Source organism: Choloepus didactylus, chromosome 24 (genome assembly GCF_015220235.1).
Source record: "Choloepus didactylus isolate mChoDid1 chromosome 24, mChoDid1.pri, whole genome shotgun sequence".
Lineage (NCBI taxonomy): Eukaryota > Metazoa > Chordata > Mammalia > Pilosa > Megalonychidae > Choloepus > Choloepus didactylus.
Genome location: NC_051330.1, coordinates 5,427,737 through 5,571,915, shown reverse-complemented (window position 1 = coordinate 5,571,915; position 144,179 = coordinate 5,427,737). Strand labels below are relative to the sequence as shown.

At 40.5% G+C, this 144,179-nt stretch overlaps 2 protein-coding genes and 1 long non-coding RNA gene across 6 annotated transcripts in view; 1 reads left to right on the top strand and 2 right to left on the bottom strand.

Annotated features, from left to right (window-relative positions):
- DLL1 (delta like canonical Notch ligand 1) overlaps positions 1–1,724 on the bottom strand; it is an 11,336-nt gene extending 9,612 nt beyond the window's left edge. Inside the window, exons 1-3 of one of the 2 annotated variants that reach the window (XM_037817834.1) lie at positions 1,352–1,724; positions 805–979; positions 1–317 (exon numbers count right to left, since the gene is read on the bottom strand). The exon at positions 1–317 is cut by the window's left edge and continues 33 nt beyond it. In XM_037817834.1, coding sequence (XP_037673762.1) covers positions 1–21 — 21 coding nt within the window. In that variant the 5' untranslated portion in view covers positions 22–317; positions 805–979; positions 1,352–1,724. Of the gene's footprint in view, positions 980–1,351 lie in introns of both variants that reach the window. The other variant, XM_037817833.1, reaches the window with a different exon arrangement.
- A 21,511-nt stretch (positions 1,725–23,235) lies between these two features.
- Positions 23,236–132,980, top strand: FAM120B (family with sequence similarity 120B). Of its 2 annotated transcripts, XM_037817569.1 has the most exons (12): positions 23,237–23,517; positions 30,988–31,134; positions 34,600–37,032; positions 38,375–38,555; positions 51,815–51,916; positions 60,440–60,612; positions 67,413–67,505; positions 99,314–99,520; positions 101,183–101,291; positions 105,034–105,126; positions 112,191–112,242; positions 127,153–132,980. In XM_037817569.1, exons 3-12 carry the CDS (start codon positions 34,621–34,623, stop codon positions 127,163–127,165), a joined length of 3,435 nt encoding a protein of 1,144 aa, XP_037673497.1. In that variant the 5' UTR covers positions 23,237–23,517; positions 30,988–31,134; positions 34,600–34,620; the 3' UTR covers positions 127,166–132,980. The 2 variants fall into 2 exon arrangements, with proteins under 2 accessions (XP_037673496.1, XP_037673497.1); XM_037817568.1 differs by lacking the exons at positions 112,191–112,242; positions 127,153–132,980 and adding an exon at positions 106,079–106,848 and having other exon boundaries at positions 23,236–23,517.
- LOC119519844 lies at positions 78,303–85,776 on the bottom strand. Of its 2 annotated transcripts, none has more exons than XR_005214092.1 (3): positions 85,600–85,776; positions 79,683–79,997; positions 78,303–78,514 (listed from the first exon to the last, which is right to left on the bottom strand). It is a non-coding gene; the product is annotated as an uncharacterized LOC119519844 (long non-coding RNA). The 2 variants fall into 2 exon arrangements; XR_005214093.1 differs by lacking the exon at positions 78,303–78,514 and adding an exon at positions 78,657–79,050.
- Positions 132,981–144,179: the final 11,199 nt, after the last annotated feature.

Below are 144,179 nucleotides of genomic sequence, written 5' to 3'. Positions count from 1 at the left end.
CAGCAGACGCAGGCGGCCCATGGTGGACGCGCCGGACGCGCTGGCTTTTCTGCTTCCTTCTGCCTCCCCCCGCTCCCTTTCTTTCTTTCTTTTTTTTTTTTTCCTCTTCTTAAAACGGTAGGGAATGAAAGGAGGATAAATGAAATTCAAGCCTGGACAGAGAAAAAGAGAATATTCTGCCCCGGGCTGGGAATAATTCGGATTTGTTTTGCTTTTTTCTTGTGCTTTCAAGAGTCCGTTTCTGCCTCTTTCTCTCCCTCTCCTGCCGGAGTGCTGCGGTCGCTGTAGATACGCCCTTTCGGGAACTGACAGCAGCGCTGGTGGAAGGAAAAGGAAAAAGGCTTGTTTTAAGAGATGAATATTCGCAGCAGCAACTTTCGATTTTCCTCCTTTTTCTTCCAATCCACGGGTAGGTGAGGGTCGTCTCTTCCGGGTTTTGTCTTAAGCTTCTCCAGAGGGAGGGGGATAAAAAGCGAGGGAGAGAGAAAGCGTCCGGAGAGCGAGCTTAATTCCCAAGAGAACTGCAGAGCCTTCCTCCCAAGGCAGATTACAAAGCAGCGATCTGGAAATCCCTATGGGCGAGGTGATAATCCCCGGTGGCTGCGGGAGAGCGGGCGCGGGGGGACCGTCGGTGGCGGACTGCCGTGTGGGGTGTGCGGGCAAGGGGGACGCGGCGCGGTCGCCCTTGCGGATCGCGAGCCGGAGGTGTCACTCGGCAGCGGTGAGTCTCTCCCGTGCCCCCGGCAAGCTACGCGCGTTTTTAAGGAATCCAGCCAACCACATCGAAATAAAAAAGACACACACAAAATCGGAGAGTGGTTCGGTGTCGTGGAGAGGAAATCTCGGCGCCTGCTGGCTGCCGCCGTCCTTTCTTGTGCGTGATCTTTGCTCTCTGCTTGTCTGGGTCTCTCTCCGAGAGGAAAGCGCTGAGGATCTGACTCTTGCCCGGCGCCTGCCGCGCTTATATTCCGCCGGCCGCCTGCATAGTTAATGAGATGCAAATGAGCAGCCCCCCAATCTGGCGAGAGCTGTCACAAAGGAGCCACTTTTCCAAACCCTCCTCTCAATGGATCGCCAAATGGTCAGTGAGCTGTAAAATGTGCAATCCTCCTCCCTGCTCCCCCACCCCCTGGCCCTCCACCTTCCCCACCTCCACCAACCCCCCTCCCCGCCTTCCTCTGCTCGCAGCACAAAATGCGGATCATTTACATTCCTGCAAAATTTTCACCGCAAGAACCCCCCATTCTGCTCCAGGGAGCTGGTAACACAGCCCCCAGCACCCAACCCGTACCCCTTCCCCTCGTCCCCTCTCCGCGCTCCCTCCCCGGGCAGCAAAGCCACGGAAACCTACAAGGAAGCGCGGGGGGAGCTGCGCGCTACTCCTCCTCCCCAGCCGAGAAACCGCGAGCAACTTCTGCGCCGCGGGCATGGCTCCGGAGGTCCTCCGTGGCCGCGGCGCTGGCCCGCCCCGGGGGGGACTCGGGCAGCTCGCGCCCCGCACAGGATGCCTGGAGCTCAGGGCAGGCGGAACGGTGGGGTGCGGGGAGCAACCTCCAGGGGCTCCCCCCGAAGTCTCCGTGGAGCCGCGCCCCTTCTCCCGGGGTAGCCTCTTCCTCGGGAGGTGTCGCCAGTTGGCGCGGGAGGGGGCGAGCGAGGGTTCGAGAGGTACAGAAGTGGGAGAGGTGGGCCGAAGTGCGGCAAGGAGCGAAGCGTAGTTTCTGGAAGTTTGGGAAGGGCTGACACGGACACACCTCCCAGCCGGGAAGGGCGCCGCCGCGTCGCCGAGCGCAGAGCCGGCGCGTGGGGAAGGGGCGGGCGCGAGCGCGGCGCCCCTGGCGTCCCCCGGCGCGCCAGCGCCTGTCCCCGGCCGCCTCGGGAGGGAGCACCGGGCCGCGCGTCTCCCCGAGAGCCGGGCGAGCCTGACGCTTTAAAGGACAGCCCCCCACCCTCCCCGGCACACCCTCCCTGGCGTGATCCTCAGCCACAACCATCTTCCCTTGTGTCTCGGGCTCCCTCTCTCCTGGGTGTTTTCCCCCCTTCGCCTCCCTCGGCTTGGTAAAAAGTGAGTTTGGTGTGTGTCATTCGCGTGGCTGTCATTAAGGCAGTTTGTTATTGTGCGAGGGCTGAATCAGTTGGCTCTTTGTGCGCTCAGCTGTATGGTAATGCAGACAACACCTGCTCCCTGCACAATGGGCGGGGAGAAAGCTCCCCTCCGCGCACGCCGCGGCCTCTGCAGCAACGTCCGGCGCTTGTTTTAAAGAGATCCCTTCCAGCCCCCAGCCTCACCCTCCAAATAATAATAATAATAATAATAACAAACCCACAACCTTTACATAACCGTCACCTTATTATTTTTTTTACAGGTCCTTCCGACACTAGAACTTTTGTTTTGATGTTTTTAAAAGGGAAATGAGTTTATTGGGAGGGCCGAGAACACACAGATCACACAATGGATTACCTAAATTGCTGTCCTCCTTAGAAGATGGAGATGGGAGAAGGAAAGTGAGGGCGTAGACTCCTGACTCTAGCCTCTAGCTTTGTGCTGGGTGTGGACTTCCAGGGCTCGTTCCGGTTCCTAGCCGCCTCCTGCTTCAATCCCCACCCCTACCCCGCCCCACCCCCTGTTCTATCCGGCTCCCAACACCTAAGGGCAGCGTCATTAGGATGCAAGGTGTGAGTGTCGGAGTAAATGTCACTTTAATTGTAACAGATCATTTCAGCCCAGATCAAGCCGCGAGCGGGGTTGGCCACGATAGCGTCACTGTAGTGCGTGCCATACTACGCGCCCTATTACAACCGTTTATTCCTAGGGTTGTGCATCTTTATGCAAACTGTGACTTTCACTGAAGCAGATGTCTTGATTACAGATTATCATCCAATACACAGAAAGAGGAGAAATCCTCTAACACTTGAAGCAAAAAAAAAAAAAAAAAACAACCAAAATCATTGATGAGGTAATCCATGGCAGCCCCTGGTGGCCACTGGGCAGCTGGATCCCAATACTGTGGCTCTTCTTCGGGCCACCCAGATGGTTGCCTGCTGCCGTGGTCCCCAAATACCTGCAAAGTTTCAACAGGATCAAAAGAGGTGCAAACTTCGGGGTCTCCACCTCTACCTCCTGGGGAAGTCAAGAGTTAACCCAAAGTAAGGTGAATAGAATGGGAAAGGTAAGCTTGACATCCCCCAAGGAACTCCATACAGTTTGGTTCGGAACAAATGGAGGTTTCAAGAGATGCTGCCCCCTTGGTGCCTCCGATAATGACAGCCTGGCTGCCCTTTGCTCTGTAAGGACTTGCAACACCACCACCGGGCTGGGGCCAGCACGAATCGTAATTTACTCTTGCCACCTAGTGTCAGCATCCTTTTTCACTAGGTCGCTGTTTCCTCTGAAAGCTAATTTCTGAGAACTCTGTTCCCTATTGCATGGAAGTCATTCCATGTGTCTTTGTATGGGGGTGGGCGGTGTATGTTTTTTCGGGGGGGGGGGGGTAGATAGGTGAGAGGGTCCAGGAACAGAGGAGCTGGAAAAGAAAAAAGGAAAGGAATGGAAGGTCAAAATCCTCTCTGCCAGCGAGACTGCATAGATTTCAGTAATAAATGAAATATCAGGAATCTTTTAACTGGAAAATGGAAGTGAGAAACAGGTTCATTGAAATGCCTGTTTAGAAAACTGGAAATAAAAAGTTCCACGTGCAAGGGCTTAAACCTTTGGAGAGAGAGAGAGGAAAAAAAAAAAAAAACAAAACAAAACTTGCCCCAAATCTTTAACAAACCCCCCTCAGTATCAAGTATTTGTTAAATTGACATGGCACAGATTTCTCGATTACAGCGGCAAAGCGGAACTGAAAGGCATCGTAAAATCCATCAGAATCCATCCCAAAGCGTTCATTATTTTCCAACTTAATTTATGCCATGGGATTCTGTATTGAGGAAATCAAGCAGAAAGACCTTTTCTTCCCCTCTCCCCCTTCTCTTTCTCCTCCTCCTCCTTCTCCACCTCCTCTCTTCTCTCCCTCTCTCTCTCTCTCTCTCTTCCCCCCCTCCCTCCCCAAGTCTGTTCCTCTCCCCCTCTTTCTTTCAAAAGCTGAGCTAACGGGGAGACTGTTTAACTTCAATGTTTCTATAGGAGCCTGTTGTAGTTTAACTCCTGAGCACCAGTAGCTGGGATGAACAAAGGAGAGACTCGAGGCCCAACTATTCATCCTTTCTTTGCACTTTAATTTTCATTGATTGGGAAGACAAGGGGAGCCCTTAGGGATTCGAGCTGAAGGGGGATGACACGCCTTTAGACGCCATCAGCCCCCTAGCCAGCCATCTGCTCCGAACCAAATGGCGTTTTTTCACTCCCTAACTGCATGTCTCTATACTACCGCAACCGAGCCCTCCAAACCCCCGCAATGCAGGAAGAAGCTTAAGTTAGAGTCTGTTAAACAGACTTGCCTTGGTGTTGGCCCTAGCAGCCAGATTCCCTCCTCCCCACACACCATAAATCCTCACCTTGCTCATTAGGAAAAAACAGGAAACTTTCTTTTAAATACTTTTTGATGTCTCAGCAAATTTACTGTACAAAGTCAGGCTCATTAGGGTTTAGAAGGCCCCCAATACATTAGACACAAGAATAGAGGAGAAATTTGCTGCTTGGTGGTGGTGTTTTCTTTTTTGCCAGGCATACACAGTCAACAGCCTGAATAAGCCCGGTGGTTAGGGTATCCATGGGTTGTGTGATAATCAGAGCCCTCACCACAACAGCTAATGCCTCTGTCTGACCACTCGAGTTGTTTGCTGGTGACCTGATCATTTTCTCCACCATTTTATTAGGCCTCCTGGGAATGAAGGCTGGGCCCAGAGCCATCATCATTTTATCAGATTAAATTTCCCCACCCTCAACAGTATGTTTGACCTGACACTGTGGTCATCCAATCCTACTTCATCCAAAGAACGGTTCTGTTCTCAAGGTGTGTGTGTGTGTGTGTGTGTGTGTGTGTGTGTGGTTGTGTGGTTGTGTGTGTGGTGTGGGGGAGGCGGGATCTAGGCAGATTGCAATAAACAATGCCCTGGAATAGGCTTTAGACTCCAAGCCAGCCACAGGTTCAGTTTTCTATGTAAACAAGTCTGGAGTCTTGAGTGGGGTTTTGTGTTTTCTCAGGCCAACTGAATACTGTATACCCTACAGAGAGGTTCTCTTATTCCTCAGAAGAATTAGGGTCCTTGTTCAGAACAACAAAATAAAAAACTTCCAGGCAGCAAATCTGGTGTTGATCAAACATGCCAGCTAACTTGAAAAAAAAGGGGGGTGGGGGACCTTAAAGCATGTTTATTAATTAGTATTAGTATCACATCTCCCACCAACTTACCCTTCTGTCCAGTCTTCATTAGTCACAGTTTGGAATTCTTAAAGCAGAGAAATAGAGCTGCTTGATGTGACTATTGGAAGCTCTTATGGCTATCGATGGATAAAACCTATATATGTGTGGTGTAGCTATTAGGATACTTCTACAGGTATTTCTTAAGGCTATCTTTGGAGCACTGAACTCCGAGACATATGAACATAGAACTTATTTACCTTCCTGCCCTCTTCCCCCTCCACCCAACACACTTTTTGACCGTCTCCATTAACAAGCCACATTGACCCCAATGGATATCGCAAATATGTTTACACTCTATCGCAATGCGATCTAGATCCTCTCTAGTGGAAGGTCTCACATAAGACGTCTATTCATCAGCTACCCGGAAAAGGAGGGGAGGGGGGTGGAATTATATTTAGACACTCGAGGCTTCCGCTTTGTAGGGGTCAGTAGGAAAAGAGTATAAACACAGTAACAACCACCCAGCGAGGCTCCACGGAGCCTATTCTTCTGCCGGTCCCTTGGCGGCGAGGCTTTCAAAGGCGCCATGTGCGCACGTGTTGGATGGCAACCAGCGATGGCCCACAGACGCCCACCAGACCCCATCCCATGGTGCCTGACAGGTTTGCTGCGGGGCTAGGGGGAGCAGGGGTGGGGGTGGGGGTGGTGTAGAGGGGGGGGCAGGAAGTCGGAGGCCCAGGGAAAGACGGAATCACGCCTTACAGATTCTCCCAAACCTTTCCCTTCTCACCGCAGACCGGGCCGCCGGGAGATTCAGTGAGTGGCAAGGTCATCGCTAACTTCGCCCGTGGGGCAGGATCACCGGCGTGTAGCATAATCCTTTTTTTTTTTTTTTTTTATTTTTAATGGGGCAGGCGGCCCTGGCGAGAAAAGCAAAGAATGCTCCAATCCCACGTAGCTGATTTTGTATCATTTTGTTTTGTTGCGGCGGTGGGGGTGGAGAGGGGGACGACGGGGATCTGAGTAACAGCACCGTGCATTTTTTTTGTGCGTGGAGCCCTTGCGGCGTGGAGGCTGCAGGTTTGCCGAAAGTTGCAAAGGCATGTGCTGATTTGAATGAGAAAGGGCGAGTCGCGTGGCTCAGCTGGCCAACCCCAGACCGCAGATGATGGATGGGCGGGCGCCGGAGCCTCCCCCACCCCCACCGCCCCGGCTCCCCCCTCCCGTCCCCGCCCTCCTCTCCTGCTTCGGCTGCTGTTCTGTCCCCACCCCCCTGAAATCGCGAATCATCTGCTCGGTCGCTGTCCTAGCGCCTCATTTTCATGACAAAGCGCGCGTATTTACCTGTGATCCTGGAGGACCGACGGGGCATTCCTTTGTCTCCAGATCAGATTACCGCGGCCAGCTGCTCCCCAGCCCTCTCCCGTGCAAATCTAAAAGTGGCCCCTCTCTCTATTTTTAACTGATTGAATATACCGAGACCTGGGGCCGTGGGGAGAGGGGAGGTTAGGTGCAGGCGATTGTGGCTGCAGAAAGAATTTGTTTTTCGGTGTGTTGGGGGCAGGGGCCCCGAGACCCCAGCCGGGAAGTTGGACGCTCCGGAGGGCTTCGTGGCGGTGGCGGCGAGCAGGCAGTTGTTCCGAAAGCGGGGGGCCGGGGACTGAGAGGGGCGTTTGTGCTGGGGCTGAGGTCGGGCGCGTGCCGCGGCTGCCGGGCGAACAGCTGCGGGATCCGGGGGGCGAAACGGGAGGGGGGGGCTGAGCCGCCGACCACCCCCGCCTCCGGGCCCCTTGGGGAGGGGGCGCAGGGCGAGGGGAGCGCGGGAGAGGGCGAGCGCGCAGGAGCCCCCGGCCGGAGCCAGCTAGGGGGCCCCCTGCCCGCCGGCTGCCCCCTGCGCGCGCGCCCCAAGCGCACGTTTCTCGCTTCCAGTAAACATCGCGACCATTCCATGCCTTCCCGGGAAAAGAAAGCCTCTGCCTTCCAGCCGCGGGATCGCAAAGGGGTCGTTAATTTACCTCCAGCACCCACCCCCCATCCCCTGCTCCTCCCCTACATCCGGGCCGGGCCTTGGTGACGTCGGGGTTCCTAGGTACTGACCCGGGCCCACGTGGGCTGTGGGGCTGGGGGACCGTTCTCCAGGCTCTGGAGGGAAGAGGACGGGGCCTGGCATTGGCCTGAAGGGTAGGACGACTGTACGAGCCACCCCGAGCCCCTCGAGTCAGTCCGGGACAGCCCCGAGGTGAGCCCGAGACCTCCCGCGGAGAGGGAGCGCGCGCCGTTTCCCGGGTACTTTCTTCGCGGAAACTTGACTTGCTTTCTGATCAGTTGAACCATGAAGCGATTCACCGGTTCTTATTTGTCTCTTCCCTCCTGGAGGCGGCTACCGCAAGGAGCGGGAGGAGAAGGAAGCAACAACGACCAAAAAAACAAAAAACAAAAAACAAAAAAAAACACAACTCGGAAGGGACGGCGTTTGGCCTTTGCAGTGCAGACCTCGCCTGCGGCACCGCGGGGGTCCAACTCAGGGCCCCCAGCTCCTAGTTTCCAAGAGGGAGTTCGGGAACGAGTTAGGAACTAAGACAGGAACGAAATTTCGAGATCTTTCCGAGTAAGATGAACCGAGAGCATAAGTCAGTACATGCTGGTTGACTGTGACTGGTTTGTTTCTCCGGCAAGTCGTCCACTAACACCGGGCCCTCTTCTCTCGCCAGCTCCGGATGCCCTCCTGACTGCGCCCGTCCCCGCCACCCCCTCTATTCGCACTCCCTCAATAACGGACTCAATTTCTGCTGGAGACCCGGGTCTTTCTTTGGGTCACCATTATTTTACTACCCCATTAGGGAGATCGAGTTGTTGCAGGGGAAAATTACAAGCCTGTGACCTTGAAAAAAAAAAGGGGGGGGGGAGGAAAAATTATTGAGAGGAGCAGTGATTGGCTAGGGCACCATTTACTAAAGGAATTGCTCATAAACTGGTTTCGCTCGCCTACGGTGTAGATGTGCTCTCTAAAGGGTCCCAGACTTGGCACGGATGTGATCTCAGACCCTGGTTTCCCCAAAGCCCCCGCTTGGCTGCTGCTCCCAGCGGTGCGCCTGCCCCACCGCCCCCACCCCGAGGGGAAAGTCGCCAACACCTGTCGCTCCCCTCGCCCCCAGGGACACCAGTTAATCAGGTCATGCTCCCTCACGCTTTAAGCCCAGCTTGCCAGGAGCTGGTGCCTGAGGGGGGCTGCAAGCCCCGCGGGTTAATCAATCGAGGATTTAAACGGAATAGGCTCCAAAACTTCCCGCGCACCTCCAGGCCCTACGGGGTGGCCTTCTGGGGTGACTCGGTTCCATGATATTAGCTGCTGGCACGTGCAGTTTACGGTTTCCTTCCGGGTTCTCCCCACAGAGTCTCTGGCTGGATGCGTGCATCACCCGGGGCCGCCCCCAAGGAGCTCTGTAGGTGATTACGGACAGGGCCTGAGTGTGGCTCCAGAAGCTTTCGAAAACCCTGTCCTTCCCTTGCCTCCCCCCAGCCACCCCCTCCGCTTTTCTGTGAGCATCTGCCGGGAGAAGAACAGATGTGGGCACTGCGGTGACAGGCTGCATATGTTCCTTCCTATTCACAGGCATTCAGACGTGGTTACAATGAGCAGCCTTTGTGTGCAGAGTCACTAAATATATTAATCTGTACTCCCCAGAGCACCGGGCTGTTTAATTTTTCACTAGCAATAACATCTGATCTAATCCTTAAATCGGCTCCCAAAAGCCTTCTCTCCCGCCCTCCTTTTTTTCTCCCTCTCTTCCTCCCCACCCCCTCTCGCGAAAAAACGTGTGAAGTTATTCAACCTTCCACCTGTTGCCTGCTGCACTGGGCGTGGGTTATTGCAACATCCAATGTTGGTTCGGGGCAGGGGGTGGATTGGTGGGTGGGGGCATATGGGCTGGGAATGCTGTCGGGCCACACGGGCATAGCTAGGGCATGTTTATCAGAAGGAAAATAAACACAAGCAAAGTGCAGAGTGTGGCTCCCCAAATGTTGTGCAAACAAAGCACAATAATTATTAAACAGCTTCCAAAGCAACCCAGGATACCCACCCTTACTGTGTAAGCGCCTTTAAAAAATGTACATAAAGTTCCCATTTATCTTTTTGTTTATTAAACTCTAGTGGTTATTATAAACACTGGTCAAGAGGCCACACAGCCAAAAGGTAACATAAATCTCAGATGTAAGACTTAAATTTTTTTTAGCAATTTTGTTGCGTGACTCTTTTATCTTAGCATCTCTTATTCTATTTTGATTTGTTTTCCACCACAATGAGTCCTTTAGTGCCGCTGTGGATGTCACAATGCACATGGACATCAGGCTGTGAATGAAGACAGAAGCAGTTTAAACAAACCAGGCTCTTTCTTTCCTTCCGAGCTATTGTCATATGAATGGGCCTTCTGCATTCTGCTGCTAGGAAACCAGCTTTGCAAAGCCCTGCTCCAATAAATGGGCTGGAGAGAAAAGGACCCCAATAAACAGCCGAAGTACTAGAGGAAAAAACAAAAGAGGGGACAAATTTAGTTAAGTGGGTTTTTTTTTTCGCCTTCAAATCAAAACATGTCTAAATCCCAAAATGTAAAATACACTTTCTAGCATTGCGTTCCTTGCTTTTCATCATCCTGACATTTTAATTCTTACTCCCTCCCCTCCATCAGCTCCCACCAGGAAACACAGAACAGAGACAGTCCATTCTCAAGATTTGTTTTCAAAATGCAATATTTTCTTTCCCCCTTTTTAGGGAAAATGGGAACTGTGGAGGGGAGACCATGTTTATCAATCATCACTAATAAGGAATGATAGTAAAGTACTTTCAAAAGTTATGCATTAGACTGTTGCTAGGGCAGTTGGAACATGGGTGGTGAGTTTGACTTTTTTGGAAAAATCACAAACCATGATTTGTTTTGTTTTGTTTTGTTTTGTTTTAGTGGCAATTGGAACTGTTCCTATTAAATGTCAGGAGGCTGATTAAGGCAAGAAATGTAGCTGTTTTCAGGTTGTTAGGATGTCCACCCCCCAACCCCCATCTCCTCACCTGCTTACCTACCAGCAGCTTTCCCGCATTTCTCCAATGGCTAGAGCTGAGTCACATGGCCACGGCTGAACCAATCACTGTCAAGGTAAATGGGAACGCCATGGTTGGCCTAGAACCATCACAGTACACAGGTGGGCTAGGGTCAGACCCACCTGCCAGAAGCAATTGTCGGTAAGAAGAACCGTGCTTCATTTACTTATCTGTCCATCCATACACTGACCTCGGAGCTGGGAATCTGAAGCTGAGGTAAGGTTTGGCCTCTGCCATCAGGTAAGTTATCAAATGAGTTAGGAAATATCTCCTCTTCTATTTTATGAAAGAATTTATGTAGGATTAATATTATTTCTTCTTAAACGTTTGATAGAATTCACAAGTGAGGCCTTGTGGGCCCAGAGGTTTTTTGTGTCTGTGTGTGTGTGTGTGAACAGGTTTACTTACAAATTCAATTTCGTTTTAAATTTTCTATTTCTTCTTCAGTCAGGTTTGGCAATTTGTATTGTTCAAGGAATTTCTTCATTTTAACCAAAGTTGTTCATAATATTATCCTTTTAACACTTTAGTGTAAGTGAAATCTATAGTGATTTTATAGTGATGCTCTTTCATTCCTATACGGGTAATTTGTCTCTTCTCTCTTTTTATCACTACAGCTACAGGTTTATCAGTTTTGTTGACCTTATCAAAGAACCAGATTTCTGTTTCATTGATTTTCCTCTGTTGATTATCTGTTTTCTGGGTCAATTTATATTCTTTTCTTTGTCATTTCCTTCTTCCTACTTAGGTTTAATTAGCTCTTATTTTTCTAACTTCCAAATGTGAAGATTTGGAACATTAATTTTGGACTTTTCTTCTTTTCTAATATAAGCCTTTTAAGGCTCCAAATTTCTCTCTAAGCACTGCTTTAGCTGCATCCCACACATTTTGATGTGTTGTGTTTTCATTTGAACTTCATTCAAAATATATTTTTTAATTCCCTTGAGATTTCTTCTTTAACCGTGGATTATTTAGATGTGTATTGCTTAATATCCATTTATTTGGGGATTTTCCAGATATTATTCTGTTATTGATTATGAATTTAAGTGGATCCAGATATAATTTCATTGTGGTCAAAGGACGTACTGTGTGGTTTTGATTTTTTGAAATTTATCAAGGCTCAGTTGATGACCCAACATATGGTTCACCTAGTTGAATGTTTCATGTATTCCTAACAAGAATGTATATTCGGATGCTGTTAAGTAAAATGTTCTATAAATGTGTATTAGGTCAAATTGTTTGATAGTGTTGCTCAAGTCCTCTATATCATTATTGATTTTCCATTTAATTGATTTTCCATTTAATTGTTCTATCAATTACTGACAGAGGAGTTTCAAAATCTCCAATGATAATTATGAATTTCTCTCTTTTTCCTTTTGGTTCTATTTTAATTAAATTGTTCTGTTTTAGTTAAATTTTAATTAAACACTTTATTTGAGATAACTGTACATTCACATGCAGTTATAAAAAAAACAATACACAGAAATCCTGTGTACTTTTTACCCACTTTTCCCCAGTTCCCCCCAATGGTAACATCTCACAAAGCTATGGTACAACATCACAACCAGGATATGCTATTGATAAAGTCAAGATACAGAACATTTCCATCAACAAGGATCCCTCCTGTTGCCCTTTTATAGCCACACCCTCTTCCCTCCTGCCCTCTCTCCTTCCTTAAAACCTGGCAACCACTAAATAACTCTAATTTTATCATTTCAAGAATGTCGTAGAAGTGGAATCAAGCAGCATGTAACCTTTTGGGATTGGCTTTTTTCATTCAGCACAATTCTCTGGAAATCAAACCATTTCAGTATTTCGATAGTTTGTTCTTTTTTTATTGCTGAGTAGTATTCCGTGGCATGGATGTGGCACAGTTTGTTCAACCATTCACTCACTGAAGGACATCTGGGTTATTTCCAGTTTGGGACTTTTATGAATAAAGCTGCTATAAACATTAGTGTATAGGATTTGTGTGAACATGGTCTTTATTTCTTGGGATAAATGCCCAAGAGTGTAATTACTGTGTGATATGATAGTTGCATATCAGTTTTTTTTTTTTTTTTTTTTTTAAGAATCTGCCCAACAGTTTTCCAGAGTGGCTTTACCACTTTGCATTCCCACCAGCAATGTATGTGTGATGGAGTTTCTCCACATCCTTGTCTACACTTGGTATTGTCAGTACTCTTATTTTAGTTACTTTAATAAATGTATAGTGATATCTCATTGTGGTTTTAATTTGCATTTCCCTACTGGCTGAAGATGTTTAACATATTTCCATGTGTTTATTTTCCATCTCCATATCTTCTTTGTGAAATGTCTCTTCACGTCTGTTATCCATTTTTTTTAATTAATGAGTTTTGTAAGTTCGTTATATATTCTAGATACTAGTTTTTTGTCAGATACATAGTTTGCAGATGTTTTCTCCCACTCTATAGCTTGCAATTTTATCCTTTTAACAGAGTCTTTCACAGAGCAAAATTTTTAAATTTTGATGAAGTCCAATTAATCAATGTTTCCTTTTATGGTTCTTGAGATCAGTGTCAAGTCTAAGAATTCTTGCCCTAGAGTCCAAAGATTTTTTCCCATTTAATAACTTAAAGTTTTATCCTTTTATGTTTTACATTTAAATCTGTGATCCCTTTTTGAGTTAATTTTTGTATAAGGTAGGAGACTTAGATTAAGAAACATTTTCTTGCCTATGTATATCCAGTTGCTCCAGAACCATTTGTTGAAAAGGCTGTTTTTCTTCCAATGAATTGCTTTTGAGCTTTTGTCAAAAATCAATCTGGCATATTTTTGTGGGTTTATCTCTCGATATTGGCAAATGTTTCTATCCCTCTGCCAACACAACATAGTCTTGATGGTAAGTCTTGATATTGGGTAGACTGATTGCTCTCACTGGTTTTATCTTTGTTGCTTCATGTATTTTGAAGCTCTTTTATTAAGCCCTTTTTAAATTAAACTCTTTACCTTTAGGATTACTATGTGTTCCTGATTAGTTGAACCCTTTATCAATATGAAATGTACCACCTTATCCCTACTAAAATTCCTTGTTTTGACATCTACTTTGCCTCACACTAATATAGCTACTCCAGCTTTATGATTAGGTATATATATTTTTCCTTGCTTTTACGTTTGTCCTATCTGTGTCTTTATATTTAGAGTAGGTTTTTTTGTAGACAACACCTAGTTTGGTATTACTGTTTTATAATCTAGTTTGATAATCCTTGACTTTTCATGGGCATGCTTAAACCATTTATGTTTTATGGAATTATTGATTTGGTTGGATTTAGGACTTCCATTTGCTCTTTGGTGTCTATTTGTTCCATCTGTTCTGTACTGCACCCCCACCCCCCACCTTGGGATGAGCAGAATAATGCCTACCTACCCCATGAGACCTGCTAATCCCCCAAACCTGTGAATATGCTACTTTACATGGCAAAAGGGACTTTGCAGTTGTGATTAATTTAAAGATCTGGAGATCAGCAGATGATCCTGGATTATCCAGGTGGGTCCAATGTAATCACAAGGCTCCTTGTAAGAGGAAGGCAGGAGGGTCCGAGTCAGAGAGAAGACATGGCAGAAGCCGAGGGGGGAGTGATGGGCTTTGCAGATAGAGGAAGCGGCTGTGTGCCATGGACTCCAAGGGCCTCTGGAAGTTGGAAAAGCATAAAAAAGGCTTCTCTAGAGCCTCGAGAAGGAACCAGCTCTGCTGACATCTTGACTTTAGAACAGGGACACTGATTTTGGAGTTTTGACCTCCAGAACTGTAAGATATTAAATATGCATTGTTTTTAGCCACTATGTTTACAGTAATTTACTACCAACAATGAGAAACTAATACATTACTTTTCTTGCCTATTTTGGGTGAAATTTTTTTATGATGCCATATTTATCTCTACTATTAGCTTAGTAGTTTAACCTCTTTCATTTTGCTTTTTACTAGGTGCCTCAGGACTTGCAAAATGTATCAACTCATCAAAGTTTGTCTTCAAAGAATATTAAGCAATTAATATGAGAATCTTATAGCAACATACTTTAATTTTTCCCTCCCTTACTTTGTGCTATTGTTATCATTTTGCTTCTACATATTTTATAAACCCTGCAATACATTAATATTTTTTGCTTTACCCAGTCAATTATTTCTTCAAGACACTTAAATGAATGTAAAATGTCTTCTACTTTTACCCACATATTTTCCATTTTTGGTGCTCTTTATTTCTTTGTGTAGATCCAGGTTTCTAGCTAGTATTTTCCTTCAGCCTGGAGAACTTTAACATTTCTTGTAATACACATCTGCTGCTGATAAAGTCTTTCAGCTTTTGCTCATCTGCACTTATCTTCAGTTTGCTTTCATTTTTTTTAAGGATATTTTTGCTTGGTACATAATTCTAGGCTGACTTATTTTTTTGATTCTAGTACTTTAAGGATGTTTGTTCCTGTCTTCTAGCTTGCTACGATTCTGAGCAAATGTCTATGGTCTGTTCTATCTTTGAGCCTATGTATGTAATATTTCTTTTTTTACTCTGATTCCTTTAAGATTTTCTCCTTATCTCTGGTTTTGAACAATTTGATGTGGGGTGCTTTTCTGTTTTTTTTGTCCTTCTTGGGGTTCTCTCACCTTCTTGGATCTGTAGATTTATAGTTTTTATCAAATTTGGAAACTTTGGCCATTAATATTTCTTCATATATTTTTTCTCCTGTCTCCACCCCCATCTTCTGGGACTCAATTTACATGTTAAAAATGCTTTATGCTGTTCCTCAAGTCATTGAGATTCACAGGCATTTAAGTTACTTGTAGATCAGCTTGATTCTTTGGAGATCTTGGTTTCGAGCTTTCGAAAGTGGAATTTAGAACAGTGGTTCTAAATTGGGGACACTTTTGCCATCCAAGGGACATCTGGCAATATCTGAAGATGTTTTTTGGTTGTTATGACTGGGAAGAGGGGTTGTGCTACTGGTATCTGGTCAGTAGAGGTTAGAGATGCTGCTAAATAATCTACACTGCACAGGGCCACCCCCTTCACACACAACCGAGAATGCTGAGTCCAAAATGTCACTAGTGCCAGGGTTGAGAAACTGGTCTAGTGTAGGGTATCCTTTTTGAAGGGCTAATTTAGTCCCACGACCAAGACATGGCCCATCCATCTGAGCTCTACTGAATGTCCTGTGGACTCAGTGAGGTCCCTTCCCTCTGACTGGCAGGCACTTGAGCAATCCCCAACTCTGTATGGGTTCTGGAAGTTGTTCGGCTCTCACCTCCCCAGTAATTGCTCTTTCCCTGGCCCTTGTGCTTTGCTGATATCATAGAGCTCCACTCTATGACTGTAGAGATGAATATTCAGCCAGAGACTCAAGGTGATCCCTACAGGGGTGTCCAGAGCTCCTTTGCTGGATATCTGTGACTCCCAAGTTCTGGTTACTTCAGCCTCGGAGCTCCAACCTCAATTCAGTGAGACCACTGGGCTTGAATTAGGTTTCCCTTCCCTGTGCTTTGCCCCTGAAATTTACTCTAGGCAAAAAAAAAAAAAAAAAAAAAAAAATATATATATATATATATATATATATATATAACAATAATAATAACTTCACTTGTTTCCCTCCTCTCAGCAATCCCAGTTCTTCATTTCCTGTTGCCTACTGTCTGAAATACTCATGTCATATGTTTTTGTCTAGTTTTCTAGTTTTAAAGTGAGAAAACAAGTTCTATTGGAATTATTCCTTCCTGGATGGAAGCTGAAATCTCACGTAAATTATATTCTAGAAACACTGTAACAAGATGCTTTTGGCTGCAAGTAACAGAAAACCCTGATTCAGTGCTCTTTACTGAAAGGAAAAGATATCTCAAATAAGGGGGTATGGTGGTTTTAGGGTTAGTTAACTTAGTGACTCAACCACATCGAGGCCCAAGGTTCTCTCCATCTTTCTGCTCTATAACCTCCATCCCTGCCACCCTGGCATTTTGTTCATAATACCATTGGGCAACTACAGGAGTGGATGCAAAAAAGACACTGACTGATATTCACAGAATGGGTCTTCCTATCCACTTATTAAAATCCTCTTCTGCTGAGGTCACTCTTTAGTGAGCATTCTCGTGCGACAAAAAAATCTTCACAGTTTTTGCCCATTTAGAAAGGTCCATCTATATACCTCTTCCTTATACCTCCTTGTCACCAGTTTTCCAGCCATGTTCCTTCTAAGTCCTTGACCATCCCAGCCAAAGTGTTGACCACAGCCTATGAATTGGTATACGGTTGCATCTTTGGCCATTTCTTTTTCCAAGCAAAATGAACAACCAAGTGCAGTGCTTGAAGTTTTGCCCACTGGATTTCCCTTCACCACTATCCTTCAGAGACGTCCAGAAAGGAGTTTAGAGCTGCAGTCATTTGGTGCCTGCATATTGCACAGAACTGTCTATAATCCAGGTCTGAGTTTTTTAATGATACAAAACTCCTCAAGAGGCCACAGCTGTAGACTAGGAGAGAGAAGGTAATGTGGCAGGGATGGGAGCCATGGGCATTTGGGCCACTTCTTCATGTAACTTGTGCCTTCAGGACCCACTCAAAGCATAATCTGATAATGCCACTTTCATTTGAAGATGGGGTGCTGCTGTACATGCCCATCTTTATGGCTTGGCAGGTCACAACACCCAGTTCATGATGGGCAACTCAGGTCCCAAGGTAACTTGCTGACCCAGTAGCAGGCCAAGGGGAGTAGTTATCTGTGGAGGATGGCAGGGCTTTGCTCCAAAAATCCTAAGGGATTGCACTCTGATATTCCTAAAGGGGCCTGCCAAAGGCTCCAAAGAGTATCACTATCTGCCTCTGACACTTCAAGTATCATTGGATCTGCTGGATCAGTGGCCCAAGTGCAGAGCGGCTTGCACAGCAGCCTGCACCTGTTGCAGAGCCCTCTCTGCTTCTGGTCCCAACTCAAAGCTAGCTACCTTTGGGGTCACTTGGTAAATGGGGCAGAGTAGCACACTAAAATGAGGAATATGTTGCTTCCCCAAATCCAAAGAGGTCCAATAGGCATTGTACCTCTTCTTTGGATGGGGTCAGATATAACAGTGTACCCATCAACTTAGAAGGTTTGTCTTGACATATCCCCATACCACTGGATGCCTAGAAATTTTACTGAGGTGGAAGGCCCCTGAATTTGTGTTGGGCTTATTTTCAACCTCTAACATGCAAATGTTTTCCTGGTAATTCTAGAGTAGTTGCTATGGCTGGCTCCCTAGGTCTAATTAGCATAATATCATCAGTGTAATGGCCCAATCTGATATCTTCTGGAAGGAAAAGGCAGTCAAGTTCTCTGGGGAATAAATTATGACAAAGAGCTGGAGAGCTGGTTTACCCTTGAGGTAGGAAAGAGAAGGTGCCGTGATGACTTTGGCAGCTGACAGCAAACTTTCTGGTGTTTTACTAACAGGTATTGAGGGAGCAAATTATTTGCCAAATCACTAGTTGCATATTAGGTACCAGGGGAGGATTAATTTGCTTAAGCAATGATACCGCATCTGGAATAGCAGCTACAATTGGAGGCACCACCTGGTTAGGCTTACAATAATCCACTGTCATTCTCCAAGATCCATCTGTTTCTGCACAAGCCAAATAGGAGAGTTGAATGGAGATGTGGTGGAAATAACTACCTTGGCATCTTTCAAGTCCATGATGGTAGCACTAATCTCTGCAATTCCTCCAGGAATGCAGTGTTGCTTTGGGTTTACTATTTGCCTGGGAGGATGCCATTCCAGTAGCTTCTACTTGGACTTTCCTATCATAATATCCCTCCCTCCATAGGTCCCATATGTCCCCATTTCTAATTTTCAGGATCCCATTCTTTCCCAATCAATTCCCCCACTTTAACAGTGGACACCCTCAAGGTTGGAAATTCAATTTGCATTGTAATTCAGCTACTTAAACAATGAGGCTGTGCATTGGGTTTTCTGAAACGTCAACTGCAGCTGCAGAGAATAAGGGTTTCTTTCCAGGCAGAAGAAACTTGTGCATCATTTATGCGGTGCTTGAGCTGGGAATTTGAAGCCCTGAGCTCATCCTTCCCTTTCACCACTTTATCCAGCATATTTAGGAACAATCAGCCAATTTCACTGTACTCAGCTTGACAAAAATGTTTTAAAATATCAAGTACATGGTCACTCAGAACCTTGCCACTTGTAGGTATTTGATTAGGAGTCTCCAGTAGTGATATTTTGTGTCTCTCCATTTCCACATCACACCATGGACTATCAGTGTCTTCTTTATCATTGGAAATAGAATTATTAGTGCCTTTAAATCTAATCAAATTAAAGAACCAATTCCAAAACTTCAGAAAACCCACCCTTAAGATTCTGTTCCTCCAGAACCACTCTTGGTACAATAATCTGTAAACCTCTATTTGTCAAGTCCTCCAGAGAAACAGAACCGACAGGATATATATATTCATATACACGTTTTCATGTGCTTTTTGATCATTTGTATAGCTTCTTTGGAGAAATATCAATTCTAGTTCTTTGCCCACATTTTAATTGGGTTATTTTTGTTGAGTTGTGGCAGTTCTTTATATATTCTAGATATTAAACCCTTTTCAGATATATGGTCAGCAATTATTTTCTCCCATTCTGTAGGTTGTCTTCTCACTTCGTTGATAGTGTCCTTTGATGTACAAAAATTAATTTTGATAAAGTCCATTTTATCTATTTTTTTCCTTTTTTGCTTATGTTTTTGGTGTCATACTAGGAAAATTACTGCAAAATCCAAATATTATGAGTGTTCCCTCCTATGTTTTATACTAGGAATTTCATGGTTTTATCTCTTATGTTTAGGTCCTTGGTCCCTTTAGATTTGATTTTTGCATATGATGTGAGGAAGGGGTCCAACTGCATTCTTTTATAAGGGGATATCCAATTTTCCCAGCAGCATTTGTTGAAAAGACTGCTCTTTCCCCCGTTACTGTACTTGGCATTCTTGTCGAAAATTAGTTGGCATGTATGGGCTTCTCTCTGAACTCTCAATTCTGTTCCATTGGTTTATATTTCTGTCTTTATTCCAGCACCACACTGTTTTGATTACTGTGGCTTTTACCAAGTTTTGAAATTGGGAAGTGTGAGATCTCCATCTTTGTTCTTCCTTTGCAATGCTGATTTGGCTATACTGGGCCTCTTGCAATTCCATATGAATTCAAGGATTGACTTTTCCATTTCTGCAAAGAATCCTGGGATTTCAAAGGGTATTGCACTGAATCTGTAGATCACTTTGGGTAATATTGACACTTTAGTAATATTATCTTCCTATTCCTGAACGTGAGATGTCTCACCATTTATTTAGGTCATCTTTAGTTTCTTTCAGCAATGTTTTGTAATTATCAGTATACAAGTTCATCACTCCTTGATTAAATTTATTCTTAAATATTGTATTGTGAATGGAATGTTTTGCTAATTTCCATTTCAGAATGCTCTTTGCTGTTGTACAGAAACACAACTGATTTTTACATGGTAATTTTATGGCTTATAATTTTGCTGAATATATTAGTTCTAGTTTTCTTGTGGATACTTTGGGGTTTTCTATATAAAACTGTGATGGTTAACCTCATGTGTCAACTTGGCTAGGTTATGGTGTCCAGTTTTCTGATCAAGTAAGCACTGACTTGGTTGTTACCGTGAGGGTATTTATTTGTAGATGGATCTAAATCATTATTCAGTTGATTGCATGCATGGCTAATTACATCTGCAATCAACAAAGGAGATGGCCTTTAGCAATGAGAGGAGTCTCTTCAGCCAGTCAGTTGGAGCCCTTAAAGGGAGAACTAAGGGTTTTAGCAGTCAGAAGAAAGAATTTCTATCTCTACTTCAACCAGCCAGCTTCTCCTGGGGAATTCATCACCTTCTTCTGAGTTCCCAACTTGAGGCTTCTACTGGGGAATTCAATGTCACCTTGGAGCTCCCAACTTGCAGCCTGCCCCATGGAATTCAGACCTCCAATCCCCACAGTTATGTGAGCCAATTCCTATAATAAATCTCTTAATATTTACATATACATTTTACACACACATACATCATTATTTCTGTTTCCCTGGAGAACCCCAACTAATGCAAAAGGATCATGCCATCTGTGAATACAGTTTTACTTTTACCTTTCCAATTTGGATGGCTTAAATTTTTTTTTTCTTGCCTGATTGCTCTGGCAAGGACTTCCAGTAAAATGTTGAGTAGCAGTGATGAAAGCAGGCATCCTTTTCTTGTTCCTGACCTTAGGAGAAAGGTCTTTAGTCTTTCACTATTGAATGTTAACTATAGGTTTTTGATATTACCTTGATCATGTTGAAGAAATTAGCTTCTTATTCCTATTTCTCTGAGTGTTCTTATCAAGAAAGGGTGTTGGATTTTGCTGGATGCTTTTTCTGCATCATGAGCCATGCTTTCTACCCATTCTTCCAATCCCTACCTTTTTATTGGTGAGTTTAATCCATTTAAATTTAAAGCAATTACTGATAATGCGGTTTTATTTTGCCATTCTGTTATTTGGTTTTTGTGAGTCTTATACCATTTTGTCCCTCATTTCTTCCATTACTGACTACTTTTGTATTCAGTTGATCTTTTGTAGTGAAGCATTTATACTCCCCTCTCATTTTCTTTTGCATGTGTATTTCTTAGATATTTTCCTTGTGGTTAGTGTAGGGCTTAAATTTAACATTTTAAATCTATAAAAATATCATTTGATGCTAACTTCCATAGCATATACAAACTCTTATTTTTATGTCTGTCTGTCCCACATTATCTCATTCTTGTCACAAATTACAACTTTATACATTGTATGCCCAACATACTGTATTCATAACTACTTATATTCATTTTGTAGTTTAGATCATGTAATTAGTAAAAAGTGGCATTGCAGTTCAAAAATATGACAATACCAGCATTTATATTTATCCATGTAGTTACTTTTACTAGAGATCTTTATTTATTCATATGGCTTTGAGCTACTATCTCGTGTCTGTTCCTCACAAACTGAAGAACTCCCTCTAGCTTCTCTCATCGGGCAGATCTAGTGGTGACAACTTCCTCAGCCTTTATTTATCTGGGAAGTCTTAACCTCTCCCCTCATGTCTGAAGGACAGTTTTGCCAGATACAGAATTCTTGGCTGACAGGTGTTTTTTTTTTTTTTTTTTTCTCCTTTTAGCAAGTTAATTATCATTCTGCCGCCTTCTCACCTCCAAGGTTTCTGCTGAGCTCTAATAGGCTGAGGTGAAAACATGGTGTCCTCTCATGTCTTTTCTAAGCTTGTGTCCTTCCAATCAATGCCCAATACTCCAATCTCCCAGGAAATTTGCAGCCTTTCCTCCTTGTCCTGGATGCTACTGCATGTCTCAACTGGGAATCCTTCCGTCAGGCAGCTGTGGCTTGATTGGTTTCTCAGGGTGCTTTCCCTTTCCTATCAGCTGCTTTGAAGTGCAGAACATGATCTGAAACAGACACTACTAGGAGCATCTTGGATCAGTCCCTCAGGCTGACACCCATCAGATTGGAGCCCAGTATACGCTCAGGGGTTACTCTGCTCCCTCCAGAACTCAGGATCAGGGATCTGCACTGGCAACATGGCCTGGCTCTTCTCTGAGCTGAGCTGGGTGGAGGCAAGGAGAAGGGCCAGTAAAGGCACCATGGGGTTTTCCTATTTTTAAGTTGACTTTTTCTTAATTCAGGCACTCACCCAGTTACTAAAACCCTTTAACTCTTTTTCCAGGGCTTTGAGAAAGTTGATTCTGCCATTTTAAATGCTTGTTTTTCAATGTTTCTGTGAGGCAATGGAATTTTAGAACTTCTTACTCTCCCATCTTACTGACGTCACCAATAATTCAGTTAAAAAATAAATTAGATTGGTTTCAAGCTTACTCTTTCACTTTGCTACCAAAATGTTCTCTTGGTTGTGGAGAAAAGGGTGGAGTTGTAGGTAAAGGAATGAAAATTGTGTATAATCTAAAGCCTATCTTATCTTTGAGCCCAAGGAAGCATGTCTTGAAAATGAACTTTACCTGTCTTAAAGGTGTTTCAGAAATAAGGTTGAAACTGTGGTCTAGAGTCCAAACTCCACATGACAACCAAGGCCCCTCATCAGGTTTATACTTGTTTATCCATCCAGTCTTATCTCCGCCATGCTCCCATGTATACATTGCATTCTAGCCATGGCAAATTAAAACTTCTCTAAAGCATCATGCTGCCTCACCTTTTGTTGCCTTTGCATTGTTCTTTTTCCTCTCTTACTGCCTGTGCCAGACGGGCAAATCTGCCCAATAGCAAGTCTCAGCTCAAGAGTAATTAGTAAGAGAACTGATAATAGTACCACTAATAGTAACAGTAGTAGTAATCATAATAACAAATGGCTAGGCTACCATTTTCGAGCTTACCATGGGCCATGCACTGTCTAATTTATTTTCATAAAAACTCAGTGAGGAAAGTACCATTATTATCCCAATTTTGCAGACGAGGAAGTTGAAGATACAGAGATTAAGTAACTTGCCCAAGGTCACAGCCGGGAAAGGCAGGGATTTTTCACCACTATGAAGCCCACTCTACCATTGTATGGTTCCACCAACCGTCCCAGGCTTCATATGACGTATGCAGCAGCTTGTTGGGATGGTAGTAAAAGCCTTTTTAGCCATTTTGCCTGGACTGTCATTAGGATGAGTTTTGCATTCCCATAACCCAGCGCGCAGTGGATGACTAGGAATTCTTTTTCAAAACCAAGGTATCAAGGACATAGGATAACCATCGGCTCACATAAGACGGCGGCACAAACAAGAACAGGTTCTCGGCTCTTGGCGGGATAAACGAGAGGGGGAAAATGGACCGCGCCCAACGGCTCCAGAAACCTACTCAGCGGCGGGACGGAAGCCCTCAGCTGAACCACGTGGTCTCCGGGGCAGCGGGATGGCAGCGCCTGCGCACTGCGCGAGATGGGTGCCCCTGCGCAAGGAGACCAGCGCGCCTGCGCACAGCGGCACCTCCAGGGCTCTGCGGCAGCCGGGCGGGGCCATGACCGGAAGCGGAAGTGAATGTCAAGGGCAGAGCGGAGCGGTTGCGGTGGAGGCTGCGGCGGCGGGCGTCGCGGGCGCTTCTCTAGGTAGGGCCAGGCCCGAGTGGACCAGCACCCTCGCCAGGCTTCGCTCCCTGCTTCTCCCTGCGGCCCGGCGTCCTTGCCTACTCCATCTCGGCTGCCAGCCCCCACCCCAGCTGTGGCTTCCTCGTGTCGTTGCCACCGGGGCTGCCAGTGCCTCCGTCTCATGTCATCTTCATGTTTGTCCTTGGTCAGTCCCAGGTTCCCCTTGACATGCTGGGTCCATTCCATTCACCCTTCCCCCGCCGGGGCTGCGGTCCTCCATCTCCACGTCATTTCTCCCCTCTTGACTGTGTCGCCGCAGCTGCATCCCACCCCCCACACGGTCCTGGCTTCTGACCTCCACGTCCCTGTGTGACTGTGGCTTTCGAGTGGTCTCGGTATCTCACTCCCCCATTACCTGTGATTTGTCCTCTCATCTCTTCAGACCTCCTTCCTTCTCCCTGTAGACTCGTGTCTCCTTGGAGCCTAGCCGAGGTTTACTGCAACTACATCATCCCTTGCTCTCCGCTGATCTCCCTTCTCTGTGGCTGTTTCCTTGACTTCTCCATCCTAGAGCCGTCTCTGAACCTGACCCCTTCCTTTGAGAGATGGGTTCTGGTTTACATGTGTCCTTTACATGTTAGACCTGTTATCGTTTGTTTGCCCATCTTCTTGATTTTTCTGATCATCCCATAAAGACGTTTACTGTGACTTCTTCACTTGCATCTCGGTACTTCTGTACCCATTTTTCCTCTCTAATATGCTCTGGGCTGCCCCTGAACCAGGACCCCAGCACCTCCTAAGTCCTAGGTCCTCAGGAATAGAAAGATGAAAAGGCAGAGTTCCCTGCCAGCAAGGAACTCACAGACTAATGGGATAACCCTTAGAGTCGAACGAGTACAACACTGCAGAAAGCATAGTAGTAGCTCAGAGGATGATTTGCCTTATTCTGCCAAGAAGATGCCAGGAAGACTCCACAAAGGGGGTGGAATTTGAGCAGAGCTTTGCATAAGTAGGGTTTGGCTGGTGAAAGACAGTCAGGAGGCTGTTCATGACTGAGGGAACAGGATGTTTAAGGCATGAAGGTTTGGGAATTACAAGGAGTTTAGCATTGCTGGGCAAGATATATTGGGTATGGATGAGAAATGGCAGGAAGCTAAAGAGAATTTGGAGCAAGGAAGTGATGGGATCAGATTTTGGCGTTAAAAAAATCAGCCTGGTGGTCTAGTGATGACGGTGTGGAGCTACTCTAATGATTGACAATCAGAGGGCAAGAGAGACATTTCACAGCCTGGAAATGGTAGCGGAGAGGACTTAGAGGTGAATTTGATGGGAGGTAAAGAAGTGAGAGGGTAGAATTTCTAATGGCTCCCAGAGTTTTGACTTAAATACTTGAGATGATTCAGAGTGAGAGCTCCAAATAGGGAGCAACTTTGGAGGATCACGTTCCTTACCACTCACCTCTCGAAATGTACTGAACTGTCTGATTATCATTTGTAGCTGCCACGTGTGATTCTTCTGCATTCTGTTGTGTTTTGACCTCAGGGCCATTTCTGAATCATTGGCACTCCTTTGCATGGGTTCTTTGACTTATTCACCTTTGGACTTCGCTGTTAGGAACCTCCCTCTCTGCCACCACTCCAGCTGTCACACACTGTATTTTAATTTTTTCATCACCTTATCTCTGCTGTCTCTAAAGTCACTCCATTGTGTGTGTGTGTGTGTGTGTGTGTGTGTGTGTGTGTGTGTTCTTTCTGATCTTGCCATTCCTTTTGTCATTGAATTCTAATTTCATTTTCCTGACTAGTTGTGTTCTTAAAAAGCATTGACAGTAGCATAGCTTCATCAGGTCCCTCACCATTCCTCTCTCTCTCTCTCTCTGTATATATACAGAGAGAGAGAGAGAGAGATACATATATTGACATATGTATGTATAATTTCTTGACCACCCTACCTCCCAGTTTTGTTGTTTGCTTTTTAAACACCTATCTTTCAGACATACTGAAATTTCTGATCACCTCTAGCCCACTGTTTTCTCGTTTGTAAGATGGCTACAGTAGATGACATCTGAGTTCACGTTCAGTATTTAACACTGAGATTCTACCCCATCACTGACGTACATTTCCTTTATGGGGGAAGATTTACCATAAAGCTGATGAAGTTCAATCTTCAGGGCCCCTCATTTGCATGGACCCCTTCCAAGGCACTGGGAAGGATCTTAGCTATTTTGTATTCGTGATTTTGTATTCTGTTTTAAAAAGAGGGACCCAAATTATATAAGTTTCAGGCCCTACAAAACTTGAATCCCTACAAACTGACCATTTGTCAGTTGTCATTTATGATTTGTCATTTATCCTGCTGTCTTGGGGTTTGTGTTCTTACCCTTCAAACTTTCCCCTCCCTACCTCCTGCTCCTTCACCATCTTGTGGGTGTGTGTTTGTTACTGAGCCATAGAAAGTATCAATGGAAATGATGACGTCCGTGCTTTAACTTGAATTTGTTTTGCTTGATTGTCACAGAAGGCAATGTTAGAGTTTAGTAACTCACATGTTGGGCAGAATCTTTGTAACTCCTTTGTTGAAAGTTTAAATGCATGTGTTAGATTTATTTGATCACTGGGTTGTCATCTCCTTCAAGAAAAGGTTGATGGTAAGAATGAAAATCTGCTTAATTGAGAGCATAAAAACAACTCTTATCTCCATGGAAACTGGAGTTATCACTGCTGAAATTCATTCTGAAGAATTTATTGGAACCTTTCTTTTATTATTTTGAACATGAGGCAACTCAGTGCTGTCAGTTATTTTTATATAGAGCTTTATAAGAAGCATAAAGGAATTTTTAATTTGCTTTTAGACATTTGTTTCTTTGGAAGATGTTCTGTTGGAACAAATCTTCAGAGGTTTACAACATGTTATTTAAGATTTAAATTATTTATAGAAATGTAATAAGGTATTCCTAAAGGATTTTAAGTAGGAGTTTAAAAGCTACCAAACTTGAAAGGTAAATCATTATCTTATTTTTAAAAAATAGAAATCAGTGATGTACAGAGAAGTTAACTGATTTATCTTCAGTCATACAGTAAATTTTGGGGCCCTTGCTAGCCAAAAAAAATCAGCTCCTGAGCACCCTTTCCTTTGCAAACAAATATTACTCAATAGAGAGGAGGAGTCCATTGACATCAGCTCTTGTTACAGATCAGATTGTATCTGTCCGCACTGTATCTATCTTCTTGTCTACATCCATGTGTGTATATTGCTCAGGTTCTATGAAAGTGGGCAGTGCTAAATCTGTTCCACTAGGACTTCAGCCTAAAGAAGTAACTCAGTATGAATTCAAGTAAATTATTATGAAGTCATTAACAATAAAACCAAGGCCAATCAGAAAGTAACATTTTCTAAATAGAATATTCTGGATAACTTAAATTTTTGCCCCATTAATCACCAAAATATCCCGCTTAGGATGGGAGTCTTTCTAAAATACATTATTTCTCTGCTTGCTTAAACACATTGTGTTGAATGTGATACAAACTTTACCTAATGATCCCAAGTAAATATTTTAAACATAATTTATGTCATGATGCAGTGATATTCTTAGGACTTGTTGATGGATATATAGCTCTTTCCTCTATTCTTTGTTTGGAGTTTTTATATGTTTCCAGGTTTTTTTGTTTGTTTGTTTGTTTTAGTTTTTCTGTCCCTTTCATTTTCTCTATGTCAACTGTTGACACTGTTGTCAGTATGTCTGCCTAAAGTTGCCCTTTCTATAATTTTCTCTACTCTGACATTAGGAGGTAATTGTTAGAATGGAATAAAAAAAGAGCATATAAATCATGAATAAAAGTCTGAGGAAGTCTTCCTGAATAAATTTTGTAAGCTTTCATACATGAACTGTGGCTTATATTGGAGTCTTTCTCAAATCTGGATAATAAGATGTTATGAAAATGTTATAAATAAATGCATTTTTCTCCTTTCTCTGTTTGGTGACATGGTTTTCACATTGTGCTTCATCAGTCTCTAGGGGATTTTGTAGAGCTATAATGCGATGGGGCAAGGCCAAGGATACAGAGTAGGTGGCTCACAAGACCAGAGAACCAGCTTTGGTCCTGATCATTTTCTTGAGGCCGTTGGGAATGGACTAGTGATCAGGAAAACCTTCAGGCAGGGGAACTCTCTGGGCTAAAGGTAGATCCTGTGGGATAGTTCTGGAATGAGTTATTTGGTTCTCCTGGCTTGTGCATCGGAAGCAACCAGATCACTATAAAATTCAGTGGTAGATGGGCATGCGGCGAGGGAGTGGGGCAGAGTGGGAGGAACACAAGCTTTGGAGGAGCAAGGTTGGAATCTCAGCTTCACTGTTTCAGTGTCTGTGACCTTAGGCAGGTTACTTAATGAGCACATGGCCCGCTGGCTCCGCAGCCTTCCTTGCTGAAGAGAACAAAACAGACAATCTCTTTCCTACCCTTCTTTGCAGCTTGGGTGTGTGCATGTGGTCTAATTCAGGTCAGTGGGACTAGAGGGAAAGTCTGCTCTGGGGCTTTTAGAATAAACTGCACATATTCAAACTACAATTTGATAAATTTCGACATGTGTATACCCGTACAGTCATTCTCCCCTCCATTCCCAGGCAACCATTGAGCTGCTCTCTTTTCCAGCTGACTCTGAGCTTTGCCGCCTTCTTTCAAGATTCAGCATCTCCTTTAGGGACTTTGTCTTCTTCATGGTTGTATCCGCAGCTCCTAGCATGGGACCTGGAGCCTAGCAAATACTAGGTGAATGTTTACAGAATGAAGGTATGAATTTGACTGAGTCTAGATCAGCTGACCTTGATATGTCCTCTGAAGACATCATACCCAACTGGTAAAAAAACAAACAGCTTTAAAAATCTTTCATCTCTCTTTGACTCTTGCTTCATGTCTTCCATCTGCCTGTTATTTCCCGTCTTCACCTGGCCAGTGCCTCCCTTTCATTGGGGTCTCAGGTTAAATGCCATTTCCTCAGGGAAGCCATTTTTGATTCCTAAACTAAGTTGGGTCTCATCTCACTCTGTACTTTTTCTGTACTAACACACAGTCATGTCCAAGTGATTGTGGCTTGTTAAATGTTTTCCCTGCTAGATTGTAAGCTAGAGGTCTGGGGTGCTGTCTTTTTCGTAACTCAGTGTGTCTAATAGAGTGTCTGACATAGGATACCTGATGAATTAGTAAACCAAATTTATTTTCAAAAATTAGTTGGTTTTTTGAGGGGAAACGAGTATTCGTGGCTTACAAATGGATCAACCCTGTTGGAGAATAACTACCGATATATGTTTATATTTTCAATCAGCGATTTCACATCTCGAATTTTCCCAAGGAAATGGTCAGAGATGTGCTCAAAGATTTGTATGCAAGGATGCCACTCACATTCTTATTTATTAGTATGCAATGTAGGAAATAACCTAGATATTCGACAGTAGGGTTAAATAACTCATTTTCCACATTGTTTATTCTTTAAAAATCACATTGTAGGGGAATGTTAAAATAATTATCTGAGAATATGTTCATAATAAATATGTAAGAGCAGATTCTTGGAAATTATGATCCTAATTTTTTAAAACAATGAGTAATACAAAAAGACTGGAAACACATACTCTAAAATGTTTATAGTTGTTATCTTTGGAAGATGCTGTTATGGTGGTTTTGTTTTGTTTTGTTTTGTGCTTTCTCTGAAATTTCTGTAAATATCATGGTTAATTTTTTAATTAGATTTTGTTTTACAAATGAATACATTCCTGATATTTAAAAAAATCTAGCTCATAAAAATCCTAAATCACTAAAATTTCTATGGCTTTGTTTTAAATTTTGAGATATTTTAAGAATTTTTGCTGGTGCTTGACTGATTTTTCTAAACTTTAGGAAATTCATAAGCTGTTGAACAAATTTATAATGTAAATAAAATTGCAGAGTATGTTAAACTACTTAATAGAACAGATATTTTAAGCACCTTAGAAACAGCAGTTTTTAAAAAAAGATACTTGGTAACTTTTAAAATATTTTATTCCTTAGGTCTCTTGTTAATTCATGTTGACATTTGAGAAGTAATTCTGAGTTACTGTACTCATAGGGTACTGTTTTTATTTCACTCCTTAGAAAAAGTGAAGAATGTCTTGAATTCAATGATGTTATATGACACAGTGGTTGACAATTTTGGCTTAAGGAACTCACTGGAAATAAGACAAAGCCATGAATTGTTGCACACGTGCACATTTTGCCCATAGTTTCAGAATGTTTATGAAGCCCAGTTTTTAACACATTATTGAATGTGTACTGTATGTAGGCACCGTACCAAGCCCCAAACACAGCTACCACTGTGACGTAGGTCTTACAAACCTCATTTCACAGATAAGGGCAATAAAGCTTAGAGAATTCAGTAACTCAGGTTTCATTGCTTTTAAGTGGGCTGTTAGGATTTGAACTCAGTTCAGTTGTATTCTGGAGTCTTCCCTTTTGTCAGTGATACTCCATTACCCATCATTGTGTTATTCTTCCATGACATAGCTGAGAGGGGTAGATGGACAGACTGCTGTCTTCAAGTCTGCCATCCACCAGTTTTCTGAATATCGGCTCCAGAATGTTCCAGAGAGACCTCCAGCATCTGTGAAGGCTCCAGACCATCCTGGTTCCTGATAGCTATACCTAGTTCTGTTAAAGAACATTGTAATAGCGATAGGCTTTACATTGCTTGTGTGAATAAGCTTCTTTTAGACAGCAGTTTGGAATTATTGGAAAACTCAGCAGTTTGAATGAGCCTTCAAGCCCGACTTGACACTTGCCCTTAGGTCTGTTCACCTGGTTGTACTGTCTGTGAGTTCATAAATGCTCAGTAAACCTTGAGCAGTTACCATGTCCTGTGTGCTGGCACGGCTTAAATATTAATGTCCTGGACTTTTCCATTGTTACCCAACTGATGGTCAGAAGGCCCCTATAAATTCCGCTTTTTAGGTGGCGTTACGGGGAGGAGAAAAGAAAGAGACCACACCTCAGATATTCCATGTCAAGCTATAGCAGAACTTCACTGAGGGCCCTAGTCCAGCCATCATGTTAACCATTGTTGAGAAAAATTATCTCGTAGGTGGAAATAAAGCCAAAAGGACTGCATGTTTTATCAGTGCCATACTGGGTCATTGTTTTAATAGGTTCACCCACAATTATTTATTTAGTTTTCTAAGAGAATGTACCTCTGTTTGACATTGTTGTTTATTAATGATTGAAGTCCAAACACTGTGACATTACATGTAAATTTGTAGATTTTTGTTTGGTAGAGATATAAGTTATTATTCTTGTCTGGTAAATATAACCCCAAAGGGTATGGTTTTATTACTCTGTAGGATTTTAACGAGATTTGCCTACAGCTTAAAAACAAAACAAAAGAAAAAACTTATTTTAATGTGCCTTTCCGGATGGCTGTATAAACTCTAGTTCCTCAAATGCTCTTTGAACCAGCTTTTCCATCTTACAGGCGACCACAGCTGCCAGGTACTGGCTGGCCTCGTACAGAAACTGCTCTACATGAGAAAACATCTCCATGGGCTGTTCATACGTCCGTCTGTTCTTGTGTCCCCAGTGATGGCAGACAGGTAGTCTTCCACCTATCTATCTGTGGCAGGTAAGAGTGATATGTTATTCTTGCTAAGGCATGCCACTTTATTCATTTCGATGAATGCTTGTAAAGATCAAAAGATTACGAGTAAAGGATCTTCTGTATTTCTTTTCCTCTTCTCTCCCCTGTCCCATTTAAGTGTAACCCAACACACTGGGATCGGTCCAGCCATAAGAGGAGAAAGAAATTATTCTGAGGATTAAGGGTACTTCTAGAATGACTTGCTTCTAGCTGTACTTGTAGACCCACTAGAACACCTCTTTATTGGAATTCTCTGCATTTATGGGGTTTTTTCCCCAGAACTATTTTGTAACTATTTAAGGACAGTAATTCTGTTATACTCTTTTTGCTCACAAATGGATCCTATAAATTTGTTGATTCCTGATTTCCCATTACCCACTGCCCTTTGATTCATTCATTTATTCATTCATTCACAAATATTTATCGGGCACCTCTGATGCCAGGTACCATGCTGGATGTTGGGGAGTATGACAGTGAATGGCCTCATCTGCCCCTCAAAAGGCCCACATTAGTGGTAGGGGCTCTCAGAAAGTGAAAGACTAGAATTTGGGCAATAAACTTCTACATAACGAAATGTATCTTCAGCTTTCTTTCTGAACAATTATTTAGATAAAAATTTCCTGTATGATTTTCAGAGAGTATAAATGAGTGGGTGATAACTTGTAGTTATCCATATATGTTTGTATGTATGTATATATTTTGCAGTCACCCTAAAATAACTATGCTTAGAGAATGAAAGCCTCTTAGCAATAAAAACAGAAAAGAAAAACTCAAAAAAGTAATAGCCACAAAGTCTTTCTATATCTTTTTAGACATCTCATTTCACACCACACTAAAATGGGTGTTTGGATATTCAGAAACTGCACTGAATAAATGGGTAGCATGAATATTTAATGCTTTGAAGAAGCTGAAACACTGAAAGGCATCCTTTAATGTCACAAGTTCCCAAATCTTGTCCTATCCAAATTTTTCTTTGTAAATGCTTTAGAAGAACACATTGTCATATGACACTCCTGAGCTCATTTGAATTTTGTGATTCAAAATGTGAGAGATCAGCAGTGTGACGGACAGGAAAAACTAGTACCTGCTTAGTTAAAAGAGTGAATTTTTTCACATTTGGAGTGAGGAAAAAAGGAGAAACATTTGAATTAAATCACAGCAGAAGACTGAGCCTGACTTCTGACAAAATAAAGAGGAGACTGTTTGAGAAATTCAGTGTTGTCACTTGGGGTTTTAGTAGAAAAAGTCTTGAAACAAAAATCCCTTTTTATTTGTGAAGAAAGGCAGCCAAATGTTGCAGAAGCCGCGGCACCGAAAGCTGGGAGTGAAGGGAGAGTTTTAATTTTGCTCCCTCTCCCAGATGCATCTCCAGGGTTTGTGTCAGCTTGGTTTGCATTTTAAGCAGCCCAGCTGGGTACCTGGGAGCCCAGCGAGCCTCCTGGGCCGCCGGTGACTGGCTTTGTGGAGGAGTGTTCAGAGGCCGATGATGTGATTTGCTGTGGCATCCTCAGCCCAGAGCCTGGTGCAGAGGGAGGGAAACAGCCGGACCCTGTTTGTAAGATTCCAAGTACAATTTTACCTCTGGTCCTTTTACCATCAACAAACCTGGGAAGGCCTGCTTAAATCAAAGCAGCAAGGCACAGAACAGTGCTCTAGAATTTGTGAAATAGGAGTTGTTTTTATTATTATTATTATCCATTCTGACTAATCTTCCTTTCCTAAGCCTGTCCCTTGCCTGTGATGTTGGAATAATGTGAGAAAAAAATCACCCTGCTTCAGAAATACAGGGAACCTTACTCTAGGCATAGGATCCTGCCTAGGATCCAAACTGTAGAACTACGTAGAACATGGTTGAAATAACCATGTTATGAGGTCCAGTTTCCACTTCAAAAACTGAAACACCTTGGCTGTGTTTCCAAGAGAGATACTGGGCTGGTAATGGCTGTGGTGATTTGGGTTATGTGTATTCATGTACTCCATTATACTCAGTAACTTATGATCAGGACGTCTCCAAATTTCAGCATAAAACGTGTGCTATTTATTTCCACATAACCTTTGTGTATTTTCCTTGTTAAAAGCTGTTAAACAGATTACGTCTCTTATTAGGGGCCAGTGTCCATTGACAAATCAGTAAATTCTTAAAGATAATCCTGTGAGGCTGCCATTCCTCAATCTAGTAATTTACTTAGTTTCTTCATTTGCAAAATAGAGTTGGTGATGCTTACCTGTCAGGGTTATTTTTAAGGTTAAAAATGATGTCTTTAAGTGCCTAGCTCTGTCTGGTAGGTAGTAAGTACACTATCATATAATAGCTGTTTTTAATTTTCTAGCTTAGCCAACTGATGACTACTGTTCTCAGTTATTATCCTAGCAGAGGTATCATTTGCTCTTGCATTGCTCTTGGAAATGAAGGATTTTTGTTTTTGTTTTCTTACAAGGCACCTTTTAAAGCCCTGATGACTCTTACTGTGAAATGAACTGACTGTTAAGAGAAAAGGTGCCATCACCATAAGGGAATGGGGCTTTTCTGAGCCTTGATGAACGTTATTATCTCCTTGAAGAATTGTCCATGTAATAAGTACTTGGCTTAGGTTTTTCCCAAACTTTGAAATCTAGCTCTTTGAACTACTTTTATCTTTCTAAGTTTTAGAATGGGCAGTTTTCTGCTGAAAGTCAGTCACTGTCTCAAATGTTATAAACATTTGGCATAGTGAAATTAAGTAGGTTTTTTTTTTTTTTTTTTTTAACAACTTTGAGGTATACTTGACATAAAATAAACTGTACACGTTTGAAGTGTGCACTTTGGTAAATGTAACATATAGTATACACCTGGGAAACTAGCACTGCAGTCAAGGTAGTGAACATATCTGTCACCCTCAGAAGTTTCCCCTTTGTAAATCCCTCCTTCCTGCTCACCCCCTATCCCCAGCCAACTTCTCATCTGCTGCAGATTAGCTTAATTTTAGGTTAACTTGAGTTTTACATAAATGGAATTATACAGTGTAGACTATTTTTTATTTTTGGTCTGGCTTCTTTCACTCAACAAAATTATTTTGAGAATCATCTATGTTGCGTGTATCTATTTACATTTTAGGTTTTTAAATCTAACTTCTTGAGTCCCTAGATAGGAAATAGTACCTCTTTGAAAACTCTTACCTGGTGTTTTCATTTGGTTGAGGAATCTTTTGAATCTCAGTCTTAATAAATCTTAAGATTGCCACACTACATTGTCTTTTTGCAAGTCTATTTCAACTTATATTTAGTAATGCTCTTTAGATATTAAAACTGAAAACTCTTTAGGCACCTAACAAGCATTTCATGTTACCTTATTGACAAGTTTCTTGGGAAATAGAGAGTGAATTTAAATACTGTCGTGTGTTTACTTTGAAAAGTGCCATATGTCTTTGATGATGCCATCATTACTAATTCCAAATTTATTTTTCTTTCCAGATCCTTTCCAGGAGTTCCATTATGGGTGTGAGAGGCTTGCAGGGATTTGTGGGAAGTTCCTGTCCACATATATGTACAGTAGTAAATTTCAAAGAACTGGCAGAAGAGTACCGAAGCAAGCATCCTGGATGTACTCCAGCCATTGTGGTCGATGCCATGTGCTGTCTCCGATACTGGTATACTCCAGAATCTTGGATCTGTGGAGGCCAGTGGCGAGAATACTATTCTTCTTTGAGAGATTTTGTTAAAACTTTTACAGCTGTTGGCATCCAGTTGATATTCTTTTTTGATGGCATGGTGGAGCAGGATAAGAGAAATGAATGGGTGAAACGAAGACTCAAGAACAGCAGAGAGATAGCCAGGATTTTTCATTATATCAAGTCACACAGGGAGCAGCCAGGCAGAAATATGTTTTTCATCCCCTCAGGGCTGGCCATATTTACACGATTTGCTTTAAAGACACTGGGTCAGAAAACATTGTGTTCATTACAGGAAGCAGACTATGAGGTGGCTTCTTATGGTCTCCAAAATAACTGTCTTGGAATTCTCGGAGAAGATACTGATTACTTAATTTATAATACTTGTCCCTACTTTTCAATTAGTGAGCTCTGCTTGGAAAGTCTAGATACTGTCATGCTCCATAGAGAGAAACTTTGTGAGACTCTAAATCTCAATATAACAGATCTTCCTCTTTTGGCCTGTCTACTTGGCAATGACATAATCCCAGAAGGCATGTTTGAAAGTTTCCGGTACAAGTGCTTGTATTCCTATACTGCTATAAGAGAGAACCTTGACAAAAAAGGTAACATTATCTTAGCTGTAGCAGATCATATATCTAAAGTTCTTCACTTGTATCAAGGTGAGAAAAAATTAGAAGAGATGTTACCTTTGGGACCAAATAAAGCTCTTTTTTATAAGGGAGTGGCATCATATCTGTTGCCAGGACAGAAATCTCCATGGTTTTTCCAGAAACTCAGAGATGGAGTAACTTTGGACAAGCAAGTAGTGTCCATGAGTTCAGATCCTGAATCCAAGCAAGTTCCCACATGCACAGACCCTAAATCCAAGCAAGAAGTTCCCATGCGTACCGATCCTAAATCCAAGCAAGAAGTTCCCATGCGTACTTTCCCTAAATCCAAGCTAGAAGTTCCCATGCGTCCTAATGTTAAATCCAAGATAGTTCTTGTGTGCACTGAGCCTAAATCCAGGCTAGGAGTTCCGATGCGTCCTAACATTAAATCCAAGATAGTTCCTGTATATATAGACCCTACATGCAAGCTAGGAGTTCCCATGCATACAGAATCTGAGTCCAAGCATGAAGTTCCCATGCATAGAGACCCTTCACCCAAGCATGGAGTTCCCATGCATACAGACCCTGGATCCAAGCAAGAAGTTCCCATGCATACAGACCCTGGTTCCAAGCAAGAAGTTGCCATGCTTAGAGACCCTTCATCTGAGCAAGAAGTTCCCATGCATACAGGCCCTGGATCCAAGTATGAAGTTCCCATGCATGCAGACCCTGGATCCAAGCAACAAGTTCTTACATGTACAGACCCTGAATCCAAGCAAGAAGTTCTCATACATACAGACCCTGCATCCAAGCACCAACTTCCCATGCATACAAACTGTGAATCTAAGCAAGAAGTTCCCGTGCATACAGACCCTGAATCCAAGCAGAAAGTTCCAACGCATACAGACCCTGAACCCAAGCAAGAAGTTTTCAGGCATACAGACCCTGAGTCCAAGCAAGACGTTCCCATGAGTACGGACCCTGTGTCCAAGCAAGATGTTCCCACGTGTACAGACCCTGAGTCCAAGCAAGACGTTCCCACGTGTACAGACCCTGAGTCCAAGCAAGATGTTCCCACGTGTACAGACCCTGAGTCCAAGCAAGACATTCCCATGAGTACAGACCCTGAGTCCAAGCAAGGCTTTCCCACGTGTACAGGCCCTGAATCCAAGCAAGACGTCCCCACGTGTACAGACCCTGAATTTAAGCAAGACGTCCCCATGTGTATAGACACTGAATCCAAGCAAGAAGTATCCATGTATACAGACCATGAATCTAAGCAAGAAGTATCTATGTGTACAGACCCTGAATCCAAGCAAGAAGTATCCATGTGTTCAGAACCTGAATCCAAGCAAGAAATTCCTATGTGTACAGACCCTTCTTCCAAGCAAGAAGTAACCATGAGTTCAGGCCCTGAAACCAAGCAAATACTGCCCATAGTTACAGACCCTGAATCTAAGCTAGAAACACCCATGCATACAAACCCTGAAATTAAACAAGTGGAACCCATGAATATGGAGCCTGAAATTAACCAAAAAGTAACCAAGAATTCAGACCCTGAAATCAAGCAACAAGTAGCAATTTACTTAGCCCCTGAAATCAAGCAAGAAGTAACCATCATTTCAGATCCTGAAATCTTAAAGGTATTTAGATGTGCTCACCCAAATCTAATAGGCCATGATTGAAAATGTATCAATTGTTGAATTTGTCAGTGAATATTTATTGACCGTTTGCAATGGGGAACACAAGAATGGGAATCTGTGAGTCTAGGGAATATGGCATAATGCATGTGAAAACCCACAATATAATCTGTATTTGCTATTGTTACATGAATATTGCAGAAACGAGCTCTTGGAATTAGGAGGAGAGAGATCATTGTGGGTTAAGGCAACCAGGGAAAAGTTGTCAGAAGAGGTAGAACTAGAGCCACATCTCAGTGGGGACCAAAATTTGCTTTGAATAGACTCAGGGCCTGGGAGAATATTAAACATGTAAGTTTTGGAATCTTTGTGTTTCCTTCGAGAACATGAGTCGAATAGTCAGACTTGGGCAAGGGGTTCAAAAGGAGATGCAGGGAGAAAAATTTGGAAAGAAGCTGCAACCAGATTGTGGAGTTTATTACATGCCACACTGGGAATCTGACCTTATCTGAAAGGAATACAGAGCCTTATGCCCAGCTTCGGAAGAAACATTTGATATAGAACCTGGAAACTAGGTAGCAGTTTACCAAAAGGACCAGGTGAGGAAAAGATACCAGATGTAACAACTGGAGTGAAAATATGGAGGTATGAAAGTATGACTAAAGCACAGAGGTGAGGGTAGTGTCTGCCTTGACTTGACGCCTGTGAGCAAGCCCAGTGCATTCTTATTTAATCCCCCACAAGTGTTCATGGCACTCATGCTGGACCCTTTGTATCCGACTGGATTATAGCAGATTTATGGGGTAAAATGATGTATAAGGCTAGAAAAGTGAATGGAAGCCTTGTAGTGAGGACTTTGAATGTTAGAGTATAGAATTTACAGGAGCCATTCAAATGTCTCAAGGAGGAGAGTGATTGGACCTGTCTTTCCAAGAAAAGAATATGGCTGTGGTGTGAAGGATGGGTTGGATTGGGGGAGAAAAGGAGGCAGAGGGTCAAAGGGTTCAGCTAAGAGCCTTTAAGTATTACATAGGTGAAAAACAATGAGCACTTGAAATAGACAAATTGATAAGATACCACAGAGATAAATAGGATGAGACTGGTAGATGATGGGACATATGAGGAGGGGGGCGAGTGATACAGATGAAGTTTTGAATCTGGAAGCCTAGAGCAAAGGAAACAGAAAAACCAGCTTGATGTCATGAGTTTGAATGACAGTTATTCCATTTCTGAGTGCCTTAGGAAAAAACTGGCATATGATCCAGGGTATGACCTTTTTCTATTTGATGGTTACTATTTTGTTTTCAAGGGAAACTCAGTTGTGTTGTATGTAAATTTTGAACAGGTTGCTAAAGCACATCATGTCCAAGGTGAAAGCTACCTGGTGTACAATATTATGTGCAGTGGCGAGATTGAATGTGGCAACACCTTGGAAGACGAGCTTGATCAGGCTCTGCCGAGCCAGGCCTTCGTTTACCGTCCTGTCCGACAGCGTGTTTACTGGCTCATACTGGGAGACTGTAGAGGTGAGAACTGATGGGTCTGTCTCAGTACCGGTTCTGTATGGAGTTGAAGCCTGAGAAACTAGCCAGATGAAGCAGAATGTGTTCTTCCAGGATATGGAGACAATTAAAGGGAGTTTTGGTTCTCCATAAAGTCTATAATTGAGAATACCATTCACATCTGCAAGAATTTAGGGATAAATGCCATGGGACATTTATATATAATTAGCAAGCAGTTGATCAGTATTCATTAAATGGAGAGTGCATTGTTTCTATAAAATGTCATAGTTTTATGCCTTAAAAGGAGTTGTGTTTTTTAAAAAATGTGAAAAATTCTTTCCTGCTATAGGAGTATAAGGTATGTTTATTATTAGAAGACAATGTCTCTACTTAGTCACCCCTCAAAATGTGATTTTCATAAACTAATTTTGCAGAATCTAGTACATAAGATTTAAAAATATAAACAAAAAATGTTTTTTGGAAAGAAGATTTTCCTTTACAGTTGTTATAATTAATTTTAGTTTTTGCCCATCTATATTTCCATTGCGCACTAGCAACACGAGTAGAGGAAGGACCGTCCGTGGCCGGAGCAGTAAAATAGGAGAGGGTCTTTAACACAGAGTATAAAGTTAATCAGAGCCCTATAATCCTATGTCAGGAATAGTTTGGGGGGATGAAGAGTATAGAAGAGCACTTCATAACTAGAAACCCAATAATACTTGGTGCATTTAGTTACCTCTTAGGCAAGGCCTTGCTCATATCACACAGAGATTGACCAGTACTTTATGGTCTGATCTGAGAGTGCTTTGATAAGAATTGTAGCCTAGCAAACTATCATCAGGACCAAAGATAGAAGCATTTGGATCCCAGTGAAAGGGTATCTGTGGCCCATTTGTGTAAACACCATTATTTCCAAACGTTATCAATGTTAGTTAATATTATTCTATTTTCCTGGAAAGTAAGTATTAAATAATCTATAGGTGGTGATAGGATCATCAGATTAAAATGTTGTAATTATTCTTTTTTGTCGGGGGCGAGGGGTCATTGAATTCCAATTTTCGTTAGATTCCTAACACCGACCAGCGTGTAGTACTTTCTCCCATATGTGCTGTGAGAGTTCAAACACTTACGTGACCTACGGAAGACATAAGAAAGATGTTTAAGCTTATTTAGAAAAAAACAAACAAACAAAAAAACAGAAATGAAAGAACCTATATAATAAACTTTGGGGCCAAATATTGTTTAAATACATTTTTTGTTTTGTTTTTCTTACTTGGCTCTCTGCCAGTGTTCCTCCTTTGTTACGTGAATGAAGGAATGATGGCAAATTGACAGTAATTATTTAAAAAAATCGTCCTCACCATGAAAATTTTTTCACTTTGTAGTATATTTACCTGGAATTGTTTTCAGAGTATTTCACTAAATGAGATTATAATATATAAATTTTTGTTTCGCTAATTTTTAAATTTTATACTTTGTTCATGCAATTTATTTATAGCCATATCTTTGCTGCATTACTATGTAAACATGAAACATTATTCAAATTGAGCTCACCTTCACAGTTGATCTTTATTTTCCTTTATTCTTAACATTTTGGCTTTCTACATGAAGTTTTACATTATTAGGTATGAAAATAAAATGCTGCTATTGCTGGTTTATTTATGATGTTAATGAAACATTCTGTTATTTGCTTGGTCTAGCCTATTATTCCATGTGCACTTGAAAATGATGTATATTCTACCATTGTTAAGTGTAAAGTTCTATAAATATCAAGAGTTAATAGGGTTATTCAAGTCTCTATGTCCTTACTGATTTTCTATCTACTTTTCTTAGTTCTGAGAGAGAAGTGTTGAAATCTCCAGATATTATTGTGGATTTGTCTATTTCTTCCTTCAGTTCTATCAGTTTTTGCTTCAGTATTTTGAAGCTCTTGTTATTAGGTGCATACACATTGAGGATTATTATGTTTCTGAATGAATTGGCCCTTTTTAACATAATGAAATTTCCCTCTTCTTATCTGGTAATACTGTGTTCCAAAGCTGGCTGTATGCACTCTTAATTTTCTCATGATTAATGTTTGCATGGTGTGTCTTTTTTCTATTCTTTTACTTTGAAGTATTTCTTTATATTTGAAGTGCATCTCTTTTAAACAGCATATCTCATCTGGCAGGCCTTCTTTTAATTGGAATGTTTATACCATTTACATTTAATGTAGTTATTGACATGACTGGGTTTAAGTCTTCCTTTTTTCTCTTTGCTCTGTTTTTTTTTCCCCTGATTTTCCCCTTTTCTGACCTTTTTTTTTTTTGATTAATTGAATAATTTTTTTACTATTTTGTTTTATTTCCCCTGTTGGCTGATTTGTATTTAGCTATATTTTTTCATGGTTGCAGGGTTTACAATATATATTTTTAACTTATCAAAATTTGTCCTCAAATAATTTAATATTACCATATTTTACATGTAATGAAAAACCTTACAGCAGTGTACTTTCATTCTCCTATCATTTTCGCTATTGTTGTCTTATATCTTCTGCATTTTTAAAAACTTTTATGGAAACAATTGTAGACTCACAGGGAGTTGCAAAAATAGCACAGAGTCCTATAAACCCTTCACCCAGCCTCCCCCAAAGGCAACATCGTATATAACTATGGTATAATATCAAAGCCAAAAAATTGACATTTGTACAGTACTGTTAACTAGACTACAGACCTTATTCATTTTTCACCATTTTTATATGCATTCATTTGTATGTGTGTGACTTCTGTGCAATTTTATTGTGTGTATAGATTCATGTAACCATCACCAGAGTCACGATACAGGACTCTTCTATTACCAGAAAGGAACTTTCTCATGCTACCCCTTTTATACTAGCCTCTGGTTTCCTGCCATCCTTGTTGCCTGGCAAACACTAATCTGTTCTCCATGTCTATAATTTTGCTATTTTGAAATTGTTAGATAAATGGAAGCATATAGTATTTAACCTTTTGAGATTATGGACGTTTTAAGCCCCATTCTACATTGTTTTTACTGTTACTTTAAAGAAGAAGTTGGCAAACTTTCTGCTAAGGGCCAGATGATAGAAAATATTTTAGGCTTTGTGGGTCCCTTACAGTATCTGTTGCAACTACTCAGCTGTGCTCTTTGTAGTACAAAAGTGGCCATAGGCAGTATGGAGATGAATCGGTATGGCTGTGTTCCCACAAAACTTTATATAATTTCCCCATGTCACAAATATTATGATTTTGATTTTTTTTCAACCATTTGAAGATGTGAAAACCAATTTTAGCTTGCAAGCTATACAAGAGGCAGGCTAGATTTGGCCTATGGGCTGTAGTTTCCTGACCCCTGCTTTAAACAATTACATTTCAAAGAAATTAGCAAATAAGAGAAAGTCCTTTATATTTACTGTTTGCAATGTGCTGCTTTCCTTTATGTATATCCAGATTTCTGTATAATGTCATTTTCCTTTATCCTGAAGACTTTTGATATTTCTTGTGGTGTTGGTATTAATTTTCTGAGTTTTTTCTTTCTGAAAATCTCTTTATTTCACCTGTATTTTTGAAGTTTCTTTGGCTATATGGACATGATAGTTTTATTTTTCTTTCCAGTGCCTTAAAGATGTCATTATATTGTCTCCTACTTATATTGTTAATTATAAGATGACAGTAGTCATTCTTATTGTTCCCTGTATGTAATGTCTTTTTTCCACTCTGTTTTTAAGATTTTTTTATTTATCACTGTTTTTAGCAATTTGATTAAGATGTGCTTTGGAAAGGTATATGTTATATTTATCTTGCTTGGGGTTCTTAAGCATCTTGGATCTGTGGGTTTATATTTCCTGTCAAATTTGAAAAGAAAAATGTGAGCATTATTACATCAAATTTTTTTTCTGCTTCAACCTCTTTCACTTTTCCCTCTAGGCCTCAAATTATGTATATATGGTATGTGTTAGTTTGAATTATGTACCCCAATTTAGACATGTCCTTAATCTTAATCTGTGTCCCCGTGGGTGTGAACTCATTGTAAATAGGACCTTTTGAAGATGTTATTTTTAGGTAAGGTGGGTCCAACTGAACCAGGGTGGGTCTTAATCTGGATTACTGGAGGTCTTACAAGAGAAGGCCCCAGGGAGAAGTCAGAAGTCAGCAGGAATCCAGAAGAGGAAAGAGAGGAGATCTCCATGTGACAGGAAAGCCAAGGAACCCCAGAATTGCTGGCCAGCCAGAACACTGCCAGCCCCGGGAGGAAGCAAGCGTTCTAGCCTCTGAAACCGTGAAACAGTAAATTCCCGTTGTTTATGCCAACCCACTGTGTGGTATTTGTTACAGCAGCCTGGCAGTCAAAGACATGGTGTGTGACTTCTTAATGTCCTTCAGGTCAGTCACAGATGCTTTTTTTGTTAAGCCTCTTTTCTCTCTGTGTTTCAATATGGATAGTTTCTATTGTCCTGTTTTCAGGTTTACCGATCTTTTCTTCCACAATGTCTAATCTGCTATTAACCCCCTCCAGTGAAATTGATATTGCATTTTTCAACTATTTTAAAAATATTTTTTGTCTTTTTTCTTGCCTTCATATTTTCCTTTAAATCCGTAAATATAGTCTTTATAACTTTTTAAAGTCTATATTTGCTAATTCCATCATCCCTGTCATTTCTTGGTGTGTGTCTATTTATTGACTTCTCTCCTCTAATGGATCCACACATTTTTGCTTATTCTCATTGTCTACTGTTTTTTCTTTTATTATATGCTGAAACATTTTGGATGATAAAGAACGTGGACGTTTGTTGTGTCAGGCAGTTAATTTACTTTATCATTTCAAGGATTGTTCTAAAGCTTTATTACCACAAGTCTGTAGTAACTTTTACTTCAGAGCTAGAGTGGCCTTACTCCTAAAACACGGGCTATCAACTGAGTGCCCAGGGTGTTTAACACAGTCTCTTTACTTTGGCTGGTGGGAAATACAATGTCTGCAAGCCCTGTGCAAGCGCCAGTAGTTGTTCACCTCATGGATCCCAGAAGTTATTCTTTGCCTGGCCTCACTGAGTATGTATATCTACTCACTGAGTATGTACATGTACACTCCCTGTGCATGTACAGCTTAGCATTCAACCAAAATCTCAAGAGCACTCCTGTGAAGATTTCTGGAGCACCTTCTCTGCCCAGCTCTCTGCTCTCTAGTAATCTAACCGGCAAGTCCCAGCTATTTCAGTAGTCTTGATCTCCATCTTGGTCCCCTCATCTCAGAGAGGTTGTCTTGGCCTGCTAGGGATCTCCCTCTCTAAGAAGGAAAATGCCTCTGGTGAGAAAGTTGGAGTGATTATGGCTTTTGCTTTGTTTTCCTTCTCTCTGGGATTGTAATCCTGCACTGCCTATTGTGCAGCATTTGAATGCAGTCCCTTCAAAAGTTTGTCCCACTTTATAGTAGCAGTGGTAAGCTAATCTGGTAGCACTACTTCATCTTGGCCAGAAGCAGAAGTCTGTACACAGGATTTCTAGTCGACGTTCTGTGCTGCTAGCATCAAGTGCAGCTGATGAAGTCTAGCACTAGATTGATTAATGTTTTTTTTTGGAAAATTTTGAGATATTCTTTTTATCCTCTGTGTTTCAAAATCTTCCTCCTCTTTCTATCCTCTGTTGTCTGTTATTAGAGCTACTATTAGATGGATGTTGAACTTCCTTGATTAATAGTCTGTTTTTCTTCATTTTTAATCTCTGTTTTTACCTTTTTGTTCTGCATTATGGGAAAATTTGTCAGCCTCATTTTTCAATTGAGGATAATTCTCCTCTTTCCATCTAGACCTGCTTTTCCCAGTGCCCCCAACTAAATGTACTGCTTTTCTCTTTTCTTTATTACAGCACGTCTGCTCATCTTTACTAGCCTTTACCTGATGCTTGAATTCATGCTGACATTTTTTGGCTTCTGTGTAACACCCTATTCTCTTGATGTCTTCCTTTCATCCGAGGCTCCTTCGTCTTTCTCCAGCTCCTGCATTCTCTCTACTGAACTCGACATGTAGTTCCTAAGAGCTGGGTCTTGGACCCTCTTTCAGCCACGCTTTCTCATTCACTTGCATTGCTTAAACTGTGTCCATGTTGACAAATGCCAAAGTTATATTTCTGGCTCAGGCCACTCTTCTGAACTGTAGGCATGTACCTGATTAATTCTCTCCATCCCTCAAGCCTTACGTTAAAGCTAACTTCCCCACATTCTTCCCTTATTCCCTAGTCAAAATTAAGTTCCTCTCTCAAAACACCTTATGCTTTTCATTCTCAGACTTACGACAGTGTGTAATTATCTGTTTGTTTGTGTGGTTATTTGTCTAATATGTCTCTTCCCCACTGGGCTGTAAGCTACCCACCATGGAATGTTCATAGTGATATTTGCTGTACCTAGCAGATTTCTTGGTATGAATTACGTGATCAATGTACATTTGTAGAGTGAAGGTTTAAAATACTGCCTTTTCAGGAGTATTTGCATTTAGTAACCCATTCCTTAGAAAAGGATAACTCAAATGACTGAATTTCAGACACAGGTGGCAGAGAGATCTTTGTCTCTCAAATCCCATTGGGGTAATCAGCTGTCTTCAAGTACAGCTAACAGATGGGAGCTCACTAATTTGAAGTAAAATTCAAAATAAAAGGCCTCGTTAAACTATATTTAAATCAAAGATCCCTTTAAACTACCTGGTATAGGCTCTAAACACTAGAGCCAGTCTTTTAAATTTGCACAATGATCTCTGAGCCAAAAGGTTTTAAGTCACAGGCACTGAATTGATATGTTGATATATCAAAATCCCTAACTATGGATGCAGTTTGGATAACTCATCTATTGGACACACCAGTTCATCTGATTATATCAGAGGGTACCTCTTTCAGGAGTGGTTGTTTCTGTCACTCCTACATGTGTTTTATGTAGTTTAGTATGATATTTAGCTGTACTAGATGGCTCAGCGGTCAAAAGGGGGAAAAGAAACCTTGAAATTGCATACGTCCTCAGCCCCGTTCCTGGCTTCCAACTCTGTTTCTTAGTCTCCCTAAATGATATTCTTAGCTTGGAGTCATTTTATGAAACTTTATGAATTTGAGGAAACAGAAGAGATTCAGGAAGGTACAAAAAGTGAAATCTGTTCTGTTCTCTTTTAGGTCTTACTAGTATTAGCGAAAAACCACCTAGGTATGAGCAGCCTTTAACAATGGCTCCAGTTCCTTTAAGGTTAATGGCCCTTTTTCTTATCTTTCTCTCATCTAGCAGGAGTTCTAGAAGATCCCACTGATGGTTTGGAGAAAGCAGGTGGTATTGGGATGGGGACTGCCCTCAGCCTTCTGAGTAAACAGTTGGTTTAACTCTTTACAAAGCTGCCTCAAGGCTACCGAGTCATTAAAATCCAAAACATTTACTTAAAGGGTGATTTCTTTATTTTTCCAAATTTGTATACAAAAAAGAATGTTTGGGGAGCTTTTCTGTTTTTTTTAAGATAGCAATTCTAGAATAAACCAGCAGTATGAAAATATTATAGAACCATACAGACAAGATAGACTTTTTTAAATGTGGAGGAGAGGATGGTTATCAAATTTTAAAATCCCAGTAATTGAAAGGTTAAAATCAATGTTCCTTCTCATCATTCTGTCTTCCCCTGCCCAGTGTCAGCCCCCAGACAGTTCCACAATTTTGCTCCCGGGGGGAAAGTCTTAGTTATATATAGAAGCTTTTACAAAGTACAGTGCACCCTTTGAGGATAGCAAAAGAGTAAGTTTGATTATGTAATTTTTCTGTTTTCCTTGTAAAATGTCATAGGCAACAAGTACAGAGTAAAACTAGCAAAGGATTTTTACTCTATTTAAGGATTTAGTTTTATTCAAATAAATAACTTTCTATTTTAATATTGAAATAAGTAATTAAAAAATATAAACTGATATACTTTTCAAACTGCAACTTAATTTCAGTTTGTTGAATAGTGATGTCAAATATGACTGTTCTTTACTTTTTTCAGAGCCCTCAGAATAAAGTTCATCTGAGCAATATTTTATTTTATTTCTTGCTTGCTACTTCTGTAAAATTTTGCTTTGCTCTTTTGAATTCAGAGCCCACCAAGGTGAAAGCTCCAGTGAGAAAAGGTGGCCCAGAAAAGAATTCCCAGACTTCATTTCCTCTTCTTTTTTCTTGATATATCAGGCAGTTTATTAAAAGAAGAATCGTTTTGATTCAGACCAACAAAATTATAGCAAATGTTGTTGCTGTGGTTTTAAAAATGCATGTTAGATTAAAATCTCTGAAGTAATATGGCATGCAAGAGTATTTGCTAAACTTTAAGATTTTCCTGTAAAACATGTTTATTTTTTATTTTAAGAAGATGTAGTCTCAGATACTGCTTTGCATCCGCTTCAGGTTTTTGAAAGTAACACTGGGTGTTGTGACTATAAGAGTGATAATATAAATTCAAAACTCAAAAACACTCTCACCTGAATATTTAGACTTGGATAAAGACATTATCTAGACTTCTAAAATTATTGTTTATTGATGTTGATAACATTTTCTAGCCACTGTGTGCCAGCATTTTATCCTTTTTTTGATGTTAAGAAGGCTGTCAAATCATATTGTGGGTCTCTTAATTTACATATCTGTTGGTTGCAGAACTAGTCACAAAGTTAAGGTTAGAATGTAGAACCTGAAGACTCCCTTACCTCAGAGGAAATACTAGATTTTAATATCCCTTTCTTTTTGTTACCCAATTATTTTCCTCTGTTCTTCCCCAGAATTTACCACAATTTCAGATGAAATTTCATTGAGACAATTAAATTTATGCTCTGGAAAATTAATTTTATATGTGAAAATCAAGAGTTTTTAATATTTAAGGCTCTGTCTAATAAATGGCTATAAGTACTGAATTTTAAGAAGCGTAGTTCTCTCTTGTTCTGTGACATCTGTGCAGTCAGTGAAACTTATCAGATATAAGTAAATCACTTCAAAAAGTAAAAGCTTTAATTAATTCATGAAGAATACAGTATATTCTTGTTTTTAACTATATCTATAGTCTTTATAAAGTTGCTGCAAATTACAAATACTGAGCCATAGGAGATATATGGGGTTAGTTCCTGTGAGCTTCTGGTCACAACATTTTCATTAATCGATAGATAAATTATCCTGTTTTATGCATGTTTCTGTGTAAAACACCTTTTAACAAATATGGCTGATTCATTGACATTGAACTCACAGCCAGTAGCACTGTAACTCATGCCTGAATACACGTGTATTTTGTCTAAGGCATTCGGGACCACTAGACAGCCCTTCGGCACTGCACTTGGGAGTCATTTTAAACAGTGAAATCACAAAAAGAAAAGGAACAAAAATGTGAAAAACATGGCCCTAAACATCCCACTTAAAAGGACACTTGTTTGCAGTATGAAAACTGAAACAAGAAGGCAGAACATCACCTTGTTCAACCACAGCAGCTGGGAGTGTGTGTTTCAAGTGATGTGGATTTTTCGCCATTTTGCACACATCTGTAAATGACTGCGAAAGTGCCACAAAGATTGATTTGGAGGTTACAAATAAATTTTAGCGAGAAGGCAAATTTGCAAATATGGAATCCTGAATAATGGGGATTGAGTATACTTTGTACTTAATATGGATATTAACCCTATTTGGTCCCTAATTCTTGTGGAAAAAAGGGAATTTGGGCTTTGTGATTATCATCAGTCTTGTTTTGCTTGCTGAGTCTTGTGCAGAATCGTGGTTTTATAGATTCTTTGAACCGTTCTAGATGGCCGGCTACTTCATTCTGGATTGTAGTTGAATAACTTGACTAAATTCTCTTGGAATTTCCGTTCAAAAACTGATTTCCCTCGGTTTTAACATGAAAGGAAATGATAGAAAATCTGCTTGTTTTTAATAAAGGACACCAGTGCCCGTCATGAAACTATCTTTATTTTCTCTGGATAAGTTCTTTAGCAGTAAAACTATTTTGGCCATCAACTCTGAACTTCTGTGTTACAAACAGTTTGGAATGAAATATTACTTCTGCATTGATGATATAAAATACAGTTTTGTAACTATTTTTGTAATTTTCCAAGGAAACCGTTGGCAAACTAAATGATGACAGTTGTCGAATATTTGTATTCATTGAGTTACTAAAGCCTGGCAATATTCATCTTTTGGTAACTTCTTTCGGAAACAGCAATTTAGGATATTGTTCACTGAGTTGACTTATTTTTTTACTAGAGAAGTTGTAGTTACAGAAAATTGCACAGAAAGTACACAGTGCAACTCTTACATGCAGTTTTCCCTATTAACGTTTTGCATTAGTGTGGTACTTTTGTTACAGTCGATGAAACAATATTATTGTAATCATGCTATTAACTTTAGCCCACTCTTCACTTTAGGGTTCACTCTGTGTTGTACAGTTCTATGGTCTGTTTGTGTGTGTATGTGGTAACTTATATACAACCAAGTATTTTCCTGAGTTGACTGTTTTTTAATGTAATGAAAGCCTAGACCAGGAGGATTTCATAGGAAGTGTTTTGTTTTGTTTTTTTTCAACTATAAGAATACTTCTCCTCGGACTTTTTTGTATGTGTGAATTTAGGCTGAGTTGAATTTGTTCATTCAACTTATTTAACAAGCATCTGCTCTGTGCTCTATGCTGGAAACAGGGGATATGATATGAAGAAGACATAGTTCTTGCTATCGAGGCGCTCCCAGTTAGGGGGGTTGGTTTACAGATAAATAAGTAGGCATTTGCAGTACTCTAGTGAATGTACCGTGAGAGGTGCAGGATGCTTCAGGGATACTCAGGAAGGACATGGGCCCCATCTTTGAGGAACTGACATCCAAGCTGAAAGGTAGAAGAGGAGAATTGACTAAATGAAGATGAAGGGAGGGGAGCACAGAATAGGAGGGGTGTGTGATGGGGACCTGGGTGGACAGGAGAGAGTTCCACAGCGAGGGACACCACATCCAGACATGAAGGTGTGAAAAGGCAAGAGGTGCTGGGCCCTGAATGTGAAAGACTTGGTTCTCGAAGTGTGGTCCCCAGACCAGTAGCATCAGTGTTACCTGAGAACTTGCTAGAACTTCAGATTCCTGAGTCCCACCCCAGTTCTTCTAGGGGAGTGGGTCAGTCATCAGTGCCTTCACGTGACCTCCAGGAGATTCTGATGCATGCTCAGGAATGAGGACTACTGAGGGGGAGGAGAGCGAGGGACAGTGCTGGAGATGAAGCAGCAGCAAATTCGTGAAGGACTAATACCATCCTGTGTTTGCACTTCTGTCCTGGGGGCTGTGGGAGGGCTACCAGAGGGAGCAACCTGATGAAATCTTCATTCTAAACAAAACCTTCCATTTGCAGTGCAGAGAATGTATTGGATGGGGGTGAGACTGAAGTCTGAAAGAATGGTTAGGAGAAAGATAATCGTGTCCAGAACTAGGGTGGTGGCAGTGGGGTGAGAGAGAACGTGGGTGCGTTGCAGAGGTAGTTCATTTATAGGACTTGATTTATTGGATATGAAGGATGAGTCAAAAATGTTTTAATGTGGGTACCCAGGAAGTTCAACACATCATTCACTAAGATAGGGAAAATGATAGGAAAAATAAGTTTGGGGTGGAAGGTTGTAACTTTAGCCTTAGGCGTGTTGAATTTGAGGTACCTGTGGGAGAGACTACATAAAGCGTAATGGTTGTCAACAGGGGTCCTGGCCTTGGTCCCTCTCTGAGCCTTTGTTTCCTTTTCTGTAGCATGGGGGTGATGATGCTGTTTACCTGTGAAGTTGTTGTTAGGATTAAATGAGTAAATGCATGGTAAGTGTCTGGCGTATGTTAAACAATAAGTTTTAGCTGTTGTCATTCTCCTAATGCAGATGCCTGGGGCTCAGGAGAGTTCTGGGTCAGACGTACATGAAAATGCAGTGTAAGTGTGGGAGTGGGAGCCTTGGGAGTGGACGAGGAACATACACAGATAGTAGCTGGAGAAGAGCAGAAGGCCTCAGGCAGAGCCCTGAGCATTTAAGGGAAGGGCAGAAAAACTAGCCTTACAAAGGAACTGAGGAGACCAAGGGGTAATGAGGAAACCAGGAGACCCAGATGCCACAGAATCCTGGGGAAGTGACAATTTCAATAAGGAGGATGTGTGGCCAACAGTGTTAGATGTTACTGACATTTAAATATGATAGGGACTAAAAACGTCCATTGGATTTAACAACCAAGAGGTTATTGCTAGTTTTCCTTGGCAAAGCCATTTCAATGAGTAGTGTGGACTGAAGCCAGACTAGAGAGAGTTAATCCGCGAGTGAGGCAGTGAAACCAGTCTTTTAGCAAGGTGGGCAGCCACGGAGGAGAGGGCAGGCTATGGAGTCAAAGGAAAGTCTTTTTAATTTTTATTGTTTTTTTTTTAAAAAGGAAGGGCGTGAGCATGTTTAGATTGGAATCCACCGAAGAGGCTTACAAGAGGAAGGAAGGGGCCAGTGAGTAGAGAGAGGTCACCGAGGGTGGGATCCGGAAATCAAATGGAGCTATGGGAGGACGATGGGGTAGCGAGGGTGGGCACTTCTGCGTAAGCTGGAGAGGACGGAAAGACGGCGTGGAAGCAGGTAAATATTAGGTGCTGTGATAGAAAACCAAGGCCACACTTACTTGATGGCCTGTATTTTCTCTGGAACTTCAAGATGGGCTAAGTGAGACTCTTGAGTACGAAAGTGTTTATTTCACTTTAACTTTACTGAGTAGGTTAAAAGAATTAAAATTGAACTGAATTTTTAATGGCAATTAGGAATCCAAAAACAGAGAAATACATTTGTTCTAGATTATTTCCACCTGCTTTTGGAATAGTTTCACATAATAGTTTTGACAGTTGCTTAAAATAACTGTTTAAGACTGGAAAGGACTTGTCATGTTTCAGCAATTTTCTCTCGATGTTTTATGAAACAAGTGTGAGGGCTCGGGAGGGAAGGGAAGAAGGACATTTTAGTAATTACTGAATTGATAAACTCTCTGCTTTCATTCAGTTGTTTTCTTACCCAGCTTATACCTCCTTTGCTTTCTAGACTTTTTCCGAGAGTCCTGTTGTTCCCCAGGCCCCTAGATTTTAGTCAGATCCAGAGGGTATCATCCTTTTTGGAATGAGTGAATGTCCCCCAGATCTGAGGGTAGGAAACCAACTGTTGGTTTTGAGAGCTCACTTGTGATTGTGATTGGTTAAACTCAGGCAAAGTTGGGTTTGTTAATGCTCTTAACCTGGAAACAAAAGGTAATGTTCATGTGCAAGTATTGATCCAGCTATCTTTACTTAGATGGTGTCAGCGCCTGCCCCACAGTAAAGGAGTGGTTTGTGTACTCGGGGAACCCGCTGAAGCATCCGGACCTGGTTCAACCTCTGCAGATGAACATTCCAGGTACAGATAGCCTTTATTTAACTAAAAACACAGATTCACTTATTGTGCATTGTAAGTCCAAAAAAAAGAGATCGGAAGTATATTTTTCCAGAACTGCGCATACACTAATTTTCATTTCAAACCTTAGTCTAAGATGAATACATTTATCTAACATTTAAAAAACAAAAGGGAGTAAAGGGCATTGTAGCAGATTTATCCTGGACCACTCTACTATATTGCTTTGCTCTTGCCTTCTACCTCCACCTGCTGCTCAAGGTCCACACCAATGGGAAGAGAAAAGAAAACTTAAGAGGACCCAACCCCCAAAGATCAGAATTTATGCATTGGAGCTCGTTGCTGCTATATCCCCAGTGCCTGGAACTCAGCTGGCACTCAGTAAATATCCATTGAATTAAACAAAATTGGAGTCTTGGTATTCTACTCGAATCAACTCTTTTCTCCCTGCTACTTAGTAATGTAGAAAAGGATTATTAAAGTTCTCCTTATGGTTTGAGTTAAAGAGAATATTTGACTATCCACCATTTTATCATCAAATTATTTTAAAGGTCACTCCATATAATGTTTTAGTAAACTCTGGAAGCAGTATAGTCATCAGAGCTAGCACTGCTCGAGTTTATTAGAACATTCTATTTGGCCCTAATAGAAGTATATTTTGAAGAGTTTTGGAACTGAAGGGAAATAAAAGAAAACTACTTAAACTGGAAAAACAAGTTTTATTTTCATTAAAGCATATAAAGGGAATGAAAAACAAAGTTCACCGAAAAGTTGGCAGCTTTTCTTCCTAAGAGTCCTTAGGATCTGAAAAAGACCAAGGATTTATAACTTTAAGGGAGAATGTTCTACATATAGACAGTTAAAAAAGAAGAGAATGAGTTTTAGTGTTTATTTTTAGTGGCCCTTTTCATTCTTTCAGAGAAAAATATTTTTCTAAAGCTTTGATATACTGTTTTTGTATGCATTAAATTTTCTCATGCCACTATTATTTTCCATCACATGAGCCTGTAATTTACCAAATAAGGTTTTGAATATTGCAAAATGTTTTTTTTTTTTGGTAAATGGAATAGTATGGGGAGAGAAGTTGAGGAAAGTTATTCTAGGGAATGTTTCTTTATTCTATCAATCAATGATAGATTCAAACTTAAAAACTAGTTGTCACGCAAATAATATGCTTTAGCATTTATTTTTATAGCAAGAAGTGTTTTTAAACAATAACCAAAATAATTTTCCAAAAATGTAACGTATGTAATTTCTACCTTATAGTATCTTCCTAAAAGTAATGTAGAAAAGGATTATTAAAGTTCTCCTTATGGTTTGTGTTAAAGAGAATATCTGACTAGTCATCATTATATCATCAATTAATTTTAAAGGTCACTCCATATAATGTTTTAGTAAACTCTAGAAGCAGTATAATTATCAGAGCTAGCACTGATAGAGTTTATTAGAACATTCTGTTTGGCCCTAATAGAACTGCAAAGCTTATGCATACTGCTCTACATAAAATGCATCCCAGAATTCTGCTTCTGGAATGAACTTTAAAGACAATTCGCATTTCATATCTCCTAAACCAGAAGTATGATTCTGAATTTTTATTGCAGATAACTTAGATGAATGAATCTTTGTTTATGCTTATGTTAATAATAATAAAAATGACAGTATTTTAAAATTTAAATATTTTTCTGTATCCATGAGGAAAAATGCCAAATGGTTTTAAAATTAAAATTGAAGCTCGACCATCCCATTTCCTGTTACAGGTATTCTCCATTGCTAAAAAAAAATCATGATTAAAAACAACAGAATACTGCTCATTGATCTTCTGCTTCCCCCTATGTCAAGAGCATCTGAAATTTGCAAATACCATTCGTATAGGTGCTAAGTATTGTTACATGACTAGTCAGGTATCTCCAGGTAGAACAAGGCGTCATTGTAGAGTTGAACACCACCATCAGCATACCCATTTCTGCTTTTTCTTGTTCTTTCAGAAGTGTGTTAGTTAGGTTGATCTCGTAAATGCCACATTTTTCAATGAGTTTCCCAATATAGTGGCTGTGCCCCATCTTTTTATAAATAGATAGTGTATGTGTGTATGATAAATACACGCATTCCTGTATGTGTATTACATTTCATTTATCTTAAAATACATCATGATGTTTCTGATAACACAAGTTGGATACACTTTAGTATTAGCTTTATTTATCCAAACACATCTCTTAAAGAATCTTTGTGTTGGGTATGTGCTTGTTTATTTATTCTCAACACATGTACACCCCTACTTTCTTTCTTCTTCCCCACTGTCCTAACAGTCGACATTCCGTGGGAATGAGTCTTAGATCAAACAAAAGGCAAATATTTGAAATAGCCCTTTCTATCTTCAGAAATTGGAGATGCCTCTTTAAACAAAGTACAGGTGATTTTTTTTTCCTCTTCTCATTGTTATTTCTCTTAGTATCACAAGATACCCTTATTTTAGAAGCTTAGAAAAGCTAATTTCACACATCTAATTGGTAATTTATCAATCTAGAATGATATTTTTAAAGTGTGTTTTGCTCAAGAAACAGGAAGTAAACTTAGTATTTCTTGGCTATGTAAGGAGTCACCAGAAGCTTGCAAAGCACCTAAGGACACTATTTTACAAAATGAAATGTGGTAAAGTGATACATTTCATGAAAAAAGTTGCTACATTTGATCCATTCATTCTATCATTTACTGTTTAACAATTTTAGTGAAGTTTTCTCGGTTCAGTTTCCTCCTACATATACCGTTGAAGGTTTTCATCCTGACACTTGATGTATCAGGTCACGGAAGTCTTGTCAAATCTTTGCGGTTTCTGTGAATAGTGAATAGAGGCTTAGTTGCTAACTGTTATATGTGTGCATACGTATGCGGTTGGCACCCACAGAATGTCTATTCCAACAGATGCTGACGTTGCTGCCAGTCTCTAAAATTGCCTAGCCTGACCATCATGAGCTAAAATAAATGGGTTTTAAATCTCAATAGTGATTTTTCTTCCATTTATAAAATATAGTTTGAAGCTTTGTCAAATACATTATTGCAAATACACATTAGAGTCACAAGCCAAGGATTTAGTTTTGCATTGAATATTTTTTATAGCCACATTAACTACAGTTTGAATGCATTAGATAGAAGCAGTGTAACAATGTCATTTTGCAAACATGGAATTATATAGCTCATCCATGTAAATGTAGAGTTTAATATATTGAGATGTTAATACATGCTACTCCATTTATATCTGAATGAATTTTTTGCTTATTGAAAATAGGTTATTGAAGTTTATCACTTCATTGGAAAGGAAAGATTTAGTTTGCATATGAGTAGCCAGGGTTTTTTATTTTGTGTTCTTTTGGCTGGGCATGCTCTACCAACAGATAATGCCATTTAAAAATTGGACTTATGAGTAAAAATCTTCACTGATGACCTTGAGATGTAAGATCTTTGCAGGTTATTTCCAGAAGTTTTACTTCTCTCGTTCTGAGAGTGGACACAAGCCAGGCAGTTGAATGGTTTTTCTTACCCTAGGAATATGCAAGGAAAATAACCATAAGATAACAGTAGAATCCATTTATTAAAATACTTATTTCTCTATAAAAAGCACATAGAAGTACTGTGGTTTGGAGTCTAAGAGTGCCTCTGTTCATTCGCCTGTGTTTATAGCTGTGCAAACACGAATGGGACAGTTGCTTTGTTGCTGATGAGGCACGCCCAGCAGCCCTCCCCCCAGGGCTTGAGTCCTTCCAAGCATCTCTCAAGACACTCTTCCGAGTTGTCAATCATGGAAATGACCTCCTTCTCCCCACCCTTCTGCTTGGTTCTCTGGGGGTCGGTCTGCCCTGAAAGGTCCCTAGGTTGCCCTGTCCATCTAGTCACACAAAACCTTTTACCAAGTTATATAATTGGGTGTGAGGCTGGTGCATTTTAGATGCAACACTAGTGAGTGACCTGCAGACCCGATTGCTTGTTTAGGCCTCTAGATTATTGTTGGAGATATTTCCTATGCCCCTTTTGCATTTGGTAGTCCCAGACCTCTTAGGTTATCACACCAGGGTTAAAAACCATTTTTATTAGAATGAATTTATCAGTAGAAGACAGCTAATTGAAATGGTCCTTCAAAGAAATTCAGATCCTTTCCTGATTAAAGTGGTGGCAGTTATTGCTGATGATTGGAAATTTATCAACTGAGATGCAAATCTCTGTATGGATAGGAGAAACTGACATTTTATAGCATGACATTTTACTGCATTTAGAAAAAGAAACAACCTTGTAATTAAGATTTGTATGTAGTCATGTGAGGACCTTCAGATGTTCTGGAGATGTATTTGCTTTTAGCATAAAAAGACAATAACCCCAGAATATGCTATCTTCTCTTAAAGACAAAGTCACCTCAAGTTCTGCAGAAAGCTATGGAGATGTCTTACCTCCTAAATGAACATACAAATAGGCAATCAGTCAATTTTTCTTAACTAAATAATTATTGATGAAATTTAGGATTAAAATTCTCTGGTATAAAGGGATTTCTCAGGACATGGGTTTTCAAGCTCATGGTTTTCTATAATCTGTTGTTGCCATGTTACTCCTCAAATAGTTCTCAAGAATCTTCTATTATTATTGATAACTTACTTTTTTTTTTGTCTGGGTAAATGATTTCTTAGCCTTTGTGTTGAAGGATATTCTTTAAAGGAGTGTTCTTCAATCTTTGTCTGCATGAGAATCACCTGAAAGACCTGTTAGAACACAGATTGCTGAGCCCCAACCTTAGAATTCCTGGTTCAGTAGGTTTTGGGTGGGGCCCAGGAGTCCATATTTTAAACCAGTTCCCAGATTATATTGTGCTGCTGGTCTGAAAAAAGATACGGTGAAAAGAAAACTAAAATCCGTCAATTCCATAAGTCACCGGCTTTTTTTTTTCCAATTCTGTTGTCACAACCCCATACAGAGTTTCTCTAAAGGTTGAGGATTCAAGAAATCATTCATTCAATTTATACTGAATGCCCACAGTTCGAAGTACTTTGCTCCTTGCTGAGTGGCACTCCCTACAAAGAGGCCACACTTTGAAATAGAATCATTCTCTATTTCAGTGAATCTCACCACCATCCATCTAGTTCCAGATGCCTTAAAGCTAGGAGTCTTGCTCAGCATATCTGAGATTTCACCATGCCCTCTCTTTTTTTCCTCCCAATCACCTTAGATTCATCTCCTTTCCAGCTCCAGCTCCTCTGGCTTCTTCCCAGCCTCCTGTAATACCTTCATGTCAGTTCTTCCCATATCCCATTTTATGTTCCTCCAATCCATTTTCCGCTGAAGCCAAGGTGGTCTTTCCAAAACACAGACTCGCTTTTGGCATTCCTTTGGTTTAACCCTTCAGTTTCTTCCCATTGTTGATAGGACATAGACCTTTTCCTGGAACTTCTCTTTTCTTTCTTATCTTAACTAATTCCTACTCTTTCTTCAGATCTTGAATTAAATGCTTTTTCTTGCCATGTTACTCCTCAGATAGTTCAAGTCCTCCATCATGTGCTCTCAGAGGACTCTGTACCTCTTCTGCATAGTTAGCAGTTATGTATTGATGTGATTGTTTGACCAACATCCCTGTTCTCCACTAGATTGTAAACTGCCCGGGGACAGACGCTGTTTCTGTTTCATTCCCTATTGTATGTCCAGCACCTACCAGGATGCCTGGCATTTGGTAGTTACTCAAAAATATATGTTGAATAGATGGTTGGTTGATGTTTATATAGATGGGTAGGAAAACAGGAAGGGTTTTATATGCTGTACCCATTGCTGCCTCCTCCCAATTCTAGACAAAAGCTCATTTCTCCAACAACGCCCAGCCCGGTGTTCCTACCCGTCTCTTTGATGGAAACTTGCTTAGGCCTCCCTGCCCCGATTAGTTTGTTCCTCTTTGAGCTTCAGTATTCCTCCAATCAAACTTGTGTTATTCTCATATTATATTTTGTGTGCATGACCTTCTCCTGCAAGTTCTTCCAAGGCAGGGATGGTTCATATTTTATATGGGGCTATTCATCAATTATCAGAGCACCCACAGTTGTAGACATTCAATAAATATGAATTGAATTAGTGACTTTTTCAATTATCAACCTTCAGAGGAAACTTGGTATATAGCTGTGACAATATTAGTGGGAAAAAAAAAGTGGTAAACAACTTATGGAATTCACTGGTTTTGTTTGTCTCTCGTTTCCTTTATTAGACAGACACTAGGAAATATCTTACCTGGATATCTAAGCCCGTTTCACCCAGTTTTGTGTGTGTTGGAAATGAGTAACAGGTATCCACTAGCACGGTCATTTTGTTTTCTGGTTTCATATATGAAGTTATGGCAGTAATTCTTCATTCAGAAAATCCTTCATTTAGCATTTTACTACACTTGATTCTAAATATATTTTGTGAATCTCTGTTTTTTTGTACTAAATTTTAAGCAAATGAAACACAAAGTAAAATCTCTCCACTGTCCATCTCTGTGCACTCTGTGATAGAGACCTGTCCTTTCAGATGTGATCATAAATGTTTTATATGCATTGACAAAAAGGACTAGAAACTATATTTCAAAGTCTAGTTATATCCAGGCAGTGAGATAATAGATTATTTTTATTTTCTTCTTTATGCTTCTCTGTTTTTCTAAATTTTGTACCATGCAGCTGACTTTTTTAGTGAGAATAAATGTTTTTCCCAGACTTTATTTAGTATATTCGAAATAACTGAGATTCATATTGTTTACCACAGATCAGAGGTTGGCAAACTTTTTCTGTAAAGAGTCAGTAAATATTTCAGACTTCATGGATCATGCAGTTTCTGTCAAAACTATTCAGCTCTTCTTTTACAGCGTAGAAGTGGCTATAGAAAATACATAAAGGAATAAGCATGGCAGTGTTCCAGTAAAACTTTATTTATGGTCATTGAAATTGGAATTTCATATAATTTTCATGCATGATCAAATAGTATTTTTCTTTTGATTTTTTTCCAACCATTTAAAAAAGTGTAAACCCTTCTAAGTTTGCAGGCTGTACGGAAACAGGCAGTATGCCAGATGTGGTCCATGGGCTGTAGTCTGCTGACTCTCCTGCCTTAGATGATTATTTTCTGGAAAGTGTGTCTCTAAGAAGTACAGCTGATATTTGTCATTATCTTGGAATCATGTCTCTATCTTAAGTACCTTTACCACGAGTTTTTCTTTTTCCCCCGTTATCTTCAGTATGTTCTTACTCTCAAGAGAAAAATGAAGGGTTTTGTTTTTGTTTTTGTTTTCACCCTGAAATAAATAATAAGGGGTTTTGTTGGTTTTTTTTGGTGAAGAGAACACTTTAGTCATTTCAGAAACGAAAGTGACCTTTACTGAGTTGCCACTTCTGGTGGTGGGATATACACCACGAGAATAGTAAATAACATTTTAAGTATTGTAAGAAAAAAACAGAAGAATTTCCTTTTTTGAGTCATTAAATTCTGATACCATTTGGTTAATGGGTTTTGTTTCCTTAGTAAACACATGGAACATTTAGATCCCAGCCATCCTTGCGCTTTAGTCATATATTATAGCCAAGTGGTACTAACAGAAACTTGCAGCTGCTACTAATAAAGGGAGATGTGTTACCCATCACGGATTAATCTGCCTGATCTTAAAACTGGCACCTTTCTGTTTGTTCAGTAAGCAAGAGCAAAATTGCTCTCCTGTGGCTGCAGCTCTGTATGTCTTCATTTAACTCTTGCCACAGCCACTCAAGTGTCTTGGCAATGGTGTTTGTTTTGTCAGTGATTTAAGTAAATGAGGAAGGGGTTTTTCTTTTCTTTTGATTTTAATAATTTAAACATATATAGAAATGAAACACGAAAAATAATATTTTTTAAATTCTTGTTTGTTTAATAGTTTTAGAGAAGTACTTTCCAAAGTGTGGGGTCCCTACAGACAACCAACATCAAAATCTTCTGGGTTGGTTAAAAGTACAGACTCCCAGGCACGATCACATACCTTGTGAATCAGAATCTCTGGGTATAGAACCCAGGAAGATGCGTGTTTTACAATCTCTGCAGCTGATTTTTATGCACACCGAATTCTGAAACACTGATATAGGGAGAGGACAGCAAACTAAACCAAGTACCCTCATCACAGTTATAGTATCTCACTACAGGGGTACTTTGTTATAGCCTCGAGGCAGCACATTCAGAATCTATTCTGAAAAGCATTCTTGACAACATAATGTGCAATTTGAGTAGGAACAGAACCCTCTAATTTCACCCAAAACTGAGTCATTAAAAGAAAAATGTTTTCAATGACTGACATATATATAAAAGTGAGCACTTTAAGGTTTTTTTTTTTTTTTTTATTAAACTGGAAAGCTCTGTTCATGTTTATTTTCTAGTTCCTTTCAAGCTTTAAAGCTCCAAGTATATCAAGTAGGAAAGAGATTTGTTTCCTTTTATTGTATTTCTAGGAGCAGCATGTTATAACTTGCTACTGCAAAGAATAATGGTAAATGACCTTTTTTTTTTTTCAATTAGGGGGAACACCTAGTTTGAAGAGACTGTGGCTGAACCAGCAGCCGGGAATCCAAGGCCTGCGCTTTGACGCACTCCTGGCCTGTTTCAATCTTTCCTCCGCAAAAGAAGAGCTGCAGGCTTTAGAAGACCCATTTAAAGCTTTTTGCTGCCTCTTGATCTACCTCTTTGTGCAGGTAATGTCAGAGTGACTCGTTCTGGTAGCTGCGATCTGCTGTTGACTTTTGGCCCACATCTTTCATGAGATACCATGCTGTGGGGTATTGCCATGGAGCAGTGCCTCTGGAACTTGTTTTTCCGTTATGTATTCCACAGAACTTTAGACCTTTGAGATGCTCTTTAAAAAAAAAAGAGGGGGGAGAAAACAGCTTCTGGGGTGAAATAAGTTTGAGAAACCCTGCCTGCTGTATCTGACTCTTGAGATTTGTAAGGCATGTGAGTATAATATTACAGGTGAAGAAACCTGTTCTAACCTTTTTGAAGGCAGCATTCCCAAACTTCTTTGACCATGGAGTCACTTGCACCCAAACTTTGTCATCGTCGTTTTAGTGGTGGGTGCTTTTTTTTTTTTATTCAGTTTTATTGAGGTATATTTACGTACCATACAATCACCCATGGTGTACAATCAGCTGTTCACAGTACCTTCATATAGTTTTGCATACATCACCTGAATCTATTTTTGAACATTTTTCTTATGCCAGAAAGAATCAGAATAAGAATAAAAAATAAAAGTAAAAAAGAACACCCAAGTCATCCCCCCCCATCCTACCCTATTTTTCACTTAGTTTTTGTCCCCATTTGTCTACTCATCCATCCATATGCTGGATAAAGGGAGTGCAATCCACAAGGTTTTCACAATCACACTCTCACCCCTTGTAATCTTCAAGAGTCAAAGTTACTGGTTGTAGTTTGGTAGTTTCAGGTATTTACTTCTAGCTATTCCAATACATTAAAACCTAAAAAGTTTTATCTATATAGTGCATAAGAATGTCTATCAGAGTGACCTCTCAACTCCATTCAAAATCTCTCAGCCGCTGAAGCTTTATTTCACTTCATTTCACATCCCCAGGGAGATTTACACCGCTGGGAGTCAGGTCCCACGCAGTGGGGAGGGCAGTGAGATCACCTGCCAAGGTGGCTTAGCTGGAGAGAGAGGGGTGGTGGGTGCTTTTGTTACTGGGTTTGCTTTAGTGTAAGGGTTAAAAGGTCCAGCCCCATGGTCAGAGAGAGCTGACTGGAGTCCCACCTCTTTCACTTAGTAGCTGTGTGACTCTGGACAAATTATTTTCAACTTTTCTAAGTGATGCTCCTTTATCATCTCACAGATGCTTATTGAGCATTTACCTTCATTTTCTAATTTGAAAATGAGATGATAATAGCTTCTTCATCAGGTTTTAGGGGACCATATTATATAAGACACAAAAACTGTTTTGCCCAATAAACTGCCCACCAGTATCATCATCATCATCATCCTCATCCTCGTCCTCCTCCTCATCCTCCTCCTCATCCTCCTCCTCATCCTCCTCCTTATCCTCATCCTCCTCCTCATCCTCCTCCTCCTCCTCATCCTCCTCTTTATCCTCCTGAACTGCCATTCTATAGACTACACTTCAGGAAATGCAGTGCCAGATCCTTCATAGTAGTCTCACTCTACAAGTTGGACGATTTTGTTTTCATTAGTCTTATTCTTAATGTGTATATGAAAATTTTAAAAGGCCAATTAAAAGATTTGTCTTTTTAGTAGTATTCGTCATAAATGATAATATTTGGACGTCTACATGAAAGAAGGGCTGCAAATGCCTTCCATCTTCCAGCGCCTCTTTCTCTATATATCTTCTCCCCACCTGCCTTCCACAGCCCTATTGTTTTAAGTTGATTTTTGTCTCACTGTTGTCATAATAACAACAAAAAGTCTTTAAAATCTAGTGTCCATTTCTTTAGCCTTACTAAATAGTCTCATAAACTCTCTTGACCTCTTCAAGCCATCTTGTCACCAACTCTGATCTCCATATAAGGTGGATCTACTCTGGCATAGCCGTTGAATTATCATTTGCCTAGAATAGAAAGTTAGGTAATTGTGTTTTTCAAACCTGAATTCACTCTACAAATTACTCACTGTCATTAAGAAATTTTTTTATAGAATTACACCCCAGGGAATATTATACTGATTTTTCCGTCCTAAATGTCTTCTTGTCCCTGGCCATTCCATAGCTAGCTCTCCATTTTAAATATCATAAAAACATGGTATGGATTACATAACCCTTAGAAATTTTATTGCTTCATTATTGGTTTCACATGCACCAATGTAAACTTTATTTATTTATTTTTTTTGGCATTACTGTTTTAAGTCAAGTATTTATTTGCACAAAACTTAGCAAAGTGTAAAACAATGGAGGATGTCAGGAATTGTTTAGTATTTAAATGTAAACACATTTCTTTTGTTACTATATGTTAAATATACATGCATATGTTGTTGATTAATATTTTATGTCCATTGTTTTTAATCCACAGGAGGCTATGGTTGAAATTGAACCAAAATGGGAATTGGAAAGTTGGTGGATAACCAATAAGCCGAGTTTTCTCAACCATAAAAACTAGTGTGTTTTGCTCGTAATACTGGAGCTAGCTAGACAGATAGATAGATATGAATGCCATTGTATTAGCACTTATAAGACATATGTTTTGAATTATTTTTCCAGTAGCATTAATGGGTTGTGTTGAGCCCATTCTCACTAATTCGGCTTAGCTCTGTTCTCCGGCTAGTTGTGCAGTTGACCTTCAGTTATTACGATTCACTTCAAGCAGAAAAAATCTGTAATAATATACAATTTTTAAAAAAGATCCAAAATCCCAGAACAGTCGTTTTGCATCCATAAAGAGGAAGACAAAATATAAATAGGAAGACAGACAACATGAAGAAAATTTTTACACATACCTTTTTTTCCTATGTATAATTTGCTTTTAAACAAGATTGACTTTAGTGTAATTCAGCATAAAATAGGCTTGATTATTTGGCTTTAAAGGACACATTTAAATTGGAACTTTTTAAAAGTAGGAAATATTAAAACCATCCTTGACAAATCAATAAATTAGTAGTATCCATTAGATTAAGAGGTACTGTATTATTATTCATAGGGATGGTTATTCTTTTATAATTAAAAAGATTAAAGTGATAAATTTATAAAAATAATTTTACATAGTTAAGCCTAAATTAGGAGTTTTGATGTGTGAAATGGGATGGAATTACTTACTGTTCAGTGTATGACACCTACAGAGAAACTAAATACTCATTTGGTCCAGACTCTAAGTTAACAAAAATACATGAAAAACAAAATAAGAATAATTTTTAAATGGCTCACCTGAGAAAATCCTCTAGAAAAGTAAGTTGACATCCTAAAAGGTGAACATATTGTATAATCTATAATAGAGCAAATACCTTAAAATGATATCCACTATGTGAAATTCTAAAAAATTGGCTATTATTAAGACTCTTTTGACATCTGTGACATGTTTTAGATTTGTTAGCTGCAAAGGTGGTGGCAGAGTGTGAAATTGGTTAACTGTGAAAAATATGACATAGGAAATGTGTTCCTTTTCACATAGATTGATGTTTTAATATTGGCCTTCTTCAAAAGTTACTAGTGGCAAGAAGTAGAATTCAATTCCAAAAGAACCTTAGTCTCAGCAGAAAGAGACGGGAGTTTATGGATTTAAAAAAATGTATCCTATGCTTTATCTTGCTGCTCTACACAGGGGATCTATTTTCTTAGTGATGAGTACTATACGTTTGCAGATTATCTGGTTTTCCCTGAGATGATTACCATCTCTGTCATTTATACAAAGGTGACACTTGTTTTGAAATAGAAATGGGGATAGTGATGGGTGGGTAGGAATATTGTTATATCTCAGCAGCCAATCAATACCTTCGGCTTGGGTGGAGACGATGAGTGCCAAGCTCACTTGACAGCGTTATCCTCTTCCTGACATCCATTACACTACCTTCCTTTATGAAAGATTTAGCAGATCTTTCAAAGGGGAGGAGAAGTTTCATGGTGAGGAGTCCCTAATGAAAAGTCTTTCTGATTTATGGGGGGGTCATTTTGATCTGGGACAGACGTGTTAGCCACTTTTATTATCCAGGGAAAATTAATTAAATTGTTATCAGTGGGTTCCTTGTTTCCATCTTTGTTTTCCCTCAAGCCTTTACTTGCTACAGATTGTGCTCCTCTGTAGAAAGTAATACTCACTTTGGCAATAGAATTATTTAGGAAGAAGTTACTTTAGTGCATAGTGTTTTTATAAGGGAACAAAAATTTGACAGCTACGCCAGAAGAGTTCCGTCCCATACTGTGTGGGGCGGAGAAAGTGCATTGGAGAGAGCGCCGTGCTGCCCCTGGTATTGACTTGTCTCGTCATCGTGGCTCTTCAGCTCCTCTCCACGGCGTTCATTTCCGTTATTTATTTGAGACCCTGCTATTGCCAGTCTGTCTCTTTCTTTCTCTGTTTCTCTGTCTCTCCTTGTTTCTTGGTTTCATTGTGCCTTTTGGTTCCACAAAGGATTTGAAGGCCCTCATATTTTAGGATTCTGGTGTATTTTAAACCAGGATCCATGGTGATAAGTTTCATCAAGGATTGCTGAAGGAACGTGCTTATCCCAGCCCTGCTCACTCCCATCTCAGCCTAGCTGTGGTGAGTGTGGTAGGGTGAATGATTTACTCCCCAAAAAACACATGTTCTTAATCTGCATTCCTGTGGGTGTGAGCCCATTGTAAATAGGACTCTTGAAGATGTTAATTTTAGGTAAGGTGTGGCCCCACTGACTGAGGGAGGGTCTTAATTGGGTTGCTAGAGTCGTTTATTCTCAGAAGAAATTCAGACATAGTCAGAGAGGCCAGGAAGAGAAGCCAGAAGTCAGGAACCGAAAGAGGAAGGAGGACATTGCTATGTGATGGGAAAGCCAAGGAGCACCAGGATTGCCAGCCAAGAGGAAGCGAGCCTACAAGCCTCCAAAACCGTGAGACAGTAAATTCCCATTGTTTAAGCCAACCCATTGTGTGGTATTTGTCACAGCAGCCTGGAAACTAAGACATATTTTGGTACCAGAAAGCAGGGTGCTGCTACGGCAAACACTAAAAACATGGAAACAGCTTTAGAATTGTATAATCACTAGAGACTGGAAGGATTGTGATCCACTTGATAGATAAAGCCTGGGTTGGTTTGAACAGACTGTAAGTAGAGATGCAGGTATTAAAGGTGCTTCTGGTGAGGCCTTTAAAGGAAATAATGTGTTATTACAAACTGGAGGAAAAGTGATCTTTGTTACAAAGTAGCAGAGAACTTGCCACATTACACCCTAGTGTTGGATTGAAAGTGAAACTTATAAATGTTGATCTGTGGAAAGTCCTTTTGTCTGATGGTTTGGACCCCCTTGAATTGTAAGCAGAGCCAACAAGGTTGTCACGAGATTCATATGAACAGAAGTACTACTAGCCTGCCTGGACTGAAAGGAACACAGAAAGGACAGATTGAAGGAAGAATGACTTAAAGGGTAGAAAACCATGGAAACAGAGGTCTTGATGGAAAAGATAACCAGAGAGAGAGCTCCCTCACGCATGTGGAAAGTGTGGGTCCACCCCAGCACTTAGGAGGGGAGGCCTTCTGCCCAGGGATGTGGGGGGGCAGCACCCCCATCTGAGAGCTTGGCCACCACACCAAAGCTGGGGAGAGGGGGATCTATGCCCAGGTGTTTGGAGAGTGTCTGGCTGCCACCTCAGTGCTGAGAGAGTGGGGCCAAGGCCCCAATTTATGGGCAGAATGAGACCACCATGCCAGTGCTTGGAGAGGGTGGGATTGGGGGCAGGGGGTGGTGATCAATGGAAAGGGTGGGGTGATGGTTCCAACAGGCCTGGAGACAAAGCCTCCATCACAGATGACGCTCAGACCTCGAAGTCTGATGGGGTTTTCCCTGCCGGGTTTCAGACTTGCTTGGGACCCATGACCCCTGTTTTCCTTCCAGTTTCTCCTTTCTGGAGTGCTTGTCTCAACATTGTATTTTGGAAGCAGATAACCTGTTTTTAGGTTTCAGAAACCATAGCGAGAGGAATTTTGTCCCAGAATGGTCCTCATCCTAACTGATTTTGAGGCATCTTTATTTAGAGTTGTTTTAAAAGGGCTTAAGGCTTTTGGGATGTTGTGATGGAATGAAAGGATTTTGCTTATGGGAAGAACAGGTCTTTTGGAGGTTGCTTGAATTATGTACCCCCCAAAAACATGTTCTTAATCTGCATTCCTGTGGGTATGAACCCATTGTAAAACAGGACTCTTGAAGATGTTATTTTTAGTTAAGATGTGCCCCAGTGAGGGAGGGTCTTAATTGGATTGCTAGAGTCCTTTATTCTCAGAAGAAATTGAGACATAGTCGGTGAAGGCCACAGAGAGAAGCCAGAAGTCAGCAGGAACCAGAAGAGGAAGAAGGATATTGCTGTGTGATGGGAAAGCCAAGGAGCACCGGGATTGCCAGCCAAGAGGAAGCGAGCCTACAAGCCTCCAAAACCATGAGACAGTAAATTCCCGTTGTTTACGCCAACCCATTGTGTGGTATTTGTCACAGCAGCCTGGAGATTAAGATAATGATCTCTGTCTGGAGACTCCAGAAACACGTTTTTTGTTTCAGGGCCAGCTCTGGCAGTTTGTACCAAAAAAAAAGTGGTCACCTATATTGCTCTAGGAATTGGACTTGGTTGGTACCTTGTGATTACTCCCAGACGTTCTGGAACTCTCTCTGTTGCTAGAGAGAAAGGGTTATTAGAAGACCAAGGACAAGAGCCTTTGCCCCTGTGAGTTACATAGGAAGCGTTGGATACAGTGGAGAAAACTTTGCAACCACAGATTTTGGACTGTGAAAGAAGAGCTTGACTTCCCTTTTATCTGCATTTCTCTCACTCACTTGTCTTGTTTTTCTCTGTCTGCTTTTCAGGTGGACTCTCTCTGTCTGGAGGATCTGCATGCATTTATTGCTCAGGCGGTGTGCCTCCAAGGAAAATCAGCTAGTCAGCTTACCAGCATACAGGTACAGACGTGGCTGACTACCTAGTTCTAATGATAACCCTGGGATGACCAAAGGCACAGTGTTCTTTGTAACTATTTTTTTTTTCATTATGGTTGGTGTGTCACAGAAAAGATCAAGATCTTTTGTCAAGATCTTTTCATGATGCAGTGATTTGTCTTCATTTCTTAAGCAGCTGTTTTTTAATACGTAAGCCTAGATTCCTGTCGGTGAAAGTAACTGTATCCCTCCAGAATGGGGTCATTTGAGATTTCTTTTATTACTGAATCAAATGCTAACAAGTACTGGCTGAATTCCATTTTTGAGGAACTTGTAATTCTCAATAGTATCTTGATATTCCAATAATTTGAAGAGAGTAGTTTATTTGATCCTTTATAAGTTTTATTAATCTTAGAAAAATATAGCACTTTTTCCGGGGTTTAGTAGTTTTGGCCGTCAACATGTTGTTCTTCCTTTTTTGTCCATGAATCTTGCCTCCCAAACTACACTGTTTAATCCTGGAGTCCTGGGACCATGTCAGATCTCTCTTATATCCATTCCCAGTTCTTTGTTTGTAATAGGTATTCAATAATTAATGTTTTCATAAAGGAAATGAGGTACTTCGTTTAGAGGATTCATATCCTCCATTGTTTTTATTGAGGTTTCATTCTGTTCATAAAAGGGCCCAATCACAGCGTAAACTCAGTGACTCTTCTCCATAGCACCATGGTTTCAGATCCGACAGATATTTATTTAGTGGTGGGAAATTCCAAGGCCAGGTAGCTGAAATCCTAAGACTTTGCTTTGTAAATGCCATTTGATAATGAGTTTTACCCATAGCTTCTATCTTACTAAATTAGTTTTGCATGTCTTTCTAATGAAAAAAATAATAATTATAAATTTCATTTATAAATTACCTTTTAATCTCACTTCAGAATTCTCACATACTGGGTTTAATGTGTAAACTAATTCTCGTAGCAGTCTGGTTGAAAGAGTAATGCCAGATTTGTTTTCTTTTTGTATTGGCCTTTTCATCATACCATTTTCAGAAAAGCTATTTTTTAAGTGTTTTTCCCCTTAGGCAAAACAAAATTTTAAAACATGAATTCTGGATTAATCTGAGGTCTTTCTGACCCCAGGCTGTAGTTCAAACCCTCATGACCTCACTTCCAGACCCTACCATCAGCCCATTAATTCCCTTAAACCTGTTAAGCTTGTCCTGGGACCCTCTCACTGCCTGTCCATCAATACAGTCAAACAACTAAATAGGAGTAGGAAGAGATTTTGGGATCATTGCATCTAATCCTTTGTTACATAATTGAGGAGACAGAAGCTCCAGAGGCCACATAGGTAACAGAAAGAGCCACAGCATTGGAACCATAGAGGTGTGAGTTAATTCTGGATTATGTCACTTACTAGCTGTAGGATGTTGAACAAATGCTTAAGAATGTACAGCTAGTAACTTCTCTGAGCCTCTGTTTCCTCTCATTGATGAAATAAGATAGCCTTAATATGCTTGTTGTCAAGACTAACTGCGATAAAATATATAATATTCTTTGCCTTTGTGGGCATTTAATAAATATTAGCCCCAGTCCCTCACTGTTGTGAGACCTGCCTATAATTGCCAGCTTATTCTGGCAGCTGGTAGAGCTGAAGTAAAATTCTGGTCTTTTGACTTTACCATTTTCCATGAGAAAGACATTATAATTAAGAATAAAGATATGTTTTAAAAAGTCCACTCTAGAAACGGAATCTTACAAGTTCATCCCCCCATAATGCAGAGTTCTGTTAATCTTAGGTCTTCATTTACTGACTTTTGTTATATTCAAACATACCAGGGCTTCTTCTCATTGTTCTAATTTTCTCCATCCAAAAATGGACCTAGGCCAGCTCTTACTGTCATTGGTTTACTCTGAGTACTGTAACTGGGTAGCATGTGTCGTTTGAATGTAAAGTAATACTACCAGTGCTCACCAGAGCCAGCTAGGAAAGTATTCCAAGAGGATGGTGGTTTTAACAAGCCATAGAACTGAAAACAGAGTGTGACTTCCCAGTTTCTTCTTCTTGGGCCCAAGATTTGTTTTTGTGAATATATGGGGAATGCTTATCATTAAACCTCCCTTTTTGGCTCCCCGCTTTGACTTTGTGGAAGTACATAGTGTGAGGTGAAAATGGAGCAGGGAGAGGGGAAAGATGTGTCAGGTAAGGGCAGGGTCTCATTTCCAGTTTTGACTCTGTTCTGGTTGCCGAGGAACACACTGCAGTTTGAGTTAACCTTCGCATTGGCTTCAAAACCCCTCGTGTGGTTAATGAGGTAATTGAGCTGCTCCATGTCTAGTGGGCCTGTTGTCACTGCCTGGTGCTCACTGGAATCGTTTCAATGCCCTGTTAGTTCTTTGCCCAGCATTGTTTTACTTGTCCCAATAGCTTAATTATAGCTTTGAAACTATACATGTATTTATATATCTCTTTATTAAAAGTTCAGATGATTGGATTATACACATAGTGATTTATATAATGCTATATATATATATGTGCACATTAATTTACTGACATAAAAATCTCTCAAGAAGTCAAGGAATATAAGAACTCTTAATCTGCAATAATGATATAAATAAAAGAAAAAAGAAACAAAAGGAAAGTAGTATTACTCCTAAGTTTAAAAAATAAACAAAAGAGCTGTTGTTTACATTGTGTAAAAGGTAATCACACAGAAGATTAGAGGAGGCTGTCATACTGAGGAGACGAGAGGGGAAGTGTGCTTATATGTAGGTCCAGATGAAATTATTATAATTGTTTGAATTCATAGTTGCATCCTTTCTGACAGCATGTACTTGCAGAGGACATAGTCTGTTAAAAGGACAACAAGCGCACATGATCCTGTATTAAGTACTTCTAGAGCCCATGTTAAAATAAACACATATATGTGTACACACATGTATACCCCTGTATGGAATTTGTTATAATAAGGAAGTAAAGTAAACTAAAAACAGTGGACTGAATTATTTAGCAAATAAACTTGTGAAATCTCCTTTAAATAGCTTTAAAGGGGAGGGGATAGATTCTTATCTCTGGATCATTTGAGACAGGTTTGCCTAGGGCCGGGGCATAGTCTCCACACACTCTGGCGCCCCTTCCTAGTCCTCTCATTTACGTCATGATATGTGTTTCCCTGTGGATGCTCATTTTTATTTTTCCCTTGCCCAAATATCACCAGCTGTTAGGGATAGCAGGAGCCCTGGGCTTGGAGTCGAGGATCCTCGTTCAGGATTCAGTTCTGGGCTTGGTAGCGTCTACCCTGGAGCTGACCGCTTACCTGTCTAGGAATGTAGAAGAGCATCTCTCTTGCTAACCTTAAAATATTTCGTAAGAATCATGCACATGTCTAGAGTATTTTGTAAACTGTAAGGTCCAATATAAAACATGGTATTATGACTGCCATCATTCTTATCTCTGAGCCAAATACCGTGGGTACCATACATTTTCACGTCGGCCGGAACCTGCCTACGGCGCTCCAGCAGCATGCTCTCAGAAGTCTCCTTGTTCCTGTCCCACTGTGCTGTTGTGCTTTAAATTTGCTCCCTTTTTGGGAGAGAGCCAAGACAACTGCTCTGGCATTTTTTTTGTCCGTCACTTTACCTCTGCAGCCTTCAGTCCCTGCAACCAACAAAACGGTCATCCACCATCTGCTGGCTTGGCTCCAGCCTAGTTCCAGATGAAACGTTCTCAACTGTTCTCAAGCTCAGGATTCCAAATGCGCATTTAAGGGCTCCTATCTTCCACACTGAGGTCTTAAGCAGTATTGTCTTTGTGTGAAAAGGAGCATGGTAGGAGGGTTCAAAAAGGGACACACTGTGTGTGCACTATTTTTGTTAAAGTCATAGTAGTTGAGTAATTGTCCATTCTAGAAGCAACCTTTGGTTGAAATATTTTATAGACTGTTCAGCCAAGGCCTTAAACCTCAAGTTCTACTTTATTATGATCATGTTTATTCTGAGCCCTCAGTTACCTAAGTGACAAATTTATTCTTTTTTTCCCTTTTGGTTTAAAACTATGATAGTTGTGCAGACTAACTGAGCATCACCTTCCCACAGTGAGATTATATCAAAAAAGCTTTTATTAAAATTGAAGTTTTTATTATTTTCTTCCTGGGTTATCTATTTTAGGTGAGTTTGTTTTAACTTCAAGATTCTAGTAGTTTGTAAGTCTTCATGAACTTCTTGTATAACATGTACCTTTTAAACTTTCACTCCTTAATAATTCAGGTTTTAAAAATTACAGAAATAATTTGGAAGTTCACCTAAAATGGTTACTACTCACTACAAATTTACGGTGTCTTCTCCTAACCCCCAGGGCCTCTGAGCAAAGCTCGTCTTCTCCCCTGGACTCCAGAGCAGGTTCCTCACTCCTCCATGGGGGCTGCAGGACAAATTATCCCTTTCTTCATCTTTGACTTCATCTTCTCTACTGGCTCTGTCCTCTTGTTGAAAAACCTAGTTGTCTCCCAGATTCTCCAGTAGCTAAGTTCTCCATTCAATATGTAGCCCTTCTCAACTCCTCAGAGTCGAGCTTGAGAACATAACTGGACATTTACTCTCTACTTCACTGCTTCTCATTGACAATGAAAATTCATGGCATGACAATGAAAATTCATGGCATGAAATTGCTGAAGCCAAGGTTAAAATCTCGTCTTCTACCACTTTTTCTAACCTCTCCCTCCTTTGAGACTGCAGTGTATCTTCTATTTATCCTTGTTCAATACTACTTTTCACATTGTAGACCTTTTTCTAAATATGCATGTTGAGCACAACCCACCCCGCCCCATGGAGTCATGCTTTGGTAGATCTGGAGCAGGCCCCGGTGCATGCAGTTTTGGTGTGTACCCTTCTCTGTGAAACCTATAGTATTACACTTATGGATTTTCATGGTTTCCTTCCTTTACTAGACCAGGACCTCTGTGAAGGGAAGGACAATGTTTTTGCTCATCTTTATTTTTCTGGTGCCTAAAATTAAGTATACAGACTCGTGCACTGAGATGGTTAGAATCAATATGCTTCAGCAGAGTGGTCATATAAATATAAACCTAGACATCTGAAGAAGGTCCTCCTTTTGCAGAGATCCCTTTGCCTCCTGATGCCTCTACAAGGAGTTCTCAGCAATCCCGTTGATGGTTCTGTAGAGTTGGTAAGGACTTCAGCTGCCTAAAGAGTTGGTTGTGAAACTTAGAGTTGACTCTGGGGATTAGGGAATGCCAGCGAATCCTCCAGAGGCTCAAGGGTTTCTGGCTGGTGCTGCAGAAATAGAAACATGGAAAGTACCCGTGATACATTCTTCCTTCTTCCCCAGAGATCATTTGCAGAAAACTGACAACATTTTAACTTCACCCCTGTGTTGCATGAAAAGGCTACTAGTTCGTACATTTTGTATTATGCTCAAACCTAAAATTGGTGAAGGCAGAAGCCCCTTTGAACATGTGGACTTGATGGCTGTAGAATGATTTTGGGATTCACACGACTGACTCCTGGGTTGCAGAGCAAAGCTAAGGCTCTGACGTTTGTGGTATCAGATGAAGGGAGGGCAGACGATGGGAGCATAAGTGGCAGAAGAAGGAGGGACTAGTAGAGCATCTTCTGCATCTGTGGAATTGTGTTTCTGTCTGTTAGGTCAGAAACTACATCATATTCTATCTCCAGCAGCACCCAGCCCTGCCTTACATATGTCAATCCTATATGTGTTGAATTGAAGCCATGTATTTGTTTCTGTGAAGCTGTTCACACTTTGGAGCCATTTGGATTTTCTGAAACCAAAATATAAACCAAAGCTAATAGGAGACTTACATCTAAATGGTTTCATCTGAATTTAAAGGAAGGGCATCCAACTTGGACATGGGAATTTCTTAAGGATAGCAGACAGAAGAAATTTCAGTGTCCATTTTCTTATTGGTTTTCTAGATGACGTTCTTGCTTTATCAGGGATAACATTTATGGTCTATATCACACATTTTTGGCTTTCTAAAACTGTTTTATTTAGTACTTTTTAAAAACTATTTTATAACATGTTAAAGACTTGCTTGTACCACTGAATTATAAGCTCCTAAGGGCTGGGACTTGATCTAATCCTTTTTTGTAAGCACCCAGGACCTAGCATAAAGTAGATGCTCGATAAATTCTTGTTGAAGTGCATAGGGACAGTAGTTAAAGATTTTATAGTCAGTCTACCACATGTAGTTGTTTTCTTTATTAAATATAGGGCTAAATCATCCTGCTCAAGAACTGTCTGATGTTTAACCAGTAGAATAAGAAGAAAGAGATATGGCATTTTAACCTATTGGTAGTTTTATGATTTAAAGCTGAGTTTGGACTTTACCCTTTGATGTTGTCACTTGTTTTCAAATAATGTCCATCTAAAAAAAAATAGCTTACAATCAGTGTCTTAAATGATAACAGGTGCTGGACCATGAAACCATGGAGGAGACAATTGCCAAGGAAAAAGGCCCCATATATTTTCCATTCCTTAAATATATCCCACCTCAGGAGGGAATTCAAAGAATTGTTGACAAAAAAACTGTGACCAAAGGAAAGTGGTGTAAGAAGAGGGCATGCCTTAAAATATCTCCTAAAACAATCTCTGGGTACAGGATGCTTTGTTCTTGGCCAGAATTTCCCATTTTTTCTCCAGCTAGGATTGTGGAAAGAAAACATACAGGCTTTTTGGAGCCTACAGAACTGCAAAGTCCTCTGATCATTTGGTACTTTAAAATGTTTATCTGCCATCACTATTTGACGGAATGGTTTTGTGACAGATTCTAATAGTTGTTGGTAAAATAACTACACGCTTAGAAATAAAATGGGTGACTAGTGAATATAATAGTCTGTTTCCAGCTGAGGAAAAATAAGCGCCTTGGTATGATGATGGCACTGATATGCTTCTTGGTCTCTGGAGGAAAATGCTTAGAGCCGAAATCAACTAAGGAAAATTAAATAAATAAGCAGAGTGGATTCAGTGATATACCACCTTTCTCTGATGTGCTGAGAGTCCAGTTTGTCAAAATACAGTAAAAGCCTCTCTGTAACAGTTAGGAAGTGTTATTGGGGGTTCAGATTCCTATTGCCTGCAGGCTGTGAGGTCTGCAAAGCTTCTTCAAAATAAACTTAGGAAATTAGGCCTTGGAGTAGAGCAGGGGAAGACCGGGTGTGGTAGAGAGGCAAGAGAGAAGCACAGTTATGGATGTGTAGATGCTGGTTCCATTCTGACAGGAAAGGGATCTGAATTCCCTACTGGATTGATTAGTCACCTGCCTTTCCTTACCATAGTCTCCACTTGCCCATAAATAAAGAGCTTTTTTATGTGGACTTGAAAGGGGTGATTGTGAACAGGAATGAAAAACGGGGAAGGTTAAGAATCGGTGTTTGCCTGGCTGGGGTGTGGTTTCCCTCCATCGGGTTCTGGGGTTGACCTGTGTTCCCAAGTGGCAGGTGTCGCCCCGAGGGCGGGGCGTGGGGGTGGGGAGGGGCGGCAGAAGTAAACAGTGGCACACGCACCTGCCCGTCATCTGCTCCGGCCGCCTGCATCTGTCACGGAGCCCATTGTTACCCCTGGCAGGAACGTGAGCGTCACATCTGCCCCGGCTTTCACCCGATGAGGCAGGTGGTGGGGCGGGGCTGTGCTCAGGGGGAGCGGGGTGCTCCAGGAGCTCCCCCCGTGCAGCGGTGCTCCGGAGCTGTGAGGCACCCATAGCGTCACAGTTGCAGTGATTTAGCAGAGTTATCCATCTTGCTGAAAAATCAAAGGCCATGGTAAGGGATATCCTCTCACTGCAAGCTTTCGGAAAAAAATGTGTGGTCGCAGTTTGTTGAAATAAATTCATAAAATGAATAAGATTGCCATGCCTTAACTCTTCACTTGGTGTGATTGCTGACATGTCAGAATGCAGAGTTTCATACAGATCGTTTTCCCACTCCCCTATGTGATGAAGGGTAAGCTTGAGGTGATTGGGTTTTTAAATCATTTTTCCTTCTTGTTGTGTATTATATTCAGGACTTTGACAAAAGAAGAATGAGTTACTAGATGTCTGTTCCAGTTGGGTCTGTACCACATTGTCCTTTTCTTCTTACGTAGAACAGTATCCAGAAACAATGTTGTGATTAAGTCACTTTCAAGCTTGTTATAAATTCTGACAACTCTGACTTTAAACCAGAATTTTTCTTTATACTTTGTATGGCAGCTGTAAAACTCATCAATAGAAATTTTAGAGGAAATAATTCTATGATAATGAATCTCCAAATCATATCTTTCCCTTATTACAAATTAATGAAACTTAAAATGATATTCTCACTTTGTCAGAAGGTTAAACCAGATGTTGGCAGATGACAACACATAGGCCAAACCCTGCCCACCACTTATTTGTCTAGGGCCTTCAAGCTAAGAATGCTTTTTATATTTTCAAATAGTTGAGGCGAAAATCAGATAATATTTCATGACGTGTGAAAATTATTTGAAATTAGAATTCCGAATAAAGTGTTTTTGGAGCCTGGCCACACTCGGGTGAGTGTGCCCCTCTCGTCTGGCTGCTTCTGCGCTACCACAGCCGAGTTGAGTAGCAGTGACAGAATCAGTGTGGCCCACAGAACCAGCAGTGTTTGCTGACTGGCCCTTCTCAGGAAACGCTCGCCAGCCCTGGCTTAAAGCCTCTGGCCCTCAGACCACTAGGAGAGTCGCTGGACGGTGAGTTCTTAGGGCTGAGTCCATGTCATCTGCCTTTCTGCCGCCCCTCCTAACACGCACCTGACACCCAGCACTCACGGGCAGTCATGATTTCTCACGTAAATTTGGCGGTCTTGGAGACATTATGAGGGCTTCATAAATATTACACAGTTTGGTTTTCATACCATCTCTTTGAGGTAAATAAAAATCATATAATCCGTTTATTGTTAGAAAAATGAAAACATTAAAGATTATGTGTCTCGGCAGAGGCCACCGCGGAGGAGCTGAAGTGAGAATGCATATTCCCTGACCTTGGAGTCCACCGGCCCCGTGATAAACCCGCACTCGGTGTTTGCGAGTCTGTAGGGGTCAAGGAATGTGGCTCATTCATCTGTGTCCCCCATTATGGGGCTTTACAAATATCATGTGCTTAGTAGGCTTTTCAAGCAAAGTGTAATGTGGCCCATTAGAACTAGAATAGAACAGGATCTGAGGGACAACTGAGTCAAGCTCCTTTGTTTCACAGATTAGGGTCTTAGGCTCGAATAGTGAAACAATCTGCAGGGTTAAGGTACTAGTGAGTGTCAGAGCCAGACTGAAGACCAGCTGCCAAGATCTAGTCCAGTTTTCTCATCATTTCACGTCGTCTTCTCAGACAACTGAGCACCTTTAACATTACGTGCAAATGTACCGTGCATAAAGAGCAAACTGAGCAGTCTTCCATTAAAAGGCCCTTGCCCAGTTACTGCCCTTGCCATTGGAGCCTCACTTTCCAAATTGGACACTTTAAATTGCATAGATTTTTATATTTAAAAATGCTTTGAGGCTATATTTAAATCATATTTTTATAATACATCAAAATAAAGCCCTTAGAATAGTGCATTATTGATTTGTTCACATCCCTGAAACAACCACAGAAATCAGGATTGTGTAAATAGATATAAGAGAATATTTAGAATTGCATCCTAGAAAAATGCTTTATTAGGCTCTCAGTGAATATTTGGTGAATGAAAGAATCGTAGAAATAGAATCTATTAAAAGTTTTGCTCGACTTTATTAAAAATGGATGCTTTAAACCAGAGAACTATTAATTTCTAGACAGCTTAGTTAGATAAAACAAAAAGGCAAAGAAGAAAAATAAGAAAATTGTCTTCCATATTTTCCTCATTTTATTCTTTTGTGCATGTATGACTTTCAGATATTTATCCAAAGCTCCAACAGGCAGAATATCATTGAATGACTTCATGAAACGAGACAGATTTGTGACAACATTTGAACCTAGAAAAGATCTTTGTTTGAGGCCCCGTGATACCTTGTAACTGAGTGCCTACCTTCTGGAATTTGCAGAGCAATCCCAATTTTGCTTATTTTGCCCAGTGCCCCGTAATTATAGTTATGTATGTCATACTATGAATCCTGCTATCTGATTCAGAAAATATGATCTCTTTGGGTAAGAAAATGTGTGAAGGGGGATAATAAAAAAGTAGAAAATTTAGAATATAGTTCAGTGAGAAAAAGAGGTGAACTGTCCAGAGCTCTAGTGATAAAGATACAAAATCAGAGTCTGAGGTCAGCAGTGGCAGCGGAGACCCAAACAACCGATGAGCTGAGCTCCCGCCGCCCTTCTCAGAACCTTGGCCATGTGGCTATTACTTAAGTGACCTTTGCTCTGACATAATTACTGTGCTTCTTCCACTTCCTGCTTCCGTATCTAGTTGTTAAATATGAACTTTCTCTTGGCCCAGTGAGTCTTAAGAAAATAGATGTTGTCGGTAATGAGGAGAGAGCTGGGGCAGGCACCGGTAGCTGAGACTCAGGAAATTTCTTTGGGCACAACATCTTAGGAGTGGGCTCGTAACTGCCTGTGTTATTCAGTGAGGAGAGCTTAGTCTTTAAGGCAGGGAGGTAGGTGAGAGATGTCATTAAAAAGTTCCTGAGGACAGATCTATCAGCTGCTGTTTTCCAACCCTAAAAACCCTACCCATTCCATAATTTGTTCTTTTTTAAAAAATTTGAGTGTTTATTACCTTTTTAAAGTACAATTTATGTAATTGAAGTTTATATAACTTAATTTTTTCTTTCAACTTTTTATTTTGAAATATTTCAAATTTACAGGACAGTTACAATACAAAACCCATACAGAGAACTCCAACATACCCCCCACTTGGATACCCAGATCCACCGATTTTAATATTTTGCCACATTTGCTTGTATCAGTCTATCCATAACTCATCTGTCCAATCCATCTGTCTGTCTGTTTGCCAAACATTTGAGAATGGGTGGTATCTTTCCATCATGCTCCTTGAACACAATACTTGCATGTACATTTCCTAAGGACAAGAGTATTGACTTAGTAACCACATTAAGTAGTTCTCAAATTCAAGAAATTTAACATTGATAAAGTTTATAGTCTATAGTCCAATTTTTTTTCATTCGTGCCAATAGCGTCCTTTTGAGCCTTTTCTCCTCCATTATTAGATCCCGTCTAGGAATATGTATTGCATTTAATTGTTATTGTCTCCTCAGTTCCTCTTTTTGTTAATTGTGGAAACATACACAACATAAACTCTCCCATCTCAGCCACTCCCGAGCATGAGGGATTCATCACTGCCCTCACCATCCATGACCACACTTCCCCATCACCTCAATCAGAAACCCTCTCTCATAATTTATTCTTAAAAAGCCAAAACATTGCTAGGACAGAGGCTTTGAAGAGGTATTATATAATCTGTTTCCTTTATCAGGGTGTTTCCTAACGTGACATTCAGGTAGCAGAACAAATCGTTTCAGTGACTACACACACTTATCCAAAGCCTAATTTGTGGTGAAACAATTTTAGTGATCCATACTAACTGGAGGCAGAGACCTAAAAAAAAAAAAACAAAACATTGATATTCTCATTTTCACCGTATCAGTCTCTCCTGTCACCAGACAGCTAATGTACAGTAGTGTCTTTTAGGTGCCCTTCCCTGTTGCATGCCTGAGGCAGGGTTTATGTTTGAGAAACAGTAGCAGAGTGATCAGAGTATAGGCAGCTTACCCCACAAAATAGAGATTTAGAGCAGGGATTAGCAAACTGCCGCCTGTGGACTGAATCCAGCCCACTGCCTGTGTTTGTGAATAGTTTTATTGACACACAGCCACATTCATTTACGTATCATCTATGACCGCTTTTACACTCAACAACAAAATTGAGCAATTGCAGCACAGACCTACAGCCGCCAAAGACTAAGATATTTATTTTCTGGCCCTTTTCAGAAAAAGTTTTTATTCCTTTTTTTTCATACCCCCCTGATTTTACTGTTGAGGTATTTTTATTTCCTAATCTAAGGTTCTGCAGATCCAGCTTGCCCAGCTACCTCTGCCCCTCTCAGCTACCCAGAGCCATTTTGCTGCTTCCAGACACACTGGGCCAGTGCCACTTGGGGAGACCCTGTCTCCTAGACACCCTATGCAACCGTTTCTCCTCTGGGATTTTGCTACCTCATTGGGCTTTACCTGGAAAGGTGGGTACAGCTCACTTCTGCACTCAGATCCCCCCAATCATCTGAGGGTTCCACCTCCTTCCAGGAGGGACAAGCCTTAGGCCCCCATTTTCTCTCGGTCTCACCATCTTCCTGCTCTCCTGGATTCCCTCTTGCTCACTCTCACCCAGGGGCTCCTTGTCTGTCTGGGGAAGGAAGGCTCTTGTGCTGGCCGTCGTGCACTGTTGCAGATCTTTTGTACAAGCCTCGAGTTCCTTCAAGTTCTCCCCAGAGGCTGGACTTCTCCTCTGCAGCTTGCTCATTTACTGATGCCTGTGTTGACTGTGGACTGTCTCAGATGAATAAGGGGTTACGGGCAAGGAGATAAGGGGGAAGAACAGTGGAGTTACGGTTAATAATTCAGAACACGCTCTCACCACGTTTCTTTTAATGATTAGCCTTTTAACAACTTTAAGGACTTGTTGGCCTTAACATTCTTTTTTTTTAATTACTTTATTGTCCATGATTTTTGGAGCCAGATGACTTTTAGGGAGGCATATTAAAAGGTCATAAATTTAAATAATAAAAAATCAGTTATTATCAGCAATATTTTGTGTGTTATTGGCTTCAGAAACTCAGCTTACCAGACTGCTGACTTGAGGGACTGCCAGCTGGCTAATGTAGGAGAGGTGGCGTGGCGCAAAATTGCACCATGCAGTTTGCATGCACCTGCTCCAAGTCTGGAGGCCACTGGAGAGTTAGTCTCTTCAGAGATAAATTATTCAGAATTGAACAGGAAGAATCAGGCAAGCTACTTAACATTTTTTTGACTAGGGTTCTTCCTGTAGCTTTGTACTGAAAAATATAATTATATAGTCTCAGCATGATTGGGGGCCCCTAAAAGGCAAAAGAGCCTACAGCGGAATTTGCAACAATTAACCCGGTGTCAAGGAGAGTTTCTCCTGCTTGGGGTTAGAGGATTAAGCCTGCAGAGTTCTGGGTAATGCGGTCAGGTTGAAAAAGTGGTACACTTGCTTATTAGATACATATTTTTACATTTATTGCTGAGATGCAGTTCACATAGACCACACGGTTCACCCATTGACCAATTCAGTGTTCTTTAGTATATTCACAGAGTTATATGACCATCTCCACAGCCAATATGAGAACATTTTCATGACCCCAGAAAGAAATCCCACCCCATCAGCAGCCCCTCCCTCCAGTCTTAGGCAGCCATTAATATCCTTTCCATCCATATGGATTTGCCTCTCTTAGACATTTCATAGAAATGGAATTACACAATATTTCGTCTTTTGACTGGCTTCTTTCACTTAGCATAAATGTTTTTGAGACTCATCCGTGTTGTAGCATCAGTTCTTCATTGATTTTTATGGCTAAATAATATGTCATCGAATGTATATATATAGATATATATCACATTTTAACGATTTATCAGTTATGGAAATATGGGCTGTTTCCACCTTTTGGCAAATATGAATAATGCTTCTGTGAACATTTGTGTACATGTTTTTGTATCAATGTGCCTAAGGAATTTCCTTAAATTTATGGAATGTAACATAGATCGTCCCTCAAGTGCTTAGGTATAAGTGAAGGCATTCTGTTTTTTAAAAAGTACCTTTGCCGTGATAAGAACTATCTCTTTAATAAGTTTCAAGAATTGCATAAAAAATTTTTTTGAAGAAAATCCTCTACCTCAAGATGCAGAAGGGGGAAAAGACCGTTTTCCAAAAAAAAAAAATTAATCTAAGAATGGAAAGAAGCATCTGGTAGTCAGCAATCATCAGATGGATCCCAGTGATAGGAGCTTACTTGATATCCTGGAATAAATGATAAATGATAGGTTTGAACCACCCATACAAATAAAAACTGCAAAAATCAGGCCTTGGGAAGATTATGGCCAAAGTCTGGAATACTAGGGAGTATGAGACACTGTTGGCTCTTGAAAGGTGAAGATAAAAATTCAAAAAGCTGTTGCCTTTTACACCTTTTGTAAGAGCAGGAAAGGACGCTGAAACTTTACAAAATGTTTGCAGAAGGAGCAAGATCACATGGGTATTTGAAGCATAAAAAAGATGGGAAGACCTAAGCAAGATGACATAATATAACTTTGCTGTCTTTCTTCAAGGCATTTCTAGTTTTCAAGTATTTGTTTTATTACCAAATTCAGGTTTTCATGCTGTTTCCCATGTTAAATGAGTCAGGAAATTGGAAAAAAGTAGAGAAAGTGAGCATGAAATTAGATAATTATTTCTCAGATATATTCAGTAACTTCTTAGGCGTTCATGCTTCTGAAGTGAGTGAAATGAAGTTTTTATTAGAAATAATGAGTGACAGCTTATTTTTTGTTTATCTAGACATATAAGAATTAGTATTTCTACCTCTTGGTAAGAGTGTGGCAGTGAGCTGTTTGTAATTGATTATTTGTACTCAGTTTAACTAAACTTGTCTTATTTATTTTTAAAGATTGGTGTTTCTTTGTACTGGATTTGTCAAAAATGCTAAGAAAGCCTCAATACAGATACTCCTTTTACAAATTATTTAATTACTTTAATATTACAAAAAAGAATAATAAAACATTCACTGGAATGAGATTAACATCTCACAGCCTCCTAATAAAAGAAATTTGACTATTTTATTTTCAACAAGATAGTAGGAATGGTGGGGAGCAGGGGCAGTATTTAAATTCAGCTTTGCCTGGAAGTGTCTTCCTGGATATCTTACCAGCTCTGTGATTCCTTGAATCATGAGATAGTTCTTAGAAGAGAAATGGTATAATGACAATTATAACAGTATGATATTATTTTTAACTTTCTCCTCAACTTATTTATATAAATAATGTGTGTATGTATGTTGTGTAATAGGCATATATATGCCATTCCCAATTCCTCGTCTCCCTGTTGCTTTTTACTGTAGAGACTGGAGCCTCAGGTGCCCTTTCCCCATTCTCTCTAAGCTAGATTGGCCCAGTTCTAGCCAATAAGACATGAGGGGAGGTTGGGAGCATATGAGAAAGATTTCTGCTTCTTAATAAAATAAACTTAATAGCCAGCATCACACCTTCCGTCTTGCCTTGAATGTAGACGTGATGTCTCACGCTACAGCAGCCACCTTACTACCATGAGGAGAAAATACGAACACTCCAAGGAAAGACAAAATGAGCTTGGGTCTTAGGTGATACTGCTGAGCTGCTGAACTCACCCTGAGATTGCCTACCTCTAGTTATTTTTATTAGGTAAATAGTAAATATCCCTGTGGTTTATGCCACTTTTAGTTGTGGCACACAGGCAGTCTGAAGTATTGCTTCCTAAGAACAGTTGCACAGTGCTACCTTTCACAAATCCAGTTTTGTTCTCACTTGTCTTGCTTTTATAACCAGCATCTTGATGCTAGGGAGGAGCTGGACAGAAAAGTCATAGAAGGACTATTACATGCTGTACCCTTCAGCTGAATCTTAGAAAAGAAATTGGAGTTTTAAAGGCAGCCCCGTTGGGGCAGGTCTGGGTGAGGATGAGGGATAGGGCTTTCAGTCAGAAGAAATAGCATGTTCAAAGCCTCAGAGAATGGGAGGGCCTGATTGGAAGACACGAAATCACAGGTGGTTGGTTAGACTGGAGCTTTGGCTGCATGTGGAGGCGTGAGTGGAAGTGAGGAGTGATTGCTGACTAAGGGTTCGGGCAGTGGCCTGTATCTCCCTGCCTTTCCTCCCAACCCTGCCGTCTCCCTGATCCACTCACTTCCTTCCTGAGTAGGCTCTCTCCATGGACAGACCCAAACCTGTATCAAGCTTGTACAGCTCCCTCCTTTGGCCCTTGCAGAAAAAGAGAGCTTGTAGATCTTTGATGGCCCTGGCAAAATTCCCAGGAAGAGTACTTATTTGCCCACACTAAGTTGCATATCCATTCCTGGACCAAACACTACCCTGGCCAGGAGGATGGGGTTCTCTGACCAGCCCTGAGTTGTGTGCCCACCCCTAGAGTGAGGGGTGGCGGGTAAACCTGAAAGTGAACTGAACAGGATTAAAATAGAGGAGGAGCTAAATGGTTTCCCAAAGAAAGAAATAACTGACAGGAAGAAATAATATCCCTTATAATTGTGGGAGAGAGAGAGAAAGAGAGATATGGATGGTAGGACAGCATATCATTAGAAGATCTACCTAGACTTTCCTGAGAAAAATATTTGATCAGCAACAGTAGCTACTCATTATCTTTGAGTATAATTATGGGTGAATTTTTTTTCTTTCTGTTGCTTATTTGCATATTCTGTTGGTTTTTGTTTTGTTTTGTTTTTTATAATGCACTTGTGTAGTCCACAGAATTAAAAAATGATAAAGGTTAAAGTGCTGGGCAGAAACAAAACCACAGCTATATGATGCAGGTATATGGTATATATTATTAAGTATCTGGTGCCAGCCAAGCTTTTTATAGATAACTTAACCAATTCCTAATAAAACGGTTCAGCAGGAAACTGCGGTTCAGAAGTAATTTGCCTGAAGCCAGAAATGTTAGAGCCAGGATTCTGATCTTTGGCTTTCTGAAATCAAAGTATACATTGGTTTCTTTGTGTCATAGGAATGCCAATTAAGAGGCCACTGTAAGAGTCCAGGTGAGAGATAAGGTCTTAAACAAAGACAGCCCTGGAGGGATGGTAGTGCCACCATTATATGAGATCATTTAGAGAAAGAAACAGGTGAAAATTTTAATGAGTTTGGTTTTGGAGCTTTAGAATATGTGTGGGATATCGAAGTGGAAATATATGGTGACCAGTTGGATCTGTGACTCTGGAGAGAAGTCTGAAATGAAGATATAGATCTGGAGTTGTTAGCATATGGGTGGTGGGTTGACACCGTAAGAGTAGGTAGTGTCCCCAGTGGACTTACATAGAATGAAAGAGGAGGCAGCAGAAAGGAAGCTCAAAAAGGACTCTCAGAAGGGAGAAAAACTCTAAAGAGGGTCTGGTGTCTCATAACCACACACACACACAGGCACACACACACAGTGGGCATCTTATACCAGGGAGGGTCAAGAAGATAAGGGAGATAAGGGCTGAAACTTGGGCTCTGAAGCTCTCAGACAGGTCATTGGCACCATCTGCTAGAACACTCTTAGGGCCGTGGTGGGAGCAGTCTGTTTAGTGCTGTGGATGGGAAAACAGAGGAGTGAGCCAGTTCCTTTAGGAAGCTTGGCTCCGAGTAAGGAAGAAGCCTCGGTCAGCAGCTGGAGGTGGCCCACAGAGTAGAAGACGGCTGTCAGCCTCGGTGTTGGTGTTTCCATCATACTATCTCGTTAATCCTCACGTCTTCTCTCTGTGGGGTAAAACTCTCAGTACTTCACAGAGGATTTACTAATTTCCTGTTTTCACATAAAGCTTTTCTACACTTCTTGTCTTTATATTAAGCTTTGCTTTTTTTTCTTTCCTCCGTTCTTGGGCTCTTTCTAGAAGCTGTCTGAAAAAACAAATAGAAGAGAATTTGCTTTTCCTGCTTACTGTCTGTGGTCATCACGTCTGTGCTTTAGTTTCCCAATGAATTTAATGAAGTCATAGACTCTTAGATGCCACCACTGGACGTCAGGAAGGAGGGCTCAGACTGGAAATTGTTTGTTTTCAGAGGCTGGAAAGACTGCCTCGCTTGCTTCGATAGCACCCTTCCTCCTCTGAGAGCCACTGGGCTGCAGATACAGAGCCAACAGCTGGTGGCAATGCCAATTAGAGTTAATTAGGGCTCATCAGACCTGCTGGATCCCAAGATGCCTGCGACAACACATTTACCGGAGCCAGGTGGAGATTTTGTTTCTTTGCATGTTAAATTTAGAAAACTTGCTGTTGCACGGATATATGTTCGTGATGGATAGGAAGAGGCCCAAATCCCTTGTACTAGAGTTCGTGTTGTACCCCAAGCAACACAAGCTAGCTTATCGGTTATTTCCCCTTACCCTTTTGTTCTTTGGACGCGGCAACTCAAATTCTAGGAAGGCATTTCAGCACAATCCACTTTGTGCCTGGCTTAAAGATGTGAAGGCAAAATAAATGGCGTTGGATACGAACGTGCCAAAGAAGTGGAGCGTTGGTTCAGCCTGCTGGAGGCAGGAGCAACGGCGTGGTTGAGTGTGGCTTCCATGTGGGCCTTGGTGTATTTGCTGGTACAGGATCTGCTGCCTGTGGTAGTACCCAGGGGCCTGGGCCTGGCCAGAACCTCCACCCCTGCCCCCACTGCATTACATGAGAAAGAGAAGAGTCCAGAGAGCAAGTATTGCCGAATCCTTGTTGTTAACCCATTCCTCCCATAGAATTGTTTTTTCTCTAAAAGAAGACCGGGAAATAGCAGGATTCCCCGTGCAGCCTTAAATTGTAAACATTTACTTACAAATTCAACAGATGTTTTTAAAGCACCCACTATGTACGAGGCGTTGTGGATTCGCGTTAGGGATCGCTGGCCCTCGATGACTTGCCTTATGTTTAAAGTCTAAATTTACTTGTCCTGCGTTTCCACCTCGACAGTGTTTTCAGAGGCTTAAATATATGTCAGACTAATCTGATCATGTTATCCCTCTGCTTAATGCTAGGTGATTCTCCAGGGCCTACCAGGTAACATCCAAAGTCTGCCATGTGGTAAACAAAGCCCTCCACTCGGAGTCTCACATGGCAACTTCTCCTGTCCGCACATTGTGTGTCAGAACTCTTAAGGTTTTACTCATTCTTTCCTCAGCACATACTGCATTTTCACACTCCTTGTTTAGTCATTTCTCTCCCCCTTCTCAAGTATTTGAATTGACATTATAATATCTTGTCAGTGGTTGTACAGCTGATGTTTGGACATCTGCCATAACCAGCCAGTTCAAGCACAAAGTTCTCTCTTACGATAAGCAGAATTCTTTTCTTGCAGGTGCTGAACTACCACATCACGTTTCATCCCAGGATAAATCATTGGACAAGTCATTTGATGTGTAAAATAAGTAAGAGGGAAGTTAAGAAGTTTAAAGTTGGAGCATGCTGATAGGCTGTGGAATAATAATTAGTAGTTGTTTCAAACCAGTGGTATTTTTCTAGCTCTTGGTACATAGCTCCCCCTGTTGAAGTCGGTGAGAGGATTGGAAGGATAACTCATGGAAGTAGTCATGTGCTAGCCCATGCTCTTTACCAAAAAAAAAGTTTCCTTTTTAGAACAGGAAGTATGAAAACCATGTAGTGAAGGTGACCAAGAAAAAGGACAAGGGAGATATCATATACAAAATGAAAAATTTCAAATGGCCCATCGTCAGGTACAGTTAAGCAGATGGCTAGCCTAATTTTAAATGGTCTCTGCCCTCATGAATCATTTTTCAATAAACTTTCATGTAAGACTTTGGACTCCCCGGACTCAGGAAGGGTTGAATAACAGCTTGGATGTAAATAAAAGCTCCCCCATCACCTTATTTCATTATACATCTGCCTCCGCCTGCATAATTCTAACTGTTTCCAGGATTCTCTATCAACAGAACACCTGCCACCACTCACCCATCCCACCCCCAACACACACACACATATACACACATTTTAAGTTTCCTTCATGGGTTATTTTGTAAGATTGTGCCCAACTTTTAATCAGGAGTCTTCTAATAAAGAGGAAGAATTGTTGTGCGGGACCTCTAAAATCCAACCAGTCCTTTTCAGACCCAAGAAACTCAAATCTTATTTTTACTGTTTTGTTTACCAATAAATAGTGACATATTTGTAGCGTTCTCCTCACTCTGTTTGCATTTCCACCTGGTTATAGGACAAATATCCTGGTGAACAGTATTTGAAACTTTGTTTAGGTCGACTTAGATGTTTTTAGGCTTGTCCAGAATAGCCGTTTTGTTCCATGCAAGTATCATTTTACGTAACTGTTAATAAACCTCAGTAAATGAACCTTCCTTAGCATATAAACACCAAACAGTTGAGCTGTTTACTGTTAAATATTTACTGTGAGGCATTAGGAGCATTAAGAACTGGTTCTCCTGGTTTCCATGTTCCCATCAGCTGCCATTGGGACACCTCTTTCCTGTCAGCTCCATTACGGCAGGAAGAGCTCAACTTTATCTGGTCTTTTATTCCAAAGCACCTTAAATCCTGTTTCCAAAATACTGACTGTTTTTATTTATTAATTTTATCTGTTGAGTCATACAGGCGAAAGGCCATAACCTTTTTAGTCACATCGAATTGATTGATGCTAACTGGTAATTCTGAGCCTTAGATCTGGGTGGGGAGGGGCTGACTTGAATTCCCAGGATATTCCCTAAATTCCAGAAGTTTTTTTTGGAGGTAGGGAGGAGAAGAGGAGTTGGAATTCTCAGATTTGACAGCCTATGAAAATGTTCTGTTTTCCCATATAACCCCAGTTAGCTTGAATTAGTAGTTTTCTCTGTTTGATGAGTAATTTAGAAATGGTCTTTGCCTGCCAAACTTTTTCATAAGCCCCCAGTTCTTACCACACTTTTTTTTTTTTTTAGCACTTAACTCAATTTAGTATGACCTTCTTCCTTAACAGAAACTTGTTGAGGAGGAAAAATGTAATTTATATTCCAAAACCTTACATGGTAATTAGAAAAATAAAATCATGAGGAAAACCTGCCTGTGAAACACTTCTAAAACATATTCTGGGACAAGGAGATTTTGCAGCCATGACATTTGTAAAATAATATATTCTATCTCCCAGACCTAAAGATACAAAAGAAAAAGATACTATAGTTGCTCTGAATATAAATCCATCTCCAGAAATTATTTGTGGCAGTTGCTGAATCACTAACTAAAAAAGCCAGGCGTCTCAGAAGTTCTAGCCCCACCACCAACATAGAAGCCAGTGTTTCTCTCAGTTACATCTGTGGGTTTTGTCTTGATTTATATTTATAGTATCTAGAGTAGAGGGGTAAATAAAGTCCTATTTAGGAAACTAGGTGAATGTGTATAAAAGCTTCTTAAATTTGAGTTTCACGTAAGTATCAATGTTACTTTCCTTTTTTAGTCAGTAGGACTTATTACCCCTAACGATAGCATAACTCAGTTGTGCTTCACCTCCCTTAACTGGTTGGCCCCTAGGATGGACTCAAATCCCTGCATTGGTTCTTTTTACCTACTTTGGATATGTTACATGTTTAATTGGGGGGGAGGAAAGATAGAGAGGTAGAACCAAGTATCACATACAATTATTTGTAAGTTGTGAAATGGGAGCATGGCAAGTTCAGTTTGCTGCTAGCTCAAAGGAACCTGAGAGAGAAAAATCAGTTTATTTAGGAAGAGCAGGAGTGAACTGAGTGTGATCATTCAGCTGGTTTTTGTTTCAACCTTTTTCTTGGCCCTAGATAAGATTCCATTTCTTTTAATTGCTGCTTTTACATTGATTAATATCATCAGGAGTTGGCAAGTTCTGACTCGTAACAGAACCACTTAGTATAATGGTTGTTGAATTGTGGAGGTTTTATTTCCACCAAAAAACTACTAATAAGTAGCTCTCAATTCAAAGCACATTCTCATCTCTAAGCATGAAAACTCCATCATTTAGGTAAAATTATTTTTCAAGAGCCAGCTTTCCAGTTTAAAAATTAATACCTTTCCTTTCCCCTTCATCTTATTACTTAGTAACATAAAAATATCTAGAAAAGGACATTGTTGGTCTAGTTTTTAACCCAGGATATTGTCTGTTAGGTGAACTCTATAGAAATATCACTATCATTTTACCTTTTCTAAGGAATTGTACCCTTTCCTTCTTGTAGCATAGAACAACATTAGATTTCAATGTATTTGAATGGGAGAGAACATTGATAGACTATAGTTTGGTGTGTGTCTTTATTTCCTATTATACTTTAGTTTCTTGAGGCTAGGGAAATATATCTTAGCACTTGGCACAGTGTCTTGTCAGATGGATAGTTAGAACTCATTATGTAGTGGTAACTGTATTGACTCAAATCCAGTTCTTCATTTTACAGATGAGACAACTAAGACCCAAAGAAGTGAAAGACTTGCCTACAGTCTCTTGGCTAGGGAGAGAAAGAAGTGGGACCCCTCCCACTGTAGCACACTCACCATGGCTGAGCTGTAGTAGGTTGTTAATAGAATTACTGTTCCAATGCAGAATTCTATTTCAGCAACTACACCAAACAAAAACTCTCTACGAGTGTTTATAGCATACATTACATATAGGCCCATGGGCTCACCAAGCAAAAGCTTTGTGAATTCCATTCCTTCTGGAATGGAGGGTGACTGTTGGCAAAACACTGAACTATCAGTATTATTTGTTGTTTTTTACAGCAAGCTTCTTAGGTTGAACAGGATCTTTGCCTGTTTTTGCTTTCAGAGAGAGATCTCTGATGTATGTTGCGCCAAAAGTCTTGGCCTATATTAAGCAATGAGTTGGTGACAGACTTGTAAAATAATTATGTCATTATAAATCAACATTGCCTTATCAGATAGAATTAATATATTTATCAAAAAGCAGGAGTTGTTAGAGAATTAATATAAATATATATGAAGTTCTGATATTTATTCAGCAAACATTCATTCAGTAGAAATTTGAATGCCAACTATATGCCGTACTTGTATTCAGAGGTATAAATAAGGTAAGATAATAAGGCCTTCAGAGAGCCCCTGGGCTCCTGGGGAAAATAATTATAATAACATGTGAAAAGTACAGTAACAGACATGCATAAGATATTATGAGATCATGGAGCAAAGGGATTATACTTTTCCTGAAGAAGAGGGTATCTTAGAAAATCTAAGGAGGAGGAGCCTCCAGATTGGATCTTTTAAAGGGTGGGTGGAAATCAACGAGTCAGAGGTAAGAGCAGGATAAAGATGGGGGAGCATTTCAGAAGAGAGGACACTATGTGCAAAGACACCAAGGTAAGAAGTTCGTGGGGTGTTTGGGAACCACAATTTAGAGATCCTAAAGAGTAAGTTGTAAAAATGGTAGTGTGAAGAGACGAGTCTAGGGCATACAGGGCAGTGTAGGTTATAAAAAGGAGCTTAAATTATCCTAGTTGGTGGGGAGTCCTTGCAGGGTTGGGCAGTAAGGTGACATGAGAACACTCTGATGTCTGTGTGTGAGGGATGTGTTTAAGCCAGAGGGTTAAACCCAGAGGGCTGATTCAGCTAGAAGGCTGGTGCAAGGGAGCTATGGTGAGTGTGAACTAGGGCGGGGCAACTGAGTTGAAGAGACAGCAGGAAATAATTAGGGGGTAAAATTGGCAGGACTGAGTGAATGACGATGGTGTGAAGTAGAGGGAGAATTCAGGAAGAACTTCTGTATTTCTAATATGGGTGTCTGAGGTAGGTGAACAGGCAGCTAGAGGAAATGGCAATGAATTCGGTTTGGCAGGTATCACATTCTAGCTTTATATATCCGGAGAGTTGGATATACCAGTCTGAAACTTGGAGAGTTTGGCATTGAAGATAGATTTGGGAAGCATAAGCACATATATATTTGTCAAAATGATAAGAAGAAAACTCCTGGGAGATGGTTTGTATGATGGTAAGGATAGTAAGCCGAGGATAGAATCCTGAGAAAACACTATTTAAGAACAGGCAGAAAAAAAAAGAACTTACAAAGAAGACAGTGTCTGAGGTCACAGAGTATTGAGGAAAAGTAGGAGATCAGAATGTCACAGAAGTCATAATAAGAGATAATACCTAAATGAAAGGAATAATCAAATACAGCAGAAGAACATTTAAGAAAAAAGACTGAAGAATGGTCATTGGATTTGGAACTTAGGTCATTGCTAACCTTACTGAGAACCATTTCAAGAGAATGGTGCACAGGGACTGTTTTGGCACACGAATGGGGAATGAAGAGGTAGAGAGTAATCTTTTGAGAAGTTCAACTGCCAACTGAAAGGTTGGACGGTGGTTGGTTGGGAACATGAGGAGGAGATGTGGAGGTATAACTATTCAGTGAGGATTGTAAATATGTACACCCGAAACAAGGGGATTGGGTGGCCCGCTACAGAAGAGGAGAGAGAGTCACGCGTGTAACAAGCTGTCTGTGCTCTTCCTCATTGTTCGCACTGGCATTTCCTAATCCCCAAATGTCCCTCTGGCTAGCAGAGAGGCCCTTCAAGTAGAACAGTCAACTTGAAGTTAGAATCAAGAAGGAAATTATTATTTAATGAGAAATGAAATCATCAACGCATCCAGCCCTCCAAAACTATGATATTTTTCCTAGTTTAATTTTCTTGGTTTAGAGTTCATTTTTAATGCACAGTGATTATTACCCTCTTAGAGTTTCTGTCAAGTACTCATCTGTCTGTGGAATTATCCTCAGTTTATACAAACCACAAATCCTCCGTGAAGAATTATATTAGTATAAGGAAAGCAAATGCAAGTCCCACGATTATGACCCATATATTTAAAGAACTTTTCTGCCACAGTTGATTTTTTTTTTTGCCATATCTAGAATTGCTGTAGTATGATTTTAAGGATTCCTTGACACCAGAGCTAGTTCTAAGAGGAACTTCAGTCTTCAGGCGTTACAGTATACTCAAAAACTAACAGATGTCAGAACCTTGGACTTGATCTACAAAAGCTCTCCGAAATATCCTTGTCCACTTAGCAGTAGGATATATAACTTTGAGTTCTTGTAGCCATCATCCCTTTGCCAAGGAGAAGGAATGATCAAGCTAAATAAGTGTTAAAAGTGATAGGTGGCACAAAAACATAGCTTGGAATTTTGAAGTTGAAATATGAAATAACTATGAAATAGCAAGCAAAAATGTGTTGTTTTATAGTCATAATTTGCAGTTATTTTAGATTTTCAGCTTGTCTGTTAATCAGCACCTGTTACTTGACCTCATAGGTAGCATCTAAAGCTAGACTAAGACTATGAGATGTCCAGGGCCAGCCTCCTGCCTCCCAGCAGTTGAAGCCTTGACCCAGGGATGTCCAGCAGGTGTGATTGCCGGGACGCAGTGTGGAGAACTTCAAGACTGAATTAGGGCCCAGTGAGAGAGTTCTGTGTTGATTGTCAGTGTAATCATGGGCACAGAATGCAGAAAGCACACACAGAAGACATTGGTCTTTGCCATCACTAGTCTAAACCATTGATGGTTTTCCATTTCAAAATTTGCTGTTAGTCCATTTTCTTACCCATTGCCCCCATCTTGCTCTCACCTCTGACACACTCATTTCTCATAATTTTTAGAGACCTAGATCTTGGGTCATCTCCACCAGTTAGTTTTCTTGTTGTTCATTCAACATGTCTTAGTAGAGATACATCAAATACCCGTTTATGTGCCAGACGTGTTCTAGATAACTGTATATCAGTGAAAGACACCTGCCCTGTGGAATTTATATTCTAGTTGGGGGAGATAGAAAATAAACAATGAAATCAATAAGGAAATAACATGGATGGGGGATAAGAATTGGTAAAAGCTGTGGGAAAATGAAGAGGTAGAACAGGGTAAAGGAATCGGGGAGGGACAAGTTGTGCATTTTATTTTGGCCTCATTAAAAAGGGGACATTTGAGCTAAGACTTGAAAAAATAACACAATTACTCATGCAGCCATCAGGCAGAGGAGCACTCCAAGCAGAGGGGGCCCAGCGCAGGGGGGCACGGTGGGAGCACAGCTCGGTGTTTGAAGAACGGCAAGGAGGCTGCTGTGGCCAGAGCAGAGTGAATGAGTAGCAGGGGAGGAGGTCGGACACCGAAAGGACTTTGTCGGCCTGGCAAGAACAGAATAAAAGCTGAGGATTTTGAGTAGAAGAGGGACATGGTCTGACAGGTTTCAGAAGGATCAGTCCGGCTGTTCTCTTGAAGAATAGAATGAGAAAAAGGATATATCTTGATTTCCCCTAACAATTAACTGAAACTTATCATTTCCTTTAATTATGATGATCATCAACAGATCGTAGTAATAATAGCAGTACCTGTGATTTGAGTACCAGAAGATACCGCAGATACTTTCATACCACAGCATAGTTTGGGGGCAGATTCTGATTTTTTTGTGTACTTGTCTTTTTCTCAAAATTATAGTTATTAGACTTGCTGCTAGATCTTGTTAAAGTATATATAAAGAAGGGAATACATATAAATTTCACTTTATGTTATTTTGAAAACTAACTTCATTATAGTTAATTTCTTTTATAAACCTGTGTATTTTATCATATGCATTTAGTGTTATTCTGAGAAAGAGTCCATAGAATGAACAGACTGTCAAAAAGATGCATAATAAAAAAAGATTAAGAACCCCTACTATAGAGAGAAATTGTTCTGGAGTTGCCCCCACTAATAGAAGACTTAGGTAATTTAGACCAGTTTTCCTGTTGAAGTCAACTAGAAAAGCTAATAAAATATTTTTTTTAATAAAGCTGTTTGAGGGCATCAGAGAGCTAAAAAGGTTATAAAGAATTTCGGTGTTAAGATTGTGCAGAAGACAGAGGGCCATGGAAGTTAGCCGGGCTTTTTGAGCCACTTTTGTCCTGGAGTGTTTTGCCTGTCAAGAAGAGAGGAAACACAAATTACCCCTGTCAGGAATGCAACGGGATTATCACTGCAGACTCTACAGACAATAAAAGGGATAATATGGGAATACTGGAAACAACTCTGTACACATAAACTTTGCAATGGACCAAATCCTTGAAAAGCACAAAGTACCAACATTTGCCCAATATTAAGTAAATAAACACCCTTATAACTATTAAAGAAATTGAATTCATAGTTTAAAAAACTCCCAAATAATAAAGTTCAAGGCCTGGCTGGTTTCACTGGATAAGCTACCAAAAGTTGAGAAAGAAGGAATACCAATCCCATGCAATCATTCCAGAAACTGGAAGAGGAAGGAACACTTCCCAGTGAGACCAATATTACCCTGATTCCAGATCCAGGCATAGGTAGTGCAAAACAGAAAACTACAGGCCAGTATCCCTAACGAGCATGGAGGCAGAAGTCCTTAACAAAATAACAGCAAATAGAATCCAGAAATACATAAAAAGAATTACACTCCATGACCCAGTGGGTTTTTTTTTTTAATTCCTGGGATGCTTGGCCAGTTTAATATTAAAAAATTAATCAGTATAATTCACCTTAATAGGCAAGGCTGAAAACGGAAGATCACATGATCATGTCAATCATGCAGAAAAAGCATTTGATAAAATTCAATACCCATCCTTGATAAAAATGCTCAGAAAAATAGGAATACAGGGGACCTTCCTCAACTTGATAAAAAGCATCTACCAAAAACACACAGCTCACATTATACACTTAATGGTGAAAGACTGAGTGCTTTCTCCTTAAGACCAGGGCTAAGGCAAGGATGTCCACACTCAACCACTCTTACGCAGTATAATGCTGGGAGTTCTAAGCAGTGCGGTAAGGCAAGAAAAGGAAGTAAAATGCAGACAGATGGAAAAGGAAGAAGTAAAACTCCCTATCTGCAGACGACATGATTGTCTATGTAGAAAATCCCAAGGAATCTATAAAAAGGTTCTAGAACTAATAAGAGTTCATCAAGGTCTCAGGCTACAAGATGAATATACAATAAATCAATCATATTTTTATATACTAGCAGCAAGAGTAGAAACCAAAATTTAAAATGCAATGCCGTTTACAATTTCTCCCCCCAAAAATGAATTACCTAGGTTTAAATCTAGCAAATGTATGTAGGATGTATATGCTGAACATTACAACACTGATAAATCAAAGAACATCTGAACAATGGAAACACAGACATGCTTATTCATGGATTGGAAGGCTCAATGTAGTAAAGAGATCAGTTCTCTTCAAAATTGATAATATGTGGTTATGTCAATAGATACAGAAAAGTATTTGTTTAGATTCAATACCTGTTCATGGTAAAAACTCCCAGCAGACTAGGGCTAGAACGGAACTTCTTTAATCTGATAAAGAGCGCCTACAAAAATCTACAGCAAGAAACGGGTAAAATGTTGACAGTTTTTCCTCTGCAGTGGGAGTGATTGAAGGACACCTTCTCTCACCACTTTTGTAAAACTGGAGGTCCTAGTGGTACAATAACTCGAAAGAAAGAAATCAAAGGATAGGATTTAAAGCAAGAAAGAAGTATCATTATTGGCAGATGACATGATTGTGTACATAGAAAGTCCAACAGAATCTTCAGGCCAACTATTAGAATTAGTAAGCAAATTTGACAGGTTCCTAGATACAAGGTCAACATATAAAAACCAACTGTATATAAACAACAACAGCAAAAAAACATTGGAGTTGGATAGATTGTATCAAGTGTGAATAAAACTCCTTTTTAAAAAAAAAAAAATTATTCTGTAAAGAAGTAACAAAAAGAAACCCCAGTTTTGTAAGTGAAATCATTTACACTAACATGAAAGAAAAAATATGAAAATTGGAAAAAAAAAAAGATATGCAAAATCTCTACATTGATAACCATAAATCCTTAATGAAAGAAATTAGAAGAGACCTAAATAAATGAAGAGCTATACCATGGATTGTATGAGGACTCAGGATTTTACAGGTGTCAATTCTCCCCAAATTGATTAATAGAGTCAATGCAATCCCAGCCAAAATTCCAGCATACAGTGGTATATAATATAGCAATGAGAGTGAAGGAACTTGTTCTTTTAACAACATGGATACATCTCACAAACAGTATTTGCCAAAAGAAGCCAGAGACAAAAGTATTTATATCCCATCTGACTCATTTTTATAAGTTCAAAAAATTAATTTACGATTTTACTGAATAGGAGAGTGATTACCTTTCGGGACACGGTAGTGGCAGGGACGGGCACGAGAGGACCTTCTGCGATGCTGATAATGTTTTTTGTTTTTTGACCTAGGTATTGATTACACAGTTTGTTCACTTTGTGAAAATTCAAGTAGTACACTTAGAATTTATGCATTTTTGCAGGGTTTACATCGGTTAAAAATTTAGTTTAAAACAAGAATAGAAGGAAAGAACAGGAATTGGTTCCATTACAGGAGAATCTACCAAACCAGAGGCGTACTCTCCCCCTCTCCAACAAAATATGATATGACACACTCAGAGAAGACATGTAGCATCTGTGTTAGAGCGAGTTATTCGTTAGCTCATCTGACATCTATTGGGCCGCCTCTGCTTGATGCACTGAGGTGGGAACCAGGGTTCAGATACAGCAAGGCATCATCTTGCCCTCACGAGCTTATAATGATGGTGCTGTAAGTGGGCCGTGTACGTAGTGCTGTGGGAGCCTTGCAGAGAGAAGTGCCCTCTGGGGGGTGGGAGAAGGCCGCGTGGGCTGGGGCTGGATGGAGTAGGGTCCGGTGGAGTTGACCAGAGCCGTTCAAGAGCACTCTCCGCAATGACGCAGGTGCTCTGTGTCTGTGCTAATACAGCCACACGTGACTGCTGGGCCCTTGAAATGTGGCTAGTGTATCTGAGGAACTGAATTTCTTATTTTATTCCATTTTAGTCAATGTTTCAGTTCAGGTATCCTCACATGGCTCCTAGCTACCTTGTTGGACAGTGCAGTTCTAGATAGACAGTCGACCCATGCAAAGATGCAAAAGTGCAAGGACGGGGTGCATTTAGTGAAGAGTGAATAATAGGGTAAGGAACCATCAGACGGTGGAGGGCTGTTTCCCAGGGTGGTTCAGTGGAGAACAGGGAGTATGGCATTAGACACTCATTCAGTAGTTCTGTGCCTAGAGCCACACTGGTCTAGCCAGCTTGCTCAGGAGCCTGTGTCTAGGATGTAACCTGAAGTATACCTGTAATTCTGTACTTTTGGCTTTGAATATTGTTAAACATTTGGCTTACTAATTTGAAGACAAATTCATTTGACAATGAGAGTGAAGGTGAATTTAACACCAAAGTTCTTACCAACTTATTTCATAGTGAGCTGTGTGTTTTAAGAGTGATTCAGGCTGGTTGGGTGTACTGTAATGCGAAGTTTTGTTCAATAATACTAGATATTCTTCTCAGATAACTGCAGGAAATAACTATGTAGACATAGGGTCAGAAGACCCAGCCTTGACAAGATGGACGTTCAGAACTAGTTAGGAATCTAATATAGGATAAAAATGAAAGGAGCCAGGAGGTGAATGTCAGTTCCGCCGTGTGTACAGCTGTGACTTCTGTTGTCTGCTTTCCTAAGGGGTGATTTTAAACATACACCCACAGATGCCCTAGACCCCTTGCCTCCTCAGTGTGGCTCTTCCGCAAGCCGCCATCTCTTGGCCTGAGCCCGTCCCTCCTGAGGAAGATGCACTGTTGTCTAACTCCACAGGTGTACCTCAGCCAGCTTTTCCGATCGCCTGAGATGGTGACCAGGCTCTAAGAAGCATGCAGACTTTGGCTTAGGGACCATGTTAACATCCCTTCCCAATCACAAGGGGCCTCTGTGAGGAACTAGCTGTTAAAGCAAATGCTCTGGCCTTTTCGACTGTATACAGAAGTATCAAGACAATTTAATGATATTTCTAAATGTTGTAAAACAATATAAAACTGTTCCTTCAAGCCTAGTAGATATTCAAGATGTTTAATGACAATGTTCAGTAGGTAATACAGTGAGGAGGGCCACTGGCCTGGATGTTTCTGTAGAGAAAAGGGAGTAAGGAAATAAGCTCTTAGTTAACTTGTCCTTTCAGTCATAGTCAGCTCAGTCCTGCACACCTGTTTAGTGGTTGCTGTTTCTAAAGAATGAGTGTTTTTTAGGATAATTTCTAAAATAGTCCTGTGCAACAAATGCAGTTTGAGTAAACCTTTGATTAACTCTGATGTAATCTCAGTTCATGGTAAGTTTCTGTCTTCTTAAAACAGATGTAAAGGACATAAAATGCCTGTCATTCTTCTCCTAATTTATTTCAGTTTTGCAAACTGTATTAAGTATGTAATGACATTTAAACAGCCCCAGGTTAGTTTGAGCAACATAGATGAGCCAGACAATGAATAACCCAGTTGAGCTTACCTCACTGACAAAATCACTTGCTAGATATTAATTCGTCATGTGTGGGACTAGCATAGGCAAAGTTGTAAATCAAAATCTCAGAAATACAAGTGGTTCTGTAAGTCTTGTATAGTTTCTCCCAAAATGCAGAAATCTCCTCTGTAGCATCCTCAGGGTGGTTTCCCCATTCATGAACAATTAGAATGTCATATCAAGATAGATTTGACAACAGAAAGAAGTATTTTACATAGGTGTGACGTTCCTGAATTATTAGCCTGTCAATCCTATGAGATTTTATTCCTAAGTAGTATGTTGATTTAAAATGATATGTTTAATAATACTCAAAATTAGGACAATCAAATATGATTTTTTAATGCAGTGAACGCATCAGTATCGAAAATGATATTCTTGGTTATTTTTCCATTCTCTTTTCCTTTAAAGAAAGATCTGCCTAAATAAATGCCTGATGTTTGAATGGATAAATGAATGGTTTCAGTGAATGAATACACAAACTTATTGGAGAGATTCTTCCTCATTTTTTCTCTGTTTCTCTTATTTCCAAGGCCGTTTTGTAATAATATATTTGTACTCAGGAGTTTTATGATCTGTTTTAATTGATCCCTGATCTGTTTTAATTAATACAGCGATAGTCATGTTTTCAAATTACCAAGTCTGTTTGAGCAGAGTTAACGTGTGCATCTAAGAAGCCAATGGGTTGACCTTTTCCTACAAACTAATGACTTTTTTTTTCTTCCCTGCTTGTCTTTGTGTGTGTCTAATTTCAATAGCTGGATTATGTTAACTCCAGAGCGGTACAGCTTGGTTCTCTCCTCGTCCGTGGCCTCACCACTTTGATTTTGGTGAACAGTGCATGTGGCTTTCCCTTGAGAATGAATGATTTCATGCCCTGGAATATATTTGATGGGAAGCTTTTCCATCAGAAGTACCTGCAAGCTGAAAAAGGTTTTACTGTGGAGGTTCTTGTAGAACAAAATGTGAGTTCTTTTTTTTTTTTTTTACTCATTGAGCACATTCAGAAATGATAATAGTTTTGAAATCAGTGGCTGAAATGCATCATGAAACTTCAGAGTCCTTTACTGGACCTCAAAAAGTGTCTCATCAGCAGTGCTTGTCTGTCCTAATGGTTCTTTTACTTTGGAAAAAGCAAACCTGCTTACCAGAAACACCCCATTTGAGGAGGAGCACATTCCTAGGCTTAAACATTGACACAAATAACATTAAGACTGCTGGTTACATTTTTTAAAAATTACTGCTTTCCTATTAAAGGATTGTATTATTCCATAAAATCAGAAACACATGATTTGAAGCATAAGGCTTCAGAGTCAACTTATCTAATAGCTTGTGCCATAATACTTAAATTGGGTTCAGGACTCCAGAATTTCTGCGTAGGGAGGGCGCATAGCATCCCACCAAATCTGACACATTTTGAATTTTTCATGTATTTTTAATCCTTTCCCCCCTTTTAAATTAAGAACTAGTGCTTCCTCTAGAAGTGCTTCCACAGGCATCAGACTAATTTAATATGGATAGTCATGATTTATTACTTGAAAATATTCCCTAAAGGCTGCCAGTTTAGTTGGGGACATTGGCTGCTGTTCCAGCTTTATAAGTACAATTGCTGCATGATTCCTGGAAGATTTCCAAGTAAGGCCTCAAGCCAAGCTCATTTGGAATGTATTTTAATATCCACAAGCCATGAGCAAGACAACTATGAGCTAGTGAGAGAGCATATTGGTCTGTTAAGATAAAGTGCTCTAAGCTTTCATATCAGATAGAAAACATTTGGTAATGTGTTACCATCACTATTTCTCACCAAAAAAAAACAAAAAAACAAAAAAACTCCAGTGTGTCATAAGAAATTAAGTGTTCGTAACTTAAAAGAAGCCAAAATTATGTGCAGACAGCAAAAGCAGAATAATGAGCAGAATAATTCCTCACATTTGCCTTGCTACTGTAGAAGTGATGAAAGGTAAAAGTAAAACAACCTTACTGGTCCACAGTCTATAAATCATCATTCACGGATCTATTTTTCTTTCTAGAGCTAATCTCTTGACCAAGTACAAAGTGAGCATAGTTCATACTTTATGGCTTAAAAAAAAATTAAGACATATAGAATAGAATATTCGATCATAAAACAAAAAGCTAGAGGGAAAGATTGAATTCCATTCCTAGATCATCTGCTTTTTTATGAGCTGTTGGCATTACCACTTAATGTTCTTACAATAAAGAATTGAAGTAGGGTAAATGCATAGAATTTTTTTTTAGGTAAGATTTTGTGGTAGTAACTTGTCACAACAGAAGTTGAAGATTCTGTCTTAGAAATGATTATTCAATCTACAGAAGACAAAAAAAGATGTAACTGCTTAATGGTAAGGAAAACATGAGGATCCTAAGAATCTCTTGTTAAATTACAATGCTGAAGGAAAACTGTACAGCTGCTCTTGACTGGGTGCAAAGAGGGCAGCCCCACTAGGTTAATATCCTCGAAAAGTTTGTATTCATGTAATTAGTATCTCTCGAGTTTCTGCCACATGTCTGACAGTGTTCTACATGATCTGGATCGAATGAAAGAAAATTGAGTCTCCTTTCACAAAACGTGTAGCTCAGCTTTGATGTAAATCTGGGTCTGTTTGCAGAGAGCTCAGCTGACCAGATTCCACTGTCTGAAGACAGCCGTTTGCAAGGCCTGCGTGAAGGACAACAGACGGATTCTGACCAGACAGCACTGGATTGCCCGCAACGCAGGTCCACAGGAAACCCATGTTTAGTTTCAGATAATTAAATAACTGTTTGCAGAATCACCATCAGAAATATACCATAATTCCTTTGTGTGCTTATTGGTAAAAGAATAACAAGAAGGAGCTGCCGAAATTAGAAGAGAAAGCAAAATTAAAATAATAGGGCTCTATCCAGCGGTTTAAATTCTGGTCCCATCAGGAAAAAAAAAAAATTGAGGAAGGATTCACTTGTTAATCAAATAATTAAGAACTCTCTCGATGGGTAGATAACCTCCCTTCAAGGATTCCTGGAGTGCAGAGGCTGCTTGAATAGTGTTTGTTTATTTAATATAAATTTGGGTTTCCTACTTCTTTTTTAAAAAAGTATATTAGAAAATTTTAGTTTATTTAAAGAAAGTAATAAAAATAAAAAGATAAATGACCTTGAATTCCATCAAGGGTTGACATAGTAAACTTTTTTGCCATATTTTCTGTGCTTTTCTCTCATAATTGTGATTATATTCAGTGCAGGTTTGTGTCCTGCTTTTCCATTTTGCACTTAGCTTACAGGATAGTCATAATCATATTGATAAAATTCTCCTTAAACAATGGCTGCAAAACTTTCCACCAGTGGATATACCATATTTACTTACCGCTTCCCCTTAGGAGAAGCTCTTAGGTGGTTTCCAGTTTTTCCCTATTGTTTGCTTTTATGTGCATCTTGGAGCATAAAGCTTTTTCTTTTTTTCTAATTATTTCCTTAAAATAGAGTACTGTAGTTTAGAGAATTATGGATCAAAATGTAATAGAATTTTAAATATACATTTCCAACTTCTCTTCCAAGAACCTTTAATCCCCGTACCTTCACCAACAGGGGGAAGAGTTTCTGTTTCATGGCACACTTTAAAGAATTTAAAGAGTTTGCAGTTTGGGTGGTTTGGTTTTGTTTTGCTTTTTTTTTTTTTACTAATTTGATAAATGAAAAATCATATCAATGATTTGATGTTTTGTTATCAGTGAAGTTGGACATCTTGCTTATTACCTTATTTTGTTAATAAAGTTTGCATTTTCTTTTAAATACTAATTCACATCCTCATTTGGTTAGTATCTATCTCTGCCTATAACTCTACTAGTCCCATTTTTTATCTTGATGGGATAAAAGCCCCTACCCAGATGTTCTGCTTGGCATTAGCCGATCATTGCATCCACTGAAGTCAGGAAACCAACTTGGGATGTGTCCAGCTCTCTGGCAGGTATCGCGTGCGAGATCTTATGAAAGGAGAGCCTCTGGGCATGTCTGAAGGGATTTCAAACCAGCGAGAGGAAGGGTGCTTCTCCCATTTCCCAGTAGTCACAGACTTGCTCCCTGTTCCGTTCTTTCCTCCATCCTTTAACCTTATACCAACTATATATAAATAGACAGAATTTGAGACCCCAAAGCAAAAACTTATTCGTTACGAAATAAATGTACAACCTTTTCTCTACCTTGCCTGTTCCCTTAGTTGGCAGGCAGCTGGTAGGCAGCAGTCTACACTGAAATAAATATGGTGCTCCAGGATGCCATTCCTAATTGAGATTGTTAATAAAACAGTGACAAGGTGGCATAGCAACTTTCGGCTGGCCTGAACCTGAAGTTGCCAGGAATCACTGGCGTTTGAAGGCCTAAACCTTCAAGTCTCAGAAGCCCATGTTATGTGACAAGCTTTGTTTTCAGACCTTAAAGATAGCCTGCTGCTTCACGATAGTCAGGCATTAGTGGACTGCAGCAGTACACCTAACCCTTCATCTTTACAGCAAACTCTGTTTTACCGCTTTGTAACAGAAGTATACATAGAGATGGCAGACTTTGTTGGTGCTGTCATAGCATGCCAAGTTAATGAGAAAAACAATTTCCAGAGATAGGGTGAATCAATGTGATCATTTATCTCATTTGGAAACTATTACTCTTTTTGTCCTCAAAGTCATTTCATTACAGACCCAACTCTATCGTTATGTGATTCAGCACCCCTCATTTTGTGAGGACCTTACCCTCCAAGTAACTTGCCCAAAATTAAACCGATTTTGGTGGCAGAACTTAGAACCTCAAGGTCTCTTCATTCCCAGCCCAGTGTTTTTTTGTGTGTTTATGTTGAGGATTTTTTTTGTTTCCTTTTTGTTTTTGTTTTTTAACTTTGTCATTGTGATATATATAACTCCAAATTTCCCATTTTAACCATTTTCAAGTGTACAATTCAGTGGTATTAATTATATTCCCAATATTGTGCTACCATCATCAGCATCCATTATCCAAACTTTTTCATCCCCTCAAACAAAAGCTCTGCACCCCTTAAGCAGTAACTTCCCATTCCCCCCAACCCCCAGCCCCTGGTAAACTGTAATCTACTATCTCCCTCTAAGAATTTGTGTATTCTGGATATTTCATATCAGCAAGATCATACACTATTTGTCTTCTTTTGTCTGTCTTATTTCACTCAACATGATGTCTTCAAGGTTCATCCATGTTGTAGCATGTGTCAGAACTTCATTCCTTTTTACAGCTGAATTATATTCCATTGTAGGTATATACTACACTTTGTTTTATTCCCCCGGTGTTCTTTTAAGTATACTGTATTTATATTTCTCTCTTTGGGGTAAGGACTCTTATAGTGACATGGTAGATTTCCAGAATTATTGTCTTGTGAATTGTTGCCAAAACTTTAATAGTTCCTTTGGTCACACAAACTGAAAAGCTAGTATATTGGGAAACATCCTAATTTAACGTGTTTGTATGTGGGACCATGCTAAAAACTGTTAACTAATAATTATCCAGGAGATCGAATAATCTGTAACTGCTCAGTGTTCTGAGGAATAAGTGCTCATTTTACTTGGCGACTTTGCTACCTGATCCTCCGTCACCAAGATTTTAAGTTTGCTCTTGTGAAGGTGTCTAATGCTGGATATTTGGGGAGGTTCAGAGATGAATCAGATATCATTCTGTGCTCATGAGTTTGCAGTCTAATAGTAGAGCTAAAAGATGAGCATAAACAGCTTTACCATGGCCAAATAGGATAGGAGCTTTGCTGGCACTGCAAGCAGGTAGCACGGGGTCAAAGGTGATAGTAAGACTCTGGCTTGGGCATCAGGAAAGTTTTGATGAAGAAAGTGGCATTTGAGCTGGGCCTTGAGGGCTTAGTAGGGATGTGGATATGGACATTGCTTGCAGAGAAAAAAGAAATAGCTTAAGTTTGGCTCCTGAAGGTCCCAGGAGTGTTGCTTTGGAACTGCTGCTTAGTTCCTTACCCGGAGCCCCAGGCGAAGGGGTATCGGATTATCCGGCTCAGAAAGCCCCACTGGCTCAGTTCTGCAGTGGTCTGAGCTGGAGCAGCTTCTGCTTGCTCTGCTCCCAGGGAGGCAGAACCAATCGACGGACCATAGTTGACTGTTGAGGGGTCTGTTTTGGAGGGAACCTAATAAAACTTCCCTATTCTGTACAGTGTTTTTAAAAAACACTCCTCATTTATAATGAGTTATACGAGTCTACTCCTCTCATCACCAATATCAGATCCTCCGAAGGTATGTGTTTCAAATACAGATCTCTGACTCCCAAATCTCTTTTGTTGTGGCCCCTAAATGTGATTTTCAGGAGTCCTCCATGTGATTTTTAAGCACTCTAAAAGTTTGAAAACTGTCGACCCAGTTCCACCTTGCTACCTTGACAGACACTCCTGAATGTATCATTTCAGATAAGACATTTGATAACCTATTAATGTGCTAATTATGTGTTCCCACAGCGAGATGGGGAAGACAAGGCTCAAATTACCTAAGAACAGGCTATGGACCCGGTCACTCAAATCAAGGACAGCACTGGGGAGAGCGAGGGTCAGGTAAGAAAACGAATTACCGGCTGGCACCAGCCCCGATCACGACAGGCACTGCTTGATGCTTTCTTTCATGACAGAATTCTTTTATCATGGGTATTTTGCTGAAAACTGCCATGTATCTGTTTTGGAATAGGTGGTATATTTATAAATAAATAAACAAATAAATGTACCAGTAGATTTCATTGCTTAGTGAAATGGAGACGCATAATTTCTGTGTGTGATGCTAATCTGTCTCTGCTCCTTGCCATTTTATTTATTTTCTGTCAATCCATTCATCTGTTCAAGACACAATTTTTTGCAATTTAAAAAACAGAAGGCTCCTGTAAAGGTTATATGCATATCATCCTTCTAATAAAAAAAATAAATAACACCAGTAGCAGCACTCTACTCATAGCACTCTAGTAATAGCACCATTTTGATATTTGCCGTGACTTGGCTTACATACCTAAAAGCCTTACAGTATAATCTGGGAAATAAAACATGCCTTTTAATTCTAACAAATGTAATACAGATATCTGGTTTTAATGGACATAGTAAGCCGAATTTAGTATGCAGTAGTCTGCATTTTAAATACATAGAGAATCTCCCATCAATATTTAAACTCAGATTCCTTATGGTTTTAACAGCCAAACTTTACAGACTTTCAAATTACCTCAGGTTTATAATTTTATCCTTTCAAATCCAAACATACCTTTAATTTAAATTTTTTTAACTTTTGCAGCCCCTAAATCATGTAAAGATTTTACAAATTGCACAAGTTATTAACTAAAGCACAGTAAGCCTATGGCATTGACCAAATTGACGTTTCTGGGTTTGAGTGTTTGTGAGCTGCCATTTCCTGTAATCGTTTGTAATTTTGCTGAGGCCAGAATTTCAATCCAGGCTTGTGTGTAATAGCAAGTCACTTAGTGGACAGCCTGGCCGAGTGCTTCATTCTTTCCACTTGTTCTCGTAGGAACCCTTTTAAAGTGCCATGAAGAAGAGGCGTATTTGGTGTCAGGAGCCCACTGTACAGTTAAGTACAGACCAGAGTTTGTGATGAATAATTTGTAAATTCCCATCCCCGGAAAGAGAAAAATCTCCATAAACTTAGATTTACCTTTGCTTTAGATATTCATTTGAACTAGCTTAACCTGCAGAAACTCTACTTGTCAAATCATGCCATCGTCGCCTGAAACTTCCAGATGGTCTTAGTGAACATATTTAGTAACATTTCACCCTCCTATTAGCTCTAGAACATATAAGTATAAGGATTACTTCTACTTCATTGCCAACTAAATCATTTGACTATTTATGCTAAAGCATTATATCCAAGATTAAGGGAAAACACCTTCTTCCATTATTTCAGATAATGTGAAACTAGAATATTAAATGTTATGGGTTTTCTTATACTTCTCTTATACTTCTTTTTTTTGTTTGGATGCAGCCTGTTATAGGTGCTTCAGCCAGACAGATTTGTCTCAAATCCTATTCTGCCATTTGCTAAGGTCCTTAGGCAAGTTAGTTGACTTCAGAGCCCATTTTCCTAACTTATAATACAGGTATAATGCCTCTCTTGTGGGGCTGTCGAAAGGACTAGAGAGAAAGTATTAATGTACTTAACATACTTCCTTGCATGTGGTTAGCATGTATGTGTTATTTCTTAAATTGTGTTCCAAAGCATTTTCAGTGTTGCTTTCCTTATGTTAACCTAGTGTTTCTCTTCATATTTATGTTGAACTGTTTTATTAAAGAGATTTTTTTTTCCTATTGGAAAACAAACAAACAATGCCACCTATACATCAATAAAGCTCTTTTTTAAAAATAAAATGAAATAAAGCAAGCACACAAACCAGAGGCTGGCTGTGTAGACTGGCGTGTGTAACTTCTGACATCAGTTAACCTACCCTGTGAGAAGCTTGTCTGCTTGCTGGCTGGGCACATTGCAAGTCCTCACCATTGTGTTCTCTAGTTGCAGAATAAGTGCCCGGAAGAAATATCTTGAATGTTGGTGTATTCTTTAGAGTACAGCGGATATTACAGGAATATATTTAAGTTAGACAAAGGGGACCTATCTTCCTTGGATTTACAGGAAATAAAGAGTTAGGTTTCTTTAAATTCTGCTAATAAAGAATGTTAGTGTCTAGAAATTTCTTCTTATCATGAATATTAAAAAAAATGGAGTGACTTTCCCTAGAGCAGAATAGTAGATGTTCTTACTCTTTGAAAGTCTCTGTAATTCTACAGCCCGATCATTTAGGTAATCCGGTAATAAATATTGGTCTCTGATAGCCAGAGTTGCTGAAATGTAATTCCGTTGGGATTAGACCAGAGAGGAAGAAATAAAGCAGTGGATGATCCTGGAGAAAGGAGGACCTTTGAGGACCTGAGTTGAAGAAGTGGGTGAGAGAGTCAAGAGCAGCTGGTCTAGAAGGGTTGGTGCTTAGCAATTGGTCTAGAAGGCTTTTAAATTCCAGAGATGGCATAAGCAACAAAAGAAACAATAGATAAATTGGGCTCCTTCAAACTTTAAAACTTTTATGCATCAAAGGACATTATCAAGTAAGTAAAAAGACAACCTACAGAATGGAAGAAAATATTTGGAAATCATAGGTCTGATAAGGGTTTAATATTTAGAATATATAAAGAACTTCTACAGCTCAAAAACAGAAGGGCAAACAACCAATTTAAAAATGGGCCAAGGACTTGAACAGACATTTCTCCAAAGAAGATACAGAACTGGCCAATAAGCACATGAAAGGATGTTCGACATTGTTAGCTTCAGAGAAATGCAAATCAAAACCACAATGAGATGTACTACCTCACCCTCAGTAGAATGGTTATTATTTTTAAAACAAAAAATAATCATTGGTGAGGATACGGGGAAATCGGAACCCTCCTACGTTGCTGGTAGAAATGTAAAATGGTGCAGCCACTGTGGAAAACGGTTCGGCAGTTCTCAGAAAGTTAAACCTAGAATTGCCATATTACCCAGCAATTCCACTTCCAGATGTATAGCCAAAAGAATTAAAAACAGGGACTTGAACAGATATTTGTACACCAGTGATCATAGCAGCATTCTTCATAATAGTCCAAGCAACCCAAGTGTCCATCAGCAGATGAATGGGTAAATAAGATGGGGGACATCCATACAAAGGAATACTGTTCAGCCATAAAAAGAAATGAAGTCCTGATATATGGGACAGCATGGATGAACCTTGAAAGTATTATGTTGAATGAAGTAAGTCAGACATAAAAGGACAAATATTGCAGGATTCCACTTATAAGAAACATCTAGAATTGACAAATTCATGGAGACAGAAAGTAGATTAAAGATTACGAGCAGCTGGGGAGAAGAGGAAGGAGGAGTTATTGCTTAATGGGTACAGAATTTATATTCGGGGTAATAAAGTTTTGTAATGGATGGTAGTGATGGTAGCATGACATTGTGAATATAATTTAAACCCCTGAATTGTGCACTTAAAAATGATTAAAATGGGGAATTTGTGTTATGTATGAAATCCTTTAAAAAATTCCAGAGATACAACAGTGCTAGGAAGAGATACTGCCTAAGGCGGGGCTGAAGGAGCAGATTGGAGAGAAGGAGGGGAGCTCTGGGCTTAGGATGTCAGTTGCCATCCTTGTGGACTGATGAAATGGGTTGTAGTTACCGTAGGGAGCGAACAAACACTATAGCTGGCCTGCTTTTGTTTGTTTTTTTCCGGGAATACTTTTTTCTTCTTCTTCTTACTCCTTTCTGCTTATAACAGTAATATATGCTAGTTACAGAAAATTTTAAAATATACAGTAAAGAATCAAGGGGAATCCCATATAGAAATATTCTGATTTTTTTTCTAAATCCCTCAGTTAGTTTGGTTCGGTCCAGTCCTTCCAGTTCATTCGCCGGCCCACCAGTGAACAGAGCGGAGAACCCTGCCTCGCAGCCAACATGCTGCTCTCGCCGCCTGGAACATTCCTTCTTGCCTTCTGCTACCAGAAGCCCTTTCTCATCCCTCAGGACTTGGCTCCCTGCAGTTTCCTCGGGGATTCTCCCCCTAAGCTCTGGACCCTCCATCCCCCAACACCCTGCCCTGCTCTTCCCTGTCAACCCCTCCCCACCCTTCAACCACTTGTTTAAGGTGCAGCGCTGCATTTCTACTGCCAAACGTAGTGTGGTTCATCACAGAACCCAAATAAATCCTTGTTGGCTTAACGAATCACTGACTCAGTGAACAAAGACTCAGTAATTATAGGCCACCTAATTCATGAACTGTTTTGGTTTTGCTTTGAATTTGCATTCTTTTAGATATTGAGAGGTTCTTGAGCTGGTCCACCAGGCCATGGTAGGGTCAGCTGAGGTGTTTTTCAGCTTTGTTCTTCTCAACGTATTACACTAGGCTTACCATATTTCCCTAGTGTTCTTCTTTTAAATTCAGTGCCTGTATCTAACTACAAATTACCATGCATTTCATTTCTGACATACATGGTTTTAGGATACCATTTACATGTATAATAAGAAGCCAAATAACAAAAATTAATTTGCAGTTCTAGACCCAGAGAGTAGCCAGGATGATTGTGTGGCTGTTGCAAAAACGGGTTGTAGAAAATGAGTAGTTTAGAAAAGTAGCTACCAGGCTTGCAATTTTTCTTTTTTAACACAGCATTAAAATGTACAGGATTCCATAATAGCTAATCCTGTCTGGTAAACAAAAGTGAGACAAAGAGGGCAGTTTAGACATCTGTTTTGCTCACTTCATTATCAAATAATTATTAAGTGAAATGTGTTTCTCCCATGGCTCTGGAGCTGAAGCATAGTGGGGAGAAGAACCAGGAAATGAAGAGAGTCAGACCTCTTTTAATTCTACACGTTGGAAAGCTTCAGCTAAAAAATATTTCTCATTGCGGGTGTCGGGTTTTCTCCCTTTCTTATTACCAGTGTGACTATTTTGAATTTCAGGAAATATTTTGAACTCTAGGGAGTGTTCACCAGACTTGGGTGTGAGGCGGGATGAGCATCTTTTCCTCTTCTGGTTTCTTGGAAGCAGTAAAACTGTAATGGCCTCGACAGCTAGAGCCCAGCACTTGGCTTCGAGGCAATAGATAGGTCTTTGAATTTGAAGGAAATCACTACTCTATGGGGATAATAATAGTAACATGGAAGTCAAAGGATGATAGTGCCTGTGACTGTTTGATCTGGAAAATTTAAGAGTCAAGGCAAAATTGAGGCGTTAAGTGCTGGCTTAGTATCAGATTTAAGATTTTAGGGATGGCGGTGGGAGAAATTGAAAGACAATATCTAAGCAAGGATAATATATTCATTTGTTTTTTACCTTACATGGAGAAATGTTTGGAAAATGTTACTGGTGGTGCAAATATGTTTTCTAGTTTCAGATGTTTCTGTATAAGTTTATGTTAATTGTGTGTGTATACATATTTATCTATGTGTATGTGTGTATATAGTCTTTTATTGGGACTGGAACACATTTTTTAAGGTCAGGGAATCTACTTTTTCAGTTTTAATTACTATGATTGAATTATGTCATTTTTCCTTTGGCCAGCATAATTTTTGCTGAGTTTTGCCTGCCTTGAAGTGCTATTTCAATATTTCATGAAGATATTAAAATAGTCTGAGTAGAAAATTGTCATTATTTCCAGGACAGAGTTAATAGGCTGAATTCTTTGTGCATAACTAAAAATGCCTCATAACCAAAGTATTCAGTTCCTGTCAAATGTTGGAAAGCTTTCCAAAGTTTGAACCCTGGCTTGACAACAGTTGAGCCCTTTCCATTTTGGCCAGCTTGTGGGAAAGTTAGACGTTAGCGTCTCAGAAGTCGTAGGACCTTTTTTGACCCAAAGGGCTCCCTTTTGATAGCACATTTTGCTCTCTGGCATTGTGGAAACTGGGGATAGTAGAAAACTCTCTCCCTGTAAACCCTTTGGACAGCAGGGTGTGAACCTCACCTCACAGAGGTGGTAAACATCAGAGCCTTTTGGGAACTTTTAAAATGCTAAGATTACTAAGCCCCACAACCTGGAGAACAAAACAGCAGCTAAAGTGAGAGCATTTTAACCTTTTCCTTGCTGTTAGGATACCTTTGCCCAGCCCAGCTGGTGAGAAATGATGTGCTAAATTCCACAGTCAGTAGCTACAAATTGGCCTGTGATTTCTTCAGATTTTCACTTCTTTGAGGTAATTCTGTAGGAGGTCTGAGTTGTCATAAAAGTACTGCTGATTAGCTGTGATAACAAGCAGAGATAACAAGTATGATTGAAACCCATGCATAATCTGGAAACCTCAGTTTAGTCTTAAACTTCCCCTTTTGCCCAGCTGTTTGCTGGAGGAGCACAGGTGGATGCTGGCTTCACTCCTCTGAGTCCAGCTCTTCTGGTAGAGGCGAGAGGGACCAGAAGGCGAGCCACGGGAGGGGACATGGCGGAGGGGAAGGGGGCGGGCTAAAGAGTGGTGGGAAGGTTAAAGGCGCGGTCTTCCCCTGCCAGAAGGAAACTGAGAGCAGGGGACATTTTGTAGGAAAATTTTTATTTTTAAAATGTGAAAAACCGTCACCCTTTTTACTCGTTCTCTTCTGATTCTCTTCCCAACATTCCCTGTCTACCAAGAAGGCAAGAAGTGGCCAACTGCATTGTGGGTTGGAGAAGAGAAGCTCTGTGCTCAACTGTGGAAATAGCCACGCATTTGTTTTTTTCCGTTCTTGGCAAAATGTCTGTTCATGAGCCATCTGCAAATGAATTTCCATTTCCAAAAGTCATTGGCAGTAATAAACGTCTAGATATAATGCAGATGGTTGAATTGGTGTTAAGAGGAGCAGTTTTGACACTGTTTCCTGTGAAGGGAAAAACTTCCACTAATGGTACTTCCTCTTAATTAATTGCTTCCACTTTAATGAAATAATTACAGAACAAAATTTTAGTGACAGGTGGCCACAACCGAAAAGAGAATAAAGTTCTGTTCTCCAAATACAACTCAGCATGTTGTTTTTATAAATACTTAGAAATGTGCAGTTTTTTCTTGTTTGAGTATTTAGAGAGATTTGATTCTCAGTTTTGATTTTCATATCCATTTGGTACAGGAAGCAGACAGTATGAACATGACCAGTGGAGGAGATATCCATCATCTTCTGGGTAAGTTCACCACTTATAACTTCAGAATAAACCAGTTTTAACAAAGACTAAAATGAAACATCTTTGCCTTTATCACATAAATGTTTCATGTCAAGTGCTGAACTTCAAAAAGAATTCAGATGTTAAATCCTGCTGCCATGGAGCTAAGTTAAGATGATCTGAAGATCAGTTTGCTTCCACCAGAAAAACCTGGAGAGAAAAAGATGCAGAGTCCGGGCCTCAAAAGTCACTGGCCTGATCAACTCTAACTAGGACACAAGGAGAAAATAATACTTGCCCACCACCAGTTCCATGATACTGCGTCGATACTTCCTAAGCACTTTGCAGTCTTCCAATGAAAAAGAGCTTTGTAAATTCTTGTTGGCGTGTAGCATCCTCTAACCTCTTCTGGGATTTATTTTGCTAAATGAACCTTATCAGAATGTTCTTAAGTGTGAGGAGTTTCCAAGTATTTCTAGGCTCTCTTTGTAGGGTACATTTTAAGTTGCGTAGGCTACAGCCATGTTACAGGTTAAAATGTGAATGAAATGGTTTGAAAATACTGGTGTCAGTAAAGTAATATAAACTCATTTTACCACCAAAGCTCAGTTGCTTATAAAAAAGTCTACTGTTGACAACCCCTGGCGGTGTTAGAAGGGATAGGCAGAAAATTAGATTGTAACTCTGCCCCCATGAAAAATTTAGTCCAGATAATCATTAATAGGGAGAAAAGAATGTCTTCCAGCTCGTAAAAGATGTGTAGACAGTGTCCTCGCTCCAGTTGTACAGCATGTCTTCCAGATATGTAGACGCATTCTTTGAGAAAGGTAAATGTGAACATGGCAGTATGAAGATAGCCAAGTCTCTTTCATTCTAGAAACATCAATAGTATCTATATCCTTCGTGTTATCCAGAATACCCCTTGGATTTAGAGGCAAAGAGAAGCATTGATTGTTCAGGTTTGTTAGATTTAAAGGAGGAATTTTGAGTTGTGAGTTTGTTTCATTACACTAGTATTATAGAAGAGAGTAAAAATGACTTAAGTTTTTAAGATAGATTGTACTTTGCTAGGAGATATATAGTAAAACAGAAATTATATCTGTGTCTTTCTTTGTATAGCTTATTATCCTTTGTTATTTGTAGCAGTCTGAAAGATACATTTAGGTGTATATCATTAATGATTTTAGTCACACCAAAAAAGGTAGATAATTAAGAGGAAGAGGATCTCAGAATAATGCCAAAATTCCAGAATTCTGTAAAGGCATTAACTGGCTTTTCATATTTCCTTGACCAATACGCTTTATATCTCAACCCAGTATACAAATATGTGTTGTGTGTGTGTGTGTGTGTCTGAAGCCAAAGTTTCATGAAACAATTCCCATCCTTAATATGTCTGATATATGCTGATATTTTCTGTGTTATTAACAAATAAGTGCTGGTCACAATTTACTAAATTGATTTCATAACACAGCTTGAAAAACACTGTACTAGAGAATAATTCTTTAAGTAAAATACTCTTTTAGGCTTTTCTTGACAGCATCCTCCTTCAAAGTAAAATAATCAGAATAATACTGCCCAATTTTATCTATTAAGGAGAAAACAATCTGTAAGAGATCCAAACCTCGCTTGAAATAAGAAGGAAAAAATACTCCTTTAAGTTGCTTCCCCTTCATATCATATTAAAAAGCTTTTGTTGGCTTATTTTCAGAGGTTGTGCCTGATTCCATCACCCCAAAACAATCATGGTTAACGTCTTTCTGCATTTCATTCCAGTTGTTTCATCCATGTATATGAAATATGGTTGATTTCTTTTAATAAATTGGAATCTTAATATATGCTGCTTTTTTCTGCTAGATTTTTCACTAGAATGTGAGATATTTTTCCTTATCATTAGTCTTTGAAAACTGAATTCCAGGAGCTATATAATATTCCAGAAATTGTGATCTAGTCAGAAATGTTAAGCAAAATTAAAAGTTCCAACTAAGTCTCCTTAGAAGTGTTTGGGCAGAAATAGGTAAAAACTTCTTTCTCATCTTCCCGGTGAGAGTTGATTCTGCTCGCGAGTCCTCCCTGGGAGTCATGACGTGTATGTGACTCATGAATTTCTCCCTGTCATCCTATCCTTTTCATGAGGTTTTTGCCCTGCTTGGGCTCAGTGTTTTTTCTGCAGTGCGAGTAGAGACAGAAGCCCCTGCCTTGAGGCGGGTCTGGGAGCAGTCAGACACCGAGCATCTCAGACAGGAAGCCTGCGAGGGACATGCTGAGAGAAGGCAGTGGCTGCACCGTCAGGAAGCCTAATGTACGGTGCTGCTAATGAACGATGCATTCGCTGCTCTTTATCTGTGAGCATCGAAGGGTTTGGGTTTTTTGGGGTTCTTTTTAAAGCATTTTAGATGAATCCAAATTGAGTGTAATCCTTTTTGTGGAAGAATTTGCAGAAAATCCAAGAATTGAAATTTTAAGCACCAAATTGCACTGAGCCGTAGCTATGGGGAAAGGAACAGCTGAAGTATTTAGAATGGAAAGAATTCTAGATTCGGAGTTAGAAGACAAGCCCTTAACCAGCCAGCCGTTTGACTTAACCTCACCAGACGTCCCTTTCCTTGCCTACAGTTGGATTGTAAATTTCCTTCCACGTTTAACCTCCTCTGACTCTGGAGACACCTGGCACTTTTAAAAAATGCTCACTCGTGTTCACAGAAAGACATAAGCCTCCAATTATTGCTGTCTTCAAAATAAAATAGGCCACCAAACATTCACAGACCAGTTTGTGTATTTGCACTTGAAGTTCCCTGACTAACAGCTCAAGTATGCATAGCTCCCGGCTTGTCTGGTAGTAAGTCCCATTTCATATTTACCAAAAAAGGGACACGGGTGCCAGATATTTTATACATTTGTAATTCTTAGGTTTGAAATATCCCAACCACATCCTGCAATTCCTTCTTCAGGACATTTGCATTTCTGATTACTTTCAGGCAAGTAGTATGACTTATGACATTATTTCCCAGCTTTGGAAGTAGATTTTTTTTTCATTCCAGCTATGGTTGTTTGCTATCTAAATATCAACTTCCCGTTCTTTTTTTCATTTCTGTCCATTTGAAACCACTGCTGCTTCATTTCTTTGCTGCTTATTTGTACAACTTTGAAATGAATTTCTTATCCATTAGACAAAAAAGTAGACCTCCAAGACAACTGCTATCCCTATTCTTAATATTTACATTCTAACCTGCAAATAAAGTATTTGTGTTCAGTTAACAAGCTTAAGTAAGTCATTAAGTTTATCATATTTGAAAAACCAGTATAATTTTTTGTAATCTAATAGTTACAGAATAAGTTATCTCTGCAATCAGATCTTCTGATAGAATTTCCAGATATCAATTTAAAAATGAAAATTAAGAATACTTATTACTCATGATTAAACATATTTTTACATTTATTTAACTATTTGGGAGACATTTCAACATCTGATGTACTCAGAGCTTTGTGAAAGATGTAAAAAAAGAAAAAGGAAAGAGAAGAGAAGGGGAAAAATAGTATGTATGCTTGTAGACATGTAGAAAACATGTATACAATCAAACTGCATACCAGTGGTTATTTCTGAAGTGAGGGTGAGTTTATAGGAGATTTTTCTCTTCCCACACTTCTGTATTGTTTGAAAAAATGTTTTTATATTCAGAAAAGAAAAAATAAATTGGGGGTAGAAGGGACCCAAAGATACAGAAAATTTTTCTTTATCCAAAATTCTGTTAGTATGTTGGAATTCTCTATATGGGTTTTGTATTATTTTTGTAACTGCCCTGTAACTTTGGAATTATTTCAAAAAGAAAAGTTAAAAAAAGATTATATTAGCCACCAGTCTTGATTTTAGCTACACATATAGATAGGATTTGAACTGCAAATTGTTAGAAATAGAATTGCTGGTTCGAAAGATATGTATGTTTAAAACTTGGGTTTTGTTGTCAAGTTACCTTCTAAACTGGCAGTGCCATTTGACATTTCTAACCAGTGTATGAGTGCACTTATTTAACCCCACATCTCACTGGTACTGAATGCTTCCATCTTTTTAATGTTTACCCCTCTGTGGTCAAAAAAGGATTTTGTTTGTATTTCTCTGAGTATTAGTGAAGTTTAACTTTTTAAATATCATTGGCCATTTGTATTTATCTATATATATCTATATTATATAGTATTATTTTTTATATATTTTCTCCCTGTTGGAGAAGTTGTAGGTTTACTGAAACATCAACCAGAAAATAGAGTTCCCTTATGTCCCCATCACCCACACATAGTTTTCCCTGTCTTTAACACTTTGCATTAGTGTGGTGTCTTCATTACAATTGCTGAAACAATATTATTATAATTAATTATACCATCAACCCTAGTCCGTCATTTACATTTGAGTTCACTGTGTTGTATGGTCCTGTGGTTTTTAAAAGTTTTATTCTAGTAACATATATACAACCTAAAATTTTCCCTTTTAACCATATTCAAATACATAATTCGGTGGAGTTAATTACAATGTTGTGCTACCTTCACCACCATCCATTACCAAAACTTTTTCAGCCTCCCAAACAGAAACTCTGTACCAGTCAAGAATTCACTCCCCATTCCCTGCCCCACCCGAGCCCTAACCTCTGTTCTAGTTTCTGACTCTATGAATTAACTTATTCTCATTATTTCATATCAGTAAGATCATACAATATTTGTCCTTTTTGTGCCTGGTTTGTTTCATTTAATACAATGCCTTCAGGGTTCGTCCATGTTGTCACATGTATCAGAACTTCCTTCCTTTTTAAGGCTGAGTAATATTCCACTGTATGTATATGTCACACTTTGCTTATCCATTCATCTATTGATGGACACTTGGGTTGCTCCCATATTTTGGTAGTTGTGAATAATGCTTCTGTGAACATCAGTGTGGAAATATCTGTCCAAGGCCATGCTTTCACTTCTTTGGGGTATATACCTGGAATATTGCTGGGTCATATGGTAATTCTATACTTAACTTCCTGAGGAACCACCAAAATGTTTTCCACAGCAGCTGTACCATTTTCCATTCCAACCAGCAATGTATAAGTGTTCCTGTTTCTCCACATCCTCTCCAAAACTTATTTTCCATTTTTTCAATAGCAGCCATTCTGGTGAGTGTAAAATGGCATCTCATTCTGGTTTTGATTTGCATTTCCCTAATGGCTAATGATGTTGAACATCTTTTCATGTGCTTATTGGTCATGTGTGTATCCCCTTTGGACAAATAATCTATTCAAGACTTTTGCCCATTTTTTAATTGGATTCTTTGTCTTTTTGTTATTGAGTTGTAGGATTTCTTTATATATTCTGGAAATTAAACCCTTATAGGATATTTGGTTTCCAAATATTTTGTCCCATTCTGTAGACTGTCTTTTTAATTTCATGATGAAGCCCTTTGATGCACAAAAGTTTTTGATTTTGATTAAGTGCCATTTATTTATTTTATTGCCTATGCTTTTGTTGTAAAGTCTAAGAAACCATTACCTAACACAAGATCCCTATGTTTTCATCTACAAGTTTTATAGTTTTATATTTAGGTCTTTGATCCATTTTGATTTTTATCTATGATGTGAGATGTAGGGATCTACCTTCATTCTTTTGCAGACGGTGATCCGTTTTCCCAGCACCATTTGTTGAAGAGACTATTCTTTCCCATTTGAGTGGTCTTGGCAGCCTTTTCAAAAATCAGTTGACCATAGATATGAGGTTTATTTCTGAACTCTCAAATAGAGTCCATTGGTCTATAATGCCTGCCCTTGTGCCAGAATCATGCTGTTTTGATTACTGTAGCTTTGTAATAAGTTTTAAAATTGGGAAATATGAGTCCTCCAACTTCATTCTTTTTTCTCAAGATAATTTTGACTATTCTGGACCCCTTACCCTTCCATGTAAATGTAATGATTGGCTTTTCCATCATCATGTTGGAATTTTTATTAGGATTGCATTCAATCTGTAAATTGCTTTGGGTAGAATTGGCGTCTTAGCATCTAATCTTCCAGTTCATGAACATGGCATGTCCTCCCATTTATTTAGGTCTTCTTTGATTTCTTTCACAATGTTTTATTGTTTTCCATGTACAAGTTCTTTACATATGTGTTAGTTTCCTAGCTGCTAAAACAAATACCATACAGCGGTTGGCTTAACAATAGGAATTTATCGGCTCACAGTTTCAGAGGCTAGAAGGTTTGCTTCCTTCCAGCGTTGGTGTCTTCTGGCCAGCCGGCAATCTTTGGGGTTCCTTGGCTTTTCCATCACTTGGCAGTGCACATGGTGGTGTCTTCTTTCTCTTCCAGCGTCTGTTGACACCTCCAGCTTCTGGCTGCTCCATGGCTTCTCTTTCTGGTCCAATTTCATTTACTTAACCCATATTGGATTGAGGCCCACCCTCCTTCAGTTTGGGCACCTTAACTAATAACATCTTCAAAGTCCTATTTCCAAATGGTGTCACACCCACGGGGCCAGGGGTTGGGACCTGAACGTGCCTTTTGTGGGGTACATGAGTCAATCCCCAGCAATATCTTTGATTAAATTTATCTCCAGATATTTGATTCTTTTAGATGCTTTGTAAATGGGATTTCTGATTATTTTAATTGTCTTCATCCCCTCCCCCAACACACACTTCTTTTCTCTCTCTTTTTGTCAGTTTAGCTAAAGGTTTGTCAATTTTATTGATCTTTTCAAAGAACCAACTTTTGGTTTTATCTATTTTTTTTTATTCTCTCTTTTCTTTATCTCTGCTCTAATCTTTATTCCCTTCCTTTTGCTCACTTTGGAGTTAGTTTGCTCTTCTTTTTCTAGATCCTCCAGTTGTGAAGGGTCTATCAGGAGGAAGGATCCTCCTCCTAAATATGTATTGAATTTACACGTGTCATTGCCACCAAAGACCAGGCCTCCCTCCAGTCTCTTCATGATCTCTGCCCTTGCACTGTGACTTCTGAAACCCCATGTAAATAAACAGTAAAATTCCCCTTACCTTCAAAAACCTCTCTCTGAACTTCCCCTTCACCTTCTTGCTCTAACAGAAATCAGGTGTTCCCTAATGTACCTGTTTTTCCCCCAGACCTTCATTCCACAGTGTCTGCGAGTTAATTTATGTTTTATTATGTTCTTGTGAGTCAGGAATTTGGGCAGAATCCAGCAGGGCTTCAGTTGGAAGATGAACTCTGGAGACTGCAATCACATGAAGGCTCGTTCCCTCATGTGACTGGCTGATGCTGGCTGTGTTCTCTCCATGTGAGCCTCTCAACTGGTGCACGTGGGCTAGTTCAGGCTTCTCCCCTGCCTGGTAACTGTGTTCCAAAGACACACATCCCAGGAGCTAAAGAACCAGGCAGAAGCCCCAGGACCTTTTATAACCTGGCCTCAGAAGTCACACAGCATCCGTTCTGCCACATTCTGTTCATCCAGGCAGCCAAGAAAGCCTGCCCTAACTCAGGGGGGATGACGTGGACTGTTACTGTCGGAAAACACGGTCCTAAATCATCAGGCCCATATGATCCCGCATCAAACAGAGAAACAAGTCTCTTTGCTTTGGTGAGAAGGTGAGTTTAAAGTTCCTGGGAACAGAGAGTACGTTTTTTGGTTGTTGAAATTAGAGCAGGAGCAAGTTATTTTAACAAGGGCTTTTTATGTTTAGAATAACTCAAGGCTACTTGAGTGAAGTGATCTTAATAAACAGTTTTGTTTTTTGTTTTTTGGCTACTGAAGACTATACTAAGCATTTTCCAGTTAAAGAATTCTATTGAGTATTTTTTCTACTTCTCTAGCTATTACCTCTTCCTCTTGATGGGACTGGCAGGGTTCTGGAAGAGCATATGAGACCAGAAGTGTTACTGTGGCCATTCTGGGAAGTCACAATCTCCTACACAGTTTATTTCTCTCTCTGTAAAAACATCTTCAACTCTGCCACCCACTGCTCTCCCTGTTGTCCTTCAAGTTCTTCCTCTCATTCTTCAAGATTTTAGCTCCTGTCTCACCGCCACTCTTTACAGCACAACTCGTGTAATAATTCTTGATGATTTCAACATTATGTAGACAATCCTTCCAACATCCTTCCTAACATCAGTTCCTTGACTGTCCCCCTCCCAGTGATCTTTTCCTACACCTTTGGCCTTAAAATTATCAATAACTTCAGCTCCTTCATGATTTCAGTTTCAAACACTTGTCTTCCAACCATTTCCGGCTTTTTCCTCTAGAATTTGGCAATCCTTCAGTCATATCAGGACCTCCAGACCATTGGTCCTGCCACCTCTTCACTGCTCCTCAACCACCTGTATGCTCACTTCCCTCCTTACCTTGTTTAAATCCCGTGGCCAGTAATCATAATGACTTATTCATATACACTTTTGTTTTATCGTGCTTTTGTGGTCAATGCACAAACCTATGTTAAATCCAACTCTCTGCATAGGGTGTGTGCCTAGAGAAAAACACACAATCATCCTTCTTGGTCTCAATGTAAACTCATGCCCACCGACTTCACGTGGACCCTCAGCACCCCCAGCAGTCATTCCACATTTCCACAGTCCACTCTCTCCCGCAATCCTAGACGACGGTTTCCCAGGCCCGTCTGTTCTCAGCCTTCCAGCGCTCACTCCCCTGTCCTCTTTACAGCTGGCAACTTTGCTTTCTGTACGTACCTCCAGCCACTTCTGCCCACCATCCAGCATCTGTGCATCAAGTCAGAACTCACAAGCAGAATACCAGGAGAAATAAGCAAACCCTCAGTGATAGAGGAAATACGCACTTTCTGCTTCTCCATGTGGAGGAGCCGGGGCCGGCCTCTCCAGCGGTGGACTCGTGGTCACACCCTCCCGTCTTCCTGCCCCGTGGGGCTGTGCCAGCTTTTCTCCTCCCTGTCTCCCAGGTCATCAGCTGCTTCCTCGCCAGCATTACTCCTCCCTTCTTACAGAAACCTTCTTCTAACTCACTGCTCTCCAATAAGCATGTCATTTCTTTCCTTTCCTCTATTGCAAAATAATTCTGAGCGCAGAATCCTATGGTAGGCCAAATTAGCATTCTAGAGAGGAAAAATTAACAAATTGTCAGGAATCAGAAAAGTTTTGACCCACAGAACCTAGATGCGTTTTCCAAAAGAAAATGGGTATGTTCTAGCAAAATGAGCACTTCATCTGACAGGACTACAGGGGGTGGAAAAAACAGTGTGGAGCAAAGAAGTCAGTAAAATTTATGGTACTTTCTAAACAGTTATTAGCTGTAAAAATAAACAAACTATTGAAGACTGAAATCCCAGATTATTACAAGGGAAGTGGTATTTGTGGGGAATGAAGATGAGAAGTTAAGGCATGCTAAATTTCTTATCTTGCTTAGAGAGGATATAGATTTTGATTAAAGCTAAATGTTTTCAGAAAAACGGAAGTTACATATGTGTGTTTAAATTTACCCACTAGAAGTAGATAGGTAGGTAGATAGATAGGAAAATCTTACAATTATCATAGCTTTTATGTTCCTGGTATCGTTAAATCAAAGTTCATTAGCAGAATACCAGGAGAAACAGATACAGTGATAGAGGGAATTTTTAACTTATACCTCTCTCAGAAATCAACAGCTCAAATAGACCAAAAATAGTGACATAAATTTGAGCAAGTCAGTTATCAATCATCTTCTAATAGAAACATATGGAACAAATATATGCCTTTTTATCTATATTCTTTTCAAATACACATGGGCATGTCACAGAATCTAACCGTGTGTTAAGCCACAGCTAATAGTAAAAAGCAGAAATCACAAAAGCCTTATTTTCTGCCAATAAGGCAACAACATTAGAAATCAACAGCGAAAGGATAAAAGGCAAAAATCTTTCCACTTAGAAATTAACCCACCATTCTAAATATCTACTGAGGAAATCAAAACCAAAATTACTTTGAGAGATATACACTAATAAAAGTGCTACCTATCAGAAGTTCATGGGGTATAGCTAGAACAGTACTTAAAGGAAAATTTACCAGCCTTAAATGTGTTCATTAAAGACTACATTGACTGAAAGTAAATGAACTAAGCATCCAACTCGAGAAACTAGTATAAGAACAACAAAATACACCTATGAGAAGCAGCAGTAAATGAGGAAGCAAAGAAATTAACATACCAGAAAAATTTTTAAACAGAAAATTTGATTTAAAAAAAAAAACTTGTTTGAAACTCCAGGAAACTTTTGGCAAGTCTGGTCAGGAGGGGGGAAAAGAAGATAAACAACATTAGAACAGGAAAGGGACCTAAATACAGATCCAGAGGTAATTTTTTTAATTTATAAGGGAACAGTGCCTAGAACTTTCTACCTGTGTATTTGAAAACCTAGATGAAAATGAACCATTTCCTGGTGCCTCAACATTTTTTAGCTCACAGCAACTCTCAATAAAAATTTGCCGAATGAATGAAATAATTTCCTAGGAAAGGAGTAAAGAAATAAAAACTCTGAAATGACAGTTAACCACAGGAGAAAAACTGAAAGGGGCTCACAGATCTTCTCCCCAGAAAGACACCCACAGCCAGAAGACTTCACACACAAGTTAACCAAATCTTTAATAATTCCCATGTTAGACTGACAGGAAGAGACAGAAAATGTACCATCTTATTTTCAGAGCTGCTCTGACTGTAACCAGGTTTAGTCATTCAGAGAGATCTAGAGAAGAACTTTCCAAAGAGAGAGCACAGCAGTTCCAAGGCTTTGCACATGGAGCAAACCTGCTGTCTTTGCAGAGCACGGCGGGCAGGAGGGAGGTGAGAGAAGAGGTCGGGGGTTCGGGTGGCAGCCACGCAGGGCCCATCACAAAGAATTCAGGTTTTACTCTGGGTGCTGCATTAAGCCAGTGGCAATACTTGGGGATGGCGTGATGTGATTTTTATCTTGAATCATTTTTCTGTAGAACTTTGTGGCTATTTCTCCAAAATAGCTAAATGTTCAGTGTGTCAGAGGAGAAGTTTGTTACTAATGCAACTTCTCTGTTTATTCCTTTGTAGATAATCTCTCCCCACCCCCATATGTTTCTTTGTTCTTTATCTTTTATTTTCTGAAATTTCAAAAGGATTTGTTTATATGTGAGGTTTTTGTTTGTTTTGTTGTTTGCATTAATCCTGCCTGCCAGCATGTGGGCCTTTGGTCCTTCTTTAGATCTGGGAAATTTGCTTATATATTTCTTTAATAATTTCTTAATGTGTTCTCTCCTGGAATTCTCATTAGTTGGATATAAAAACTAGAGAATTTATCTTTCATGTCCCATTTTCTTTCATAATTCCTATTTTTCGTTTTCAGCACTGTCTCCTTCAAGAATTCCTCAGCTTGATTTTTCCATCCTACTGATTCTTTTTTAATTTGAAGCTTAATTTGTATAAAAGTTAAATATTCACATGGTTTAGAGAGGCAAATATTCTATAAGGCATGTTTTTAAAAGAATAGCAAGCCTTGCCTACTTTTTCCCAGAAGTACTTAGTTATACTTTAAGCTTTTTAGGTGATTGCTTGCTAATAGGCTATATTTCTCTAAATAATATGCTTACTGCTATTTTTTTATTTTTCCATTTTAGGAATCATCTACTGAGCTCCTACTATAGTAGTTAAGGAATCTGTTCTTTCACCCCCGTCCCCCTACTCTCCAAATAGTTATAATTTACTGACCTGTGCCTGTCTTGCTGGTGCTCTGAGGCCTGCCACACAACTGCCACCCTTACTGTCACCTGGCGAATTTTCTTTATTCCTCTCTCGTGCTAGATTCCTGAGTCTCACAGCTTCGAAGTTCTTTCTTGGTTTCTGTTCTCCTCCTCCTGAGAGAAGGGGAGCAGGGGCCATAAACTTTTGAGAGCTCGCAGGTCCAAAATGTTTTCATTCTGCCGCAGCCTTGAGTTGAAACTTCACTGGGGTGTGTAAGTCTAGGATGGAAATAATTTTCTTAGAATTTTGAAGACTTTGCTTCATTGCTTTCCAGCTTCCAGTGTTACAGGTGAGAAATCCAGTGTTTTTCTCTGTGTGACCCTGATTTTTCTCTGTCTCTCTGTATTTGAAATATGACGATAAACCTTGATGGGGGTCTGTTTGTACTGCCTCGGTGCTGGGCACTCGATGGGGTTTTTCGATCAGGTAACTCAGTCCTTCATCGTGTAATGCGTGTCCCAACCATTAAATTGATCTTAACAGATCGCGGTGTCATTGCCTCAGTAAAACCTTTGACCTTTGGCTTTATTGTGGTGTCTGTTCTTGAGCTTAGAATTGTCCTACCTGAGCACAATGTGCCACTCGTGCTGCTGATGTCATGTTTCCCTCAGCATCTTGGGAGGAGAGAAGCATGAATCTGAGGGTTTTTCTTTCTTTGTGAGTGAGCTGATCACCTCAGCTTTTTTATGTAGTTCACTTTCTAATTTGCTGCAGCCTTCTTCTGAAGTCTCCACTTTCTGCCGTCCCTCTTCCTATGACAGAAACTGCCTTTGATGTACAGCATCCATGTTGTTGAACACTTTTTCTCTATCTTGTAATTCTCCAGTTGGCAGGTGCAGTTCTTTCTGTTGCTCTGCAATAACAGAAGCTTCAACTTTAGAACCGGTGTTCTAGATTCCACATTACTGATTCTCCCACGTGGGCTCCAACTTTCCATTTCCTTTCTTTGCTGACTGAAATATGTCATTGCACCTTCCATGCCTTAGGATGTATCTCCGGCATAAGGTAAAGGCAGATGCCAGAGAATCCACAGGCAGAGTGAGCACAGGGTCCTCCACCCCCTCTGAAGGGCAGTGTGGTGAGTTTCACCTTAGACACGCCACAGGCTCACCTGTTCAAATGTGCCGTGGAGCGGCCTGGTGGGCTCTCGGTCCCAGGACACCAGCCCCAGACCCAGGCAGCCCAGCTGCTCAGTCACACACCTGGTGACCAGCCAGCACCCCGACTAGCAGCACCCGTTTTCTGCTGCCCAGAGAAGCCACACAGACGGCTCTCCCATCTCAAGTGTTCCCAGCTGCCCAGCTGGGCCACGACTCGAAGCTAATTGTTTTCTTTCAGATCCAGACATTTTCTCTTAAGATATTATTTTGACAATTTTCTTCCCTTCGTTTTCTCTGTTCTCTTTTATTTGTCTCAGAGGTTAGACAGTATATACTAGTAGTATAGTTACCTTAAATTTTCTTTCCGAATCTCTGTGTCTTTCTGTTTTGCTTTCTAGAAATTTTTCTTAACTTTATCTTTCATCCCTTCTGTTGGTTCTTCAGTTTTTCTATTTTTAAATTCTGAGAAGGGATGGCTTAGAATGTTCCTTTTTATAGCATCCTCTTCTTTGTGTCATGGTTAAGATACTGTCTTACCTTTCTGAGGAAATTAATTGTACCAATAATTTTGTTTTATTTTGCTTTTCTTCTTCCTTCATAGACTATTTCTTCCAGGTCTCTTTTTCTATTTGTTTGTTTTCATCTTTGGTATTCATTTGAGTTTGTGGTGTTTTTTGTTGTTGTTTTTTTCCTTGAAAGCCTGGCAGTTCTCGAGTGCCCACTCTTGTTTACGAGTAGGCATGGAAAAGGCGATTGGCAGCCCGCAGGGGGCTCTCAGTTGTGGTCTTCCCAGTAAAGTGGTCCTCAGGGAATCCCTGATGTTAGAGCCACGGAGCTCTTTTATCTTGCATTGGTCAGTTTCCGTAGAGAAGGCTCTTCCAGTCTTTCCCTAGAGACAGAAGGGGGTGATGTAGTTAAGATAGCCTAAAGAAGCTCCGAGTGACCGTTTGAAACTGGCTACAGTAGAGAGGCAGCAGCTTGGACTGCCCCACAGGTTTCTGACTTGAGTTGGGTTAGGATTTCGGTAGGAGAGAAGCAGGTGTACGGCGGGAAGGCGGTCAGTCAGCTTTCAGGTCTGTTGTGTTTAAGGCGCTGGTGCTGACTGTAGGGGATCTTGGAACCGAAAGACATTGGATCCATTTCTGCTCTGCTATCTGCTGTGAATACACGGCCTTCACGTCTGTGATCCTCACTTTTCTCAGTGAGGACAATATTACCTTTCCCCCAAGATTAAATGAGAATATATAAACGTTTAGCTCTGTGCCACACACGTAAGAAGCACACACTGAATTGTTAGCTTTTGTTGGTGGAGGAGTCCAGGACGCTTAAGCTGGAGAGAGCCCTGGCAATGAGGAGTCTCACTCAGGATTATGTAGAGAACCAAGAACGGCTCTGAGGAGCTCCAGCCTTAGGGATACGATGGGAGAGGGTGAGTCTAAGAAAGGCAGAAAGTAAACCGATAATACGGTGTCACAGGTCGATGGAGAAGAGAATTTCAAAAGAAAAGACATCACCAACTGTAAACACCACTGGGACATCAGTGATTTATAAAATACAAGTGACGATACTGAACACCAAGGAGGTGGCGTGAGTTAGCTTACAGGTGCCTGATAAGTGACAGCTCTCGTTAGGTTAGGTAGATAGGCTGACGTGCTGTCTTTGGTTTTAGAGATTCGGAGCTCATTCGTGACCACTGCAGCACTCCATTCTGTAGGGAGTGTGGCCTGACAGGCAGAGGGAAGACTCTGCGATTCATTTTGGAATTAGTCAGAATATAATTGAGTAAAATATGGAATAAAAGTTCCCCCCAGTAAATCTTAAAATCTCCCCATATAAATTTACGCATCAGTTGCTACCCACATACATCCACACAAATCTAGAGTTTAACTAGCTTCTGCTCAGATCAGGAGCTGCAGCTGACAGAAAGCTCCCCAGCCTCGTAATAGAGAATAACATACCCCACCCCCGTTCCCTCCCACTGCACTTCATTTGCAGCAGGAAGACTAGGAGAGACACTTGACTGAAATGTGTAAGCATATATGGTGAATTATTTTCAGAGTCCCGGAAGTTTTCTCAGAAGATGTAGCTGGTCTTGATCCTCGCTCTGTGTCCACACTCACACGGGCTGCTTGTATTCCAGGTGGCCCAACTGATGATGCCACGCGCGCCGGAGCAGAGCAGAACCTTCTCGCGGTAGAAGGAAGCATCATTTTAAGACTTGGATGTTGAGCACAAAGTCAGTACATCTTGCTTATTATTCTACAGTCAAGATACATAATGAAATACCCTCTGTCTCTCTTACACATAACACATATGAAAGTGGTGTGCATTTTAAAGCTCCATCCCACTGTGCATTTTCACCTGCAGCATTTAGAGAAGGGATGACTCTTACAGAAACAATGAGACAGAGAGGCAGAACGAAGTGGATCAAAGGACATTCAGGCCTATGCTCCATTTAAAAGAAGAAAAAAACAAAAAAACCTGCTGGCCATCAGGCTTTTTAAGCCACACAGAAAGATGAAATATCACAAGGGTAGTATTTAATTTAAATGTTTGTAAATACATAGACATATATAGAGAATGTATTTTAAGAAAAGAGTAAAGAAACAAAGAAATTAACTTCTACGGAAACTCTCCTCTGGTCAGCAGGAGCCTCTCTGCGGTGCTTTGTTTTGCTGAGTAGCAGTGTTGCAAGAGGCCTTGAACTTTTCTCTCCAGAAGAAGGGTGAAGAATCACGGTGCATCATTGTAACTCTGTTCGCTGTGTTTGACTGAATGTTGGAGAGAAGCTCCCATTCTGCATATAAGCTTGGCTGTATTTAAAGCACCTGATAAGCACCGAGTGTCTTCTCACAGCTGTTCTGGAATTCATCACAGTCATCTTAAAAATACTATTTTCACAGCAAGTTATTTTCCTATAGTAGCTGGCCTAGGCCTCTGGATATATAAGTATTCTTCTAAAAGTTTATCAGTACTTACATGTGTGTCATCAGTGTTTCTAATATCATAGCTCCTATGTTTGGGTTCCTTTTCTGAATTGAAGAGTCTTGTCAAAAATGCTACCTTGTTGTTACTTCAAGGAGTTTTCCCTTTGGTGAATGGAAATAACTGGTTTGTGCTTACCACTTTGCTCCTAGGAATTTAGCCAGACCATCCGCATTTAAATGAAACAAACCTGTAGCAGCACTCATAGAAAATCTGTAAGAACTACAAAAATGGCAGTAGACAGAAACACGGCCTTACAGCGCACACGGGAAAGGGATACGGATACGTACGATGTCCTTCCATGTCAGAACGCTTTTTATCGCCCAGAGTGGTAAGCTTTAATATGGAAGAAATGCTGTGGCTGCACATAGACAGTCTAATTGGATTTCTCAGCCATCCTTTTTTTATTACGACTCTCAGTAATGCAAGCTTGTGATTTATTACCAAATGTAAGTAGTTAATCTAATACTACTGAGAAAATCTGACTTAATTCTTTGCTTTTGGTTTTAATTAAGATCCACCATTAAAATTCTAGATTCCAAAAGGACCTTGGTGATACAGTCCCACCCTCTTGGTAGCAAGTGAAGCTGGTGTGTAGGGCCTGTGCCAAGGGCAGTGGAACTAGGGTCATGGGTCTGGGGCCCAGTTCCCGTGTTCTTCGACTTCCCCCTTGTGTGACATGCCTGAGTCTCGTGTCTTCATCTTCAAATCAGTGGGTTTCCTTTAATTCAGTAGTTCTCAAATTTGAGTAATATGTAGACCCCCTTGAAAAGAAAGAATAAAGCTCTGTACCCTACGTGTTGATCTGTTATTGTCATTCTAAAGTGTTTAAATATGTGCAAACATCAATTAGAGCTTTTCCTTAATACAACTTTCAGTCCAAGACATTCTATCAATTAAATGCAAACAAAATTATCAAACAAGTATTATTCCCACAATACCGGATGGCTCTCCCCGAGCTGGCGGCACCAGGGAGACAGGCTGACTCAGGGCTTTGCCCAGTCAGCGGGCTTCGGACTGGGTAATGGCCAGTGAGGAACCCTCCTGTGAGCTGAGAACGGAAAGACGCCGCAGGCCAAGTGAGGAGACGTGGAGGGCAGTCAGCAGAGCCCGGAGAAGAGGGCCAGGGACGAGCAGAGCTGTGCTGGGGGAAGCCAGATGCAGGAGCAGCAAGCTGGGCAGCCCAGCAGAGTGGGAACCCACTGCCCAGGAGACCCACGGGGGCTGAGCTGCCGCGGGTATCCGTGAGAGTGATGGCGCTGCTCGGATGGTTTCCTGTTCATTCTTGCCCCTCAGTATTCGTAATATAGATTCTGTCCACCTGGGTGAACTCACCGTCCTTGAACTCAGAAAGGCCCAAATAGAACATCTAGTGTTTGCCGGAACGAGCGTTAGGGTCTGGCTTTCCACCTGCTCTCCTGCTGACCCGCTGCCTTCCGTTAAACACGTCACGTATCTTTTATCTGTGGTGTTTGAATTGTTGCGACAAGAGCCAATTCATGTATTGTGTGGTTTAAAATAAAGAACAAGAAAAACACTTTGGCCAGTGGCAGTTTTTAAGTCTCAGATAAAGTATAGATTTTAAAAGTAGTAATTACTCGAATTTAATAAATCAGATTGTTTTTCTTCAGGTTTCAGCACTCCAGGGGTAATTATACTATTATACCATAATGAAGTATTTTTAAAGGAGACTGGATGCATTCACTTTTTTTCCCATGCTCTGAACTTTGGGTTTAAAAGCTCTTTCAGGCACCTGCCACAACTTCGGGAGGAAAGCAAGTAAGCAAGCACCAACATGGCCTGACTGTCACAAAAAAAAAAAAAATTTAAACAGGCAGAAGGGAAAAAGCATACTTTCTGCGTGTATGGTGGGGTCCGTCTTTTGTCATGTGTTGTTGAAATAAAATCTTCTGTTTGTTGTTTAGTTTTCATTTATTTCCACCCTGATGGAAAGACCTGGATTTGTTGTTTTAGCTTTACTTTCGAGCGAAGACTCTCTAAAATATTTTGTCATTGTCTGCTCCAGGAAGAGGAGCTTTGTCACTGTGTTAATGTTATTGTTATGCAACTGAGCTGTGCTCTGTTCACCAGAAAGAGATGAAACTATCACTTTTGTGCTCCTTTAAGAAGCCGGCGAAAGTTCACAGTTCCCCGGCTCCTGTGTGTGGAGAGAACAGACATCCGTTTGGCTCCACCAGGTGCTGCGTTCACCTTCCTAAAAGTTGTTTGCGCCTCTCGGGGGCCTTGATGTTTTTAATCCCCTCTCGTTTGATGCAATGTTGGACACCCACGTTATGACCCACACACTCCCAGACCATCTGCTTCCCTATCACATTAGCAAAAGCTGAAGCGTGCCTTTTCTTTCTTGGCGTACGTTTTCCAAATGTTCCTGGAAGCACTTTGTAAAGCATTGAGAAGAACCCAAGGACTGGAGGCTAGCCTTTCAAAATTGACCGCGAAATTCAGTCAAACTGTGATGAAACCAGCCAACAGTTGGCAACCATTTCAAGTTTTTTTTGTTGTTGTGCCAAGTGCACAAGAAGGTCTGAGATTACTAGACATAAAGTTACTCATCAGAATCTCTCTTAGTCTCTTGTGAGGGCCAAGGGCCTGGTAGCTTGTGCTCATCTCCATCTTCCCCTTTACTGGCTCCTCACTGCGCCCGTGGCTGATTTTATTCGCTCTACCACTGGCATCCAGGAAATGGGACCACGAGGTGCATCTCCTGGTGCTAAAACCAGAGGGCTTTTCCTTCCTCTGCCCGGAGAAACCCAGCCCTGGGAGTCCGGGTGGTGAAAGCCGGCCATCCTCAGAAACTGATTTACCTCATTTTGCCGGCAATTTATGGATGTGAGATAAAAAAATTAAAAATTGACTTTGGCTTTCTTTACCTGGTAAGTCATTTGAACTAAAAAGAAAGAGAAGGCCTTTCACAAATAAATCAATCTTCATTTATTATTTCACTAGAAAGCCCCTTTCACCTAGAGAAACTGAGGTAAGAAGAAACCCCATAAACACACACACACACACACACACACAAGACACATGGGTGATACCTGTTGGCAGTGCCTGGGGACCAAACTCTTGGCAATGCTGATGGTTTTCAGGCATCTTCCATATGTTCAGCATCCAGCTGTCAAGTGACTTCTTTACTCTTTACTAGGAGATCAGAATTGGAAAGCAAGGATGACCCAGCCCCAGTTGTGGCTTTAAATGGCATGAGATAGCTAACTCTTCATTGATGACATCTTCACATTTGGACCCAAATTAATTTTCAAACTCAGTTTCCCCTTTAGCGAGCTGTTGAATTTTAATAGTTTTCAATAAGACTAAAATTGTTCAGGAAAGAAAAATCACTTCCAGGAAGGCTTAATTTACTATAGGTTTTCTCGTTGACTGTCTCTGCTATTTGATTGTCTCTTAATCCCATTTTATGTGACCAAATTTAGCACCAAGACTAACACCTAGTAAGTATACTGGGTCATTCCAGCTTCTTGAGTCCATAGATTCTTTGCTTTAGCATCTAATATGTAAGTATAAAATGGTGTGAGACATACCCTCCCTTTTCTCAATCCCTGTAGCTATTAAAATGTGGAAAAAGCAGATAATCTTTCTAGTTCAATCAAATGTTTCAAGCCACAGCCATTGTGATTCAAATCAAGACAAAGTCTTTCATATGAATGAAGAGATGATTGAAAAAATTTGTCATCGAATTAAGGTCTTAACCTAAGTTCTTTTCAAATGTCCTCTTGTTTTCTCCAGCTAATTTCTTCATGTATCAGATAACTGTGTAGGTGATAAGAAACTGAACAGAAAGTTTGGATTTTTTAATGTGAAAAGGAAATGTGGTTTTGATGGGAAAGGGAAGAAGGTTTTCAATAACTTTGGAGTTGGTGATCTGAAAAAAGCCTAATTCTAAGGAAACTGATTAAAATTGCCGAAAGAGGTAATTACGCAGCAAATTTTTTTTCATCCTAAAATAAAATTACCAATTTATAGTTACAAAATTTTATTCTGAGAAAGTTTTACTGCCGAAGTCATACTTGTTTTTTCTTAGAAATCGTCTTCTCCCTTTACTCTTACAAAATTCTGGTTTTTATATTTCCTTCTTATAACATTTTGATTTTTCTAGTCTTGAGGCTGACTTAAGATCATGCTTTATCTTAGGACTGGTGAGATGAGGTTGAGTTGCTGGCTATTCATAAATTATAATCAGCTGACTATAGAACTAGATATTTCTGGGTTTGTGTGAATAATTGTTACAAAGATCATCTTCCTGTTATGTTTGGGTACTTAAGTATTCTTCTTTTAGAAAGAAGATGTGGATCTATACCAATAAAGCCCTCAAGTTGCCAAAGACTACACCAAGTGTATAAAGATAGAAATTAGACTCTTGGAAAATGGTGTCATTTTTATCCGTTCCCGATTATTTCCCTAAAGCAGCAGTTCTCATACTTTTTGGTCTTAGAACTTCTTTACACTTAAAAATTATTGAGGACTCCAGAAAGCTTTTGTTTGTGTGAGTTATTTTCTATCACTTTATTAGAAATTGAAAATGACAAATTTTTAAAATATTCATTTTAAAATATCAGCACACCAACTACATGTTAACATTTGGGAGGAGGGACTTCTATTTAAAAAAATTACAGTAGCATTGTTTTTCATTTTTACCAATTTAAGGTCTGGTTTTATAAAAGGCAATTGGGGTCTCGCATGTCTGCGTTCAGACTATTGCAGTGTGTTTTGGTTCGAGTAAAAATAAAGAAAATCCATCCTCACAAATATGTAGTTGGAAAAGCCGTATTTCAGTAACCTTTTCAGGGAATTATGGATATTCTTTAATACCACATCAAAACAACACATTTGTAAACAGCTAATTGCAGTGTGGAATCTGAAACCGTATCAGTGAACTTTTTGTACTCTGTTATGTTAAAATCCATTGTTCTGTCTTGCACTTTGAATAAATATTTTTCTTATGCACAATTTTGTAACATCATACCTTGGTCATTTGGGAAATACTGGTTCACTGAGATATGCAGCTCAATCAAATGTTGATACAGTTCATTATACAATGTCCAAAAAAACTCACATATGTTAATATTAACACCAGTCTCATCAGAAAGCTATTAGATATTAGGAAACTCTCTAGCTCATTGTGGCTGATACGGGTTTTCCAAAATTCTAATTTTTGCTTAAAACCTCAAATTTTATCATTAGCAACAAATACTGTCAGTTTTTTTCCTTGAAGCGACAGGCTTACTTTTTTCATTTTCAAGAAAATGTTTGCCAAAAACCAAGTCTGAATAATCCTAGTTTGTCAATTGTCCTCTCTAGTAAAAATAATGTTCCCGGAAAAAACATCTAATTCAGCTCACAGCTCAATTGCAAATACACTTTTCCTTAAACCATCGTACTTCAAATACAGCAAAACTGGTTTATGTGAACTGCCCATTTTGGTACACAGAACATTAAAAGATGTGTACTCAAGGATTGAGATTTAATAAAATTAATCATTTTTACTGCCTCATGAAGGAGATTCTTAACTTTTTTTAACTGCCAGTGAATGGTGGTGAAGACTACAAGGGCTGCCAGTTGGGTGTGTGAGAATGAGATTAAGTTTAGCTTTCACACAGGACAGGTGTGCCTAGCAGGGAGGGGCAGTTAAGGAATTGGTAGAAGGTTAAAAAGACAAACTGTAATCCACAGTCAGTCCCCCTGCTTATCCGCCCACTATCTACTGTCCTTGCAGGGTGGAGCCTCAGAATAGAGGTTCTCAGAATAGCCTCATAACTTGTTACCAAACTAGCCGAGACTGGCTCTAAAGAGGCCTGGGCATAACCATTATAGTCAGGGGTGGGGATTTGTTCCAACCGTTCCTAATGTTGCAAATTTGCGCAGGAAACATAGGTCAAATGTTTCCAATTTGGGCGGGCTGCATGTTTCAAATTTGTGCAGGCTAGTTAGGCTTGTCTAATAGAATGTAACCTCTGGAGTATCCAGCCAATGGAGAAACTGGGGAGGCACTTGCGGTTAGGTTTAGGAAATAAATACTGCTGAACCTATTGTTCTGGGTGCCAACCCCACATTTGGTTGGGCACCGGTTCTTGCAAGACCGTGAATAAATTGTTTTCTTCTCCACAATCGGGTGAGCGTTCCTTTTTAGGAATAGTGCTTGTTTCTCACAGGTGTCATTGCCTCAATTTGTACTAACCTTCCAGCAGTTCTATCCACCATTATTTTTGCACCAGATGCAAATGTCAATACAGTAAAGAGGCAAATAATAGCTTAATAACATTCTGAAAAGAGTTTTGTCCTTGCGGATCCCCTGGAAGGGTCTCAGGTATCCCCAAGGGTCTTTGGACCATACTTTGAGGCCCCCACCCTCAAATATATTTCCTGATGTTCTGTTTTGTTATGTATAGATTTTAAGGTTGAAATAAGTTGAGGACCACATTTCGAGGTATCCTGACTGAACAGGTCTAAGAGGAACCCAAAACCAAGAGAAAACGTCAGAGTTTGGTTGATGGAATGTAAAACCCACATAAAGATGAAAGAGAAAGAGAGGAAAGAAGGAAAGGGTGGAGAAAGAAGAAAGGAGGGAGAGGAGAAAGGAAGAAAGAAAGCTGTGTCTTAATAAAGCAAGAATCAAAATTACAACCGGACTCTGGCCATTATGAAATAAGAGCAATTCAATTAGCCTCAAAGTGCCCCGCCTGTAGTGTAAGCAGATACTCGTGCTTTATTTGATGCACAGCCTCCTTTGAGTCAAGGGACAAATGATATTGTAAGAGCAGCAAAGAAACTCACCAGTTCACCTAGGGAATTGCTTGTGGGTCCCATGATGCCAGTGTTACTACTCCTCCATGAGCCACGGGGTCCTGAAATGGAGAGAAGGTGGCCGCGGGCCTCGTGATGCAGGGAGGAAGGCCAGAGAGGACGCTGGGGACAGCTGTCGGCACGTGTCCTCTCAACAAACATTCACCGAGCATGAAATTTGCGTTAGGCACTGTGCTGGCTGCCAGGGCTCCAGAGATGGGGATGACATGGCCCTGCCCACCAAGTCTCACTCTAGAGTAGGGCAAGTAGGATGGCCAACTTGATAGGTTAGTAGGATGTGTTTACAAGTAACTGTCATACAAAGAAAAATATAGCTCTGCCACGAGAGATGTGAAGTTCAAGGATGCAGGAGGACACACTGAGGATTTCCGCGAGAAAGATACACTTGAATTGGACCTCAGAGGATGGGTGGGATTTGGCAGCTGGAAGGAGGGTGTGAACAGAAGTATAAAGAGGGCTAACGGTCATTTGGAAGTGTATTAGGGTTCTCTAGGGAAACAGAACCAACAGGAGATAACTAAATTTTATAAAAGTGGCTCAGGCAACCGTGGGGATGCATGAGTCCGGATTCCGTAGGGCAGGCTGCGAGCTGGCAATTCCGATGAAGTTCTTCAGTGAACTCCCCAGGAGAGGCTGGCTGGCTGAAGAAATGGTGAAAATTCTCTCTTCTCCCTTAAAAGTCTTCAACTGATTGGATAAAATCCAACTGATTGGATTCTCTCATTGCAGAAGACACTCCCTTAGTTGATCATGGATGTAATCAGCCATAGATGCAGTGAATTGACAGACGATTTAATAAACCAGCCTCCTGGTTTTTTAACCAGCCACAAAATGTCATTGCAGTAATAGGCCAGTGCTTGCTTGACCAGATACCTGGGCACCATCACCTGGCCAAGTTGACACATGAACCCAACCATCACAGGAAGTGAAAACGAGGGAGCTAAGTCTGCAACAGGAGCATAAATCTGATTGTGGAGGCCCTCTAATGACAGACAAAGATCTGGGCTTGATTATGCACTATTAAAGATTGTTTTTCATTATTATTAGAGCTGAGTTTTAGAAAAATTGTTTTGGCAACATGAAAAAGATGTATTGGAAGGAGCAAATTGGAGGTGGGGAAACCAGCTGAAGTCAATAGGTCACAGATAGATTCCTACATTGCTTTATTCATTCATTCATTCAAAAAAAAATTGTATTCCAGCATGTTATGTGTAAACACGGCACCCAGATGCTGGAACTACATTACAGCCCCTGCCCTCAAAAATCTGTCTAGTTGGGTGGGACAGGCGAGATAAATCACCCAAGTAGGGGCACCACTCCCGTGGGTGCAGAGTGAGGATGCAGGAGGACTTTGCCGAGAGTCAGAAACTGAATTGTGCTACATAAAATAAACCTCACCTTCCACTATTTTTTTTTTACCCCCATGCCTATAAATGCCATGAATATGTTATCTGATTTAGCAGGGCTTATTCTGATCAGTAAATGTTTATTTAAAACATGTTTAGAACAGGGACACTAGCCCTCTGAGTACTGCAGAGGCTGTTGGTTCTTTCCGGACATTGTTCCTTCAATGCAGATGTGCCTCCCCCATTTGAAGTGTGTTTTCTCCAGTCACATGGTCAGAGCAGGCAGACATTCTAAAGGTAACCTGTGAATTAAAAGGATGAGAGAGAATAAAAGCATCAGAACAAAGGGTAAGAAGGCTAGAGTGCAGGCAAGCTCCAGATAAATTATAGTGAAAGAGAAACAAAAAGAAATAAGGGGTGGCGGTGGGGGAGGGAATCTCATTTTTAAAAGTCATAGAGACTCTCTCTAAGCCTAACTCAGCAAATAAATCCATCACCCTCCCCCCAATATGGGACAGGACCCCCAAGATGAATGAGTCCTTCTGGCGACGTGGGACATGCATTCTGGGAATGAGCCTGACCCTGGCATCGAAGGATTGAGAATGCTTTTTGACCAAAAAGGGGGAAAGAAAGGCAACAAAATAAGGTTTTAGTGGCTAAGAGAATTCAAATAGAGTCAGCAGGTTGTCCTGGAGGTTACTCCTATGCAAGCTTCAGCTAGATATGCCAAATGACCACAGTATGATAAGCCCAAGTCAACAGTAATCCCCAAAATCCTAAAGAATACCCATACCCTATCTGAGACTCTATAATAAAAGTTTGACTCACCAAGTTTATTCGTGAGAAACTTAGATCCCCCAGAGAGCTCCTATGCCAGCTAAGTTCCCAAACCCGAAGGCAACAGCCTCTTCGAGAACATCAACCAGATGTGTCCCCTTTGCTCATAGAGTTGACACCCCTTTTCAACAGGAACAGGTCAGGGTGGTCACTGCCTGGACATCCCTGAAGATCGGAAAAGTGATTGAACTAGAGGAAGGGCGAGCAACAGACAAGACGGAATTTAACAAAGGATTATGAATACTGAGTCTTTATATAATTTTCTTTTTCTTAGTTGCTATGGTATTAGAATAGTTAGAAGGAAATAATTGAAATGGTGGAACTATAATACATAGTATCCTTTGAAATTTGTTCTATAGCTACCTGTTAAATTGTAATTTGAAAGCTATACCTTTTTGTATATATATTTCACAATAAGGAAATAATGGACACTATGGTACTGTAACTCATAATAACTTTGGAAATTTCCTGTATATTTACTTGTTAAATCATACTTTGAAAGGTATTACCTTTTTGTATATATGTTATATTTCATAATAAGGAAATAACTGAAACTGTGGAATTGTAATTTATAATACTCTTTGAAATTTGCTCTCTAACTACTTGTTAAATTGAACTTGGAAAGTTGTCACTTTTATGTATACATCTGATATTCTACAATAAAAATGATAAAAAATAAAAGTCATAAAGATAAGAAATAAAATGATTTTTTTTTTTCTCAAAAAGGTAACCATCCTGTTAAGTTTTCCTTTTTTCTTTCTCCTTTTTCTCTCTGCCTTCCTAGTTACTCTAGGTTGGAACATGCCAAAGCTGAAACTGGTAGAACTTTGTTAGGCTTTAAAAAAAGTCAAATTAAATACCTAAATGTGAAAGCTTCAGAGATAACCCAAAACTATAGCCAACCTTCAAATATTTATGCTATTTAAAAAAAAAAAGAATAAATTCATTGATAATCTCTCCCTGGTTACCCAATTGGTTTTTTTTGTTGTTGTTTTTTGGTTGTTTTTTGGTTTTTTTGTTTGTTTGTTTGCCTTCTTGCTCACTAAGTTTTTGTTTTGCTTCGTTTTGTTTTGTTTTAAACACAGTTGATCTATCCCCTATTCCTTTGGAAAACTCGCCCTCAGGTAGAGTAGTTCTGGCAGCTGAAAAGCTAAGAGGTGGTGAGAAAGAAAAAGAAGATTTACCAAGAGCTTGGAAAACCCACAAACTGGATAATCAGTCCCTGACTAATGGAGAAGTGAGTGCATGGCCTGAGAAATTCGCAGCTGCCCCGGCAGCTGTGTTTCGAGTTGTCCCAAGTGTAGGAATGCTCGTGAAGCTGACTGCCACCGAGGACCCAGCCTGCGTGGCTTTGCCTTTTTGAAAAACAGGGGTTGCTAAAGACGGCTTGCATCCCACTGAATAGGTTGATCAAAGTTACAATGCTGCTTTCATTAAAATTTAGCCCTCAGAATGTGGGATCAATCATATGCTGGGATTACAACTATGTTAAAAAAAGAATTTGCCCAAGTAAAGACCAGACAGAAAACACACACAAAAAGGAATGTGATCAAGAGATTTTTTTTTCAGCCTTCAAACTCTTCTTTCAGAATGTTAATTTTTTTGTAAAAGGAAAGAGAAAATAATTCATAACCTGAAAAGGAAGGTAGATAAACACACATTCTGTTTCCTGTTGAGATATCTTTGTCCCTATTGGGCTGAATCTAGCATTTAATTTAAACCATTTTTGTTAGGAATTGATATTGGTAAACTGACAGTTTTTTTTTTTCCCAAAGGCTAATAACATTTTAAAACAAACCAATAAAAAAGAGCGAGGCTATGTTACTAAAATCAAGGATTTTCTAAATGTTATGTCATCTAATGTCATTATTGTCACTTTGAGACGTGTTCCAAATATTTTTCTGGTGCAAGCTCTTTTGGAGCGATGGGAAACTGGCTCCAGGTAACTGATTTCCTAACCGCATCCCAGTATTCTCTCTCTCCCTTGGGGGCCCTGCCCTGCCCACCATAGTTAAGCCTTATCTTTACTTAAAACTTCTGTTTTGCTTTTCTAGCCAGTTGCACACAGTTCTCTGATCACAGTTGTTTCCTTCCTCTTTTGCCTCTTGGCCTAAACGAGAATTTAAAACCAAGAAATGGTTCCTTCTGCAAGCTAGGAGGAACCAGATGACGTTTTCTGGAGCACATCCTGCAGGACACTGCTTTGTTAGCCCACCCCCCGCGAGCCCACCTGAGTTCGTGTCCAATATGGGGCCCTGGAGCAGGCACCCATTCTACAGACTGTTTGGGTCTCAGCCATGAACTCAAGCATGTGTGGGGTCTACCCATAGGGCCTGGGACCCTGAACCCATTACACGTGGGCCAGAGGGGGTCAGGGCGGTGGAGGCTGGGATGGAGCCCACCTGGCCAGTGGTCCCATGGGCAGGAGCTCTCCAAGCAACAGAGGGGTGCTGTCCACCTGCCTGAGCCAAACCCTTTCCCCTTCAGCACAGGCCCTGCCGCCCCCCCCCCCCCTGCCCCCGTGCCAGGGTCTGTCCGACAGCGGACCTGGGGCTTGCAGACTGAACGGGTCACACCACAAGCGGTTCACAATCATCCCTATGCAACGGTGGGCAGTGCAGGATGCAGAGCAGCTGACGTCCATCCGTGACTCGGGTTGCCATCATCCTTTATTAACATTCTAACGTATATTTATTTTCTCATTTGATCTCCCACGGAAAAGGACGTTGTTCAGGCAGGAACGGCCACATGTATTATAGAATCAGAGAAAGTAGGAGCTGGCAGGGCCAGAAGAGATCAACCCCACCCCGAGGAGGAGGAGACGGCTGAGTCTTGGCATCTTCCAGATTTCTTCCCAGCTTCTAAAGCCATCCGCTCAGTGGTTGCACTGCGGATCGTGCAGTCTCCCAGGGACCCTGGAACTCATCCCTTTCCTCGGCCCCTTGGGCATCCCGGGATCCCGAGTCATGCAGAGAGAGGGCAGGAGGTGAAGGGCAGGACTGGTTCTCCATGCAGAGGGTCCCCAAGTTTCCCTCCGCAGCCCAGGGATGAGGGGCTGGCCGCTGGGAGAAGAGCCCTGAGATCCTTCACTTAAAACCCGGTCGGTTGCTGTCAGCCCTGCGCAGGGACCAACCCCATCTGAGGGTGGCTCAGATGGGGGCACTTGCTTCCTCGAATTTTCCTGGATGAACTTCACCCCAGAACAGTGTCCCCAGGCTGCCCAGCATGTTCTTAGCTCTGTACCCTCTTTTCCTGGCTGGCATTTGCTCCGGAAAAGTGAACTAATTTTAAAGTTAGGTTAGGGGAAAAAAAAAACTGGGGAACTGAATCTTCTGCCAAAGTAACCATAAATACATTCCAAACCAAATAGGGGGAGACGGATTGGAAGTTGCCTTCATTTGTGCGGCTGCTTCCCGGGAATTGCAGGCGTCTGCTCTCAAGTGTGTTGGGTGCAGAGGCCACTTTCCACCTGCAGGTGACCGTCCCCTCAGGCGCCCGTCGCAGACCAGGACTGGCCCTTCCCCAGCGCTTACAACACTCGTCACCGCCGTTCTGTGTCCCTCTCCCATCCCCACCGGGCTGCCCGCTTCCCCAGGGCCAGAACCCTGGCTTTTTCACGGCTGTGTCTCCATTGCCTTGCACAGCATCCGGCACATTCTTGGGGATTTAAAAATAGGTAGTGAACAAATAAGTACATGACTGACAGCGGTAAGACTTTGGAAGGAAAATGAAAGACAATTCACCAGGGATGGCCTTCGTAAAACTGCCATCCAGGAGCTTGGTGAGAACTATCAGTGGGCAGTATCCCAAAGCATGGCTGTGCCAGTTTGTATATTTATGTCCCTCAGAAAAAGCCATATTCTTTGATGCATTCTTGTGGGACAGACGTATTAGTGTGGATTGGGTTGGAACCTATTGGTTCAGTGTCAATGTGACCCACCCAACTGTAGGTGATAACTCTGATTGGATAGTTTCCATGGAGGTGTGGCCCTGCCCATTCAGCGTGGGCCTTGTTTAGTTTACTGGAGCACTATATAAGCTCAGACAGAAGGAGCTCACAGCTAACTAGAGCTGAGACAGACGTTTTGAAGACGGCCATTGGAAGCTGATGCAGACATTTTGGAGAACGCCATTGTGAAACGCAGCCTGAGAGCAAGCGGACACCAGCCACGTGCCTTCCCAGCTAACAGAGGTTTTACGGATGCCAATGGCCTTTCTCCAGTGGAGGTACCCTCTGTTGATGGGCACTTTATGGCCTTAAGACTGTAACTGTGTAACCAAATAAACCCTCTTTTATAAAAGCCAATCGATTGCTGGTGTTTTACGTTCCGGCAGCTTTAGCAAACTAGAACAATTGGCAAGATCAGCCAACCAGCCAGGGGCTGCCCCTCAACGCGTGTCTGCTTTCCCTTTGGTAGCACTTTGTTCTATCAGCTGGATTGTGCTTCCACAAGAACCATGGAAACCCACAGGGTGGGGGTGAGGAAGTGGGGGACAGGGACAGCGAATCCATGAATCTCTAAGCTCTGCAGGGAGAATTTTGTCTTATTTTCTTTTCACTTGATCTCCTCATGGAAAATATCTTCATGAACACTGTAAGCAAAAAGACAGAAAGGAGAAATTTTTTACAGGAAATAAAATGAATGTACCCACTCATCAACCCTGCTTCTCGGACATCATTGCGTTTGTGACCGTATGAAAAGGCCCACAAGCAAAGCAAACCCCTCTGGTAAGTTGCATCTACTTTCCATAAGCTTCTACTGCAGGAGCAAAACAGCTTTCTTGGTGACAGCCATTTTCATTTCAGTGTCATTATCCTCCATTAATTTGTCCACACAAATGTTTTTCCTGGTCTTTTAACTCAACTTGAAGCTTCATTTTGAAAACAAAGTCATTCCTGGGCCATGTTGCATCTTCTCCTGAACTTCTGGGAATCCATTCAGTCATTGTTCATTCGTTCACATTTATTGAGCAACTACTGTGCACCTTGTACAGGAGCTACAGGGGATAAAAAAGAGTTCCTGTCCTCAAGGAGTTCACAGTCTTGTACAGCTCACAGGACGTTTGGGAAGTGGACATTTGCGGGGGTGGCGGGTAAGGAGGGTGTTCCTGGGATGACCACACAGCTCGGCCTGGAGCTCATGATGGTCGACAGACAGAAGTGAGCACCCCACCGTTGGGCTCCCCACACACATAGGTAATAAGCCTTGGATGTGAGATGCTCAAAAAGTAAATTACAAAGGCCCTCCGAAGGTTCCTGTTCTGGTTTGCTAATGCTGCTGGAATGCAAAACACCAGAAATGGATTGACTTTTTATAAAAGGGGGTTTATTTGGTTGCACAGTTACAGTCTTAAGGCCATAACGTGTCCAAGGTAACACATCAGCAATCGGGTACCTTCACTGGAGGATGGCCAATGGTGTCCGGAAAACCTCTGTTAGCTGGGAAGACACATGGCTGGCATCTGCTCCAGAGTTCTGGTTTCAAAATGGCCTCTTCAAATGTCACTCTCAGTTGCTCTTGGGGCGTTTGTCCTCTCTTAGCTTCTCTGGAGCAAAAGTCTGCTTTCAAAGGCCATCTCCAAAATGTCTCTGCAAACTGCAGCTCCTCTCTCAGCTCCTGTGCATTCTTCAAAGTGTCCCTCTTGGCTATAGCAAGCTCACTCCTTCTGTCTGAGCTTATATAGGGCTCCAGTGAACTAATCAAGGCCCACGCTGAATGGGCGGGGCCACACCTCCATGGAAACTATCCGATCAGAGTCATCACCCACAGTTGGGTGGGTCACATCTCCATGGAAACACTCAAAGAATTACAATCAAATCAACACTAATACATCTGCCCACACAAGACTACATCAAAGATAATGGTGTTTTGGGGAACATAATCCATTCAAACTGGCACAGCTCCCTAGTGAAGCAGTGGAACATGAGGGGCCCGGATGCAATGCAACTTCCAGGTGCCTCAGCTCAGCAGCCAATCCTGCAAGGCCAGGCTGAAGGGTCACAGGAGAATGGAGAGAGCCTCTGAGAGGAGAGAGCCAAAAGGCCTGGGCTCACATAGAAAGAAAAATGAGAATGTAAATAGCAGCCCTGACACCCATTAGCTTCTTCCTGTAAAATCTTAGAAAACAAATCAGCCCCTAACACAGTTGACTCCAAAGTGAACACTTTGATATGAAAATACAGTTCTGTGGGGTTCTGACGACTGAAATACAGTCCCGTGGGCCTTTGGTTCTGAGCGTGCATGTGGCGACGCGCTAAGATCTGAAGTCCCCTTGCGTCCCCAGGGAGAGCAGCTGGCCTCGGCCGCTTTATCTCAAAAGCACAGCCCAGCCCCCATTTAGCAGGAACGTTTCCATTGAAGGGGCTGTCCCCTTGTCCCCTTAGCAATTTGCAACAAGGGAAAGAGCTGCCATTTGACCTACAATGCAATTTTGAGCTAATTAATAAAGTGACCATTAGTGCCCCGAGGGGATAATAACAGGAATAAAAACAAATTACCCCAAGGCTTAGGTCTGCCAAAGGGGGCTCAGAGGAGCTGGCCTCATTGTATTGTAAATTTCTTACAGCCCGACTCTTTTTTTCCCCACAAATACTTCTGAAGTGCACCCGCTCAACACTGGGACCTTCTAGGGCCCTCGCAAACCACAGAAGAATTAGCCCTTCAAAGGCCAATCAAGAGCTAATTGCTGGTGACAAAGTGCCACCTGGAGAGGGGACAATATGTCTTCAGGAGAAAGCCCCCACTTTCTCCTTCCTCTCTCTGGTCCTTTCGCCTCTCCCTCCCCGTCACTAACAAGGAGAATGGTTTTATAACTGGGGCGAGACCTCAGGAAAGAGAGGGAGGGTCAGGGCTGGCGTGGCAGGGGAGATGTCCCCATCTGGGGCACCCTTATCAAGGTCCTTGTGTAGATCTGGCTGAGCGCGCTGCGCTCAGTGCTGGCCTGGGAGCCAGAGCTGCTGTGGAATCCCCAGGGGCACAGACAGGGCTGGGGGGCAGGGCAAGGCCAGGAGGGGGTTGGGGTCCGTGTCCCACAGAGATGGGGGCTCCTCAAGAAGACAGGGACCCAGGACCCCACCCGCGCCAAATAGCAGGGTGATCTCACCCTTGTCCCCGCACTTCTGTTACGGGAGGATGCTGCACGCTTCAACCCCTGGCGTCTC

Coding starts and splice junctions, on each gene's coding strand:
- FAM120B (XM_037817568.1), top strand. CDS start 34,621: ATGGGTGTGAGAGGCTTGCAGGGATTTGTGGGAAGTTCCTGTCCACAT. Junction 38,556..51,814: donor CATACTGGGAGACTGTAGAG/GTGAGAACTGAT, acceptor ATCTTTACTTAG/ATGGTGTCAGCGCCTGCCCC. Junction 60,613..67,412: donor TGATCTACCTCTTTGTGCAG/GTAATGTCAGAG, acceptor TCTGCTTTTCAG/GTGGACTCTCTCTGTCTGGA.